Source organism: Pteropus medius, unplaced genomic scaffold (assembly GCF_902729225.1).
Source record: "Pteropus medius unplaced genomic scaffold, Ma_sr-lr_union100, whole genome shotgun sequence".
Taxonomy (NCBI): Eukaryota; Metazoa; Chordata; class Mammalia; order Chiroptera; family Pteropodidae; genus Pteropus; species Pteropus medius.
This window is the reverse complement of record NW_024354502.1, coordinates 23,373,306-23,488,206: the sequence shown is the minus strand read 5'-3', so window position 1 is coordinate 23,488,206 and position 114,901 is coordinate 23,373,306. Positions and strand designations below refer to the sequence as shown.

Sequence of the window (114,901 nt, the reverse complement as noted above, 5' to 3'; positions counted from 1 at the left end):
TTTAGAAAGAACTAATCGAGTAAAAGAAATAAAGGTGAGCTTTGAACGTTTTCTTCACTAGATTCATATAGAAGGCCAAAGACAGTGTGTGCAGCAGAACTATGTTAAAAAAAAAGGGCTCAGGATTCCCTTTGAGCCATGCTCTTGCTCAGGCCCGCCCACGTCTGGAGTGTTCTTTTCCTTCTATCAAACTTTCTTTTTCTACTGTAAAAAAAACGCTCAGATGCCAACTTGAAGGGGCTTCCACTGACCAAAGATGGGATCATTAGAGCACTAATACAAATAATAATGGCAAAGAATTTAAATACATCAAATATATTTACTGCATAAGTTGGTAAAGATAGTAAAGCAAAATTAAAATCTATTGGTCATTATTGCAGGATACTAGTGAGCCAGTTTACTATTCTGAAAACTAATAATGGCAGAAAATTAAGCATTTATTCTGCCTTCCTGTATAAATTGTGCCACTGTGTAACCAAATAGTATTCTAGCTAAGAAATGAAGAATGAATGACAGAGTTAGAACATCACCATTCTGAAACCCAAAGTGAGTTAATGGATCTGAGCATTAACCATCAATGGCTGCTAGTATCACAAAGAGAAAGTTACACCTCACTTCCCTCCAAGTGGGGGGCCCACGTGACCTATGAAGTGGTCCTGCTGAAAACTCCAGCCTGAATCAGAGGAAGCCTCAGGATCTAACTACCAGTCCACAAGAAACATAGGAGACAAAAGAACATGCTACACACAGTAGGTGAGCAACTGGCAAAACTCTAGTGATCAGTTTCTTCAACAATTAAATCACAAGAGGTAAAAACAGAGGGCAAGGAAAACCGAGGATTAAAAAGGATTTAAGAGATCGCTTCTCTGCCTTTCGGCTAAGACCAAGTGTGAAAAAGACTTAAGAGACATTAACAATTTGGATACAGATTCAAACAAATAAATTAACTTTTTAAAAATTATAGTCCTTATGAGAAAATTAGAAATTTGAATGGTGGCTTGAGAGTTAATGATATTAAAGAAATTTTAAGCATTTTAACATGCAATAATGGTATTAAGGTTATTTAAAAACATACTCAGCCAAGTGTCTTTCTGTGTTTCTGGGGGATGTGGGGGACAGACACCGTGTGGTTCAATGTATTATTTTTAACCTCCTGAAAGTATGGGTCAGTGTCTGCGTTAAGTGGAATAAGCCATGCTCACTGCCAAAAAATAAAATAAAATAAAATAAGGCTTTCTTTATCTTTTAGAAACATATACTAAAATATTTGTGGGTAAAAAGATATAAAATCTGTGAAATGTTTCAAATGAATACTGGAGAAAGGAGTGGAGAATAAGACAAAATCCGATTGGCAAAAAACTGATAATCATTGACTCTGGGAAATAAGTACCTGAGGGTTCATTGTACTTCCCTCTATAAAAATACATGTTTGAAATTTTCCTTAATAAAAAGTTTTCTAAAATCTATATTGCCCATGAATAAACAGGCACAATTTATTGAACACTTAACATGAATTATTTGATCCTGACAGCAACTTTGTTAGGTAGGTATTATTACCATCATCTCCATTTTAGAGATAAGGAAACTGAGACTTAAAGAGGTTAATTTACATATCGAAGGTCCCGCAGCCAGAATAAAGATTCAAATTCACCATGTTCATCACCATCCTAGGAGTGGGTCTACTGGAGACTGCTTAACGGTGCTGAGTCCTATGTCTAGGTTTGCAAGAAATGAGAACAGAAGCTGTCCTTGAGGACAGTTGGCATCTAGGTTTCAGTCACTTAAAATTTTAAAATTTCCAAAATACATAACAAAAATATTTGGGGAAACAATAGTAATAAGGGCCATCATTCATTTACAAAATGTACTTACAGAATTTTTAATTGTTGGGTTTTTTGTTTTTTATTTTTTTTAAGTATACACAGCTAAGTCTTTTTCCTTTCTTCCTTTCTTTGAGAAAAAAAGACCCTCTCCCACAAATCCAGATAATTAACCTGAAACTGGTGACTCAGGACCTCTGGCTATTGATAATGATCATAGGTCCATAGTAAGCAGAAATGGTTTTAGAACAGGCAAGGCCCTTAGAGTCCAAGAGGGGAGAGGATCTTTAAGCCCAAAGGTTTTTTATTCTTTAAGAAATATATTAACCAAGCCTGTTTTCCTTTACCCACTTAAGAGGCAAATCAATAATAGGAAATTAATAGATATATGATTTAAATAACAAGTTCGTATCTTCTTTCTTCCTTGTCTAGGGACTGAGACAGCATTTCGGCGGGATACCAAAGACCCGGTTCTGACTGAGAGAGAGAGGGAAAGAGCTCCATGAAACCCCAATAGGCAGGGTTATGACCCTCCTCAGCAGGAAGTAGAAGAGACCTTCTGTCCCTCAACATCCATACTAATAAGAAGGGGTTCACAGCTCTTAAAAAAGGGTTAAGCAGGAAAGTTAGGAGTGTTTCATCAGCCTGCTAAACCCTGACGTTATCCTATTCTAGAAAGGGTCCATCAGTCTGCCCACAAATAAGCAAGCCAGAAGGCATTTTTGGGCTAAAAGTAACTCATACAAGGAAACAAGTAAGCAGATAATTGGGTACTAGTTTAAATCAGTCACTCGCACCTGTACAATGAAGACCAAAATGACCTTCAACTCACTTTAGCCTCATTATACCATCATTATAATGTAATGCATATTCCCAGAAGTTCATTAATATCATTATAACCGACTGAATTCTGGGAATGAAAATGTGCAGAAAGCGAACGATGAGTCACTGAGTCCTGTCAGTCCTTAGTTGTCAATCAAGAAAGCCCACTCCTCTAAGAAAAGCAACTCCCCACAGCAAATAGGGATAAAAAACCCCAAGGACTGTTACTGTGCTCTTGAGACCTTGAGCTACTCTTGCTCGGCCACTTCCAAGTCTGGAAGTGTACTGCTGCTTTACTTTCCCTTCCAATAAAGCTACTCTTTTCTGCTGTATTTCGGTGTCTTGTTCAATTCTTTGTTCGAGACATCAAGAGCCTGGACAACGTGTTGAGAGGGGAACCCCACTCTCCAGTAACAATAGTGTGTCCGAGTCATGCCAAGGAAAATGTATCTCTACTTCTATTCATAATAAAAAGCATATTTAAGCAGATATATTATCCCCCAAAAAGTATTACTGAGCCTTCAAGAATGAAAAAGCAGGAATAATACTTGTAGACAGGCAAAAAGACATATGGTCCTTAAGTGAATATGAATTTGAATAGAAAAACTTGAACAATAGAGAACGGTTTGCTTCTTAGATCCCCTGATGTATGAAGTTTGGTTCATCTCCAGTAGCAATCAAAAGGTGCTGGCACTGGCCCAGCTGGCCAGCCTGCAAGACCATCTGGAAGAAAGGAAAGTGTCTGGCACACGCTGGTTAGGCTAACAACAGCATTGGATTGTTTGCTCATTTTTACAGTACCTGTGGAACTACTAGGTAAGGTTAACGAGGAGTGAATCAACTCCAAATCATCCATGACTTCAAAGGAATTACTGTGTATCACTGAGGCATTAAAGGGGACTTTTGAGCAACAGAATGTATCAAGCTTAGAATGACTTATTACCAAGTCTTTAAAAATTGGTCTGAAGTACATCCCTGGTCTAATTTAAGGCCAGTATTATCTTCTCCCCTGACTGTAACTCAGGAAAGCCATCTTTATCATTTTGTTTGTAGCTAATGATCCAGACATTAACTCTCTGACTAAAATATATAGCTTTGAGGTTGAAAACTGTTATCTCTCCCAAACATTCTGTTCTGGGAGGAAATCACTTTTTAAACAGCAAGAGACCAGTCTAATTTATTATTCTCTTCTAAGAAACAAAGATATAATATTCACAAGGATTCTTCAGACACCAAAGATAAAATATTTGATCATTAAAAAGGTGATTTTTTTTTAATGTTACAAGGTTCCTGGGGAAAATCTGCATTATTAACATTTTCCCCATCACTTTCTTAAATCTAAGCAATCAACAAAACAATAAATCATGTCTAGATTTGTTGCACTTGCAGATTTCATGATGTAAATTTCCATGGGAGCACCATGCCAATTTTAAGCTACCAATGTGACATCACAGGACACGGAGAACATAGAGTTGGAAAGAGAGGCACAGCAGTAGTACACCATTGTATAATTTTCCACCCTGTAGATATAATAGACATAAATAACCTCAAGAGCATATGTAATAGTACGATGTAATAAAATAATTAGGGATTGAGGATTTTTGAATATTTATCTTTGTTTTAATATAATTTATTTAATTATAAGTAAATATAATTTAGTTTTTAATAATGGCTGTCTTTAACAACTACCTCACAAAATTCTTGAAATTTTCACAATTGGCTCTCGTGGACACACCACTGTCTGACCCAACAAAGATTGGAGAAAGGGCAAACCGAAGGTGGGGAGGACCTCGAAGGAGAATTCTTGCTCTTGTCTGTCTTAGGACAAGGAGGGCTTGGTATTATGGAAGATGTTGGTGACAGCGGGACACAAACCCATTGACACCAAGTGTAGCTCCCAGGAATTATTCTCCATCAGTATCAATAACTGGATGAGCCACTCTTTGGCTTTTCCTTCAGAGTAAAGGCTGTCTATTTAGATTAACAGCAAAATATTTCTAAAATCATTCCCTCCCAGTCTCTTCTCATCACCTTTTTATTCTCCCTAAAATGCTTAAATTGTTTTTTTAAATATGGCATAGATTTCAAAGATTACCCTTCTCTTACATGTCTTTTCATCAGTTTGCTGAAATCCCTATCACTGCCGAAAAATTCTCTTATTCTAAAGTTGAAGCTAAAAGATTAAAAATGTGTTTAAGTAACACAGTGACTGAAATGGTACTGTAGGGACAGGCAAGCAGTTTGTCAATAAACGTTAAGTGACATACCAGATACTTTCCTAGTTGACAACCTGAAGAGATGAAGGTTCCTAAAAGGGACAATTAAGTCAATCTCAAAGAGCTAAAGGTCATCTACTTTACCAATTTACTTGGACAAATAGATGTTAACGGATGGGGGGGACCCCATTGGTCTCCATAGCTGGGCACATTTACATCATGGCTTGACACAACAGAACAACAATGTCTGTATAATCAAAAGGTTTATTTTTTTTAGCATATCCATCATAATAAAGGAGTCTCCTCCTCAGAAGATCCGCAAAGCACTAAAAGTTATGACAAATTTTCACCTCACCAAAAATTTATGTGCATGGCTCTGTACTTTTTTCTCTCATAACATTGTAATTATGTGTATATATGTTTGTTTCACCAAGGGAAGGGATTCTATTTTATTTATGTCTCTACATGTGACACATAGAAGTACTGGCACAGAGAAGGGACTCGAAAAGAGGATCTTGAAATAAGTGGAGAAATACACATTATATCCTTTTTGTTTGAAATCCTCAGACCCTCACTTCAGCTTGACTCCCTTCCCCTTATAACCCAAAGATCATTCTCTTATTCTCCTGTTCAAAGGAATCTATCTTGCCTGGAAAACAACTCAGTATAAATGATCAAGAAGCTTCTATGCCCTGACTTACTCAATGTTTTAATATCTGCTATCTGCCAGATTGTTTCCTGATCCACAGCCTTTCAAAGCAACTATACTCCATCCAGTGCTATGCTGGTAAATGTTTGACCACCACTTAGGGCAGGGAAGTGGGGGAGAGACCTGATCTGTTGCATTTACCAATTATTGTGCTGTAAATACTCACCATGGCTGATTCAAACTAACAATGTGATTGCACTGAACACAGATTTGAGATAAGATATACATACGATGCTCTCACAACTGACCAGCTTACCACTGATGTACATCTCATCAATAGGCTGTGCTCACCAATAAATCTGGAATTGAACAGAGCTGGAGTCTAGTTCAGATTCTACCACTGAGTGATTGTGGACAACTTATTTAACCTCTCTAAGCTTCCATTTCTTAATCCATAGGCTGTAGATAGTAACAGCAGTTACTTTATAGTTGTAGAGTGCTAAAAATGAGATAATATATCTAAAGCGTTAACCACAGTGACTAGCACATAGTAGATGCTCAAGAAATATTAGCTGTTATCATCATCATCTTTATTAATCTTCTACCCTTGAAGAATCACCAGTGCTTCCATAGATTATCAGGACACCATCTCTTCCATCTGCACAGTTGTCACAGGCAAACCCACCTTATCTGGCTTATCTGCCTAAGCATTAGCATACAAAAATGCTGCTATATTTTCATTATGCAACTTCGAACTAGAAGTAGATAGGTCTGGAATATTATGAATGGAACTGAATTACTTCTTTAACAGGAAGAGAGAAATGGAGCCTACATTTGTCAAGTTCCTACTTTGACACAAGGCACTATGCTAGGAATTTCGTTTGTTACCTCATTTAATCCTCACAACAACCAGGAGATATTAAATTTTAGTCTCATTTCAATGGATGAGAAGACTTAGGCTCAAAGGGATTAAATAATTTGCCTAAGGTCACCCAGCTAGTGATACAGAGCCAAGATTCTTCTGTCTGATTCTGAAGTACTATACCATGGTTATTAACCTCTTTAAGAATACTTGACTGGTGAAATGGCAGGCTATGATAGGCACTATGAGAGTACACTAGCTGCCACAACTAGCTAGTAGCAAATGTATTAGACAATAAAGAATAAATTTAGCCTGCATATAACAAAAACTCAGTTACAGTGTCTTAAAGGATTCTTTATCTCATGTAACAAGATGTCCAGAAGGAGGTAGATCAATCCTCAAGCATTCACTCAAGTAAATCATCAAGGCCTCAGCCTCCTATAGCTTCCTGCTATTCAGTCTTTAGCATGTGGCTTTCTCCTTTATGGTCCTAAGAGGGCGACCCCATCTCCAGGTATTACATCTACTTTCCAGATAGGAGGAAGTAAAAAGTCACATACTTTCTAAGTGTGCTCCTTTTTAATGAGGAAAATAATCACTTTCCCAGAACCCTTGTCTTATGGACTTCACTTATATCTCATTGGCCAGAACTAGGTCACAAGGCCACCCCTAGTTGCAAAGGATCCAAGGAATTATGTCTTTTTAACTGGACACAGTAATGCTCTAACACAATTGGTCTCTGTTATAAAGGGAAATATTGGGAAAGCAAGCAGAAAGCCTGGCTTGCAGTGGTTTTCAGAGCAGCCTGCAGTTTTTCAGGGTTGAAAAAGGGAAGCAGGAACCGCATAGAATCGTTGAGTAAAAACAGAACTTTGAGATCATTAGTCTAGTCCAGTTTCCTGCCTAATAAGGAATTACCTCTACACTTTCTTAACAAAAGACCATCCTTCTGCTGAATACAGTCAACATGGTGGAGTCCGGATGTTTGACTATTACATGTAAGAGAACAGGATTTAGGGCTCTAGCAAAAAAACTGACTACAGAATTGTGGGCAAGAGCAAGAAAAGAAAATATAAAAACAATGAATGGTCAAACTCGACAGTGAAGGGGAATATTACAATCTAGATGAGAGAGTAGAGAGTTCATTGAGTTCTAATCATGCAGTAAAAATATTTCCATCTTTCTAAATCAGATAATAAGAAGTTGAAAACAATAAGTAAGGATGAAAACTGAAAGACGCCTCGGGGACCCACGATGAAAGGTATAGACTTCCCCCACTGACACAGCAGACAAATCACATGTGTAAGGGCCCTCAGCATGTTAACCTGTGTCTTGGGTAGAATTATTCTGGTATATGGCACTCGGATCCTGGCCTGATTACTTAACTCATTTTTATCTAACTCAGCAATTCTCAAAGTATGGTCCAGGAGTATCTGAGACCCTTTCGAGGGCATTTATTTTTATTATAATACTAATAAATTCTTGACCTCTTCTCTCTCATTCTCTCACTAGTATACAGTGTTTTCCAGAGACTACATGACCTATTATATCACCACAGAGTGAATGCAGAAGCAGCTATGAAAATCCAACTCTCTCTAATGCAAACATTAAAAAGAACTATAAAAATGTAAAATAATGCCACTTTTCTCAATAACTTTTGAAGAATTTTTAATGCTTTATTATTTATGTTAATATATAATGGCTTTATTATTCTTTTTAAATAAATCAAATAAATTTTTTTAATTTATTAGATTTAATTTTTATTATGGTGAATATCAATAGTTATAACCACATAAACAAAAGCTCTTTGGGGTTCTCAATAATTTTTAAGAGTATAAAAGCATCCTGACACCAAAAAGTTTGAGAATCGCTGATCTAATTTATAACCCAGTAGGAGTGTTTTGAGAAGCAGTAACCCCAGCCCAGCTGAGGTGGTAAATCTGCTCATTGGATAAGTCACTCTATAATACTAACAAGGTGTTGAAATAAGAATAAGGATGGTGAACTAACCAAACTCATTATTAATTCTTTTGGGTTAAGTTTGGGAATAAGTTTTTTAAAAAAATCAAGAAAATTTTGGTGTGTTAGCAATTTAAGGTGTTTGAAATGTTTAAGAGAATCTGACATATTACAGAAACCAACACATTAGCCCTATGATTTATTGAAATTTTCTATTTGTTTTTTTTTTTACTTATTTTAGAATGTGTAACAGAATTTGATTACATTTATAAACAGTATTTAAACACTTAGATACACTACATTTAGAAATTTGTGTTGTCTTAGTCTGTTCATGCAGCTATAACAAAAATACCACAGACTGGGTAGCTTATAAACAACAGGGATCTATTTCTTACAGTTCTGGAGACTGGAAATTCCAAGATCAAGGCACTGGCAGATTCAGTGTCTGGTGGAGCCACCTCTTGGTTCACAGATAGCCTTTTTGCTGCATCTTACTACAGTGGAAGGGGCAGGAAAGTCTTGGGCTTTTTTTTATAAAGTCACTAATGTCTTTCATCAGGTCTCCACCTTCATGACTTAATCACCTCCTAATGCCTTGGAGCTTAGGATTTCAATATCTGAATTATGAGGGGATATAAATATTCAGTCTATAGCATGTTTATTAATTTAAATGTATTTAGGTTTATGAAAGTTGCTTAAATGCTCAGAAACATTTTGTCTATTCCAAGCCTAACAAGCAAAATGCCTGTATTTGTATCACCTGAGATATTCAGATATACAGTAGTTTATCAATTTAAGATGAACATTTGTTTTCTCATTTAACACATCTGCAACATGAGTGTGTCTTACAATCAATGGAAATTGTTTTCCTTACTACATAAAATAACGGTGCATCTTACAATTAATGGCATCTTAGATTTGAACTGCTCTTCCTTCACAGGCCAGTCCGTTTTCTTCCCCACTTGGCCAAGATCTCTCTGGCGTCTTAGATTTGATGCCATGGTATTATCAATTTTGTTCAAGAACTGCAAGGCAAACAGATTGATTTGGGGGTCTTTTAGGAATTGCAATTCAGAACACACATATTTCAGTAGAATCTCAATTGTGTTCCAAGGGGAAAGAAAAGGACAGAGTTTATAAAGACAGATAAAGGAGGACTTCCTAAGGGGTCACACAAGTCATGTTGAAAGAGCTGAGATTGGTACTGGCGAATTGACTTACACTGTGCTAAACATGATTGATTGTTTATGTCTATTGCTAGGTAAAAATTTTATTTCTTAGTAGAGAGTTCAGTTATATAGAGCCAGTTCCAGGAACTACATTAGGATGTAGCTATTTGGTTTAGCCCAGTTCAAAAGTATAGTTTCACAGGGAGAGGGTGTGTTATCTCTGCTTCCTGAAGGCCTCCCAGCATAATTTTAGATTGCTCTCTTGACAATATGAACTCCATTTTGCTTTTCTTTCACAGTATTAAATTAAATGTTTAAAATGTTTACAGAAACTCAATAAACTAGTTTTATTTAGGGAAATATAATCTTTTTAATTTATAAATTAACAAAACATTGATTAATTTATTAAATTAATAAGACATTAAAAAGAAAGTGAAAGCAATTTTTCTTCATTTTCACAAAAATTCACAAGATTTATTAATAACATAACAAGTTGGGCTTAGAGGCTTAGAAAAAAACAAATTTCTCTAATTTATAATTAAATTGGATATTAATTAAATACAAATGTGGGATGTCCTTCCCATGCACAATACCACCCTCAGATATAAAACAAAAGGATGTCGTGGAGCGGCATGCAGAATGGGGAAACAATCTCCACGGAGAGTTTTTATCGGTATTCAATGGGTTAGAAAATAAATCATTGCCCATATATCCCTAAAGTATTAGTAGCAAGCAATTTACTTTTCTCCATGCTGAACTTTGGAGTTAATAGGTTAATTGTGATCAGCTTTACACAAATTGACGAACTTTTTTTCCATAGCAAATATGTTATGAACAAGACCATCTGTACTGTGTAACTTGTGGTGATGTTTTCAGAAAGGTTATCCTAGGAGAATTGTCACTGTAAGCACTGCTAACATAGAGCAAATTCATCTCTCTGGAGGATATGCTCTGACTGTAATGGTATTACCAAAAAAGCAATAAGTGAGCAAGTGTGAACACCTTGTTTTAATTAATTTATTTTTTTCAATTAGAGTTGACATTCAATATTATTTTATATTAGTTTCAGGTGTATGACATAGCGATTTGACATATAATTTTAAAATGAGTCCCCCGATTAGCCTAATACACATCTGGCACTAGATATTACATATATACACAGTTATTACAATATTATTGACTATATTCCCTATGCTATACTTTACATCCCCGTGACTATTTGGTAACTACCGATTTGTACTTCTTAATCCCATCACCGTTTTTACCCAGCCCCACAACCTCCCTCCTATCTCGTAATCACTAGTTTGTTCTCTGTATCTGTCTGTTTTCATTTTGTTTGTTCTTTTATTTTGTTCTTTAGATTCCAGTGCTAAGTGAAATCACATGGTATTTGTCTTTTTCACTTAGCATAATACCCTCTAGGTCCATCCATGTTGTTGTAAAGGTAAGATTTCATCATTTATGGCTGAGCAATATTTCACTGTGTGTATGTAGCACAACATTTTTACCCAGTCATCTGTTGATGGGCACTTGGGTTGCTTCAAACACCTTGTTTTTAAACCCCTCTGCTTGTTAATGACATTACCTGCCATTCAAGTGATCCAGCTTGATTCCTTCTCTGTTCCCATATCCAGTCAGGAATCAAACTTCAGTTCTTCCTTTGACATGGTATGAGCCATGATTCTTCCTTTCACATGGTATGACTGTATGATGCCAGCAGTGAGAATGAGGGCAGGTAGGTATGAGCACCTCCCACCCCATTCGCATTGCCACCATCATACAGTCCAGCCTTTATTCTTTCCTATTTCCAAATGTGGAAATATTTAGAAGTTCAAAACCTAGAGAAAGACGTCTCTCTTTTGATTGCTGAAGGATTTACTTGAAATAAAAGGCTAGTTTTGCTTTTCTAAAGTAGTGTCTTTTGCCTTCAGCAGATTACTAAAGAACTAATATAGTAACTGTATGTGGAAATACTAACTTAAGAATTTGGCAGTTCTTTTTCAGTCTCTAATCTCTGATTTTCTGCTGTTGTACCAGTCCTTCCAGTGTCCATCAGATGTCCCACCTAAAGACATCAAAGTACACCCTGGGGTTATACACACAGTTTTTTCTTAGAATGAGCAGCTCAGTCTTTAAGGTCAGGGTCAGAACCTCTCAAAGGGGCTTTCACAGCCAATCAGCTGTCTCTTCTGGCTCTGGTTCAGTCCCAATCCATAGTTTATTTAAAGGAATAAAAGTTAAAATTGAGCCAAAGAAATAGCTAGGAGGTGACAGCAGCTAATTTCTCAAGGCTTTAAATAGAATAAGACACCACATGAGAAGAAGCTTTCTTGGACTGTTTCTACATGGTGCAAGGAATCTTTCATGAAAATCACTCTCTGTGTATCACTCATGATTGCACTGAAGTTAAAGCCCTGGTCACACAGCCTTGTTGAGAAAGGTGAGGCAATGGTGCCTACATTTGCCAGGAGACAGATTTCTGTCATTATAGTGTGGGAAAATACTATTTGTTATGCCATGGAAAAATATGTTTTACAAAACAAATGAGAGGAATGTACCTATGGATAAATTATTTCACCTTACTCTAGGAATTATCAAACTTCACCACGGGAAATTTTGGTTCCTAATGAGTCCTCCAAAGGCAGGGCCAGGCAGGCCCCGAAATAGTGTAGGTAGAGCTGAAATAAGAAAGTGGAAAATAGGGGTTAACTAGCAAGTTCACCCCCCATCCACCCCCACCTAATAACACTCAGACTTTAAAATACTTAAAAACACTGAACTGGCCTTACAAAATTCAAAACACAGCTGCAGGAGAATCTGGCACACATATGCTGGCTTGCCTTCCTGGCTCTCAGGTTAAGCAGAGATTATAAAAATCATCAAAGGCTTGCAAATGCTGCTACTCTTTTATTTTTTTTAACTATGTGGTTTAATTTTAGACAGCATGAATTGATTCTCTATGAAAGATGACGTGAAACACTTGCTATTCTCCTACCTACACTATTCTCCATTTCATTTTTCATTGTATTACATTTTACTTTGCCAGATTATAAACCATCACATTGTGTTCTGTAATTGTAATACTCCTAGTTTTGTAGTCTTTGTTCTTTTTAAAAATAGATCCAGTGCTCATATCCAGGTTTGTTTGTTTTTTGTTGTTTTTTGTTGTTTTTACCACTTCTAAATTCTTGACCTTCATTCATGTCTTTGGCTGGATTTCCATGTTAATTTTTTTTTTCAATTCAAGAAGGGCTCACAGATTTTACATCTCTTACATATTAGATTCTAAATACTACTTTCCCTGTGGTTTTTTTCTTTTACCATGTCTGAGAAAGCCTGCTTGTTGACTTTCTCTCAAATAATTATTTGGCCAGGTCACACTTTCTTGTGCTCAGAAGTTTGTAAATATTGCACTATTGCTTTCTGGCTCTGAATATTGCTAGGAGTCTAACACAAACCTATTTTCCTCCTTATAGGTGACTTACTTTTTCTTATTGAATAGCTAAAGCTTTATTTTCTTATCTTTGAATGTCAGTAACTTAACCAAAGTATGTCTTGATGTTTATTGTACTGTATCAATTTTATTCTAGTATACAATATACCCTTGTACCTAAGGATTTGGTTTGTTTAATTCAAGGAAAGTTTCTTTTATTACATATCCAGATACTTTTCCTATTTAATTTGTTGTCTGTGTTGGATGGTCTCTGTTCTACATATTTTGATCTTTGTCCATTTTCTCTGCATTCATTGATTATTGTAAGCATTTCCTCCATGCTACTAGTTTTATTTTCAACCATCGTCTATCCTGTTCCTTGCTCTTCCTAAATTATTTGATTTATAATGGTGTTCTTTGGGATTTCAACTAATTTCCTTAGCTCCAAAATTTCCCTGTTTATTTCATTCTGTTTTTTTATTATCTCAGTTTTGAACTTTAGTTTTATAGAATAATAGTATTATAAAGTCATCTCATACTTTAAAGTATTAGTATTATAAAGTCATCTTTATAATAGTTAAAATAGTATTATAAAGTCATCTCATACTCAAGGAATCTTATTTGTTGGAGAAGGTATATGTTTATTATTTTAAAACCCATTCTCCCTCTTTAAACATGTTTTTTTATACCATGTTATTTCTTTTTTTCTTTTTCATCTAATTCTTTTCTTTCTCCTTCTTCTTGAGCTAATGTGCTTGCTTACTTCTCACACCATTTCTTTTCATTTTCCATTAACAAGCTCTGTCCTGGTTTCTCATCTGGTCCAACATAATGCTTCCACTTTATTTAGGACCAGGCTGTCTGCCCCATTTGTGTTAATGTGTTGGAGTTGCTTTCAATCCACTTATCTTCAGCCTGAGGGCGGCAGTGAGGGTAGAGGGGAGGTTAGGTTTTGAGGGAAGAGCCTCTGATTTCTCCTTTGAAGTCCAGTGAAATATCTTGAACCAGTGCCTACCCCACCCTGCCATGAGTACATCCCTCTCATCCTACTCTCCACAGGGACCTAGCGGATGAGAAGCCATAGAGGCCCTTCCTGCCTCTATAAAGGCCCTATAGGGATGTGCAGCATTTTAATTTTCCCAGGGCTACCTCCTCACTCCCTCAGACTGCTTCTGTCCAAATTGGAAGACATTAATAAAAAGTATCAGAGGTCTCAGTACTATTCCTGTGGAGTTGGCGTGAAGGAGAGAGCTACACCAAAGCTTCTGTCACTCTCCTTGGTCATCGCTTTTTTAGGTTTATGATGTAAAGTCGTTCCTCTTTATTTGAATGCCATTCATGAATCGTTGTCTTTTTTCCCCCCACTACTACTATCCATTTCATTAGATTTAGAGGAAGATTATTTAATCTGGCTTTATTTTGCCATTTGGATTCAGAGGTCTCTTTACCCTTCTTATTTTCAAATCTTATAAATGTGTGATAATGTATGAACTGAAAATATCTAGAGAAATATTGCAGCTACATAATTTGTTAAGAAGTAAAAATCATTGTCAGACTTTATTGCTCTTGGGTAGTAAAACATTCCTCAAAACTGCTACTGTGTGATAATTAAAAGATATAGACTTAAGCCCCCAAACTCTGGAATCCCATAGACCTGTGTTCAAAATCTCGATTCTACCACTCACCAGTTGTAGGATACTGAGCAAGTTTTTGAATGCTTTCAAGGTCTCAGTTTTTTCATCTGTAAAAAGGGGATGATGACAATACCTACCTTGTAAATTGTGAGGAATAAATAAAATAATGTATATTAAGTGCTTATCTCCATGCCAGGCACTGAGCTCACTTACTTTCTAAGTTCTATGTGAAGCTTCTCTTTTCTGTGATACATACCAATGCAATACGAATTTTTAGAATTAAAAGGAACCTTAAAGGTTATCTTATTCAAACATCTAATATTATAAAAGATAAACTAAAATCATAAATATGTACATCAGAAATAATATACCTATATTCAAACACCCTGATACTGAGATTAGACCATTGGTCAATAAGTATGAATGTTCTGATTATGGCGAAGGTGCATTTCTCACTTTAAATTATTAACCAGGTATCCAATTGGTTAAAAACAGAACAAAATCATTTCAGCAGGACCTGCGACAACAACCTAGGACCTCTAAATCCAGGTCCAGTGCATTTTCCATTTATATTACATTATTAAAGGAACTATCTTTAATATCATGAAGGCTTCTAAAAATATTTATATATAAAGAAACACAGGTGGGTTTTTTAACTTGCTTAGGTTAGATAAAGATATATCATTAAAGTTCCACACTATTCATAAGCTATGGGTCTCTCGTAGAGATACACTGAGCTCATCAAATGCTTACTCTTGTCCATACTCACTATAGTATAAAAGTTATAACCTAAATTCATAATTCATCATAATGTATCTATTTAAAGATCATATTTTTGAAAATGCAATAAGATAACTAGCTGAAAAAAATCATGAATCTTAGGAGGAAAAAACATGTAACATATGAAACCACCAGACCTTATGGATCACCATAATAATGCATGTGTAGAAGCCAGAGTAGGCACAGCCTTGGAAAATGTTTCACTGGATTAAACTTGTGTGCCACTTCTATTTTTCTGGTGCACAGTCACCAAGTACTCACCTCTGTGCAATACGACACCCAGGCCCTCCCCTGCTTAGCTTAACAGCCTCCAAACCACCCCTAGCCATTCAGACTGTCAGGTTGCAGACATACTTAATCCAACCTCTTTTACTCCTGTTGTGGCAACCAGTTAATCAGACAAACAGGTCAATTATAAATGGTCATGAGCTAAAGAAGCCTAGGAATACAACATGCCACTCCCTTCTCTCCCAGAGAATATAAGAGACTGTGGCTTTCAGAGATAATGTCTTCTCTTTTTGTTTAACGTAAAGGAATACCTTCAATGGCAGAAAATTCACGCTACTGGAGCCAGAAAGAAGCTATGACACCCCATCTGTCAGAGGTCCCTATTGGCTGTAGTAGACTACTACACGAAATATATGTCTCGGTGAGACTTGGAAGACCAAGGGTATGGTTACTTAGTATGGGTCTGGTATTAAACAGCCCAAGCCATAGCTGCTCTGGTGTTGAAGGAGATGGCCACCTTGGTCACTCTCTCACCACCTGCTGAGGTTCCCGTGATTGCAAAAGAAACTGAGCAGAGAAGTATCATGTGACTCTTCTCCTTGACCTTTCCAATCATCTTTTTCTCTAGTCCACTTGGACCTAGGCTGGGGCAGTGGTACTCCACTTGCCCTCAGGCTACATTCTTTTGCTCTTCCCAGGCAGGCTGACGGAGCTGCAGCAGAGTGCTGGCCAGGATACTGGAGAACGCTGCCTCCCTCCAGAGGAGCTGTGGTTAAGGTGGACAGTGATGATGCCTGACAACAGAGTCTTCGCTGTGCACAAAGTCACAGTACTTTCTATGGTTCAACAGAGAAGCTGTCTAGCAAAACTCACCACACTATACTCTTAACTGAAAATGTGGCCACTCAAAGCATCTAACACTAACACAATAGAATTTAGAAAAAAGGACAAGCCAGAAATTTCATTACAGGTTGTTTTCATACAAAGTATGTTACTTTAAATAAAGTCAAAGGACAAATCATTGAAAGTCAAACAATGGACTAGCAAATTATAAAAAGACTTCCATTGCTGAAACCCAAAAGACATAAAATAGTAAATTATACTCATCTTTTAAACTTGGTTTTTGACAACATATTTTCAACATTTTGCTAATAACGCATAATTTTCCTTTTGTGTTTTCCTTCACAGTTGAACCCACAGTCAACTAGCTTTGTCTAATGAGCACTCATTTGAGACTGAAGAGTCACAACTTTTGGCATGCCGTATCCATCTTCTCATATTTTCTTGAGAAAGAAAATCCCAAGTTTTAGCTGGGCATGTTTCCCAGCCTCCCTTGTAGCTAAGGATGGCCATATGACTAAGTTCTGGCCAATAAAATGTGAGCAGAAATGACAGATGCGGTTTCTTGGTTGTGTCCCTTAAGTGAAAGATGTGTCTTTTTCTTCTACTCCTTCTCCCATCTTGGTGCCTGGAACTCGATGACAAGCCATCTAAGACCAAGCAGATGAGGTTAATATTTTAGGGACAATGGTGGAACCACAGGATGGAAGGAGCCTATTAATATTTATGTAAGAAATGAATCAGTGAGAAAATACTGTATTGTTAAAGCAGCTTAATCTATATCTTAATTATTACACCCTACAATTTCAATTTTAATTGTATTACATTTAGAATGTATCCTTTGGGTTACTAATCGCTATTTCATTTTCACTAGTTATAGAATATTTAAGTCAAGGAGCAATAATACATTCAAAGAATTATACACATTTCTGTACAAAGAGGGATGATAAATTTGCTAAAAATTATGGGCATTAACATGCAATTGTTCAAAATGAACATTTTATTGGCTAATTATAAAAATCCAAATCCAATGAACAAACCTCATTTTCAAGGTTTTGCACAATGCTCTCTCCTCATAAAGAACTTGCACCTAAACAATGAACTAGGTTCTTTTTGGAGCAACTAAGACATAAGCTAGAAAAAGGCAGCCCAATTATTCATGAAAAACAATTTTCTATTGTTAAATCTTATTAGCAGATGTAAAAATTACTGTAAATCTATATTTAACAAACTTTTGAGTTTCACTTTTCAAGCTGGCTAAAAATAGTTTGTTCAGAAGAAATAATACACATGTTCAAAAGTTTCTGATATAAACTGAGATCGTTGTAACTACAAGCAATTGCAGAAAGTAGATCGTTATTAGATGCAGATTTCCACTCATAAATAACTCAGCTTGAGAAGTGAGAAAGTTTTAGTCATTTCTCTTAGAATTATAAAGACAAGGAAGCAGTCAGAAAAAGAGAAATGATTTTGAAATAGAGCTCTAGTGCCTAGAAGCAATGCCCAATATAACCATAATTTCTGTTTGTAGCTGGCTACAAACAAATAAAAGACAGTAAAAGTAGAGTATATTATTAGAAGAGGAGAAGGAATGTGTGTGTGTGTGTGTGTGTGTGTGTGTGTGTGTGTGTGTGTGTGTGTGTGTGTGTAGTCGTCTTTCTAATCCTCTTTGGGCTACCCAAATTGGGTGAGAGTGGTAATTCAGAAAACAGAAGCTCTAAATTTTGCTTTAAAAAAAGTCACGTGGCTTTCAGAAAGCCTTAGGGAGCATCTGGAAGAAGCTATGTGGACTTTCAGTTTCACAAACTATGAATAAGTCCTGTGTGGCATCTCATTTCAAAATGAGAATTCATAGGAATAAATTAAGCTCTCTCAACTTCTGTTTTCACTAATGGAATAGTGATCACCATGTTACTCCATCACAGAATGTCTTTCCTCCCCTTTATCCCACTTTCTTATTGTCACTGTTTATTGTAACTTGTTATCACCCTTTCACTTTATTTCTACCACCACTAAGTTTAGGCACTTGGTACTTCACATCTCAGGCCATTGAAATAGCCTCTCTTCTATCCCACTATCCAATCATTACATTCATTAATTCATTAGTTAAACAAATATTTATACTACTAAACACTGCTGTAAGTGCTATGGGTACCACAGTGCACAAGTCAGACACTCTTCCTAACCCCTTGGAACCTACGTTCTTGCAAGGGAGGCTAACAAGTCATTTTTATGATATTCTTGTCCTCAAGGACTCTATAGAACAGCCTTAGATCTTATCCTGTGTTATGAACTGAACTGTGTCCCCTATACAATTTGTGTATTGAAGACCTAACCCTCCATGTGAATATATTTTAAAATATAGCCTTTAAGGAAGTAATTGAGGTTAAATGAAGCCATAAGAATAGGGCCTAATCCAGTAAGACTGGTGTCCTTATAAGAAGAGGAAGAGACACCAGAGACCTCTCTCTTTCTCTCCACAGAAGAAATGCCATTTCAAGACAGTGAGAAGGCGGCTGTCTACACGCCAAGGAGAGGGCCCTTAGAAGAAACCAACCCTGCCAGCTACTTGATCTTAGACTTCCAGTCACAACTGTGAGAAAATAAACTTCTGTTGTTTAAGCCACCCAGTCTGCAGCGTTCTGTTACAGCAGCCTAAGCTGTCACTCTTGCGCCCACTAGACAGGCAGTGTTCTCTAATACCAGTCCTCAGGTCCAGTGAAGTAAAATTCTCTAAAGACACACACTTCGGTCTACCCCAAGCCTTTGCTCATGTTATTCCTCATCACCAATATACCCTATTGTCTATTAAAGAACTTCATTATTTTTAAAATCATAACTGTGGGCAAAGTTAGTTAACCTCTCTTTTAGATCTTCCTGACAGTGACGAAAGTCTATCTGGAAGAGGAGGCTATAGCTGAAGCACTGATGGGGATTTTCTTACTCTAATTACAGGCAGAGTGCACATAGGGAACTAAATAACCTCTTAGGAACAGGAATCATAAATATAAACTAATTGTTTGCTTGATAAATTTGCATCTGTTCACATTTTTACATACATTTGATAATTCATTTGATTTCATTTGCTGCTCACAGGAGAAGGGTAGGATACTGATAACTGTCCTGGCTAAAACTAAATACAGCTATGAAATATTATTCTCAATTAATTAGTATTCTATATTATAGTTTTTTTGTTTTTATTTTTATTTTTCCAAGACAAAAAATGTCCTAACATATTTATCACAAAAAGATGTTATGTATACAAAATGTCCTTTTTTGGTAAAGGTGATAGATTTACATTGAAGCGATCAAAGTTCTCACATATATTCATAAAAAGTCTCAACAGAATTAAGAGTCACAGCATTGACAAAAGGAATTTCTCCAAATAGTAACTACATCTCATACTTAAAATTCACTTGCACTGTATTCTAAGCGAGAGAGACAGAGAGCGAGCGAGAGAGCATGTGCATGCGTACCCATTAAATTTAAGTAATTTATCAAATCTAAGATACATTAGATACAGCAAGGCCACAAGAGTACTAAACTTATTGCCAAAGTTCATTTTTTCAGATTACACTATCACTAATTTTGTGGTTAGAATTATAAGCTTCTGAGGTTACTAATTTACATAAACACTGGTCTTTCCCAGCAAGGGCACCTGTTTCTTTCTTTTCTGCTCAGAATAGCTACTCATTTTTACAGGCATTAGTTCTCAAATGAGTTTTGAGGTATTATTTTTTTCTCTTCTCCTGCAGGGCTCGTATCATCTTCTAAGGTTCTCCTCTTAAAGGTTTCACGGGTTCAGAAATACATCTTAAAATGTAACTGGAACCTTAGAAGCCATGGTTATATTAATAAATGACATGGATTAGTGTATCTTAAAATTTATTGGTGACATTATTCAGCAAAGTGGGCCTCAATGAAAAACAAAACAAATAAATATTACAGCCCTTTGGAAACATTTCTCAGGGAGGCATTTTAAATGTAAATTATACTAACAAATATATGTTACCCCCAAATGCTCTTGAGAGAAATTTTTCTATGGGTCAATAATACGCTTCTTTCCAATTTTTAAAAGATGAATAAAAACTTATTTTAGGAAGAAGGAAGAAAAGAATATTTCAGAAGACAGAAGTTGGCCTCTGACCAGATTCCTTCTATGACCCGGCTCATGTATGAAGCCCAAATGTGTAACATACAAAACAGTTCCCACTATTTTAGCTTTACCTGGTACAGACAATAAATGATTTTGTATAATTCAAAGTTTATATCCCACTTGCATTATTAGTCACTGTTCAATTTTAAAATGTCACCAACACTCAGCAGCTTCCCTGGGCATATAGGTAAAGCTGCACCATTGTGTTTCGATGATTTTTGAGGATGTTTATAGGATGTGCTGCACAGTCACTCTGTAGGTAAAGTTTCAACAAAGGGAAAATTCTGATTGAAAAGATAATGTATTTTCATATAAAATATTCAAAGAATTCAAAAGAGTATATAGAAAAAAGTAAAAAAAAAAAACCACTCCCAAATCCTAGTTCCTATATGTAGCTATTGTAGACTAGTATAAAGATTTTCAGAAATATCTTTTCAGATGTCTATTCATGTATACACATATACCTAGTCCACAATTTCAATGAACTAACACTAAGTATGTTATTTTGTAACCTGCCTTTTTTTTTACTTACCAGTATGGCTTTTCATGTAAGTTAATAATTGACATTCATAGATATATATCATATTCTTAATGGCTGCATAATATTCCTATTCTTGTATACATCACAGTGTATCCAAATAATCACCTCTTTATGTTGCTTCCAATTTTTTGAGATAGCAAACCACAATGTAATGGTTAAGTGATTTCACTTTTGTGAATTTATCCAATTATTTTTTTGGACAAATTCCTAGTAATGGACTTTGCTAGATCAATAAATATTCCTCTTTTGAACTTTTGATTTTTAAAAAATTTACATTGTCAAATTGCCTTCAAAAAGGCAATTTGTGTACCAATTTACTCTCACCAACACTATATGAGAATGTCTGTTCCCCCTCAGAATTGCAAACACAGTTTTGCCCATCTTTTCCAATTTTGGCAATATAATAAGTATATTCATTCTATTGCTATGTAACAAATTACCATAAATTCAGCAACTCACAATGTATTATCTCAGTTTCTGTAAATTAGAAGTCAAGGGACAGTTTAACCGGGTCTTCTAAAGGTCTCTCACAAGGCTGCAATCAAGGCATGAGCCAAGGCTAGGGTCTCATCCGAAGGCTCAATAGAGGAAGAATTTGCTTACAAGTATGACCATGCAAATCTTTACTTCTTTAAAATGACTTTTTTCTCTTCTCTTTCTCCTTGATTCACACTGGACTTGGGCTCACTTGCTTCTTCATTTTCCTTATCCTTCTGCATACTGCATGACTACTTCCCTAATCATTAAACCCTTAGGTAAGCATCAAACAGTCTTAGGAACAAAGCCTCAGGTCTGATGACCACAGAAACAGTCTTGGTCAAACTAAAGATAACATCTTGCAGCTCCACACCCATGAAGGCTGAAGACCCTACAGCATTCTATTGAAACCAGACAAAACGACACAGTGACTGGCATCAGGACATGATGCGACGATCAAATGCCTCTTACCCTAGCCCCAACCAATCAGTAGAGCCCATGACCCACACTCCCTTAGCTATCATGACTAATGAGTTTTCTCCTATATAACTGATTCCCTAGAGGCTATCAAGAAGCCAAGTCTTTGAGTGATAGCTCACCTGTGTCTCCATGCTTGGCACTATTTCCTTAAATAAACCAATACTTTCTTTGCTGCAAACTCCTGTCCACGTCTCTTTTGGCTTTGACGCATGCAGGCAAAACGAACCCCTTGAGTTCACTAACACAAGCTCACTGACGTTGTTGGCAGGATTCGGTTCCTTTTAGATTGCTGGACTGAAGACTGCAATTCTCAACCGACTATTGAGAAGCTACCCTCAGTGTCTTGCCACACAAGCCTTTCCAACATGGCAACTTGCTTTATCAAAGCCATCAAGCAGGAGAAAGTCTGCTATACAGATGGAAGTCAAAATCCCCTGTAATCAGATCACAGAAGTGATATTCCCTCAATGCTGAGGGTCTATTTGTTCTTAAAAGCAAGTTAATTAAGGGTTTGGGATTACACAAAGCCATATATACCAGAAGGATCTTCTTGGAAATGCCTATCATAGTCTGCCCTCTGGTCCGCAATGATTAACATCATTTCCACTTGTAAATGATATTCATCCTCTCCTAAGGCCCTCAAGAGCTTGATCCTATTATAGTATCTGCTCACAGTCTAGAATATCATCTTCTAAATCAGGTCCAGGTGCAGAGGAAGCTCCTTAGATTTACAGGCATACTTAGTTTTATTTTGCTTCACTTTATTGTACTTCACAGATATTGTGTTTTTTAAAAATAATTTTTAATTTTTAAATAACAGTTGGCATAATGTATTATGTTAGATTCAGGTGTAAAACATAGTGATTAGACATAACTTACATAACTTACAAAGTGATCACCCTGATAAATCTACTACCCTTTTGACACTATAGTTATTACAGTATTATTAAATTTCTTACGCTCTACTTTACATCCCCGTAACTATTTCGTAAATACGAATTTGTACTTTTTAATCCCTTCCCCTTCTGCACCACTCCCAATCCCCTCCCCATCTGACAACCATAAAAATGTTCTCTGTATCTATGAGTTTGTTTCTGTTTTTGTTTGTTTATTTTGTTCTTTAGCTTCCACATGTAAATGAAATCACATGACATTTGTCTTTTTCTGTCTGACTTCACTCAGCACAATACCCTCTAGGTCTGTCCATATTGTTGTGATGGCAAAATTTCATTCTTTTTTATGGCTGAGTAGCATTCCAGTGTATATGTACCACCTCTTCTTTATCCATTCATTCACTGATGGACACCTAGGTTACCTCCATATCTTGGCTATGGTAAATAAAGCTGCAGTGAACATATGGACGCACATGTCCCTTCAAAGTAGTATATTGCTTTTCTTCATATAAATGCCCAGAAGTGGCATAACTGGGTCCTTCTTTGTCCTTTGTCATAGCCTTTGCTTTAAAGTCTATTTTGTCTAGTATAAGTATTGCTATCCTAGTTCATTTGTTTGTTTCCATTTTCATGAAATATCTTTTTCCATTCCTTTACTTTCGAGCTATGCATATCTTTCAATCTGAAGTGAGTCTCTTGTAGGCAGCATATGTAAGGGTCTTGTTTTCTTATCCACTCAGCCACCCTATCTTTTGATTGGAGCATTTAATCCACTTACATTTAAAGTAATAGTTGATATATATGTAGTTATTGCCATTTTATTATTCATAATTTTTTTTTCTTTTTTTTCTTCTTAAAGAAGTCTAACATTTCCTGTAATACTGGTTTGGTGATGATGAACTCTAGCTTTTTCTTGTCTGGGAAGCTCTTTGTCTGTCCTTCAAGTCTAAATAATAGCTTTGCTGGTAGTGTAATCTTAGTCGTAGGTCCTTGCTTTTCATCACTTTGAATATTTTATGCCAATCCCTTCTAGCCTGCAAGGTTTCTGTTGAGAAACCAGCTGACAGTCTTATGAGAGCTCACCTGTAGGTAACTGCTTTTCTCTTGCTGTTTTTAAGATTCTTTCTCTTTAACCTTTTAGCATTTTAATTATGACGTGTTTTGGTGTGGGCCTCTTTCTGTTCATCTTATTTGGGACTCTGCACTTCCTGGATTGTATGTCTATTTCTTCCACCAGATTAAGGAAGTTTTCCAACATTACTTATTGAATTAGGCTTTTAATTCCTTGCTCTCTCTTCTCATTCAGGTACCCCTGTGATGTGAATGTTGGTATACCTGATGCTGTCCTAGAGGCCCCTTAAACTATCCTCATTTTTTTTTTGGATTCTTTTTTCTTGTTATTTTCATTGGGTGTTTTCTGCTAACTTATATTCTAAATCACTAATTTGATCCTCTGCTTCATCTAAATTACTGTTGGTTCCTCCTAAGGTAGTCTTCATTTCGGTTATTGTATTCTTCATTTCTAGCTGGTTCTTTTTTATGTTTTATATCTCTTTTTTGAAGTTCTTATTGAGTTCATCTACTCTTCCTCTAAGTTCACTGAGCCAATGTTTTGAACTCTGTATCTGGTAGATTGCTAGTCTCCATTTTTCGTTCTTTTTCTGGAGCTTTGTTCTGTTCTTTCACGTGAGACATGTTTGTCTCCCCATTTTGGCTGTCTCCCTGTGTTTGTTTCTATGTATTAGGTATGTCTGCTATGTTTCCTTGTCTTAGTAGCGTGACCTTATGTAGTAGGTTTCCTGTGAGGCCCAGTAACACAGTCTCCATGGTCACCTGAGCTGGGTGCTCCAGATGTGTCCCTTGTATGGGTTGTGTGTGCCTTCCTGTTTTAATTGAGCCTTGGTTGTTGTTTGCACATCAATGGGAGGGATCGACCCTCAGGCTGATTTATTGAGAGAACTGGCTGTGACTACAGTGGAGTTGCTGTTGTGCAGGGGCTGACCCTATGGAGCAGGATTTGCTTTAGCAGGGCTCTGATGCCAGCCCAGTCTGCCCTTTGGGTGTGTCGTCCTTGGATGTGGCCCCAGGTGGTACTCTGGCTCAATCAGAAGCCAGCCATTGAGTATGCAGTTGGGGGCCTCTCAGAGGGGCCCTGCCACAGACCAAGTTTAGCTACAGCCTATACCTGCTATAGCCAACTGGCATGAGTCACGAAGCAATCACAGATGATTTCCACCCATGCTGGGCTTGGATGTGCCATGAGAGGCCAAGCCACAGACAATATAGCTGCCCTGAGTGCTGGCCTTAGAGCTGCTCAGCAAGATGTACAGGGCACGCTGAAGCCAAATGCTATGTTTTGGTTTTGCAAACCTTTGAGAGATATGGGGAAAGTCTTGCGGTCTGAGCCAAGATAGGCCATTTGTATGAAAAATCCACTGGAAGCAGCTTGGATGAGCCCACGAGTTGAGTGGGGTGTGGTCTCAGAGAATCACCAGGGTAGGATGACCAGTGTTTGCTAGGTTGATGGACATTCAGATATGGTGGCCACCTGCATCTGATAGCTGGGTGGGGGAGGGCTCAATAAAGGGACAATGCCCTCTGCCCGCACTTTTGCCTGGGAGAAGGCTGGCCCTCTAGCCCTTACCCTGAGGCCAGACAATTCAGTTCCTCTCCATAAGTCCCTGGTGCTCCCCAGCTCTAGAGCTCAGAGCAAGTAACTCTGTGGGTGGGCCTTTTAAGAGAAACATCTAGGACTCAGCTGCCTTCTGTCTCATTCAGCCGCAATCTCCACTGGATTTCACAACCAGAAATTGTGTCTCTTTCCGACACCAGAACACTGGTCTGGGGAATCTAGTGTGGAGCTGGGACCTCTTGCTCTTCCAGGGGACCTCTGCAGCCTAGATATCTGTTCTGATTCTCAACTGCCACATGGGGACATGGGACCACCTTGTTCTGCATTCTGTCTCAAGGTAGCCTATTCTGTATGTCCCCAGTTGTAGGACTTTTGTTCAGCTAGACTTCAGGTGGTGACTCCAATGGTGACTGTTCTCAATTTTAGTTGCAATTTTGATGTGGTTGTGAGAGGCAAGCACAGCATTGACCTACTCTGCCATCTTAACCAAAAGCTGTTGTATTTTTTACCAACTGAAGGAAAGATTCTCCATTAGCAGCCAGATGATTATGACTAACTTTATTGCTACACTAGCTTTATCGTGGTGGTGTGGAACCAAACAAGCACCATCTCTGAGCTATGCCCGTAGTTTCATTAAGCATATCTCCAGGGGCACAATTCTTTTTAATTTGTGGGAATTCTTAAACTAAAGAGACAAGTTTTCTTCCTCCTAGACACTCAATAGACAATGGTGTGATAGGCAAAGGAAAACAGCTATAGACATCCTATTCGAAGGGGGAAGAATGGGAGGTACATCAATGGTTACAGCAATTCTGAAATACAGCTCAACAAATGTTAGAAGTTCTTGGACAAGGTTTCAAGGTCTAGGAATAATTCTCTGTGGGTCTTGACTTCACCACCTGGACTCTTGGTTCTATGTCTGAACCTTCTTTTTGCATCTTGAATAGTTTTGTCTACCTGTCTCCTGCCAGTAGAATTTTGTAAATACAACGGCTTCTTTCTACTCTATCCCTTTCAGTTCAAACTGGCAGTGTTTGTGGTTATATAATATTCTCTAAACCTTTGTGAGCTTTCTGAGAATTTCACTGGGGTTCGTTTCATTGGACAAAAGCCCCATCTAAAAATCTCTTCTAGGTAAGAGCTTCTCCACTTTGTGCCTGTTGTGTCCAGAATAACCAGACCCAACTTGAGTGCTCTTAACCAGGAGACAGTTTATTAGCCGGCGGCTGTCCTTGCAAAGGAGCAGCCTCGAAATGCCAAGATACAAGGTTTTTAAGCCCCAAATCCCATTCCTCATTCTGTCTTAAACACAAAGGTCCATCTTTCTCTTATTCACTACCTGTCAACCCACTGGCCAGGTGTGCAAGCGGGAAGTACAGAAGCAGAAAGCTTGTGTCAGAATGTTATGTTCCTATGGGTGACCGCCTATGTTCCCATGGACAATAGTCGGTGTTCCCATGGGCAATGGCCAAATAGTAATTTTCAGCTTATATACAATTGATTATTTTTCATGCCACGCAAGCAAGCAGGGTTACACAGGCTAAAATTGGCAGTTAGCGTATGAGCTCATTGTTACAAGTTTCATGATTAACAGAGTGTGGTTAGGGGTTCCAGAAACTAGGCCTAAGTTATGGACTTCCTTTGTCCAGTTTCAGGTTTTAATTATTCTTTAACCCTTTCACATTTCAGCAGGCCATTACAGTGCCCCTGCTGATTTTGCTGAGGAACAATGCCCTAAACTTCCTAGAAGATCTACGGTTTAACTGAGATGTTCCTCAAGGCACGCCTTTAATCTCTCTCAAGTCTCCTTTGTGTGACTGTATATTCTAATCCTTTGATATTTCTGAGGCTTTAACAAAAGATTGTGTAGTTACACTCTCAGCTTTTTCTCTGTGCCACTTTTCCAGTCAATTCTTGGTAGCCATTTCTTAGTTTTAGCATCTTTTCTCACCTGAAGAGATTGAGAATTTTCAAAATCATCAAGTCCTAGCTTCTTTTGTTTAATAGTTCTTCTCTTAATTTATTTCTCTCTTCCCTCTCACATTTTACCATAAAGAAACCTCTTCTCAGTATTTCAGGCAACACTCTTGCCTGAAAATTTCCATAACTATATATCTAAGTTCATTACTTACATGTTCTGCTTTCCATATAATTGCAGGAGACATTTGGCTAAGTTTTCTACCATTACATAACAAAGATGTCCCTTCCTCTAGTTTCCAAAACCATGCTACCCATTTCCCTTTAAGCCTCACTGGAAGTGTCTTTCAAGTCCATGTTTCTACTCACAGTCTATTCAAGGTTATTTGGCTTTATCTGGCTCCTCAAAATTCTTCCAGCCTCTGACTTCTGCTTGGTTTCAAAGCTACTCCCACATTTTTAGGTATTTATTACAGCAGCACTCCACTACCAGGTACCAAAAATCTCAAAATTAGTTATCTATTGCTATATAACAATATTACCACAAATTTAGTAGCTTAAAAAGAACACATATTTACCATGTCACAGTTTCTGTGGATCCAGAATATGGAGATGGCTTAACTGGCTGCTCTGCTTTAAGGTCCCTCAGAAGGTGTTGGCCAGGCATGGAGCCTCATCTGATGCTCAACCAGCAAAGGTTCTCTTTCCAAACTCATGTAGTTGTTGGCCAGATTCAGTTCTTTCTGGATTATCAGACTGAGGGTCTTGCTTTCTTATTAGCTGCTAGTCAGTAGAAGGCCACCCTTGGTTTCTTGCTGTATGGGGAACTTGCTTCACCAAAGCCAGAAAGAGAAAAAAAAAGAGTCTACTAGCAAGATGGAAACTATAATCTTAAGTCATGTAAGCACAGAAGTGACATCCTATCACCCTTTGCCATATTCTATTGGTTAAAATCAAGTCACAGTTCTCGCCCATGCTCAAGGGGATGGGATTACATAAGGATAACTGGGGGGCATCTTAGAGTCTTTCCTCCATAAAATACTGATGACTTCAATTAGCAATGTGTCTTTGCACCATGTGTAAATAGCTATCTGGATTTTTTTTTTTAATTCATATTAACATTAACATCAACTATTCTTTGAAAAATATTCTGAGCATATACCATGTGCTAGGTATTATGCTAGGTACAAGATGTAGTTCAACAATGAGCAAAACCAGAACAGTTCCTGTTCTCACGGAAATTATAGCCAGGAGGTGAGAGAAAATAATTATATGAATAAATGTGAAATTGCATTTTGACAAGTATTATGAAAATTCATGGTGCTCTGAAAATATGTAACATGAGGAAGTGACCTGATCTGGTGGTTGGGCACAGCCTCTGGGAGAAAAATGTTTTTCATATTAGATGTGAAGACTGAGCAGGAATTAATCAAAAAAAGCAAGTTAATGAATTCCATGCCCAGGGAAGAGCAAGTACAAGGGGCTTGTAGGAGAAGTAACAAATGATTGAGGAATAAAAAGTATAATTGGAGCAAGGAAACCAAGAGGTACCTCCAACTTTCATCTCTCTTCTGGAGTCCATATCCATGTATCTACCTGCTTATTTGATATCTTCATCTGAATATTTTGGACTCCACGAAAACAATGTGTATAATACCAAGTTAGTAATCTTGGCTTGTCAAACTTAGTTCTTTCCCAATATCCCCCATTTCAGTGAATGGCACCACCATCTGTTCAATTGGAAGTGAGAAACCTAGGAAGACATGTTTGACAATTCCTTCTTCTTCAGTTCCTCATCAAAACCTTAAGGACTTTATCATTAGTCACAGAACGGTACCCACTATATTCCAGACATATACCATGTTCTCTCATGTCCCAAGCCTTCACTTTTGCTGGTCCCCATTTTTTGCTGGAAATTCCTCTCCACTCTCTGCTTTCTTTTCTTAGCAACATTCTACTCATCCTTCAAGATTTACCCTAAACATATTTCTTTAAAGTGTTCTGCTACCCTATGCAGAAATAATCTCTCCTTCCTTGATAAATACCTCATCATCCCTGTTACAGGCTGGGTTTTCTGGAAAGTAGACTTTGAGATAGATTAGCATATAAAGAAGTACTCTCAGAACCAATGCCAGTGGACAGAGAAGGAAGTAGGCCTGGGCAGCGTGAGAATTGGGCTGAGATACAGCACCAGTAGTTCTCAGCCAAGCCCAAGGAGTGCTCTGGTGCTGGGATAGTCTTTTAAAAAATTGTCCCAACTTGGGGCAAGAAAGCCAGACTTTACACCCCCAGGCTGATGAGTCATTGGGTAGAGGCTATCCCTAGAAGGAGATATAAACTTGGCTAAGGAAATTTTCCTCAGTAATCTCCCCCAAAGCCTGACACTTAAGGGATGTCTTCTGGTAATCCTCCCAGAGCTGGGGAATAATTCCTTCATTATTGAGGGGGGATCTGGAAGGTACATTGCAGCATCCAGTACAATCCCCATGGTAAATCAACTTAGTATAGCAATATTCTCTTCTATTAAGGCTACTTAAGAAAGAATTCATTGTCTTCACTATGTTCTGAAGTTTTTGAGGACAAATAGCATGCATTTAAAGCAAAGAGTTGGGATTTAATAAAAGTCCAGTGAAAAAATTGAATAAACGACCTAAGGAGATTGAATAACCAAACACAGAGCATCAACTTCTTCTTCTACAACAGTATTTCTCAACCATTTTTTCATTGTCACCCTTCTAAGGGCCTTTCAGGATATTTTTTCCTAATTGTCACAGAAAATTTTAATGTCACAGATATATTGTATACCTGTGCATGTATTATATCAGTATTTTATACACTAAAATAGGTTCCCCCCCAGAAAAAAACAATAATTTTCATCCCCGTGAGGGCAATATTGCTCCATTGAAAATACATGATTTACTCGAACAAATATTACTGCTAAGAGGATTAGAGCACTTAAGTAAGCTCTTCAACTCATTCTCTCTTATGTAGTAAGTCTGCATAAGATGCCACATTACAACCTGGGTGTGGTGTGCTAAGCATGAAATCAGAGCAAAAGGGGTTAAATGATCTTAGGGGATGCCTGCTGAGCTAAGATGGTCCCATACATCTTACTGGTTATATGAGTATAGCAACCCAGCATTTCTGTAGTCAGGGGAGCCTCCATTATTTTGTCTAGCTTCTGTGCAAACTATTGTTTATATCATTTAATTTTTGTCACCTAGTTAATTACAAAGCATTTCAGGCGTACAAAAAATAGAGATAAGGAGTATTCTTGTACCCATGTCCTAGTTTAACAGATACAACATTATACATGTGTAACCCCTCATATACTTCATTCTAATCCCATTTTTCTCTTGCTCTTCCTAGGAATAACCACTACCTAGAATTTGGTATTCATTATTCCCATGTATGGTTTTACATTTTTATCTATAACTTGTTTTTTTTAACTTTACACACATGGTATCAGAATGTAAATATCCTTTGATAATGTTTATTGCTGCAGGGCATTCCACTGAATGAATATACAACTTTCACTTTTGTTATCATGTTCAGTCGTCTCTGCTTTCCCTGGCCCCTATCCTCATGCCCTAACCAGTTTTTAGTTTTACACTAAAACTAAAATAAGGTTCTTATCATATCTTCTCATCTTTTATAGAGACCCGAAAATATCTTGGCACTTTCAACACACATTTATAAACTATCTTTCAGCTAAGGATACTTCTGCAGATAATTTCATTGTTTACTAATTCTTACTATATTTATTGAGGATTACCCTTTCCTGACCATATCTCCAAATTCTTGGCCCTCTCAACTGTAGTTCCCTGTTTTACTGTAAAACCACCCTCATAGATGTATAAGCTTGTAACCCAGAAGTTTAAAATGGCAATAGTCTATACTTTGAAGACAGAAGTCAACATTTTTCTGTCTTCAGCCCTCAAAGATACTACTTGAGTTGAAGCTTACTGCACTGTGATGGACTGAACGTTTGCTGTCCATCCCCTCCCCATCAAAAGAAATTCATATGTTGAAGCCCTGCCCCACAATGTGACTATAATTGGAGATGGGCCTTTAAGGAAGTAATTAAGGTTAAATGAAGTTATAAGAGTAGGGCCATATCTGATAAAATATTAACTCCTTCAAACAGTCTGCTTTGCTTCTAGTCTTCTAAAGTATTGCTTTAAACTTCATTCTGCTGCAAGTTAGTGAACCTAACTTGTGGGACTACAGATGTGTTCCTGTGAGCTTTATCAGATGGACTTTATCAATTTATTATGGACATGAATGTTCATGACCATGTTAAATGTAAAACAGTAAATAGTGTATCACCCCACTTTTGTTTTTAAAATATGAATGGGTAAAAATTACTAGAAAGGTATATATGAAAAATGATTATATCTGTATTATCAAACACAGTGAACATATATTTTATTTTTAAGGTTAAAAGACAGTCATGGGAAAAAAAGGTGATTTGATTTTACATAACACTTGCTAGGCTGCCAATGGAACAAGCAAACCCTGATGTTATTGTATGATAGTAAATCCACAGGTGTTAACCTAGAATAAGCAATAATACTTAGAAACGTTATCACCTTCATGTCTGTTAACAAAACATAAACATAGGATTACAAACCTATTTTCATAAATATAGAATTCTGAGCCTTTTAGAGTTAAAGCAGATCCTGATGTCATTTAAGTTTTGGGCCTTGTAATTTACACTGGTTTTAACTGTAAGTCTGCATAAAGTTTAGCAATTTATTACTTATTATTTACAAAACTCCCTTCCAATCTTTAATCACAACATGCATAACAACATTGTTGCAAAGTAGGTCAAAGCACTCTTTAATACGTTTTTGGCATTTAGTTTTCTTAGTCTTACCCCTTATATTCTTTAAGAAAGCCTGTATTTAGCTCACTTGACACTTGCTTACATGCTAATTATCATTTAACGATAAAACACTGAGTTTCCTTATAGCAAATGGAATTTTAAAACACTAAGGCAGTGCCCATCGTCTTAGTAATTAAAATCTGAAAAGGTAATTCATTTACTTACAATACCCGGAGATGGTCAACAGCATATAAAAATAGAATTTTTTCAAATTCATTTTGTGGTCTTGTAGAAATGCTTTAAGTGCAAGGAGGAAGCTACCTCTACATGTAAACACAATCTAATGTGCTTCTCTTATTTCTTATCAAAGCTACAAATTAGTAGGAAAATAGTGCCGCCCACGGAATTTCCAATTTCTGAATTCTGGGTAGTAACAACTGCGAAAGCAAGGATGAATGAGCAAAACAACACAAACGCGCCCTAGCCAGGCGAGCGAATAAGAGGCACGCAATCTGTGTTAGTTGGCCCTGAAGAGAAATAACCTATTTTGTGAATTAAATCTAGGCCTCGGAAGAAGAGTGCCCAGCCTCAGACTCAGCTGAGTCCACTCTGGAAGCTTCGAGCGAATCCGTGACCCAGGGAAAAAAGCCGCTTTCGTTCCAACACTACTCCCAGAAATAGAATGAAGAAAACCTACTCCTACTATGGAGACTTTGACCTAGACCCCGTGACCCGGTTCCTCACTCTTCACTCCACTCCTGTCCCCACCCCGCCCTCAGGTTCCACAGAATCCCCTCCCTTGGACTCATTCGAAGCGCCACGTCTCCCAGCTTCGGGCCACCAGCCACCCCGCGGAGGTTCCTCCAGTTAACCCTTCCCAGCCTCCCGAACGGAGTCAAGAGTCACAGGTTCCGCTCCTCCACCAGGCCCGAAAGGGTCATAGCCAACCGCAATAGCCGCGGCCTCACCCCAACGGTTCCCACCCAGCCCGGTCCTCGCCCACGTGACGCCCCGCCCCGCCCCGCCCACCGGCTCCCACGTGATCCGCGGCCCTCCACGAGCGTCCCCGCGCGCCGCTCGGATCCCGGCTGGAGCCGCCATTGTTCCGCCGAGGGAGGACAGTGGGCCTTGGCGCTGGCGCCGAGACGCCGCTTAGCGGCCGCCACTGGAGACACTCCCTCCCGCTGTCCCCCTCCTCCTGGCGGCAGCGGAGTGAGGCTGACGAGGGGGAACTGGAAGCCCCCTCTCCTCCTGGCGACGGCAGCGGCCGATCCCCGGCTTCTGCGCGAGGGGCGGCCGCGATGAGCTCGGCCTGAGGCCGTCGGCCCGGCCCTTCCTTGCTTCCCTTGACTTCCACGGCGTCTCTGCTCAGCGTCATCGCTCCCTCTGACGGGAGGGAAGATGGCTGCACGGAGCTGGCAGGACGAGTTGGCCCAGCAGGCCGAGGAGGGCTCGGCCCGGCTGCGGGAAATGCTTTCTGTCGGCCTAGGCTTTCTGCGCACCGAGCTGGGCCTCGACCTGGGGCTGGAGCCGAAGCGGTACCCGGGCTGGGTGATTCTGGTGGGCACGGGCGCCCTCGGGCTGCTGCTGCTCTTCCTGCTGGGCTACGGCTGGGCCGCGGCTTGCGCCGGCGCCCGCAAGAAGCGGAGGAGCCCACCTCGAAAGCGGGAGGAGGCGGCAGCCGCGCCGGCCCCGGCCCCTGACGACCTAGCCCTGCTGAAGAATCTCAGGAGTGAGGAGCAGAAGAAGAAGAACCGCAAGAAGTTACCTGAGAAGCCCAAAGTGAGTAGGGGAGGAGCGGCAGTAGAGTAGGGCGAGGGGCCGGCGTGGAGACTGTCGATCGAGCGGGTGGCCGAGCCTTGTCCCCCCGTTCGAGAATGGAAAAGGAAAAGAGTGAGGTTAGTCGAGATCCGGGACGCAGAACTCCCCAGGTGGAAGAGGTGATCAGTGGACATGATACTCGGGGGAATGGTGTGAACTCGGGAAGTGTAGGATCAGTTTCGAGGAAGGAAGTTAGACGGTCTGGGGACTGTTTAAATAAAAGTGCCTAGAGGTCAACCCATTTTCGGGAACCTTGACCACCGGAATAATATACCAACTCTCGTTGAGGCCTACGGGGTAAGGAGCATGAGTAATGGGACCTTAAGGTGGTGGTAGGAAGTTACGGAAGGACTGCGCCTGGAAGACATGTCTAGATCAAGACACGTTGAAACGGTAGCCTCTGGAGAAAACACGGTGACCTAAAAGCTCTGGGGCTTACAGAGGATTAAAGGTACCCAGGTCTAGACGCGCTTCCATTTTAGTTGGAACTGTTTAAGGGAAATGGTTGCCCACTCTTATTCCTGTGAATGTGGCAAGGAAGGCCGGAACAGGAGCAAGGCAGGAGGGAACCGGTTGCCTAATATACTTTGTGGTACATGTCCCTGTGAGAGAGCTAAGGCAAGTTCAGCGAAGTAGTGTGGGAGGTTTCGAAATAGAGTAAAGAGATGACAGGGCAGAATGGTGCAGGCTAAGAGAGGGATTGAGGTGCCGATTTACTGGACCACGTGTGGAAATGCAGAGAGCATCATGTCCGTTTTATCATGGCTCGTGTTTTATTTCTGCATTCTTTATTGCTATTGCCCCTTGATTCTTACATTATGTCTTTAATAGTTTTATTTATTTTTAAAAATACTTTACATTTAAGCAAATAGAGTATGCAAGTGTGCAGAACTAGAAACAGCTCCTATTTTTATATCCTCAGAATTAAGCTTTTCAGTGCAATGAAGTAAACATAGCCAAGGCCCTACTATGTGAAATTCACTCTGGTGTTTGGTGGGCAGTGGGAGGTATACACATAGGAAGTAGAATCAGTCATGGAGACTAGGGTAGGAGACAGATTCATAAATTGTTCTAATAGTGCATAGACCGATAGGTGCAGTAGAAGTATGAGCAGTGTTGAGGTTTGGAGGGTGGGAGAATAATTCTGTCGGAGAGATTTAAGAAAGTTATTGGAGGAAATGGGATTTGAGTTCAAACTAAAGTAATGAGAGTATTGTTGGTAAGGATACAAAGAATAAGGCTGTATTCGAGACTTGACACGTCACAGTGCATTTCATTATTAGGCCTAGATAAGTATTCACATTTTGCCTGCTGATTAAGAGGATGAAGGATACATACAAAAAAAAAACTAGAAAGGGTACAACTTTGTCAATATGAATACTACCTTAAGAGAAGAGAAAATAGTACCGATTTGGAACATATATAGCTATATTTAAATTTGTAGAGAGCATCAAGGATTATTAGAAAGCAATATTATGATGAAAATAGACAATCTGGCTTTAAGATGAGGACAAGAGATCTTGAAAAATATATTTTTCAATAAGCCTAAAATATAAAAATATATTTTTCAATAAGCCACATATATTAATAAGTCTAAGCCCTGTGTGGATGAAGCGGATTGTGAAAATTTCAAAGCCCTTTTTGGGATGCCTAAAATTTCAGATAGATTTGAGTCAAGAGACAGGTGCTCTAAGAGCCCATCTGAAGTGCATCTTAACACTTAGGTGACTCATCTGAAGAACACAGACTCCGGTGAAACTTGTACTGTGAGACATGCTCATCAGACTTTAGACTTATCCCTTCTCCATTTTTCATTTGAGTGAAGGAAGGGTAGAATGAATAAACAAATCTTTTATTACCTTTGCGGAGTGAAGAATGGGAAGAATAACCAGTGGCTAAATGTTATTTGGGTGAGAAAAGGTCTTTGCCCATCTGTAGTGAAGATGTGTTGGAGAAGTTATCAACATTGCGGCTTTCAAACTTTTTTGACTGCAGCCTACAATAAGAAATACATCTTACGTTACAGTACCCCCTCCCCACACACACCCCTCAAACTATTCTGACTTTCTTTAATGATTCTTGTGACCCACTAGTTCATATTTGATTGTGAGGTGTAACTCACAGGCACTGCTTATAGGGCTAAGAAGTATAAGCTACCTCCTCCCCTCACCCCTACCCCACACACACACTTTTAGTACTCATAAGCTCTGCAGAAAAGCAGGATACAGCTGGCAAATTGAAGGTAGTGAAAAAGAATACATGTCTTACTATGAAGGGAGTATAAAAGTAAAAGCTCAGTTTCTCCCCAGGGAGCTTTTTACTCCAGTTGTGGGAAAAGATATACTCAAAAAAATGAGTTAATGTAACCCCAGTGTGGCAATGAAAGACCTAATCACAGAATTTGGCTTTGAAAATGGGTAGGAGCAGGATAGTGAGAGAGGCTGAAGAAACAGCAAAGGTCCCTGGGGAAGGAGACTTAACTCTCAGTCTAGCAAGAGTGGGGACCTGTAAACTTGAGTAAGGTATTTAATTTTGTTCTGTTTAGCTTATCTTGTTTATGAATTGAAGATCTTAGTTGAGTTAAAACACTGCAGGATTTCTCAAAGTGTTATCCCTGACTAGTTGCAGTAGAGTTGCTCAAGTGCTTATTAAAATTTGTAGATTCCAGAGCCACTCCACAGATACTATAAATTCAAAATCTCTAAACTGAGCCCAGAGAATCTGCATTTTTAACAAGCACCCTTGGTAAATCCTTGCCTGTTAATTTGAAAATCACTTACTAGAATAAGGCCATAAGAAACATAGTATAAGAGATTTCTAAGTAGAGTCATGTTTAATCTTTTAATTCATCCCTTAATAACATCATTCTAATATACATTTTAGGATATAGTCATTCAAGTGGATTCAGTGATATAAACTACAGTTTTATTTTTATCCTTTTATTCCATTATTTTTAGTTTTCTTCTCTTAAATCATTCCAAATTTTGCAACACGAATTTTCAAAGTTTGCTTCTAGTAGCTTGTTTTTGTTTTTAGAGTTAATGGTATTTAGCTTTTAAAACCTATTCATAAGTGTTTTTTGAAATTCTTACATTAGTTTGGTTTTTATTTTCTAATATCTTTTCATAGGTCTTTTGGACATGAATTGTAGTTCATTCCCCTTTTAAAAGTGAAGAGAGTAGCAGTTTTCACTGGGCTTAGTTCTTGACATTTCGGGAAATCATTATCTTACATGCATCTAAGAAAACTCATTTTAGTAAACAAGCTATTTTTCTATTAGTGTCAGGAATTCTCATAAACATTTGCCATGGTGCAGTTGTCTGTCTATAAGCTCCATGAATCAAAGAGTAGTGTTTTGTCTTGTGTGCTACTGTATAACCTTGCACAGTGCTGGATAAATAATTATTAAATGCATAATATGGTAAGATGTCCCACCAAAATAATTCTACAACTTATTCCTGTTTTTCATGCCTGGTAAATAGCCATATGAGCCACCTTTTTATTTTTGCAGTAGAAGATGGCTGTGTTTGCCTCATCTGGCAAAATTTTGTAAGGTTTACCTTTCTATAGCCAATAAATCATTCTAATAGTATGCAGGGTCTTTTGTAGTCATTGCTTCTGTTGCAGTTTCACTGCCACTGCCCTACTTTTGGGCTTTATTATACCTTTTGCTTAAGACTATTCTAACAGCATCCTAACTGGTTTGCCTATTTGCAGTATCTTTGTTGCCACTTCTTTCCACCTACTCATGCCAGTTAAACCTTCCAAAGGCCAGCTGTAATCATGTGATTTTCACATTCTCATCTTTTCGGTAGTTTCCCTATCACCTATTGAATAAAATCTAGTCTGTGACCTGGCTTTCAAGCCTTTTCATGATCTAACCTCATCTTAGGTTTATCTCTTACCATTACCCCTAAGACATTACCATTTGCTAGACTGCTGTGTCTCTCTATTCATATATATATTTTTTTCCTATCAAAAAGTCCTTTGTATAGCTCTACCAATTTCTACCTATCCTTCAAGGCCCAGCTGTGGTGCTACCTCTACTATAAAGCCTCTTCCCTAACTCCTCAGCTAGAGCTAGTCTTTTTTATATTTTTTATGAGTGCTAAAACAAGAAGGCACAGTGTAGCCTGGGAACATGCCTGTAGGGCAGCTCAAGACTTTTTTGTAGCTCTGTGCACGTCCATACATGATCAGGAAAGCACCTCAAGTTTTGATTTTGCGGTTAGAAATTTTGGTGAGTAGGTGAATTCGCCAATTTGGAATTCCCAAATAATGGGAATCAGTTGTATATTAGTCTATCTGTAACTGGACCATTCCTCTCCTATCCGAACCTCATGTGTGGTGTATACTTGATTTCTCCTATTGGAAATCTGACATTTGTCTCAAACTTTAACATCTCCAAAACAGAACGCATAATTCTCTGCCTTCTCCTGGTCTTGCCCATTTCTGTAAGTGAAATGACTGCCATCGATTCAGTTATTCAAGCCAGAAATCCAAGAGTCGTTCTTGATTCTTCCCTTTTTCTCACTTCATATCTTCCTCAATTCATCTAATCCATCGGCAAGTACCATCAATTTTATCTCCAAAGTATATATTCAATCTGACTATTCTCATTCTACTGTCACCTTAGCTCAGTGATATAGCAGTAGCTTCTGTTGACTGCCTCCAGTCCTTTCTCAACACCCTAATAAGGAGTCTTCTTAAAAACAAATTGACATCTTGTCAAAAACCAACACTTCAATAGCTTTTGCATTTATAAGAACAGTCTTGTCCTCACTGTTCTAATCAGCCTTTAGATCTCACTTTCCTCAAAAAAATCCTTTCCTAATCATCCTATTTGAAGTAGGCATCCCCTTCTATTTTCTGTCTCAACCTCTTGTATGTGTTTCCTTTATTTTAGTTACCATAGTTTGTAAATCGTTTGCTTACTTACCCAGTTACTATTTTGGGGTCTTTTCCCTCCACTGGATTATAAGTCTTAATATATAATGGCAAACAGCCTTGCGTTTTTTTGTTGTTGTTTTTAGGCGAGGCAATTCTTGATTGACCTCATAGATTGCAAGGACCTTGTCAGCTTACAATTCCTTATTTTTTATTTTTTGCGCTTACAGCACCTGGTCTTCCTAGGTGGTCTCCCATCCAAGTACTAACCAGGCCCGACCCTGCTTAGCTTCCGAGATCAGACGGGATTGAGCTTGTTCAGGGTGACGTGGCTGTAGACGGCAAATAGCCTTTGATAATTGTTGAACTAAATGCTGAATAAAGTAGCTAAAATGACATCTCACAGTTTAATTGGATAATCTGTTGTTTTGCTAAATAAATTTGTCTTTTAAGATATTGCCAATAAAATTATGTCTTTTATTCTTAGGTACTGGTTTTGTCATATTCTCCCAGGTATTAGTAAAGGTAAATTGTATTACCACCTACGGGGTTTTCTTTTTACCTTTAACTCACTAGCTCCTTTAGTTTTAAGTCTTAAAAGAATCAGTTGATTTAAGAGTCCTGGATAAAACAAATATTTCTGATTTTACAGAAAAGAAATCTTGAGATTCATAGAGATTAAGTGACTTATACAAGGCCATAGAGCAAAAGAGTTTCAAAAGCAAAACAGTATCCTAATTTCTAGTCTAAGAACTCACTGTTATTTCCACTCTACCTCTCTGGTTTCAGTAACACATTCCAGGATATTACATTGTATTCAGAGAACAAATCCAGTTTGCCCAGTGAGTTACAACTTTCTTTATTGTTTTTAAAATTAATTGGAGAATCAAGTTTCTGCTGAAAATTATAATGACTTTTACAAAAGCTCCAGAATTGGGCTCCATTTGTTTGGTTATATGACAAGACTTTTTCATCTTGTCATTTTATTCTGCCAGAGGCCTGGCAGAAGACCTTTAACAGTTTTGACAGAAAAGACCTTTAATAATTGCACTCATCTTAGCTACCAAGAATAATAATAAGCCCTCTGAACACTCGTTTTTGTTGTGCTTCGACATTATTGATTAATGTACTACTCAAGGTTGTGCAGGCCTTGAAAATATTTTTAAATTTTTACTCAAACAAAATTAAGAGACCTAATGAGGAATTGGTGTTATTTGACCAGTTTTAAAATTTACTCTGTTTTCTTTCCAACTATGCTAGTAGTTTTCAGACTATTCCACAGAATGCCAATATTTCAGAAATCTTTAGCATAATTTGGCCATATGACAGGTATTGAGTGTTATCTCTCTCCTCTATAAAAAGTAGCCCTGAGCACTTCTAATGCAGTCAACAGTGGGTACTTTGGCATCCTTGAAAAGGGCTTAATTTTTGGCTAGCTGTTTAGAAAGCACAGGATCTTTACCACTAAAGGAAATATCTCAGGATATATAGTAAGATCTTGCAAATTTGAATTATAGATCACATCTGTAAGATTGTTCTCTCAGTATTAAGAATTTAATTTAGTGTTGAATTTAAAAAGTTGGTAAATTACTGTATGACTGAATCTTTTGTTCATGTGTATGTTTAGTATAGGTCATTGATATGTGCACAGTATTTGGCAGAGGAAAAAAACATGGTTTGTGTTTTCAAATAAATGACAAGAAATTGTTCTAGCTTGAATTTGTATCAGAACTTTTCACAACTAAAACTGAGACACTTACCAAGACTGGCTCTTCTCCATTAAGTGAGATAGTGCATGTAAAGCATCTATCACAAGGTTTTTGGCATATGGCAAATTCTCAGAAATTATTTTATTGTAAGGCTAATAGTCTGATCTGTCAGCTAAAGATAACGTCTCTTGAATTTCTATAATACCTTGAGCCTTTTGTCTTTTTAGCTGGACATAATACATATACTTATGCCTCCTGTATACTCACTATAACTCGTGCTAAGGAAATTGAGACTCTTGTGAAGTAGTAACTTGTTGTCCAGGATGACACACATTTGGTAATTCAACCCTGATGTCAGCTTGCCTTTGAAACCCTTACTATCCCATTTAAGGGGTAGGGTGGGGAGAAGCGGGCAGGGGACAGAGTATACCTTTTGTCTGCATTTTAGTATGTGCCACGTGCTGTTGTATACCTGTATTCTTTCTTTGCTAGGTTCTAAGCTTCTTGAGGACAGGGATTATTTCTCATTTGCGAGGTTTTAAGGGTTCTACATATTACTCTACTGTGTTCACTTACTGATTATTGAGTGAATGAACACAAGTGAATATTAGGTAATTTTCTTAGAAAATTACGAAACTACAAGCAGTTTTAGAAAAGAAAGATAACATTATATTGCTATCTCTAGAGCAAGCCTGGATTATTTCTAGCCTCCAAGAAGCTATATTTACTTATCATTTGTATTCTGTTAACTTCCCAAAAGAATTTGTGTCTGGAGCATTGGGTCTAACAGATACATGTACTTTTTTGGCCCTCTTGACCATCAGGACTTAACATTTATTTTAAGCATGGTAATAGGGAAAAGATCTTGAATGCTGGAACATGATGATGAGGATATGGGCTATCATAGCTTTGGAGAGGAAAGGATATTGAAGGGAAGAAACTATTTCTTGAGCAAATGAAGTATATTTTCACGTGTTCTCTCATTTACTATCATTTTAACAAGAAACCTATATAAAGACAAGTATGTATTTTCTTCATATTCACAAATGATGATATTAAAGGTTAAATCAAAGAAAATGCTTAAAATTGCAGTGATTAAATATAGAAGTTTGGCCTTAATCTCGGATTTGTGCAATTCCAAAGCCCATGGTCTTTTCATATTCCGTTTCTTGGTTTGTTTTTGTTTTTGTTTTTTGGTAGTTGGTAGCCTGCCTTTCTAGTTTCTAAACCTAAGGAGTTCCAAGTCATTTTAAGTCATGATTTTTACATTTTGTGGCTATAAATAAAATTTATATAACTAAGTGAAAATAGGATTTAAATGGTTTCATTTTAGACGTCAAATGTTAAACCTTATGTATGCTTACCTTGGACATAGGTTCTTTTGCAGTTTAGAATCAGTTTAACAAATATGTAAAAGCTTCTCAAATGGAGTTGAAGTCTGTTTTTAAGCATTTCTTCTTCTAAACTTTGAAACTTCTGGAAGGCAAATTTCTTTCTCATGTCCTTGTTCCTGAGGTCTCTAGCCCAGTGCTTATGCTTAATAAACGTTTATGGAATTATGAGGAATTAATAAATTGAAGATTGGCTTACATGGATAATTTTATTTTCTTGAAATGAAGAGTTAATTAAATAAGATCCTGCTCCCCTGGTATATGGCCCCCCTCTATTTTAGTTTCCTGATTGTCAGCCATGTGTCTTCATTCTGGCTTATCACCAACCCTCCCAACACACACACACATACACACACACACACTATTTGAATGCATTTTAAAAAAGGACCTGAGATAGGAGTTTGGAGAAAGTATAATAATAGTTATGCAGACATGGCATTACCTACAAGGAATCCATATAAGAAATGATTATATCATTTTTCTGATACTGGTTGTCACAAAATTTGAAGGACTTTATTGGGTAGTCTAATTTAAAATAGAGATTGTATGTTATATATGAAATTAACTTTAGTTGGGCCTGGAGGGGGAGCACCTCATAATTTTCCGGAGAATTTTAAATGAAGGTACAATGAGAGGCCCATGTAATTGCTATTTTGTAGATATACCATATATTTTAAGGCTCCATGATCAGAGAAGATAATACTTTCATAAAAACTCCGATTGGTAGTCACATTGGATTTGAAGTATTAGTTTTCAATTAGTCGCTTTTCATGTGAGCAGACCTACATAATATGCTTTCATGTAGGGATTAGCTAATTTAAATATGGTTAATAATTTTCCAGAACCAGGCCTTGTTGACCAGCTAATGGCAGAATAAGAGGTCAGATTAGTGTTGCTGATGGGTAGGAGAGACACAGCCACCAAAATGTACTCTTTTTTCCTGCTACCTAAGAATTCTGTTGACTCTACTCTTGTGATAGGAGGTTTATTGTTTCATGGTATCAGGCAGGCATTTGTGGGGAATTATTGATGACTTATGGAATCCCAGTAGTCATGAGAGCTATATAAAACTCAAGAGTCAGTGAAAAATTGAGAAATATGCATAGACCAGAAAGAACAGCTACAGTTAAAGCCTTTACATAAGTTGATGTTGCAAAGAAGGAAGTAAAATTGGCACAGGTTGGATGGTCTGACCACCTTTGGCTTGCTGATCATTTCAAAGCCTGTGAAATGGAAACAGTGTTCCCACTGTTGATCACTGATTGAGGGATTCTGACTTCATATTTGCTTAAAAGGAAAGATTGTTTCATCTTTCGCTTAGGGGGCAGTTTCAACAGTGTTTGCAGATAGTCTCAAAGGAATTGCATTGAATTTTCTAGTAGATTTTTAGATAGTTTTTAACCACTTAATTTCTCAATTTTTAGCAGTTAGTAGATGAATTTAAATGACTCAGTACAGTCCTTTACATGAGTAAAATGGATGTATTATATATAAGTGATCAGGATGGAGTTTCCTGAAGGGATTAAATGAAGTTTTTTGCAGATGTAAGCCTTCTGAGCTGCCAGTTAAAGAGCTGGGAAACTGGAATTGAAGCTGCAAGATTTTTCAGTTGGTATGACTTACTAGAAAAATGAGGCTGACCACAAGAAATCAGAAAAAGTGAATTTGGCTAGAGAAGATAGTATGAACTAAGAAGTATCATGAGAATTGACAAGATGATGATATTGGAAAGTAAAATTAAACTAAGTTTTATATTCCTAATGTGGATATGGCCCCAAGTCCAAAGTAACCTTTCGCTGCGCACTGCCTTCCCCTTTCCCACCCCACACTTAGAGATTATAAGAGGCAACATTAAAGTGGCAAACCAGGACAGAAGAAAGAAAAGCAAAACAAAAATAAAGAGATCTGATTTTGGTATTAGCTGTCTGACTTTAACAAGTTGCTTGAGACCCAGCAGATGATTGGATTAATTAGGAATTTAATCAACTAAAAGACAGTTTTTGTTTTGATTTTTCTGTCATAAATCTTTGGGAAACCTACAAATTGGGTTTTAGAATATTAATGGTTTCTTTATCCAACTGCATCCCTGATAATTTTGAACAAATACAGATAAAGTCCACTATAGAAATTTTGAATACTTGTGTTGTTTTCATGAGTATAGCTCTGCTGTAATAAGTAATCTGATGGAAGTCTATTCTGTAAGAACTGGAAATAAAGCAGTTGGAACTAGTATATTGATTTACTGCCTTACTGTGTTGTATATGAGGAGAATAGGCTAGTAAAAGAAGTAGAGGGATCCAGAAAGAAGAGGTTAGAATACAGATACCTGGGCCCCACTCTTCAAACCTCTGAACCTAAATACATTTCTGGAGATGTGACTCAGAAGTGCTTATTTTAAAAGAAAAAAAAAAATACTAGTGATTATGATTAAAAACCAAATTTGAGATTCACAGGCTTAAGTCTACTCATGAACACCTCTAAGTGCTATCATTTTATTTCAGGAATGTTAGGAAAGCTGAGGTAGCCTTTTTTAAGCCGTGGCTGGCTGTCGTTTGTAAAGCCTCTTAATCCCAGAACAGTAGAGCCATTAGATTATAGAATTACAGGAGACATTAGAGATTATCTAATATAGAGGCCAGCAAACTGTGGTCCATGAAACCAAATTTAGTTCTTTACCTGTGTTTGCAAGTAAAGTTTTATTGGAACTCAGCCACACTCATTCATTTGCATCATCTATGGCTTTCCCTGGACCTTGACTGAAAAAGTTCATTAACTTTGGTCAGAGTGCAAATACAGTTTAGTTCTCCTTTTTCTTGCTTCTAATCCATTATTTTTTGTATGTTTGTTTGAGGGAGTTACCTGGGTGAGATAAAAAAATTTCATTTGTAGTACAGAATTTTATTTATAGATTTTCTTTATTACAAAACAATTACTAGGATAATAAAGAGTCCAAGTACTTTAGATAACATGACTGTGCAAAAACCTTTTTAATTTGGGTCAGGGGTAGAACTTTTTGTAGTATAATCTGTTTCCTGAGTACAAATCTTTGGTTTGATCTGCCAAACCATTTGATAACAAGATTCTTTTTTGTTGCCTGTGCAGCCAAATGGACGGACCATTGAAGTGGCTGAGGAGGAAGTTGTCCGAACTCCTCGAAGTGTAACAGCAAAGCAGTCATTAGAGACAGAAAAGAAAAATGAAAAGGTAAGTTTGGGAGCATATAAAATTAAATGCAAGGCTCTTAATAAAGAGAGCGACATATACAAATGATGCTTCTCTGTTTCACAAAATTGTACATATACCCCCTATTTAAGGAAAATTGAAAACCTCAAGTAATCATAGCAGACGGATGGGTGGTGAAGATTCCAGATGTGTAACATACCTCTTATTTGAAAACAGAATTATATTACCTTTCTTAATAGTACATTTCTGACATAGAAAGCTTAGCAAAATTGTCCTATGGTATTGTGTTAAAATAAATTTCTGTCATGATGAAGACATAATCATCTACTTATAGACATAGTTTAAGTTTGTTTTGTTTTGTTTTTAACAAAAGAAAATATACTCAGGTCATTATCAAAAGGTTTGGCTATGCACTTATAAATTTTTAAATTTTTAAATAAGCCCATCTAACTTATCCCAAGCTAACATGAACTTTTAATCATTTTTCAGTTGCCAATGTTAGAACTGACCCATTTTTGTTTGATTTAATTTGTAAAGTAGGCAGATGTACAAGAAGCTGTTAACAGTGTTTCCACCTGTTGTAGGAGAGGGACTTTTTATTTAACATTTTTTAGTACATTGAATACTCTGCCCCCGCCCCTCCCACCCCCATGCCTATGCGTGCATAACTTCTTTTTACAAAAACAAACCAAAAACAAGCACAGATAGGTAAAGGATTTCTAGGAACCAGAGTGCAGCAGCTCCAGCTCCGTAGAATAGTGGTATAAAATAGTTGCTCCAGTTTCTTAATGCTTGCAGATTCAAAATATCTGAAGAAGTGGTGAGATCAATTCTCCCCCTGTAACCCAGGGAAATTGGCAGAAAAATAAATAGTAAGTGACTTGTATTAACAAGTTAGCATACAATTTAAGGATTGTGAATTTATACCATGAATAGTTTATATGCTTAATATAAATGTATACTTTTCCCATCTTGTTTCTGGGCTTTCTCTGTATTCGTGAGCATTTTATACTTAGTCCTGCTTCCACTCTGAATTCTTCTGAAAAGAAGAATTGTATAGCTGGAATAATTAACAAACTCCATTTATCTCTGATTGATTAATCATATATAGAGTGTATGTATCAGGATGTAAAACCACAGTTTGAAGTTTGCAATTATTCTGAAATTTCTTATGAAAGGAAATAATTATAATAATTGACATTTGTACTCTATAATATGGCAGACATTGTGCAAGATGAGATATGAGTATATATATAAATATATTTACTATAGCTAGTGGGGACAACTTATTGAGCACCTACTAGGTATACCTTTAAGGCTTTATAGAATATTTATTCACGTTTCTTTATCCTCACTTCAAAATCTGCCTTTTACTTATCTGTATCATTTCTGATCCTTTCAAATACTGCCAGGCAGACAGTAATAGCCCCATTTTACAGATAAGGGCTCTGAGGCATAGACAGATTTTGTGTTTTCACTAATTTCATACAGTTTCTGAACTGGGATTTGAACCCTGCTCATTGTGATGCCAAAGCCCAGGTGTTGTTAATCACTTAACAGTCCCTCCTCCTCTAAGTTGCTGTTGCTTGTTCAGTACAAAGCTTCTACTTTTGGTTTATTGTCTGTTTGATTTTACTTTTTGCAAAGAATAAATGCTTCAGCTGATGGCTAGTGTTTCTTTTTGCCATCCTGCATCTTGAATTTATGCTTTTTAACTTGATTCAATCCAGGTGACTCTCTGATTTCAGTTAATTTTTTATACTATTGCACTGTGTTTTTGTGTTTTAAATAAGTGACATTTTTAGACTTCTTTTCTTTCTTTTGTAAACAGACATATCTTAGATCTACTTATGCACCTTAACTTATTTTCTTGTACGTTTGTTTTCCTCTCAGAGCCACATCTTAGACACTTTGAGAATTGCAGTTTGCCCATACAGTAATTGCACTCTAAGCTGTGATAGTGAATACCTTGCCCTATCACTTGAGTAGGCCTCATAGATAAAACTTTGTCTAAAAACTGGATGTGACAAGAGTTATAAATCTATAAAGTTTTTTTTCTTTTGTTTTGTTTTGGATATGACACAATCAGACATTATTCAGCTGAAACAAAAGAACATATTCAGACATACTCATGGGAAAGCCCTAGACAAGTTTGACTGGTCAGGGCGGGGTTGAGATATGATTAAAAGCTTAGATATAGAGTAGGTGTATTAGGATGTAAAACCTGGCGCAACACTTATGATTGATAGTTCAGTCTTGCATCTATGATTGTAAGGGTCTGAATTAAGATAAAAGTATAAAGGTTGTTAGTAGGAGAAACAACAGAAACAAATGTATAAAATTCGGTCACCATCACATTGGTCAGATGATTTCAGTGATGTCTACCGAAATACTGTTATCATTTATTTTATGTGTTAGTATGCTCTTAGCATTTTTATGATGCTACACAGTATACAGAATACTCCCACATCTCTTAATCGTGATTAACAGCTCGGAGAGGGGTGAATACACACGTGCACACACACACAGACATTTTATAATAGCTCATTAAAAAGAGTTTAGTGACTTACCCAAGATCATATAGCTAGTAAATAATGCTCCCTCAGTTTCCCTGAGACAGCAGTTCTAAAGTGTGGTCTATGGACCCCTGAGGAGGGGTTGCAGAAAACAAAACTATTTTTATAATAACTAAGATATTATTTGCCCTTTTCACTGTGTTGATATTTGCACTAATGTTACAAAAGCAATAGTAGATAAAACTGCTGACTCAACAGAAATCAAGGGCGTCACATCAAACTACTAGTAATGGTATTCTTTATTACAGTCCACTCATCATAATAATAAACAAATAAACGCTAGTTTCCTTTAAGAATATCCTTGATGAAGCAGTAAAAATAATTGTTAATTTTATTAAATCTTTACCTTTGAATACATGCTTTTTAATTATTCTCTATACTGAAATAGGAATTATGTATAAAGTATGCTACATAACCAAAGAAAAATGGTTGTCTTGTGGAAAAACACCTGCACAATTGAATTGCAAGCTGGATTAGCCACTTATTTTATGTAACTTCATTTTTATTTGAAAGATCAACTGATAGGCCATGGTTATTTAGACTTGGGTATTTGCAGACATTTTCTCAAAATAATCAAGATGATCCTGTCACTTCATGGATATTCAGAATTTGGAAAATTTGTATCTGCCACCATGAGCTTGATAACATCCCAGGGCTTAAAGAATTTCTGATGAAATCAGTTGTGATGTTAACAAATGTGATTTTTTAAAAAATAAATTGTATATAATGGAATGTTTTAACATTTTGGAAGATGTGTATGATTCAGTGAACCAATATTTTCCAAAAGACTAATGCTTGCATATTACAAAATCAAGCAAGTGTAAAAGATTCATTCAAAGTACATTGTAGACCAGTGGATTTTAATGTAAAAGAATATGGAAAGTTCATTAATGCTGTTTCAGATTCCCATTGTAACAATTTTTAATAAACTACCAACTCACAAGTTTGAGTGTAATAGTTTTTTTCTTCCTCAACCTAAAACCCTTCGTAACTTTCTATTGCTTTTACTCCATAATCTTGACCATAACTAAAGCCCCTGCCTGTGGCACAAATCTCTTTTCCTAATCTTACCCTCTTTAAGCTCCAGACACGTTGGTTTTTTCTTTTTAGTTAAAACAGCTTTATTTTGAAATATTTTATGGTTATAAAATTTGCTTCAAGTGTATGATTTTAGTCTATTTGTGGAGTTGTATAACCATCACCACAATCTAATTTTTTAGCATTTTTCTCTTCCCAGGAAGAAATCTTGTGCCCATTAGCTAGCATTCACTCCCCTTTATTCCCACTGCTCTCCTTACCTCAGCCCTTGGCAACGACTAATCGTTTGTGTGATATCAAATATCACAATTATCTGAAAAAACTATTAAAATACTCCTTTTGTTTCCAGTTACATATCTATGTATACGTAGCCAGATTTTCTTTATGTGCTTCCATAAAATATCAGTAAATTGAATGCAAAAGCAGATAGGTGAATCCAGCTGTCTTTTATGAAGCCACACATCAAAGATATTTGCAGATGTAAAATATGCCACCCTTCTCACTAAAATGTTTTTGTTTTGGAAAATATTTTTATGTAGATATAATTATACAATAATTAGTTTATTGTTTTGAAATTAATATAAATTTAAATAATATCGTAGTTTAAATTTTTAATATGATAGATACCAGGTATAACCCACATAAACAAAGGCTCTTTGTTTTAAGTGTGTTTTAAGAGTCTAAAGGAATAGCCTATGACCAAGAAATTTGAGAACCAGTGCACTAGCAGTGATCAGTGTTTAGAAGACTAAAGACAGAATTATTCTGAGGCAGCATTGATTTTTAAACAAGCATAAGCTATAGCAGTTCTTAGCAAAATAGAGACTGCCTTCATGCCCAGAGAGTTCACATGTACTTGTGTTTTACTTTCCTTAATACATTTTAGAAACTATAGTTTTAAAACCAGCGAACCATGATCTGCTGGTCATTCTGGCTCTATATCTGAAAGTTTTGTTGGAACACAGACACATATTTTTATTGTCTATGGCTGCTTTGTACTACAACAGCAAAGTTGGGTGCTTGAGACAGAGGCCTTATAGTCTGCAAAGCCTAAAATATTTACATATGACCTCTTTTTCCTGAACCCCTATTTCAAACTCCTAATATAGTCCTTCAGATTCATTAAAATGTTTCGTTACATGGAGTGCCTTGGTGTGGTCTGATTATCTAGGTCTTGAACTCTGGACCTTTTAGGCTCCCTTGTGCCACAGAGTCTATAGTGTCATGATTTCTTGGGTTTTCAAGGTTCCCTTTTAAGGTAAACAAAGTAGTTTTATATAAAAGAAGGAATATCTTTCCAGAGAATCCTCATTTCTGCTCCTAGACCTTTGTGTCTAAACTCCTAATAGCAGAACTGAGACCAGAACCAGGTCTTCTGCTCTAGACCATCATTTTTCCATGATACTATGGTTGCTTCAGGCAGTAAGTGGCAAGAGGGGATCAAAATACAGTGAAATGGTGAATTTGGTTTTAAACATGCTAAGATTGAGGTGAGAATGGGATTTCCAAGTGAAATTAATTTTTTAAGCTATTGGAAATGGGAGAAACATAGCTGGGAAAGAGTTCGGGGCTAGATAAAAAGAATTCTTAAGAAAGGTTTCTTGTAAATTTCTTAAGATTGCGAGTTGATAGTCATGCTGCTGTGTGATATACCATAATTTATGAGCTCCCACCAAACATTTAAATAATTTTATGGCTTGGGTGATGGATCAAGTATACAAATATAATAGCTCAGAGGTTTTATGTGGGGAGGCAGTGAGAGTTGGACAGCCAGGGCTATATGTAATGCAGTCTAGTTTTAGGCTCTTTCATTGATTAACCAAATATTAATTGAATACCTTCTGTGTGCAAGGTACTATTCTAGGCACTAGGAATATAATGGTAAAACGGATGAGCTTAATTAGGCACTAGGAATATAATTGGTAAAATCATTGAAAAAAGAGTCACGATTTTCATGAAGTTTAGTGGGAAATACAACTAATGTATTCTCTAATGTCAGTTGATGATAAGTGATGTGGAAGAAAATAAATACCAGAGTAAGGAGAAAGAAGTAAAGTGAAAGTTGTAGGCACTTTCTGTACCTATAACTTATTTCCTACCAGCAAAATGTATCAGAATATAGTAAATGGAATAATCTTGACTGTAGTTTAAATTACCCTGCCCCCACCCACCCCCAAAGGAGAAATCAGTTGCAAACCTCTCTACTTTTAAAAAGGTTTGTGATACTTTTCATAATTAATTTCATTCTGACATTGTGGCACCAGGTTACTAAGAACTGCTGGTACAGACAAAGTAGAGAAATGTAATTAGTATGCCCCTTGGGCCACCTATTTTTTGCCATTTAACCATGCCCAACTTATCTGTATGTTTGAGACAAGTGAGAAAAATGAATAGTGCCAAAATTTGGAGCATTATAAAGTACATGCCTTATTTGTCAAGACAGAAAGTGGTTGAAATTGATCCTAAAGCAATGGTTCTCAGGCTTTTCAAGTAGCAGTTGCTAAAAGTTTTCAAAATAAATTTCACTAACAATTATTAATTTTGTCATGTACATTTTAAAAATCACCAGTACAAAAAAAGAAAGGAATTTGACACAGTGGAAGTAGAAAGAACTAAAATAGAAAATAGAACCGTTTTTGCCATGAGTCAGTAAAAAAACCTTATATACCAGCTGCTAGTCGATGGACCAGAGCATCATAACATTCTTTTCTAACCTTTATAAAATACTCAGCATCCTCTTTTTCATTTCCTTTATCACTCCTGACATTCCCAACAGAGACTTTAGATGATTATAGGGCAAAACATATTACAGATACCAGTTCACTAAAATTTTTATGGACCAGTACTTTCCAGAATAGAGGATTAATTAATTGAATAAGGATTACATTCGGAAATTGGCTACTAAGCTTTGTGTAACTAATTGTAAAGTGTCATTTAACTTAAAATTTGTACAGTATCCCTTTTATGATAGTTTTGATGCTCTACAAATAATAGGTTATACTCTCTAAGTTGATATTTTCAGCAGGAATTGGGCGCTGCCCTGCCTTTCTTTATACTTTGCAATTCTTCAAAATAGCAAAATCTGCTAAGAGAGCAGTTAGCCATTTGAGTCGATCTAGTTTTACTGTCAAAATGTACCTTTTGTCACTCTAATAAATGATGTCACTTATTTTGGGGTTATTGTCTAATCTTAGGAATATTCATTCAATGTTAAGAAATTAAAGATGAGCTTAATTAGGAAAGTCGTCTTTGTGAGTTTTCTTTGATAACCAGCTCATAATTGTTTGATTTTTTAAGTTCTGTGAATTTGAGGGCAAATTACTTAGTCCTAGAACTACTTCAGCATATGCTTTTAAGACCACAGTCTTCAAAGTGGAGTATACAAGAAGATCCATTGGGATGATGAAAGAAAATATTAGCCTTCCTGTTTATACTTGGTTTTTTATTTTTTAAAAATTAGGCTTTACTCATATTTTACATGTGGCTACTAGCCATTGACACCCTTGTTTAGAATGTTAGAGGGGGTAGTAAGACACTGTGAGAGGGATCCTGAGAAGAATGGGAAGTTACAAGTGGAAAAGTACTCTCATTGATTCTTTGCTTATAGCATAGTCTGACAGATTGCAACATATGTGTGCTCAATTCTATGTGTTAATTGATTGTACTACGCAGTTTAACCTAAACTAACCTTTAGTAAACAAACTTATCAAGAAGCTGCAGATTGTAGATGATAATAATGCAAGCAAATTTAAGACGATTTAAACAGATCATTGGTCCTCCAAAATTGAAATCAAGGAAGATTTTGAAATAGGAATATATTTCTTTTGATAAGAAACCTGTCCCATCTATACTGTGCCTTAAGATTTTAGCTAAAAATACTCTGAAACTGTCCTAATTAGCAGGCCATCTAAGCATTCAGAATGTGAAGACTTATCTTTAGTTTTCTTTAGAGATGTTTGTTTATGCAGTACTCAGTATGACAGAATTTTACAAAATAAAAATATTTAGAAGTTTCTCTTGCAGCTTATTGTTTAAAGAGAGACATACCATGGGAAAACACTTATTCTTTCTGCCATGGTAAAATTAGCAAAAAGAATATGACAATCAACGAACACACTTCCTTCATCAGCATATACTGTTGGACGCAGCATAAAAACACTACTAATGCTTACTAATGCTTTAATTAGTATCAGTAAATTGCAAATTGAGAGAAAGTACAGATGTTTCTAACATTACAGCTTGGGGAACTTACTAGATTCTATTTTAATAATGAAATGCATAAAGAACTCTTTTTGTGAGCAACTAAAGAGATACAGGGATGTATTCTCAACATTAAATCACTTTTTTAATAAAAAAAAATTTTGTGTGGAAAAACTGAATAAAAAATCACCAATGGAGGGGCCACTAGACTGAAATTAAACCAAGAAAATAAAACTTGGAGGGTAAAGAGATAAAGTTATAAAGATAGCACCAGGCATGAAATTTGTTCACTGTGTTATTTCTAGAAAACTATGATGACAAAAGATGTTAAAGCCTAACTGCAAATTGGAAGACCTTTAAATTATGGTAAGGACAAGGTGGTAATCATCTAGAATAGAATGTAGAATCTTTTATTCTATAAAAAAGATTCATTAATTATATTGTGGCAAAACACTTTTATAGCTATTTAGTTATAAGATGGTTATTGTATTTGATTATAAGGTGATTCAGGGTACAACTTTAAAAGTGGGCCACACATTTTTTTTTTTTTTAACAGTAAAAACTAAGTGTTTTAAATGTGTTGATCTTTTCATAATGACAAATGGTTATCCGCTTAGCAGATACTTTTGGGAAAATTTTATATTAATCTGTCTCTTCATTGTTAAGGAAAGTTTAACAAGGTGTCTGAAAATAGCTGATTTTTTTTTTTTTAAGACACTCATGCAATGAAGAGTGTATTCTGAAAAGTTTAAATCATTATGTGATATTGTTAATTAAAATGACTTGTCAGTTACTTGTGAAAATTCTCATATATGCACAATTTAACAGCTTGGGAACAGTTTTCTGACAGAAAAAGAGCATTTAGCAGCCCAGATTCTAGAACACACTTATATGAGATCAAATCCCAGTTCCATCACTTTGCTAATTACATGATCTTGGAGTTGGTTAATCTCTCTGTACCTCCCTTTTCTCATCTGTAAAGTGGAAATAATAGCATCTGCTTCATAGAATTACTCTGAGACTGACTTGGGTTAATTAGAAAGAGCTGTATAAGCGACAGCACTACACCAGTATTTTTTAAAACTTTCTAAATCTTTGTAGTGAATCCATTTGTTAACGATACCGCCCCCCCAAAAGTAGAACCTATAGATTCAAATGCAGGAATAACTGGTTGATGTGGAGAAAGAGTGAATTATACTAAAGTTCCACAAAAACTTTGGCATATTTAGAGAATTAGATTGAAAAATTATTGTCATGATGGCGTATGTCCTCCATTTGGCTCTCTTTACCTTTGTCAGATATTAAAATAAATGAATTTATTCAAAAATAATGAAGCATATTAAAATAAATGAATTTATTCAAAAATATTAAAATAAATGAATTTATTCAAATAAATGAATTTATTCAAAAATAATGAAGCATAGTCATATTAAAATAAATGAATTTATTCAAAAATAATGAAGCATAGTCATATTGCTCTCGTTAAAAATAGTTATGTTTTACAACTGTTTACATTACCAGTAGTAGGATATGTACAAAATTTTCAAATAAACATTTTGGAGTATATGCTCAATTTTTTCTCACAGAAGTATAAGAACAACAAGCTTATTTCACCATTGCTATGAGAGTGAACAGCAAGCCCCTCTACCTGGCATACTTAACTCAAATGTTCTATTTGAGTGACTTACCGTATATTCCACACATAGGTTACTATCTGGGTATTGGTGCTGCTTATTTGCATTTTTGGATAATTCCTTCCAATGAGTTTTTAGAATTCTCTAAACTAATTTCTTTGGGTACTGAGAATTTCCTAAGAACTTATCCATTGTATTTTGTAAATATTCTTTGGTAGTTTTTAAAAGTAATGATATTGGATCTAATGATTATTGAAGTTCTTTAATTGTCTAAATTCTAAAAACTAGAGTCATTTGCTGTTCAAAATGCAAATAGTAAGTCCCAAGCGGCTAAATACCTACTGTGTGTGTGTGTGTGTGTGTGTGTGTGTGTGTGTGTGTGTGTATTGTGTGTGTCATTGTCCATTTAATTCCTTTGTCCAACAGTGGGGCAAAGGTGTAATGGCCACCAAAACGAGAAGATACTTTCAGACTAAAAGATTCCATAGACTGTAACAGAATTTATTACAAGTGTAATTTACTTATGGGAATATTAGGCCAGAGCAGACAGACGGCCCAGCAGTTTTGTGCGTTATTCTCCACCACAGACCCCTGTTACAGTACTTTTTTGATAGTCTGACTTTAGTACTAACAGTTGACCAGACAAAGGGACAAAGAATGCAGTAATGGCAGGGGTCATACCTCCTGGTGGTCTTGTGATAGATGATTGCTTATAATCTATACTATTACCAGTTTGATATTTATCTTGGTTTTCATGCCATTATGGCTGTTGCTAACAAAAATGGTTTATGGCTACATTTTAAGGAACACAGATAATCATCAACTAGAGGCTTTGTATGCTTCCTAAGCACAATGAAGTTGGTCAGAGGTCACAGCATGAAACTTAAAAATGAAATCCAGGACACAGAGATGGAGTTTGTTTTGTTCACATCTACCTCTGTTGCACTCATTCACTAAGGAGTATTTTTATTTATTCGTTTGTTTGTTTATTCATGCATATATGTGCTCTTTATGTGTGTGTATCTATGTATATACCTACACATATGCATATATACATATACATATATATTTGACATAACTGACAGGTTTCTTCTAATGAGACTATTACAGTTTAAACTTTTTGTAATATCTGTATTGTGTGTATGAGCTGAAGAGAAGACAAAATGTGAAATTCTAATGGAAGTCAGTAAGGAGAGATTTCCTTTACAAATTTTTCAGATCTCTTCTAATGTTTTAATTGATACTTGTTTCAAATAATGTTGGAGGTTTTGGTTAAAGCAGTTTCCTTTGTGCTACGTCTGAGCCTCTGCTAATATCTGATGCTAGACAGACTTCCTAAAGAGCAGATTTCTTTTTTTCTTCATTTTCGTATATCAGTACCTGTCATGAATCATTTAAATAAAGCAAAATAAAGATTCTATTGATTCTTTTATTCTGCTTTCAGAAAGTTCATGTTATTTTTTAAAAATATATATGTGTGTGTGTGTGTATATATATATATGTATATGAACACTTGCACAGTTAAACAGGATTGGCAGTGTCTAAGGAAGTTTGTGACAAATGGTAAAATTCATGGCAGTTTTAAATGTTTAAAGATACAAGATTGTATGTAGGGGAGAGAAAAAGGGGAAAGCGACAGGAATAGAGCAAATGGGGTAGAACTTGAGCTGGGTTAAGAAGAAAAAATGAGTACAGGTCATTTCAGATATTGAATATCAATCAGATGTTCAGGGTATAAAGAAAATCACCCTACACACCCTGGCTGCAGCACTTTATTTTGAGAGGAAATCCACAATCAGTACAACTTGGGCAGACAAGAATGTTTAGAGATGACAGTCTTGTTGGAACCAAATGATTATATATGTGATAAAAGAATATAAGGTTGAGATTAACTTGTAGAAGACCTTATATGTCATATAAGGAATTATATGTTATAGCTGAGAGGAAATGTCTGGGATTTTTTTAATGGAAATGTAAATTAATTGGACTGGCATAGATATGTTGGGAGATGAGCATTGGCAGGGAAGCCCTTGAAGATAAGAATTTCTCCAAATGTCTCATTTACATACCTATTTCTCCTATTAGATTATAGCACAGTTTCTATAAGTAGAAACTTTTATTCAGTTCTGTAAACCAAGGTTCTAAAACAATGTCTGTTACATAGTAGGTATTTAATAAATCTTGATTGCATGAAGACCATGCAAGAGAGGCTAGTTTAATAATTCACTTAGCTCCATGGTAGAACCTGACAACAAATGAGGGTGGGGGAGGCTTTAGTGACAATGGAGCCAAAACTGTATGTGTTCCCAGTTTTCCTTCAAAAGTATTAGCTGTAACGGAGCTGCTCAGAAGTAAGACATTTGTTTCACCTCAGTAGGATGACTGGGGCAAATTAGTAGTACGTATGCATATTTATTTTAAAGTTTTTAATAATATTAAATCTCATCTGGGTATTATTTTTTAGTTACTTTTAAAGGTAATAAATATTAAAATCAAACAAGACTAAAGCCTAAACCAAGATAATCTTTCTTGTTTTTTCTGAAGATTTAGTGACAAATCACAGTATTGATTTCAGCGTGAATGTAATCTCTATCTTTTTTCATAGTTTCTCTCCTTTAAAAAAACCTTTTTACGTGTGCTGCTTTGTAGTTAGCAATCTGCTTTCACGTTTTACTTAATCCTTAAAAGAACCCTATGTGAGGTCAGTAGGAACTTTTGGCCCAAATAATGGGGGAAAGGGTTTAGAATGATTTAGCCCAGAATCCCATAGCTAATACATGATAAAATTTGTATTTGGAGTTAAATGTAGAAAGACAGAATAGTAGAATATTTCTAAGAGCAGCAGGCTAATCTCTGTATGGCCTCAGGTTCCTTAACCTGTAAAATGGGTGTTACTTTTAGTTAGTTCCTATAGTTCTGCACTGTCTGACAAGATAGCCACTTGCCACATGTGGCTAGTTAGCACTCTTTTTCATACTATCTTTATATTAATAGTCTTTTTTTATTGATTACATTTCAAAATGATAGTATTTTGGATGTGTTCAAATAAATACATTATTAATGTTACCTATTTTTTTTTTAATTTTTAGCATGTGTCTTCTAAAATTTTTGAATTACATATGTGGCCTGCATTATATTTCTGTTTGACAGGGCTGCTCCAGATCAGGGTTGGCAAACTCTGGCCCCCCAAATGCAGCCAGATGCTTATTTTTGTAAATAAAATTTTATTGGAACACAGTCACACCCTTTCAATTATATATTATATATGGCTACTATCATGCTACAGTGGCAGAGTTGTGTGATTGCTACATGTAGAACCATATGGCCTGCAAAGCCTAAAATATTTACTATTTGGTCCTTTGTAGAAAAAGTTTGCTGACCCACGCTCTTGACTGTATTGACAGATACTCAATGTGTTATCCTTACTTAAGAGTGTATATCAGAGACAGACAGACAGATTCATTGTGGGTGCCAGTGGGAAAAAGGTAGTGGGGAGGGACTGCTACTGGGTATTGCATTTCTTTTTTGGGTAGTTGGAAATGTTCTGGAATTAGATAATGGTGACAGTGTGCAACTTCAGATATACTAAAAAACCACTAAATTATGCACTTAAAAAAGGTAAGTATCATATGTGGATTATATCTTATTTTTTAAAAAGTAAATATGAGCCTGGTTTGGTAGATGTAATAAAGCGCAATACGTTAAACATGATACATGTTCATGATAATAAGAACATGCAATGAAATAAACAAATGCACATCAACTATAGGGAATGTAAAAAAAGGTTTAATAGTTTTTTTAATATACTTCCATCATTAAAGACAATTTTAAATTGCGTTAAAGAGGTCATGCCAGCAAAAACAACAAAAATAAAAGAGGTCATGCCACTTGAGAATATTTGCAAGTAGTTTTTCGTTAGGAAAAACAGTTAGCTGTCATTTATTGCTTACTTAAACTCATTTACTGCTTACCCATAAAAAACATTTATAAAGATAGAATCACTGTTTAGTTGTAAACTTAATTTTAAGACAGTGCACAGCAGTACTGCATAGTCAATCTCAATAAATAAATTAGTGAATGCACAGTATAAATAAAATCACTATTTCATTAATATTTTCTGGAAGCATTTATCAAAACATACAAATCATGGTTTTATGACGTTTTCAGTGAACTTTTGAAAGGAGAAAATACTATTGGAAGGGAGTTAGAAGTCCATTCCAAAATGTTCATATCTTGTGTGTGTGTATTTTTTTCTTAAATGAAGTATTAAACATCTACTATATATAAATCCTAGATGTTTCATGTTGCTTTGAAACTGACAAAATATCTACTTTGTACAATTGACATTAATTTATTATACGTAGGGTATGCCAATAGTCAGCTTTATGAAATCCAAAACCAATAATCAGTACATCATTTATTTTCTGAACACTGAGAAAAGGATTTTAATTTTATTGTTCTAAAAACACCATATTTTAATACTTTATGATTTAAGTTAGGATAGCATGATGTATAAGGGCACAGACTTTGGAGCCAGAGAGACCTATTTCCTGATTCGATTCTACCATTTACTATCCTAATGTGACCCAGAACAGCCTATCTAATATGTAACATCTCTAAGTCTTCATTTTCTCATCTGTAAAAAGAAATAATACCTCTCCATTGAGTTTTTAAACAATTAATAAATGAGTATAAAATAGCCATGTAGTAACCACTCAATAAATGGTAACCTATTATTGCCATTTAATATGTTGTTTTTTAATCAAACATTAATATTTTGGTTGTCAGCATTATGCATTTCATTATGTATTTTACTGACTCCTATCTTTTTAAAAACATAATGAAATATTAAGTAACATTTTATTTTACTTTCAGTCAAAGAAAAATAAGAAGAAATCAAAGTCAGATGCTAAAGCAGTGCAAAACAGTTCACGCCATGATGGAAAGGAAGTTGATGAAGGTATTTGAGCAAGTGAAAGGACTATAGAAAAAAGTTTAATCCTTTTTACCAAAGTGCATTATAACAAAGCTGCATTTGTTTTGCTTAATCTTGTATCTAGTTCTTTTAATAACTGTAGATTTTAATGTACAGATCTGTGACATTGTTAGGAAACACTTTTTAATCTAAATCATTTAAGGATCTAATAATACTTTTCCTAAAGGAATATCTTGAAATTTAAGGTCTAGCTCAATATCTTGAGCAATTGAAAAGCCATTTGTTTTGTCTTTGTTTCCTAGAGTATGTTTTGGGTTTTTCCCCTTTGTTCTTAAATATGCTATCCCTAGAGGGCTGTATGCAAAATTTTTTAGTGAGCCATTTATTGTCATCACCTAATAAACTCAGTTATTAGTAGTTATATATAACACTCCTATCAGTTCTGTCAAGCAAGATAAAGATACAAGATGACTTATATATTATTTTTCTTAAACCATAGATGACAAATTTGATAAACATTATGAGAATAAATAATGGCAGTTAGCTGCCTAACACAACATAATGAGATTAGAATAAATCTTAGGATAAATTAATAGAATCCGTACTCTTGCTTTTTAGTTTAATATCTAAATTTATCATGATATTTTTGTGTGCCCTACCCCATTTCCTCCCCTCCCCCTGAAACTACACCTTTTTTGTTTTCCCCTTACTGAATAACATTTTTTTTTCTGGGGCTGTGTCAGGAGCCTGGGAAACTAAAATTAGTCACAGAGAGAAACGACAGCAACGTAAACGTGATAAGGTGCAGACTGATTCTGGTTCATTGGATTCAACTATCCCTGGGATAGAAAATACCATCACAGTTACCACCGAGCAACTTACAACTGCATCATTTCCTGTTGGTTCCAAGAAGAATAAAGGTATATTAGTGGAACATAAGAGTGATTCATCAACTCCAACTCCTTTTAATCAGATATACAAAATATCATTATGTCAAAATCTGACTATTTTGAACTGCCTACATAATTGTGCTGATATACCTACCCCGCTTCGTGAGAGCAGTGTGGACCATGTATTGGTTTACCTGATACCGGCAGTGTTACTTGTCACATACTGCCTAATGAATGGCCTATTAAATTAAACTTGCCTTTCTGCCTTGAATCTCATGAGAAAATGATGTTGCCTCTTTTTTTCTTGTGTATTTTCCTTTGCCCCAACTCTCTTACATCTTCATTTCTTATAGTGGACAACATATTAAGTGGAATTATTTGTCATCATTTTGCATGTTGGGTACTTTCACTCCAAGATGAAACAAGCATGCTCTGGGTATTGCAGGGCTTCTTATTGCCCTAACTTTTTGAGAATGCCATAGGTGTTTGATAAAGCTAGACTGGAACTTCAAAGATTATTGAACTAACGTTCTTCCCAAGCTATCTCCAGGGCTCAAACTACCTAATACTGATGGCTTCTTGATAGCTCTTCACATTGCCATCATTTTTACTCTGGGGACATCAATCTGCAGAGTGATATTATTCAATTTGCTTCAAGGCATTGACTTATCTTCATCTTTTTATAAATTGCCTCTCCACCACTTTCTTAGCCTTGTTATCTTTTTCTTTTTTCTTGATGACTTAGTGGAATTTATTGCTTTGGTACAGCAATGACTTCTACTTAACCATTTTCACTGTCACATATTAGCCATACTTTAGTGTTTTTGTTGGTAACCCTTTTTCATTGTTTTGTGCATGCCTTCCTTGCTAGCACAATCCTGAGTCATGCTTGTTTTCTGATACATTGTGATCATTATGCTTCTTAGTATCAGAGAAATAGTATCTTTGTTATAACATGTATTCTCACCTCTTTGACATATTTCCTAAGTCCTGGTCCCAAATACTGGCAAAGTTCCTAAGCTGATGTGTTTGCTTCCAGGATTGTTGAAAAGGCAGCTGGTATTGTTGAGATGGCAAAGTTGAATCCAATTACAGAGCCCAGTTCTCCAGTTCCTACTTAAAAGAATCTCGATAACCATTATAGAAAGGCTGACTCTATATTTACTTGGACAATTTTCAGATCCTTTATTGGCATTTTAATTGACTAAGAATCTGGTAACTAAAGAGCTCACTTCCTTAAGGAAATGTGAAATATGTTGTGAGTAAAAATGGCTCTTTTCCAGTGAAAGAATTTTTAGTACTTGAAGGAGCAATTTATTATAAATAGTAAGTAAAATTAATTTGTATGTTACTCCTAATTTAATGTGCATAGTGGCCTATTTAGTATTAAATAAATTTTATTTCTATTTTAACCAGGTGATTCTCATCTAAATATTCAAGTTAGCAACTTTAAGTCTGGAAAAGGAGATTCTTCACTTCAGGGTGAGAGAAATTAAATGTAACTTAAATTGAAGGCCCATCAAAATAGAAACTTACATGTCTCTTTCCTCACATGAATGACACAGAAGGGAAAAAAAAGCTTAAAATGATTTTTAATTACTAAAGTAACAATCACAGCCCAGAGATTTTGGAAAATAGATAAAAAGAAAAATCACTCCCACTTCTAACAGTCTTTGGTATGTTCTAGTTGTTTCCCCTTCTCTCTTATGTGTAACATGCGTAAAAACATTCCTTTAGTAAATAGGTTATTACTATTTATATTAAATATGCAATTTTGATTCTTGCTTGTATCTTTTAAGCCATTGGAGAAAAGAAGGATTGGGGGCAGGGCGGGGGGAGGACTTGTGTTTAATATAAGCATATACAGGAGAAAAAAGCCTTAATATCTATAATCTTTTAAATTGCTTCCTTAACAGTATCAAATATTTCGCAATAAATGGACTATAATCTAAAGTTACACAGTGCTTCACAAATGTAAAATATACTTTATTGTTGATGATAAAGATTGAATTAAGTAGAGTGATATACCTTACCTAAAAACTATAGTGTGGTAGCAAAACATAAATTCAGAAATGAAAAGGCACTTTCTCATTTTAAGCTTGTTCTTAATACTGTCAGCTTCCTTTGTTCTCGTTGTTCTCAATCCTGGCTGCACATTACAATTGAGGAAGCTTAGAAAAACAGCAGGCCATATATATATATAAAGAAACATGTGCTTACACACACACACACACACCCTAGTATATTTGTGTATACACATACATACTGGTGCCTGGGCTTTCTCCTTAGAGTTTCTGGTTTTAATTTGTTGGGCTGAGGCTCCAGTATCTACTTTTAAGAATTTTTTTAGTTGATTTTAATGTGTAGCCAGGTTTTAGAATTACTGCCTTATATATAATAAATATGTAAATACCTAAGGAAAGAACATGTAACTAAGGAGAAGCCTTTATATTCTTAGTGGGTAAGTATTCTAGAATGTGTTGTTTTCCTGTTTGTTCTGTTGTACTTCCTTTGAGCAAGTCATTCTGCTGTTGAAAACATTTGTATATAAAGTTCAAATCTACTCTTAACATTTAAATTAAAAGTCATCCATGGTGGTCGTGTCGCTTTTTAAATTCTTCATTTTCATCTTTAAAGCTCAAGCTATTTAGAGGACAGGGTGAAATGAGTAAAAAATATAAACTGAGCTATCATAGAAATTTGAAAGTATCCCGGTTTTAACAAGGAGTCATGTATCAGTTTTTAATATTTGTTTTCTCTTCTTTAAGTTTCTTCAGGATTGAATGAAAACCTCACTGTAAATGGAGGAGGCTGGAATGAAAAGTCTGTAAAACTGTCCTCACAGATCAGTGCAGGTGAGGAGAAGTGGAACTCTGTTTCACCTGCTTCTGCAGGCAAGAGGAAAACTGAATCATCTGCTTGGGGACAAGACACTGGAGACACTAATGCAAATGGAAAAGACTGGGGAAGGAGTTGGAGTGACCATTCAATATTTTCTGGCATTGGTAAGAATGGTTAGAAATTTTTAAGTTCATTTAAAATTTCATATCTGGTATATTTTTAATTTTCCAGGAATGAAGGAAAAGATCCATGAGCAGAAAAATTAGTAATGCCATACAGAAATAATAGTAATAATTAACTCATCTCATATCCTTCATATGGAGCAAAGAGGAGACTAAATAAGTAAATAATAGCACTATATGCTCTTAGTGCTTTCACATACTTTATCAAATTTGATTATCAGTGTAGCCAACGAATATTATTATATTTTTAGTGATGTAACAAGTATGTGTGACAGTCTTTGATTAATCTCAACAGTTTATTGAGTTTAAATAAAAACAGTAAATGGATGAACGGTTTATAACATCCATTTATATACTATTTTATGGTTTGCAAAATTCCTATTTGTAATTAATTTTCCCCCTGGATCTTAAAGATCAATAGTTGAGAAGCTTTTTTTCTGTTGAGAGTCATCAAATTAAAAGCAACTTAATTTCAGGGGTGGTGTGTGTGTGTGTATGTGTGTGTGTATGTAATGAAATCCATGTTTAATATGGAAAACTATAAAAAGAAAAGGAAAACCCACTGTTATTATACCACCCAATGCCAACCACTGTTTTTTGTATTTCTTTATGGTCTTTTTCTGTGTACAAATTTTATTTTATTTTTTGACATAATCCAAGTCAGGCATTTTTATGTTCCCACCTCCCACTTAATATTGTAACATAAACATTTTCCTTTTTGTATTTTTATTTAATGGCCCTTTTTGTATTTTTATTTAATGTATGAGCATATTACAGGGCCATTAAATAAAAATACAAAACTTAACTATCATGTTATTGGAGAAATTATTTTCTTTTAGCCATTGTAAATAACATTGCATTGAATATATTTTGGGGGGGGTTACTTCTTTAGGATCAGTTCTTGGGAGTGATATTGCATTAAAGGGAACATGAATGTTTACACTGCTATATGACATATTGTCAAAGTATTTTCTAAGAGAGTTGTTCTCATTTATATGTCAATGCCAGTATGAGTGCCATTTGTCATATGCTGACCAAGGTTGGGTATTCTTATTTTTAAAATCTTTTCTAATTTGATAAGCAAAAAATACATGAATTGTTTTGGTTAACTTCTTAAAATCACTAATGAGGCTGAATAATTTTCAACTTTCTTGATCATTTCTGTTTCTTATTGAATCGTCTGTTCATGTTCTTTGCCCATTCGTCTAATGTCCTCTAACTTTTTTTAAGTTGTAATTCCTATGCATTAAACATAAAATTTTTTCTGTTGTGCTTGCTGAAGATATTTTTTGTTAATATATTTCTTTTAATTTGGGGGAGCAATAGATACTAAAGAGTTTTTAGTGTTTAAGTAGGAAAAAACTGTTTCTTCCTATGCTATTTGCTTTCCCTGTCACTTTAAGCTTAGAAAGACTCATGTTGACTAATGTCTCCAAGAAGCAACCTTTATATCATTTACTAATATTGCTCTTAAGCTTGTTCTCCCCTCATCCCCTGCAATGTCCAAAAATTGTGTAGAAATGTCAAAATTTGTTGGGAAGGAGAGACAATCCCAAAATTCCTGGCCTCATTTTCAGCAGTGAAGAAAGCATGAATTTCTATGCTGTAAAGCATTCTTTCACATTTAATAAAAGAAATGGTCAATTTTTGTTATTATGGATGTATGTGTTCCTTAAAATGCTCATATATAAGTAAGAAATCTCATGAAAATGTTGAGAAGATAGCATGGTTTGGTGGAATGAGCATGCACTAGTTCAGGTCTATTTGATATGAATCTATTCTTCAACATACTAGCTTTTATGGAAATTAGGCTAGTTATTTAACCTGTATGAACTTCATATTTAAGTAGTTGTGAGGATTGTCTGTAATGAATTTCAGTTACCAAATTTAGTGCCTGGCCTAAAGTTGTTGCTTAATTGTGGTAGATAATAAGGTAGCTTAATTACGATAGCTATAGTAGAAAGAGCATAGACTTTGGAAATTGGCCTAAATTCCAGTCTTGGCTCAGCTGTTTTCTAGCTGTCAGCAAGTTACTGAACTACACCGAAACTTTGCCTAGCAGTGTTACCCTAAGGATTAAAAATGGTTGGTGTAAAGAGCCCAGTACATAGTAGACGTTCACTAAATAGTAGCTTTTGCTATATTAAGTGGTTCTAATTTCTAAGGTTATCTTAATATTGTTATCTTAGTTTTAAATCTGTACATATCATTCAAGTGTCATTGCAATTGAAGGTTCCAAGTGACGTTCTTTATTTTAACAGCTGCTTGGTCTAGTGTGGATAGGGGAATGAATACCTCTGAACAGAATTCTGCTTCTTTTGCATCTCTCACACTTAACTCTGCTGTTTCTGGTATGTGAAAACAGTCTTTCATTTAGTTAACAAAAAATATTTCTGTTTAAATTAATTTTAGCACTTGCTATTTGAAAAAAAATAATCAGCGTAAGTACTGCTATCAACTTAAATAATAGATATATATTATAAAGTGACAGAAGTCTTAATAAAAAGGGGAGAAAGACTTAAATTCTTAATGTGCAGGTGACTTAGTGCCTTTTTGTAGTGGAGGTAGGAAGAGTCTGTGGCCTGACATAACTAAAAGTACATTGGCACACAGACAAGGCCTTCCTGTCAGGATCATGATACTCTACTGTTACTAGTGTACTCCTACCATACTTCTACATGCAATTTGGCATTTTATTTCTATTTGCCCCTATTCATCATAAGTTTATAGGTAAGCCTCTCAGGTTATGTGGACCTTCACATAACAACTCTTTTAGTATATGTAGGTTAGAAAGTACATTATTACTAATAAACTACTATCAATTCAGGATAACTTAAATGGATATGCCTTTTATTAATCATATAGAAGCTATCTGTACTTAACAAATATTACTTAAACGTGGGAGATGTTTAGTTGTAATGCTTGGTTGATGTTGGAATTCATGGACCCAGTGTACTAATTTTGTAGTTCCTCGGCGTTCGGAGTTAGTACTCCAGAACAGGAGTCAGCAAACTTTTTCTGTAAAGAGCCCAATAATATTTGAGGCTTTGTGGGCCACAGTGTCTCTATTGCAGCTACTTAATTCTGTTATAGCAGAAAAGCAGCTAGAAATGATACATAGAGGACTGTCTGATTCTTAAATATCATTCTTTTGATTTTTTTTTTTCAACGATTTAAAAATGTGAAACTTCTCAGCTCATGGCCTATATACAAAGAAGGAGGTGGCAGAAGTTGGCCTGTGAGTCATAGTTTGCCACCTCCTGGTCTCATAGACTACATTTCAATTCCAGAGGTACAAGTTAATGGCTTCCTTCATTTGGTGATTTTGTACAACACAGATGCTATTCCCATATATTCAGAGAAAGCTGCCTGGGCTGCTAAAGAAATAGCAACAGTGTTACTGTAGTGCTTCTTAGCAGCTAACATGCTAATTACATGTGAATTTTATAGTGTTACTTTGTTAAAATTTATATTAAAATACATATAACTATTTTGAGTTTCAAGTTATATTAGTGGAATGCTAGTAAAATTACCTATCACCAATTGAAAATTTATAAGTTAGTAAGGAATGTGATCAGAGGAAGTGATTAAATGTGTCTTTTATACTAACCGGTATTCTTAATCGTTTCTTTTTATCAGTGGCTCTGAATTCAAAGTCAGTACATATGGAAATTCTGATTCAGACGGTCTAGGTTATATATATCCTTGACAGAGAACCATTGCTTTACATACACATTCTGAAACGAATTTATGGCTATAGAGTAAGGGTTTTTGTCCTGGCACCCATGAACTTACTTACATGCCCCCAAAAGTATATGCAAAATTGTGTGTAAGTTCTGGACAGTAGTCTACACAGCTTTCATCAGATTCCTAAAGGACTATGTGACCCCTACTTTTATCCCACCTATTCTCCATCCCCTCCCACAAAAAAGTAAAAACAAAAAACTCAGAAGGTAATACAGTTGACTTTTGAACAATAAGGTTAGAGATACTGACCATGCCCCCCATGCAGTTGAAAATTCACATGTAACTTTGACTTCCTGAAAACTTACCTACTACTAATAGCCTATTGCTAACCTGAGGCCTTATTAATAACATAGTCTTATTCGCACATATTTTGTATGTATATGTATTATATAGTATACTCTTACAATAAAACAAGCCAGAGGAAAGAAATGTTATTAAGAAAATCAGAAGAAAGAGAATATATTTACAATATTTACTGGGAAAAATACACATATAAGTGGACCCACGCAGTTTAAACCTGTGTTATTCAAGGGTCAACTGTATTCTCATTGGTTAAATACACTAGAATTTAACTTGGTCTTTAAACTGGCAGCATTAACTCTCTTTGGCTTCTCTCTGCCTTGCTTCTCTAGAATAATCATCTATTTCTTTAACATTTTCTTAGGCAAAATGTTCTAGCAAACTCAGACATTTCTAGTTCTCTCCAAGGTTCTAAGGATATAGGCTACTCGGAAACATCCAGGATTTCTTTTGTGCTTTAATATTTTCAATTAAAAAGAAAAAAAAAATAACTTTTTTGACTTCTTAAAATTTGTAGATTACGAGTTTGAAGAATATATTATAAAGACAAAAATCTAATGATGAGTTGGTACTAGTGAAAAATATATTTCTGATCAGTGAATTAGATCAAGTGATTATCATGTGTAATCTAAAATTACCCTTAATTCCACTTTTCCTTTATCTTAACTCTTTTAATAATGTCTGAATTTTTTCTTTTAGGAAAAATTTTTTTAAAAAATTAAGTCTCCATGTACAAAGTATAGAACTATTGTTATGAAACATCATTAGAAAATTCCATTTTTAATTTTATTGCATTCGTTTTCATTTAAGGGTCTACTGCTGAGCCAGTTTCTCAGTCTACCACTTCTGATTATCAGTGGGATGTTAGCCGTAATCAACCCTATATCGATGATGAATGGTCTGGGTTAAGTATGTCCTTTTAAAAATTATCAGTTTGGGGTTTTTTTTTGTTTTGTTTTTTGTTTATTTTGTCAGAATTTTCTTTCTAGCACCCTGAATTCATGCTTTATGTTATAATTTTAATCCTTTCTCACCTTTTAAGTCTTAATAATATAATTTAATATCAAATATACTACTTGTAAACTGATTATTAAATACCTATAGAATTAAAATTAAATTTACTTTTCATTATTGAGGCAATATTTAAACATGAAATATTTTTATAGTTGCTCTAGTTTTTCTAATTTAAAAATTTTTTTTTCTCTTCCTACTTTTAGTATAATAAATAGAATGTACAGGAATGGCATTGAATTTGTGAGGTGTGCAGGTTTTCATATTGGTAGAAAACCATTTTTTAGCCTGATTTCCAGTTGAAGCATAAGAGGGCTAAAGGCAAGAGTCATAAAAAAAGAGAGAAAGGGAAAAATAATGGGATTTTTATGTTCAGAAAGCTCATACCATCCTTTTTTTTTTTTAATGGACTTTTCCCCCTAAAACTCCAAACCTCAGAATTTACTCCATTCTCAGAATTTCTATAGCACACTATTTTTTGCTGTTTATTTAGTACTTACATTTTGGGATTTTTCACCATTTTGATCTTTGTAAAGTTTTTTAAGAATATCTTCAAGTAGAGTTAAACCCCCCGAAGATAGGAACTCTCACTCTTTTATATCCTCAGTACCTAGTGCATCACTTTTTATGCAGGTGTTCAGTAGTAATATTGATATAAGAAAACACATGACTGTGTGCCAGGCACTGATCTAGGTCTTGTGCATATTGATCATTTAATGCTTTCTGTGAGGTAGCTATTTTTTTTCCTACACTTACCAGATTAAGAAACTGAGGCAAAGAAAAGTTACCTAACTTTTCCCAGGCCACACAGCTCGTTAAGTGGCAGAGGTGATGTCAAACTTTGGTTGTCTGGCTCCAGAGTTCACACTTTTAACCACTACATGGTACAGTCTTGGTGATGATTGTAATCATGAAGACAGGCTTGCAACACAACATAAGGATGTCTGTACACTCATTAGTCTCTGTAGAGATTAGTCGCAGCACAGTTCTTACAAATTAAGGGAGGTAAAGTTGGAAAGGTAATTTAGGGAGAGCCATAATGTGAAAAGCCTTGACTTGCTGGCTGAGGATTAGGGAGGTAGGGGTTAGAGTTACTAGTTTAGAAGGTAGATCCTAGTCTAGTCCTGACTTTAAAATGTAGTACCTCATATGGCTTGAACTTTGTCATTTATCTGGGGATCTAGATGTTTTGAAGTGTAAAATGGAGCAAATAATTTGTCTTATCTATTTTCATAGATTATGAGGTTTTAATGAGGTAATGAATAAACATGAAAGTTCTTTGTAAATTATAAAGTATCTTATATATCCAAGATATTGCAAGGATGTGAAAGCACTGTTTTTAGGAAAAAATAGTCTATCTGTACTTTGGGAAGAATGATCAGGTATTTACAGAATAGAATTAAGTGATTATAGGAACAGCAGGAGTGATTGTAAGAAAATAGCAGTGAGGAGTCTTGGGCAGCTCTGGATTGAGGCGGAGGAAGAGTGAGCAGACAGGGCTCTAGGCTTCTCAACTTGGGTAGAATAGCTCCACTTTTATCTAAGAATTCTTGTAATATGAAACGCATAATTGGCTACTAAAATAAAAGACTGAAAAAAAAAACATCTGTCCACATGACTTTGTACTTAAAGTAATAAGTATCAGTAACACCGTCTTTTTCAAGCTTGTTATTCTGGATTGGCAGTCTTTTAAGTCAGAGTTTCTCTTTAACTTCATTTCCTCTGTGAATTTTATTTTTTGTCTTACCATCTTTAATGTGGCTAATTTTGGTACTTGGTGAATTTACCTGTTCCTTCTAAATTTGTAAAATGCATGATTTAGTATTTGAGATTCCTAATACACAGATACATACTAGCTTTACATTTAACAGTGTAATATAATTAATATATCGACCATCTGGTTTGAGGTATGGACATCATTATCTGACAAAAAAGCATCGATTCTACCTAGGCACTTGAATATAAGGCTAAGATGCTAAAGTACAGAAGGTAACATTTTTAATTGCAGATGTATATCTAATTATCTTGACCATAAAAGAACATCATCATAATACCTGTAAAAAGTCAGATTTTGAACAGAACTTTGTTTTTGTTGGCACTTCAGAGTGAATGAATTAGCTGCAGTATAGTGAAGGGGTTAAAGAGCATGAGCTTTGAGGACAGACTATCTGGGTTTGATTCTGAGCTTCTTTGCCTTTGTCCTTAGGAAGGTACATGGTCATTCTCTGCCTCAGTTTCAACATCTGTAATAATAGTAGTTGCTCCCACACTGAGTTGTTGAGAGGATTAAATGATATAGTACATATAAAGCACTTAAAACACTACCTGATACATAGTAAATATTTAGTAAGTGCTATGGTGCTATCGTTAATATTCTAGGGGCAAAATTAGCCTGATGGGGTTAATTAGTATTGTCTATATGAACACTGGATACTATCTTTCTAACATAATTGTTTCATTTTATTAAAGTTAATACTTAAGTTCTGACAAAAACAGCTGACAGTCATTTTCTTACTGAGATAAAATAGAGACTAGCTCTGAGATCCTGAAACCTAAAACATTATTTTACAAACAAATAGACAAATTTCTTTCTATTTTTATGACAGCTAATATGGTTCTTTGAAAAGTCATTGGCAAACTAATGGGAGAATTTTGAAAGATGAGAAATTATAAATGGAGAGAACTATGCTATGAATGAGATGATTACAGTTTCAAGGAAACTATGTCTAAGAAGTTTCATTAGCACATTAGGCCTATGAATCTTAAGAATTATGTGTCGAGAAGTCTCCTGGTGGCAGTTTTTAGGTTTAGGTGATTGATCTGTTGTTTTAAAGTAGTTTTGTTTGATCTCAGTTGATTTTTTTTTAAGCCTGAAATAAACATGGAGCAATCACCAACAGAGCTTTATAAAGCCAGTAGAAATTATGCTTCTGTTAATGTTCTTACAGAAGTTAATCTATAGGCTACAGTTATTCTCAAATTTCATGGTCATCTAAGCTTTTGAAAAAATAATTTTACTAAGTACTTCATTAGATTTTTATCCCCACCATATTTTTTAAGAAAATATTTTATGTGTTAGCACATCACCATATGTTAGTATATTGCCCATTCATTTGCCTGAACTTTTTTTTCTTAATAATTAAGAAAATAAAGTTTCTTTTCTGGCAAGAGGTCTTAGAGACCTGGCTCATGGACAGCAATTTTCCAGATCTGGTTTTCTTATTTGTAAAGTTTAAGCAAAACCAATGACAGCTTTGATAAAGTTTCTTTTCTGGCAAGAGGTCTTAGAGACCTGGCTTTTGGACAGCAATTTTCCAAATCTGGTTTTCTTATTTGTAAGATTTAAGCAAAACCAATGACAGCTTTGGCATTCAAATCTCCTAACAGTATTGTTAATGAATGCTTTGTGTAAGATGGGCAATTGGTTCCGGACATCTACTGGATTCTTTTATACTTGTAAAATTGGTTTCTTCATTAAGACATGCCAAATGTATCTTATTGAGAGATTTGTCATGATTATGAAAAATAAATTCTTAATCGTATATGCCTGATAACTTAGAAACTGGCTTTCTATTGTTAGTGTCATCAGCCATATGTAAAACCAATAGCTGCCATTTATTGAACACTTACTGCATTGCTCTGAACTCCCTTACATGTATCTTATCTAATCCTCTCAGCAATGCTTATGAAGTTGGTATATAGCCCATTAAGGTTAAGAAACTTAACCAAAATCACATAGTTATTAAGTGATAGAGCAGTAGTCAGATGTAGATCCGTTTGACTGTAAGGTCCATGTTCTTAACTTCTATGTTAACTGAGTAAGTATTATGGCAATAAATTTAGATATCTAGGAATGGACATTTTTTTTGTAACACATTTCACACTCATAATCACTTGTTCCATGTTTTTCCTCCGCTACACTATAAATTCTTGCCTATATTTTTATTCTGTCTTCATCCTCTACTGGGTTTGCCCCTCTTCTCCTTTTTCACACCCCCTACAACAGAATCTATCACTCTGTATATAGAATCTATCACTACTTACCTATCTCCATCCCTGAATAGATAGACTGTGAGCTCCATTTGGGAGAGGGCTTATGCCATCCTGATTTTTATATCTCTGGTACCTTCCTACCTCAGGTTCTCCTACAGAGTAAGTGCTTAATAAGATGAAATTCCTGTAAGTCCATTGTTAAGATACATTTATTATTAATGTATTATTTTCTTGTATCTTTTCCTCTTATGAATTTGGGATCATATTGTACAGACAATTTTGTCTGCGATTTTTTTCTGAGCTTTTTCCCAGATCATTATATAGTCTTCTAAAACATAGATTTTAAAGCCTTCATGAGGATGTGTCATAATACTTCCCTTTTAAACAAAAGTAGTAGAGTTCACATGGAAAAATAAGGATAGCAAAGAAAATAAGAGTAATAAGGCAGATTTATTGTCCTAGATACTAAAATGTATTTCAGAATTATGTATGGCACTATTCCAGGAATAGATCACTAGATTAGAATGGAAATTCCAGAAACATTAGAATGACTTGTTAACTACTTAGAAATAAAGGCTAACCTCTGTCGTCTTAAACCAGAGTAAATGAAATCTGGCTCTAGGTCATCATTACAGGAGTATATATGGAAGTGTGTAGAATGTCCTAGAAGAGGAAAGAATTATTAACTTTTGAAAGCTACTTATTTAACCAAGGTAAAGCCAAAGAATGTTTTTCCCTTCCAGAATAAGCCAGCGATCACTCCCAAAGGAGGTAAAATTCAGTGCCTCCTAGAGTGATGAAAGGAATGTGGAAATCTAGAATAAAAAATTTATTTGTGAGAATAAGATGATAGAAGCCCTGGAAATAACTCATATATTTTGCAATGATAAAAGTAGCATTGAATAATCTGAAAAATGTAAGAAAGTACAAGTTAAGTATTAAAAGAGGAGGAAGAAAAGAAGAGGTTAAGTATTCTGTCATGACTTGGTGGATTTGAAGAAGAACCTAATTTTGAAAAGCTCATAGGAGGTGAGGAATTACAGTGAAAAATGACAGGCGGGGAGCCTAATTTGGCACTGCTGATAAAGATTCACAAATTCTATACCCTAAAAATAAATCAATTACAAGAAGTTGTAATGATCAGGGCAAAAAAATGACCAGGTCCTAGACCAAATTAGACATAAACAGTGAAAAGGAGCAAATTCAGGAGACTGATAACAAATAGAGTGGAATTAAATAGTTAATTCATAAGTTTTCTGGAGTTTCTTAGAAATTCTATTTAATTAGCTATATAACATGCCCAGCAGAAGTTAGGTAACGGTTTTTATCATCATGTTATTGGGGGCGTTTTGCTAGCTTTTAAAATGTGCTTGAGAGAAAGAAGAACAGTAGTTAAAATTACAACTTAGTTCAACATAAGAAATTTTAGTTCTTGCATTTTAGTTTTGGCAGAAATGGATAGATACCTAATTCACACTGTTAAATTTTAGATGGTCTGTCTTCTGCTGATCCCAGCTCTGATTGGAATGCTCCAGCAGAAGAATGGGGGAATTGGGTAGATGAAGAAAGAGCTTCACTTCTAAAGTCCCAGGAACCAATTCCTGATGATCAAAAAGTGAGTAAAGGGATTGGTGGGTATATTTATTTATCTGTGCACCCAACTATGTTAGAATTATTAGGGTTTGCAGTCTGTATTATAAGTATATCCAGCGATAGAATTCCTTCAGAGAGGCATTCTGGTTATATTTATGTCAGTCTTCATATACCTTCTCTATATCACTTTTTCTTCTTTCCACAAATTGTTGAAAACTCTATGTGGAAAGCACTATTTAGACACTGATAAAAATAAACAGTTCCTGTCTGCTTATCAGAAATATTATAATAGCCTACCAACTCTTACTTTTAGAGAAGAGTGAATTGTTTCCCAATGAAAGATTAAGGAAGGCTTAATAGCAATAGACAAGCCGAGAACGTCATGAAAAAGGCACCAAGGCAGGAAAATAGGTAACATGTATTGTGGAGAGGTAATCAACTGATGGTAGGATCAGTTATTTACATGTCTGCCTGCCACCTTCTGGGCTGCATTCCTTAAAGAATGTGCTTGGTATTCAGTAAATGAATAAACATACATTAGGGATGACCCTAACTTTTACCACATTTTATGGAATTCTATAAGTAATGAGAACCTGTTGACAGCTTTTAAACTAGAGATAACCTGATTATCACTAGGGTTAGGAAATTAGGCTGGATATAGCAGAAAGAAAGATGAGTTAGGAGGCTGTTTTGTACTATTTGGGGTAAGCATTAAAGAGATCTTTATAAGGATCATGGTAGGAGATAAAGAACTAAGTTGATAGCTTTGAAAAATAAATAGAAGTGGCATTTACAAGAGACATAAAGCTACTAGTCAGTCTTTGCTACTGGTTGGTTATTAGGAATAGGGTGAAAAGTCAAAAAGGTCTGAAAATAATAGGACCATTAGTATTCAACAGACTTTAATTGAGCATCTAGCATAGGTCAGGTATTGTGCTAGTGGAGAAACAAAAATAAGATACAGTTACTGCCTTCAAGGAGCCCATGGTTTAGGGAACAGAGGAAGGAGACGGGCACATCAATAGATAAAAGTAATATTAAAGTATGTGTTGGGTGTTATGTAAGCACTTCAGAGTTTTAACAAAGGCATCCTGGATTTAAAAGCCGAATGTGATGCCAAGAGTGGTCAGAAATGAGACTGGAGAGGGAGGCAGGGACCGGATTTTAGAAGTCCTTGAATGCTTGAAACTTTGGATTTTATCCCATAAGTAATGGAAGAATTTTAAGCTAAAGTGGAGTTTTTTGGCTACTGTGGCAATCCACGTAGAAAAAGGAGCGGAGGCGTATGTGAAGGTAGGGAGACCTGTTTAGAGGTTGTTTCGTAGTCCAGGACAGTAGTAGTAAGAGTCATCCATGGAGTGGACAAGTTTGAAAAACAAGTTGAATTAAAATCAGCAGAGCATGTGATTAGAATTGAATGGAGAAAAAGTCATCAAAAATGACTTCCAGGACTGTAGGTTGGATAACTGGGAGGGAGTGGTACTCCCAACAGAGGGAATATAGAAACCAAAGCCAATTAATTGGAGGAAAAACAGTTCTATTAGATGCAGGATGTTTTGTATTTAGCCTAAGAGAAGTTGGTTGTACCAGATTAAAGCTTAGAGAAAAGATCTGTATTTGGAAGTTATCAGTATATGGTGGTTAAAACTTTGAGGGTAGGTGAATCTACTGTAGAGTTGAAAAGATCAGTAGAATGAGCATAGAAATCTGGGGACCTCTCAACTTTCAAGGAGAAATAAAAGCCCATGAAAGAGACTAGAGAAGGAGGTTCTGGGTCACAGCAGCTGGGAGGTTTGCTCTCTGGTAATGTGCGGCAGTTTCATCAGAAATATTGAAATAGTTGCCTTATAGCAGTAAGTTGTGTAATAATAACAAGTACAAGATTTTTTTAAAGTACATTTGGATGGAAGTGGAGGAGTGGTGGTGGATGAGAGCTTCGGGAAGGGTTTCGTTAGAGGTTTTTCGTATTTTAACGATAGGAGAAATTTTAGTACAGGGATTGGCAAACTTTATTAAAGGGCCATACAGAAGTCAAAAATAGCCATAGACAATACGGAAATAAACTTTATTGACAAAAACTGGCATTGGGCCAGATTCATAATGTGCCTACCCTTGCTTTAGGATATCTATAGGAGAAAAGGGAAAAGATCTAAAATAAAGTAAAAGTTAAACATAAATGAGAGAGATTTAACTAATAGAGTAAGACCCTGGCAGTAGGGGCAGGGGAACCTTAGTCACAAGCGGATTGTCGGCCTTTAATTAAACATAGTTCCTCTCATCAGAGACCAGAGAAAGAGAAAGATCCTAATGGGATTTACTACTAAGGGTATAAATAAATGTAGAGGAACAATTAGCAAGTAAAATGAAAGTCTGAGGGAGGAAAAAATAATGAATTTTAGATTGGACTTATGAGAGCTTCCTAGAATTGCCAGGAGCTAGGGGAAAGAGAGATGATGAATGGGCAGAGCACAGAGTGTTTTTAGGGCAGTGAAACTACTCTGTATGATACTGTAATGGTGGGTAAATGTCACTGTACATTTGTCCAGACCCATAGACTGTACAGGACCAAGAGTGAGCCTTAAGGTAAACTATGGACTTTGAGTGATAATGACATGTCAATATAGGTTCATCAGTTGTAACAAATGTACCACTCTGGGGGTTAATGTTAATAATGGAGTAGTCTGCATGTTTGTAGGCAGGGGATATATGTAAATCTGTGTAAATTTCTGTACCTTCTGCTCAGTTTTGCTATGAACCTAAAACTGCTCTAAAAAATAAAGTCTACTTGAAAAAAAATAATAAGGTTCCTTGTATAGTACCTTAACACACAGTAATCATTCTGATATTTGTTGAATGTTTAGTGAACATACAGTTAAGTCTCTTTCTCTACCTGGGACTTCCCTGTGCCCAACCATCAGAACTTAACAGTAGAACCACTTAATGGAGTAGAGACTATCACATACTATGGCATTTCTTTTTCTGATTATATTCAGAAATCATCTTTTACATTTCTAAGTGAAAATGGGATGCCATCTAAATGCCCATTAGTTGGGGAAAGGATAAATAAAATGTGGTATGTTTGTACAATGGCATGTTAGACAGATTTTTAAAATGAAGTAAATAAAGCTACATTAATATATCAGTATGACTAGAATCTCAAAAACATGCTGAATAACAAAGAACAAGTTACAGAAAGATACAATATAATGCCATTTATGTAAATTTTATACTTGGGGAGACATAAATTTATAGAAAAATCTATTAGACACAAAAGAAGTTCATGATAGTGGTTACCCCTAGGGAGGTAGTACAGGAATGGGCTTGAGAAGGGGTGTAAAGGAACTTTAAGTTTTTCAATAGTATCTTTTACTTTAAAAAATCCAAAATAGATTTGTCAAAATGTCAATTCTTTTATGAGTTAAAAGATAGTACAGCATATACTCGTGTTTAGGCATGGAAAATATTTTGAAAGAGTACTAAAATATTAATACTGTTTTTTCTGAAGAGTGGTAAGAAGTTCATGTGAAAGAATACTTCATATCCAATGTCATTCAAAAAAAAAAGGATGGTACAGAGTTGATTGCTGCCTTTTTCCTATGAACAAAAATAGTGTTTTGCAATTAGGAACTGCATTTCTCTTATGATCGGATTATAGCTTGTTAGCTAAGTTGTGCAGGGTTTTATTTTGTTTTGTTTTTCTATTGGCTAATAAGTTTTGTAAACTTTTTGGTGGTTCACAAGACCTCCAAAATCATCCTAATGACTATGGTGCTGAGCAGAGAAGTAGCAGTTACCTAAATCGTTGCTTTCTGTAAGGATAGTCTAGGAATCTTGGCTGTCACCTGTGCAGAACAAACAAAAAGCACTTTTCCATAGAAAATTCATCCGTATGTTAAGTGTGACGAGATATCATCACTAATTTAACAGTCCTAATTCACTATTTTTGTCATGCAGGTTGTCATTTTCAATGACATTTCTTTTCAAATTCAGTTTTTTAATTAAACCTTTCTTTTGAGATGATTAGAAAGTCACATTCACTTGCAAGAAATAATACAGAGAGAGATCCTTGTGCCCTTTACCCAGTGTCCCCCAACAGCTTGAAAATTGTAATGAAGTATCACAACCAGGATATTAACATTGATGTACTCAGGATACAAAACATTTCTATCACTACAATAATCATGTTGCCCCTTTTTTATAGCCACCCTTCCCTCCTGTCCCCACCCACTTCCTAAACCCATAGCAACCAGTAATCTGTTCTCTATCTCTATAATTTTATCATTTAAAGAATGTTTTATGAATAGAATAACATAGGATGTAACCTTTGGTACCATTTTTTTTTCTTTTCACATCCAGACTGTTGTATGTATCATTAGTTTGTTCTTTTTATTTCTGAGTAGTAGCCCATGGGCTGGAGATACCTCAGTTTACAGGCATACCTCATTTTATTGCGCTTCACTTTATTGTGCATCACAGATGTTTCTTTTTTTACAAATTGAAGGCAAGACCCTCCACCAGCAAAAAGATTACAACTCACTTTATTGTAATATTCAATTTCGGTGGTCTGGAACCGAACCTGCAGTATCCCCGAGGTATGCCTGTACTTAACCCTTCTCCTGTTGAAGGATATCTGGGTTGTTTCCAGTTTGGGGCTGTTACATGACTAAAACTGCTGTAGACAGTCATGTATGTATTTTTGTGCGAACATAAATTTTCATTTCTCTGGGATAAATGCCTAGGAGTACAAATCCAGGGTTGTGTGATAGGTGCATATTCAATGTTTTAAGAAACTACTAAACTGTTTTCCAGAGTGGCTGTATCACTTTATATTCCCACTGGCAATGCATGAGTTATCTAATTTCTCTGAGTCCTCGCCAGCACTTGCTGTTGTTACTATTTTTTATTTTAGACATCCTGGTAGGTGTATAGTGATAACTCATTGTGGTTTTAACATGCATTTCTCTAATGGCTAATAAGGCTAATAACATCTCTTCATGTGCTACTTTGCCATTTATTTATCCTCTTTTGTGAAATGTCCTTTCATACCTTTTGCACATTTTCTAAGTGGATTGTTTGTTTTCTTTCTGTTGAATTTCAAGTGTTCAGTTACAGTCCAGATGAAAGTCCTTTGTTGGATATATGGTTTGCAAATATTTTCTACCACTCCGTAGCTTGTCAGGGCCAAATTTAACAGGGTCATATTCAATTTTAATGCAAATAGTTCTGCATTTAAACTCTGATATAAAACAGAATTACCTATCCAATGAGTTTTTTTTAAACCAGGATTTGCATAGCTCTCTAATTGATCTTGTAGTGAGTGATGAAAGATATAAGAAAAAGTGGTTGGTCATAGACAATAGGAGAATAAAGTTCCATGTACTTTATTTTGTAAGTATGTAACTTTAAGTCAGTTTTATTACTTGTTACTAATTTTTAGTATTTAGGAGATAAAGACAACCTAATGAATGAAGTTATTTCATAATTTCTAAATAATGAAAACTTAACCAATTGGTTCACTTTAACATTTTTTCTTTTAACATCAGGTTTCAGATGATGATAAAGAAAAAGGAGAAGGAGCTCTTCCAACAGGGAAATCTAAAAAGAAAAAGAAGAAAAAGAAGAAGCAAGGTGAAGATAACTCTCCTGCACAGGTAAACTATTAAAACAACAAACATCATTCATTCATTAAGCACCTACTGCTTAAATGAGAAAAGAAAATATACAGATGCTAAGAATGTGTAGAGATAAAAGACACAATATGAGGCATCAAATTGAAAAGCATTTGAAAAGTGACAGAATGTTTTAAAGCTTTTATACATCATACTGTAATAAAAACTGTTGGTCTAAAAAAAAATCATATCAAAGTTGTAATCCCAAAAGTAAATAAATAAAATTCTAAATTAGTCAGATGCTTTTGTTTTATGTTGTGAAATGGAAAAGGAGGTACAGTATTTTCACACGTAGAAAAATTCCCTTGAGTAACTTGAATTTAGCAAATTAGAATTTTAGCACAATTAGAAAACAGTGTGCATAAATAAGAGGCGTCTTTCACTTGACTCTGTGTTTGTTGTCTATTCCATTTAGTATCCTTTCCTGCCTTTTTGGCTTCTAACGGAAACTTTCTGTCACTCCTAAAATTTCCTTTTATTTTCTTTGATCTTCTCTATCTGGGAAAAAATTTTTAGATTATAATATAGATGAAAACAAAGATTTTAATTTCAAACATACTAGATTACTAGAAATATATATGGATTTATTTTTGAAAGCCCTATATCACCATTATATAACAACTTATGAAAATCTCATTCTTTACTTAAAACTAATTGTTTTCATTCCTTTAAATGTAGGAGACAGCCAGAACTTCTAGAAGACAGCCTACAAATAATTTTCCTATTTATTCTTTTTTGAAAAAGTTTCTGCTTAAGAAAATATATGTTCAGTTCTTTTTTGTTGTTGGAAACAGAACTCTCCATAAATGATACCAATTCATTGTCAATATTAGTTTTTTTTCTATAATAGTAATTAATTGGTGGACATTAAGGCTAATGTCACTAAGATCAATGGATATAAAAAAAAACTAAAACTACATAATAGATGTGCTTGTCTTGTAGCCAAGCTGATGAGAAATTATTGACAGCTACCCTTTCTTAGTAATACTATCTAAACCCATTTACCAAACTTTTTATGGATTTTTGTGACATAAATTATGGCCTTTACTAGTACTGCTTTTCTGGCTTGTGGATTAGGTGAGTTCCTTTTAAAAGAAATGGTTTGGGAGAAATGCATTCTGTAAATTTTAACTTAATTGGAAAAGGTCATTAAATTGCGAAAGTTCCTTTGGTATTTTGATACTCCTTTTAAAAATGTTTGATCTGTTTTATAGTGAATAAGTATATAGTGAATATATACTTATTATATATATACTTAATATAGTGAATAAGTATATAGGCTTTAGAGTCAGATGTTTTTAAATTTCGGTTCTGCCATTTACTAGTTTTTATTTGCACAAGTTACTTAACTACATAGGTTACTTTCAGAATTAAATGAGATATCTAGAAGGTTCTGTGTGAAGTACATAGCACATAGTATGCTATCCATAAGTGATTACATTTTTTAACTTGTTCTTTTTTTCAGTAAAGTTTTTTTTACTTGTTGCGCTGTGGTTGGTGAGGTTGGTGAGGTTACTCTTAGAGTTCAACTTAGCATGGAACTGACTCGTATCTTAACAAAATTTTGAAAAAGAATGGCCATTTATATGTATGAGTTTGCTAAAGAATAATTCACAATGATGGTTCTATTTAACATATTCTAGTTCATACTTACTTCACATACCTAAGCATGTAATGCGCTTCAGAATTATTTTGTTGAAACTTTTTAGAAGTCTGAAGTCCTAAATATGGAAATGTTAAAGCTTGGATAGGACCTTAGAAATTATCTAGGCAAATTTATTTTATAGTTGAAGAAACTAAGGTTCAGGGCGACTAACTGGTTTGTCTTTGAGATTATACAAATGGACTGTGTCATGGCCAAAACTGAAATTCCTGTCAATTTCTAAAGTCTAAGCTCAAGTATCAACTAATTTTCTTTGTACTTTCTTTTAAAGAAAAAACACTAGTTTATTTCGTTTGAGTTGCTTTAGTAAATTAGAGTGGTTCCCATTTTGAGATGTGAATGTATTGTTTTTTAATTCAAAATTAATTTAAATCCCTGCAGAAAGCAGGGGTGATGTATGTTCCAAATGTACCTATGTATTATAAATCTTCGAATAATTATTTTTATATGCTCTTTTAAACAGTTTGAACAGTTTTCTGAAATAAAAAAGTTTTGGAATATCTTCTGGATATTAGTACAACAAACCAAATAGATTTTAATTAGTAAAAATGGAGTGATTTATATCATCTAATAGACTGCTTTTCTCTGTAGGACCTAGAAGAATTAGAAAAAGAAATTAGAGAAGAGCTTCCAGTGAATACCTCTAAAGTCCGTCCAAAACAGGAAAAAGCTTTTTCTTTGAAAACCATAAGCACTAGTGATCCAGCTGAAGCACTCGTCAAAAATAGCCAGGTGAGATTTTGATATTTAAGGGGTAAAATTTTAATGACTCGAGAATTAATATTTTACTGAAGTACTGTGCTAAGCATTTAAAATACTCAAAATAATTTAGTCCTCAAAAGAAAAGTAAGGACCCATTATATAAATGAAGTTAGAGAAGTTGAATAAACTTGTCCAAAGCCCCATAACAGTGGCAAAACCAGAGTTGTTAGGCTATATTTTCTTTTATTAAATATCTAGGCATACAGGGGGCTGATAGATGGCTTAGAGAAAATGCGACTGGCTGCATTTTCCCCAGAGCATGCACTTAAATGACTAGGGTCCATCCTCTCAGAATGTAGCATTTGTTTAAATTTGAAATATATGTCTTCTATGGAAATTTTTGATGTGTCAGAAGGCACCATTTTTAAAAACATCTAGGCCAGTGACACAAAACTCTCATTTCTATTTAGGTGAATTATATCATATTAAAATATATTAAATTCTACTAGAGTTGCATGGTTCATTTATTTACTCATTCAAAAGAATTTATTGGGAACCTACTACACACACTATTTTAGATTCAAGGGATATATCAGAGAATAAAGCAGACCAAAAAATCTCTGCCTTTACAGAGCATACACATTTAATGAGACAACTTTAGACAAGAACCTAAATTACCACTAAGAAAAAATTTGTAACAATCTTATACTAAAAAAAAAAAATTTAATCATTCTTCCTATTTGGATTTTATGCTTTTATTTCTCTTAGAGCGTTCAATGCAATCTCAATATATCCATAGGTTTAATAGTAGGACTACAAAGCGTCATTTGACATTTCGATGTTTTACTGAAGTTATTTTCAGAAGCCATCTTGTAAAGAATATTTGAGTCCTTTTGCAATTTAACATAGATAACTGAAAGAACAGAGAGGGAAAGGAGATTAAAAATAAGTAATAAACTTTTGGGTATAAAATAAATACAGGAAACATTAAGAAAGCTGAACTGAACAATAAAAATGCTGCTTCAGATACCTGAAGAAGGGATCTAGCAGTTATCTGGGCACACAGTTTCCTCCTCTTGTTTCCTTTCCCATTGTGTTTTCTTGAACCCATAGAGCCTGGAAGAATAAGGAGCAAGAGAAACATTACTTACCCTTGTTTCTGTATTCAAAATAATCACAGGTAAAACTAAAGGGTAAGATGATCTACTCATCTATTAAAGCCTCGAGGCACTCCAGGTATTGGAAATTGATTCTATTATTACCTGGTTCTGGCTGTTCCTTAACACTTAGACCTCAGCAAGGCAAATCAGTTCATTTACCTCCTTTCTGTCCCCGGGTTAGAGGGGACAGGCAAGGCTCACAAGTCTAGCCGCTAAGCCTTATGATTTCACCACCAGGCTGGATAAAACTTTAAGATTTGGACCTGACTTTAATAGATGCTTTTATCAGCAGAACTAGTAACCATAGTCAGCTTTTGTCTGAGGCCATCTTTTTCCTGAGTCAGAAACTGAAGCTGTTGCTGCAGCTTTTTGAGATATCCCTACCTCTAGAGGAAAAAGCGGGGTATATCACCTACTGATAGCTCTGAAATTAGCTATTTTCTTTTTGTCTTTCAAATCAAAAAGTTTTAAAGAATTGAGAGTTGGTGGGAAGTGGACAGAACCATGGAATTGCTAACAAATAAAAAATCATGGAATTTATAATGAAAAAGAGAAATATAAATGTTAATAAAAATGGAATTATTTAGTGCTACTTGAGATTCAGTCAACATCTTGTAATTTTGAACCATCGTCCATTTTCATCTTGTGTATTTGTGGATATTGTAGGTAAAGATCTATTTGGTTATGTCACTAGAGGGCAGGCATGAGATGTCCTTCTGGAAACCATATTAGTATTTACTTGCTGCTAAATAGCCTTTTGGTGTATTTAATTTTATTTGAAATTTTTTACAAAAATAAAAATTAATTTTGTTCCAAAATAGCCTATCAAGACTCTTCCACCTGCTATTTCTACCGAGCCATCTGTTATTTTGTCAAAAAGTGATTCCGACAAGAGCTCTTCCCAAGTGCCACCGATGCTACAAGAGTCAGACAAATCCAAGTCAAGTACTAAGCAAAACAGTGTGCCTCCTTCACAGAGTAAGTGATTTAATTTCTGGTTCTTTTGTGTGTTCTCTGTACTGTTTGTAAGTATTAATGTCTAAGAAGTCTAATGGATTGACAGAGCAGCCTGTCTGTCTTTGGCAAAGGCTCAATTCCTTGGAACCTTGCGGACCTCCGTTGTGAGGGCCAAGCAGCTGAAATCACACCATGTGAGACTACGTGGCCAAGGACATACACAGAGGAGTACTTGGTGCTTGCCTGTGTCCTCCTCAATCCTGTGGTTCAACCAAATACTATATGGGGATTGAAAGAAAAAGAGGAAGGCAGACATAGATACTACTTTTACATTTTTGAGACATAACAGTATTTACTATCCTCCTAAACTTTTTCTTTTTTCTTTTCCTTTTTAGCCAAGTCTGAAACTAGCTGGGAATCTCCCAAACAAATAAAAAAGAAGAAAAAAGCCAGACGGGAAACGTGAATTTTCTTTTCCTGAATTGGACATGTGTTTGCAAACACTGTCTAGAAGATTATGCTGTTTATGCAATAATTTGTGAACATGTACAGAGTTTTATATAAATTTAAAACAGTTTTTAAAACAAAACTGTGAACACAACCACCATAAAAATGGAATCAAAGGAAAGTTAATTTATGAAATTAAGAGGTCAGCAGAATATACTACAGTGCTGGAAGACACTTGGGGAAAGTCTTTTCAATTTGATGAGAACGATCTTAACTTAAGAATATTATCCTGGTTTTACAGCAGTGCCCTGTTTACAACAGATTGTGCCCTATCTCATCTGCAGCTGAGGAATAAAGGATTCTGATTAGAGTGTTGCCTACAAATTAGGCAGCTTCTTGGATCTTATGCATGGAACTTATACCATTTGAATCTGTTTTATGCTTAAAGTGCTTTGATCAAATGCATAATATGCCATATCTTTACATATTTGTTGGTAGCAATTTGTATTAAAGGAATCACAAGTGCAAATAAAAAGTCATTTATTGTTTGTTTAACTAAACTGTCATGGTTTAGTTTACAATTTTTAAAAAGTTTCTAATTAAAACATTGAAAATGCAGTTGACTTACATGGCTTATGAAGTTATTTTTGATAGTCTTACATTACTTGAATTGTTCAAAGTACAGTATATTTTAAATTAAGAAAGGTAAACTGTATGTATTCATTTTATACTTTTAAGGGTCAGATTCACAAATAATGTTCTTGTTTATAATTTGAAAACTTTCAAGCAAAATGCAACTTATCTTTTTTCTTTCCCTAGCAATCTTCATTACTAATACTTTTTTGACTTTAAAAAAGAAATCCTTCACAAACTAATTATACAGACAGAACTTTGAGTATATGATGGAGAATGAAAAACTAGAGTCAGACAGCTTTAATTGACATTGTCAAGACCTCCAGTTATCAGGAATACATTTTTTTACTGCCTTAACCTGTAGTGCGTAGTATATGCATCAATTTCTTGAAGGGGATTCGTGTTTTTATAAGAAATTTCATGTAATTATTGCAATCATGGTCAAATAAGAAACGTTTCCTGCTTGAAACTGTATTGATTTAAATGATGTGTGAGACGTTTTACCATTTTCAGGCACTGTGTAACTCTATTGTAATAAAATGGCAGGTATCTTTGTAACTATAAATAGTGCATGCTCAGCCATGTACACTGTAAATAGCCTTTACCAAACGTGTTTGACAAGGACCATAATTAACATCACTTAGTGAATTGTGATAAAGAAAAAAAAGCCATGATTTATTTGATGTGATTGGCTTAATTGTTTTTATGTGGCTCCAAGAATGAAACTGTTTAGCTGTAACCAATGGTACTGATCTATCCATCCAACGTTGTCTTTATTATATTTGATTGTGGTTTGATAGTATTGCATTGTCAGACTAGGAAAGCTAAAGAAACAAAATGGTTTTAGTTTTGCTGAAAACTGGCCTTATTAATGGATAGCTTTCCTAACAAGCGATTATTAACTTATCAGGTGTTAACATCTGTTTCAGGAACATAGCAGTATGTTTACATGTTAGAAGTTTTGTTTAATTCTATGATATTTCTAAATTGATTTGTTTAAATAAATTCAGCAAATTGATAGCATTGTTTTTATTTGCTTCAGTAGTGGGGTAAATATGCTAAAGTGCCAAGAATGGATTTCTTCAAATGACTTTATTCTGTTAGCTTTACATAAACATTTCCTAAATAGATCCAAGGATTCCTAAGTTGCCAGCACTTTGTAAAGGTATGACAAAGAAGAATTCAGTAGGGGTCTATTATTTTAGGCTGTGCCAAAATACCTGTGCTCAAAAAATTTAATTGAACTCTCTCAACTCTACCTCACCCTTTCTTTATCTTTGAATTTTGTTGGCTGTGTCAAGTGTTGGACTTTATTTCTCCAGCTTAGTATCTCCCATCCATCCATCTATACCAGGTATTAGAGACACTGTCTTTTAAAGAGAGATAAAGTGTGGAGATGGAGAAATGCATTGCTAAATTGGGGTGGATCCGGTATGGAGATACTTATGTTCTTTCTCTCTGGCTCAAGAACTAGGACATGGATTTTATATTTTATGAAATGACATCTCTGAGTGATAAAATTAATAAGTTTATTCTCTTTTACATGCATGAGGTGCAAACTCTTGCACTATTAAAGTATTATTGCTCATTGCTCTTTACCTGTCCCAGAGGTCTTTATGTGACATGAAAGCAGTTACTAGAATCTGAACACAAGAACTGTCCCTCATCATCAACTCAGAAGGCACTAAAATCATGGTAGTCATTCAGGGAGGAGGGGAGAGAGGAGCCTTTTGTCCTCTGGAGGCTTGGTTTAGATGTTCCCCAAACTGTTGAGTAGGAAGAAAACTGACCCCATTAGTCTCCGTCAGGCCTGGAGGGGACCCTTGTTCTGGTTAGCACATAAGGCTCCTAGAGAAACTACTTAAAAACCTTACTAGTCCTTCCTGTCTCCACATATTTACTGAAAATCCTTCCCTATTCTGGAGCAGGGATAGCGATTTAGGGTTCCCCCAGACAGGTACCCTACCTATCTGTTCCCTAAACTAAGCAAAATAGCAGTTGAGAGAGTCCAAAAAAAGTATCGAAATAAAATGCCATTAATGTAATTCACCATGTTTACTCCGTGCATGCATTTTGTTGGGGCAGGGGGACGGCAGAAATAATTCCTCTGAATCTAATGGTATTATTCGATAGGCTAATCCAGTTTGTATTTGGGTTAAAGATATTGAAGGGCAATATTTAACTACAGAGTCTAGTTTTTCTTAAAAATAGCCCTCAATATAGTATGGAATATCTTTCAAAATTTAGAATTTAGGTTTAAGATTTCTGATAGATGTCTTAAGTCTTTCCTGTAAACGCATTGCACAAACTGGAATTACTTTCCAAAAGACTTAGGGAATGCAAATATGTTATTTGTAAAATGCATTGAGTATTGTAAATAAAACCATTTTTGTTTTGTTTAAATTGCTCGTTATAGTTCTCTTATGGGAAGGGACTTCTCAGTCAATTTGCATCCTAAGCTAAAGTCAGTTACTTTTTGACTTGATATTTCTTTCTAAAACAAAGATGCACTTGCAGCTTTACCAGTGAAAAGTCAAATAATTGGAATTAAGCATCTCTTAGAATGTCCCCGTTTGTGACACTTCAGTGTTCTCTGTGGGAAACAGCTCCCATCTTACATCATGTTAGCAGTAGATGCAACTGCCACCTGGTACGTTGTATCAATTGTATCAATCTTTTAGGTTAAAACTAGACTCAAATTTGGCATTATGTATTTGTTTGGCTGTGACCCCAAACAATAGCAACTTAAACAAGATAGAAGTTTATTTCTCTCATGTGTGAATGAAAGTCTGGGAAGGCCGTCCAGGGCTACTGTGACACTGCAGGGTTAGGGGGTCCAGGTTCCTTCTGTGCTGCTGCTCCCTGTTCTCAACAGATTGCTTTCGTATCATGGTTGCAGAACCTGCACCAGCTAGAAATGTCCTACGAGCATTTCTGCCCCCTCCCTTTAAGAACACTTCTTTCAAGTTAATACACATCGCGTAGACTTATCAACCCGAACGTAATCACTTGATCCCTAGCTGCAAAGAGGAATTGGAAATAATCTTTATTCTGGGCTGTCATGGGTCAAATTAACATTTCGGGATTCATTACTGAGGAAGCAGCAGGGAATTGGACACTGCGCACAGCTAGTTGTCTCTGTCACCGGGTTGACATACCCTGTTGTGTATCCTGCACCAAGCATCATTTTTAAGGTCAGTTTTAGATTTTCCTGCTGAGCAGAGATTTTGAAATCTTTTGGATGCTGCTCAGAGTAGCAGCTAATAATGTTCCAATTTCTGTGTAATAGGTTCTGGCAGAAATTTCTGCCATTCAATGACTGCTTTAAATTCCAGGGACAGGCTGAAAGAAACAGCCTGCTATCACACCTGTTCTGCAAGTATAGATTATAACAAATTTCAACAGATGAATTACCCTGTCATATAAAGAAAGTATTCTTTGAAAAAAAATAAGGCATTACTACTATTTTTTCTAAATAATTTAACAGAATGATTTCTAACTGTAGCGTTAAGACAGATGTATGTTGTGCATTGTAAAATGTTGGCTAATAACAGTTACAGTACTGACTTTTATGAATAGGCTAATTTGATGAAAAATTTAAGTAGGTTCAAGGTCATTCCCATGATAATGGCATTCTTATTTGTATATATGTGCTTTCCTTTTTTTTATTGTATCAAAGCATTCAAAATGAATATGTGTAAGATGTACATAAATTATAAAGTGTAATAAAATGAACACCTCTGAAACCACCATTCTGCTTAAGAAATAGAACATTACCAGTTAAGGAATTTTGGTGGAGAGCTTGACTGTTGTCTTTGGGTAACCGGGTCATAGGGGCAAAGGCATGGATGAAAATAGCTGTTCTCAAATGACCCAACGTGGCATGGGTCTTTTTTGGTGCAAAAACTGGCTAAGGGTCTCAGGTGGCATCCAGCCTCATCTCAGAACGGTGTCAGGGCAGCCTCACTGGTGCTCCTTCCTCAAGTCATTATACTGATGGACTGGCAAATTGTAATATATAGAGAGACAATGACTGGATGTGCATGGTGCCCCGAGTTGTGTAGTGCACAAGACATTGCAGCCTTTCCCTGAGGAAGGATAGAGCTGGGCTCCAGACATGAGCTTCCTCCCAGGGAGTCAGGCGAGCAGCAGTGCCCCAGTTCGGGGGAGGGTTGTTTCTGAAGTTTGTCGAGAGACTGCAGACATTAGACAAGCACCACAAGAAAGTTTATGGCAAAACAGCAAGAGCTGTTAGTAACTTATGATCAGGGAATTATGAATAATTTCTTTCTCTTCTAAACTAAAAATACCATGGGATTACCTGGAAAAGTTATAACTATTCCCATTTCTCTTCAAAATTGAAAAGACCACAATAATGAAAGATGGAAGAAAACTGCCATAGCACTGGAACTAGAAAAGGAGGTATTTCTGTTATCAGCAAATCAAATCAGTAATTTATCAAAAGAATAAAACTGATCAAAGATGCGAGTGTGGGCTGGTTCCGGAAATCTATTAACATCATTTTATCACAAGTTTAAAGCAGAAAAAGTATATATGATCATGACACTGCTGAAGAAGTATTTCACCAAATCCAATAATCATTTCAAATTTAGATTTAAAAAAATTTATAAATAGATGAAATACTAAAGTCATCTTGATTAAAATCAGAGCAAGGCAGGGTTTCCTGCTAGCCAATATTGTCTTAGAGATGTGTTGGGAGATTTTCCCAGGGCCAAGAAACTAAAGAGGCTGACAACTCCATCATTACATCAGGAGTTTATAAAGGGAACTTAACATATGAGATGCGTGGCAGGTGCTAAAGGAATATAGAACTGGCAGGATGGATGGGGTACAGGAGCAAGACCTGCTCCAGATAAGGGGAAATGCCTTCCATGCTTGCTGGGGCGGAGCAAGGGCCTGGTCCAGAAACCAGCACACCTGGGGCATGGGAGAGGGGTCGGTCAGCCAGTCTCCAAGGGGATTTATGGGAAGAGATGTCTGTCCGGCCGGGACTATCTACAGGGTCCAGCAGCGGCCCCTCATGGAACAGCCTCTCCTCCACAAGAGGTTACTAACAACTAAAACTGTCATATCTAGAAATACATTTTTCAAGGGAGACATAGACCAAATGAAAACTGCAGTCTTATTGAAAGACAGAAAGCAATCTGACAAAGGAAAAGCTGTATCATTATTTAGAAAACAAAAATACCAGTCTTTCCAAAATTAACATGTACATTTAGTTCAGCTTCAATTAGAACACAACAGATTTTTTAAAGTACCTCAAAGATTATGAAAACGAATTATTCGAAAAAAGATCAAGTAAGAAAAAGTAGTGGGCAGCAGCAGGAAAGGGGCAGAGACTTAGCTTCATGAACACCAGGTATCAGAAAAAAAATATGAAATGGCTTGTATCTGCCAGGGTTCTTAGTTATAAAACCCAGAATTCCCTTTGGCTAGTTCAAGCTGAAAAGGAATCTGGAGGCACCAGAGATCCAGGCCCTTACCCCACCAGGAATAGCCACATTCGGAAGCCGCTCTAGCAAAAACCACCAGCTCCTGTGAGAACTGAATGCCTGCACACCAGCGCTGCTGCCTCAGCACGGCTGTGAGCCACCCTGCCATGGTCCACAGCTGCTTCTGCTCTGGCCGCCTCTTTCCTTCACTTCTTTCTTAGTGTTCGGCAGAGGCAAGTGTGATCATGGCTGTCAGTAGCAAAGGATGCTGGAGTTTGAACTTTGGCTATGTGGGAACCTTCAAACATAAAAAATATTCAAAATTCATTTATTGAGCTGCCAAAACCTGATCAATGTCCACTACAACAATGTCGTGACCACACATGAATTCATTTCTTTAGCATTTTGCTTTAATCCCAGCTCACTTTGCTTAGCCTGATAGAACTATGACTCACTTTTATTTTCTCCACCAGGTCCTCCTACCTGTACATACACTGCATGTCCACTCCTTCAATCATTAAGCCCTTAGGACATGAGGGTCTGGTCAGCACCAAACTCACTTAAGAATAAAGCTTCAGGTCTATCAATCATGACCAAGAGACAATACAATAACCGAACTTCAAACGAGAATAAGGTCTTAGTCAAACAAAGATCGCACCTGGGCCTCAGTTGTGTTTCAGCTCCAGACTAAAGGAAGTGGAACGGCCCCACAGACCACATCCCCTGGAAACCAGACAGAACGATGCCGTGACTGACATCAGGACCTGGTGCCATGATCGATCGCCTCCTACTTCAGCCCTGACCAATCAGTAAAGCCCACGACCCCAACTACCACAGTAACCACGACTGATTTCTCCCTTATGTAACCCAGCCGGTAGAGGCCATCCCGAAGCCAAGCTTTTGAGAACACTAGCTCACCTGTGTCTCCGGGCTTGGCACTAATTCCTTAAATAACCCTTTACTTCCTTTGCCGCAATTTCCAATTCGTGTTTTATTTGGCTTGGATGTAGGCAAGCAAGTGGACCCTCTGAGTCTTCAGCCACAATGTAATCTAATAAATTATCAACAAAAAGATAGGTCAGGAGAACACAGCAGTGAATCCAGAAATACTTTCCGATACACACTGAAATTTTGTATACAATTTAAGTGGTGTTTTAGTTTAGTAAAGGAAGATTTTCTTAATAGATGGTACTGGCACAACTCTTCTAACTGAAACAAATTAGAGCTAGGCCCCATCATACTTTATATGAAAATAAATTTCAGATGGATTGAAGACTGAAACATTAAAAAAAATCTTAAAAGACAATACATGCAACTATATTACAACTTAGTTACGGGAGAGAGATTCTTAACAGTGATTGGAAACCTAGAAGCTATAAAAGAAAAGATAGCCATGTTTAACTGTAAACAATTTTTTTTAAGTTTTTAAATGTTTTATTTCAAAATAATTATAGACTCACAGGAAGTTGAAAAAATAGTCAAGAGAGGTCCTGTGTACCCTTCACCCGACCTTCCCCAATTGTAACATCTTATATAACTATAGTGCAATATCCAAACCAGAAAATAGATATGGTTGGTACAACTGACAAAGCTTATTTAAATAATTCCAGTCTTTATTTGTGTCTGTATATATGTGTTTGCCTCCTATGCATCTTCCTCCACATCCCTGCCACTATTTGATATTGTCGTGTTTTTTAGGTGTTCTAATAGGTATGTAGTGATATCTCATTGTGGTTTTTATTTGCATTTCCCTAATGGCTTATTATTTTGAACATCTTTTCATGTGCTTATTTGCTAGCCATACATCTTCTTTGATGAAACGTCTGTTAAGGTCTTTGCTCATTTTCCAATTGGTCGTTGATTTTTGACTACCGGATTTTAAGAGTTCTTTTATATTTTTCTAGATAAAGTCCTTTGACAGATAGGCAGTTTGAAAATATTTGCTTCTGGTCTATAACTAGTATTTTTTCATTTTCTTAACAGGGATTTTGCACCGCAAGACTTTTCAATTTTTATATAGTCCAGTTTATTGACTTTTTCTTTTATGAATCATGTCTTTGGTGTCATGTCTAAGAACTCTTCACCTAGCCTTAGGTCTCAAAGATTTCTCTTTTTTCTTTTAAAATTTTATAGTTTTATGTTTTACATTTAAATCTATGATCCATTTTGAGTTAACTATTGTCTAATGTGTGAGGTTTAGGTTGAAGGGTTTTATTATTGGTTTTGGCTTTATTTCTTTTGCCTGTGGATTTTCAATGCTCCAGCCCACTTGTTGAAAAGACTGTCCTTCTTCCACTGAATTACTTTATCACCAAACATCAATGGTGGTACTTATGTGACTAACCAAGTAAAAATTTAACACATTTGTATGGTAAAGATAGTGTTGCAGAAATGTTGCAAAATCAGACCAGAAGAAAGCAAGCCACACTCTCTCAGAGAGTTGGAGAACTCAGGTTTATTACAGGCTCCGGCGTCCCAGAGGAGCTAACACTCTGAAGATCTGGGCGTTGAGCTCAGCTGCAACTTTGCTTATATAGAGCTTATTTGGCATGGGCGGATTGGTTAATTTGTCCTCAGGTGGTTACAAAGCACGGGGTGTTGCTATGGGTTGCAGGCAGTTACAAGGAGTTACAAAGTTCTGGTGTTGCTATGGGGTACAGGCAGTTACATTTGTTGCAAAGCTCGGAAGTTGCATTTGTTGTTTAGAAAAAGCAAAAGGGAGGATGAGTCTTTAGTTATTTTCGAGGTCACCCTGCCCTATGGCCTATGCAGCAAGCATATCTACAGAAGCAGAACAAAGAGCCGGTTTGCCTTTTGAGTGAAAATTCCTCTTCAAAAGCATATGCAAAGTTAGTAGTCAGATGGAGTTTTTAAAAATGTGTGATACAATTGACAGATTACAAGCTAATACCTATCATACTTAAAGACAATTGACAAGGGGGAAAACAAGAAAAAAATAAGCAAAGGCTGGGAATAAGTAATTCATGAATAAGAAAATATATCCAAAAAAGTTTAAACTTACTTGCACTAAAATAATGTAAAGTAAGAATTAACTATCACTTTACCTGTGACACTGGCAAGAGTTAAAAAGAGCCAAAACTCCAATTGCTAGTGAGGATGAAGAGAAAATAGTATTCTCATTTACTGCACATGTCAGCATAAATTATTATAGCCCTTTGTGAGAGCAATCAGGTGCTGTTTTAAAATTTAAAGGCAACCATAATAAGCTACAGAAACTGATACTAAAGTTCATGGAAAAATAAACATGCAAGAATTTAAAAAAAAAAAAAACCTGAAAAGGAATTGCTGTGAGAAGAAACTAACCTACCAGATGTAACAAACTCTAAGACTTCTGTGATTAAATAGGGCACTGACTCAGGAATCGGCAAACCAAACAATTGCTTACCCCATGATCAGGAATAAACTCCAAATGGATCAGCGATCCAAATATACAAAACCAAACTATTCAAGTACTGAAGAAAAGATGGATGAATTCCTATAAATGTGGCTGTAGAAAAAAATTCTTTCTAACGATGCCTCTAAATCCAGATGCAATCTAAAATGACTGATGCAACTCAAGTCTATAAAAAATAAAAACAAAAACAAAAGCCACTAGAAACAATGTTGAAAGACAAATGACAAATCTAGCCCTGATCAGAGATAAGGAAAATGGAAATATTTATGGTAAGTTCCTCTGGATCAGGGTCTTTCTAACATCATGCTAGCTGAGCACTGCTGGAATTAGAATAACACACTTCCTGCTGTAGCTTAAACGAACACACATATTTATCCACTCTCCATGCTGAAGTGTTTTAAAGTAAATTACAGATAGCATCGCATGAGTAAATCCATAAACTTAAAGTGTTTATAAATGTGATTCGGGGGGTGTGAAGTATAAAAAGTGTTCTGAGAATTGCTGAATGGACTCAAGACAAAGCCATCTAGCCTTATGACAAGGGAGTCGTTTTATGTGTCCTTTGAGACAGGAAGCACGGAAAATGAAACTGAGGATGCTCCCGGAGAGAAAGAACACAGACCGTAAGCTTTTTGGCAGACATGCCAAGCTCAAATATGGAGCAGTTCTACTCCCTTCACTGGGCTTTAATGCAGAGCCAGAGCAATGGGACGTCTTTTTAAGACTCTAAATGGCAGATGGGACATTATAGTAAAGTAACAACTCAAGAAGACAATGGCATTGATGAGCAATGGAGGGCATCTGTGACTCCAAGTAAACAATTTTGCTGGTAAGTGATGACAACTGACCTCTAGCCCCCCTGCCAGGTGTGCCCACCCTTGCTTACCACAGGGCAGGTTTTAAAACCTTAAGGAGGAATCTGAAACCACCACAAGATGGCAATTTGAACACAGAACTCTCACACCCAACCCAACCTCTGCCATTTTTCAAACAGGAAAGAAGTAGAGAAGTGGGTTCTAGGCTTAGCTCAGTCGGACACCACTGGAAGCACTGAGTTGAGGAGGACATTGCCTAAAACATGAGATGACTTATACATTAGGCATTGCTTATAATGGTGAAAGATTGGAAACAGCCTGCATATCCATCAAGAGGTGCTGATTGAATAAATTAGGTTACATTCAATGATGGAGTTCTATACAGATATAGAAAAGAACAAGAAAAATCTCTATCTATTGATATCTCATGATCATCAGGATATATTACTTAATGGGAAAAAAAAGTGTGCTTCTCTTGGTACCCTTAAACCTTTCGTGTAGGTCCTTCACAATCTGATTCCAATTTGCCTTTTACCTCCATCTCCTACTGCTCCCCTGTACACGCCCTTGCCTGACTGTTCTTGCTGCCAACTCCGCCTAGACAATTTTCCCCATCTTTCCATAATCAAATACTAGGCAGGCTCAGCTCTACACAACTTTCTCAGTGATAGAAATGTTCTATATCCGTGCTGTCAAATATGGAAGCCGCTAGCCACGTGAGGTTATCAAGCACTTAAAATGTGCCTAGTGCAACTGAGGAACTAAACTTATAATTCACTTGTACTGCATTGTATTTAAATTTAAAGAGCCACATAGACAATCACTTCAAGATCAGTTTAAATACCATCTTCTGGACTCCTTCCCTGATCTTCTCAGTCCTCATCCCTAGCTCTCTTTCTGTCTCTACACACACACGCCACACACACACACACACACACACACACACACACACACACACCTCTTGCCCCTCTGCACAGCCCTGGCCTGCATCTGTACCTGTCAGAAAGTATTTGTTACACTCCATATCACTGCTGCCTTGTCTTCCTCAGTGGACTCCTGGAAATTCTTTGAGACCTTCTATGTCTATCATGTTTCTGTTCTGTTTGTTCATTTATTCTGTTCTCTAAATTCTATATATAAGTGAAATCATATGATATTTGTCTTTCTCTGTCTGACTTATTCCACTCAGCACAATACCCTCCAGGTCCATCCATGTTGTTGCAGATGGCAAGATTTCATTCTTTTTTATTGCTGGGTAATATTCCATTGCATCTATGTACCACTTCTTCTTTATCCATTCATTCATCGGTGGACACCCAGGTCACCTCTATATCTTGGCAATTGTAAGTAATGCTGCAATGAACATATGCATAACATGTTCCTTTGAGTAGTGTTTTGGATTTCTTAGAAAAAATACCCAAAAGTAGGATTAGTGGGTCTTTTGTCCTTTGTTGTAGCCTTTGTTTTAATGTCTATTTTGTCTGGTATAAGTATTGCTATCCCAGATTTTCATTTGTTTCCATTTTCATGAAATATCTTTTTCCATCCCTTTACTTTCTAGACTGTGTGTGTCTTTCGATCTGGAGTCTCGTAGGCAGCATACGTAAGGGTTAGGTCTTCTCATCCAATCAGTCACCCTATCTTTTGATTGGAACATTTAATTCATTTACATTTAAAGTAATTGTTTATAGATATGACATTATTGCCAATTTATTATTCATATTTTTAATCTTTTTTATTATTATTCTTAAAGAAGTCCCTCTAACATTTCTTGTAATACAGATTTGGTGGTGATGAACCCCTTTAGCTTTTTCTTGTTTGGGAAGCTCTTTATCTGTCCTTCAATTCTAAATGATAACTTTGCTGGGTAGAGTAATCTTTGTTGTATGTCCTTGCTTTTCACCACTTAAATATTTTACGCCAATCTCTTCTGGCCTGCAAAGTTTCTGTTAAAAAATCAGTCTTGGAGGCTGGGCAAAATGGCGTAGATGATAGTGGTTTTGTTCATATGCTCTTGCAACCACATCAAAGTTGTGATGAAAACACAGAACAAATAGCAAGCAGAGTCACCTGGGGTCTATGTGAACAGCATCCCTACAAATAGAGAGAGAAATGAGAAATCACCCTGCAATGGTAGCAGATAGGAGGGGGCGAAGACACGAGGCAGCCCATCCAGAGTGGCTGAGTGGGACGGAGGCCACGGCAGTGGCAGACGCCTCTTAAAGGGGCCATGTCCGTGACTGGACTTTCACAATGATGCACTCGCTTGCTCTGAGCATGTGCATCCAGTAGGTTGCCCAAGGGGGGCATCATGGACTTACAGGGGGACGCTGAGTTGTCAGAGCGAGGGCTGAAGATGACACTTTCTCCCAGGCAGAAGTGCAGGCAGTATCCTTTGTTCCTCTGTTGAGCTCTCCCACCTCCCAGTGTGCAGGGCAGCACCGCCATAGCTGAGACATCATCAAACTGGGTAACAGAGGTCGCTCTGCCCAGAGGATTCCCTGAAAATCCGACTCCCCCAACTCATTACCCGACCCAAGCCACATCCAGTTGTATTCTCTGTGAGGCCTGTGACACTTGCTGAGCAAGCTCCAAGACAGCTGCAGCGGACCTTGGTTTCTGGTATGGCTTCTTAAGGCAGCTATGCACAGCATCTGTGGACTGCTTGCTGAATCTTAACAAGTGGCCCTGGAGGGGCACAGGCTGAGGCTAACATTGGACTGCTCCTGAACCCCTCTCAGGACTGTGCCACTGGACACCTACTACACAAAGCCACTGTAATAAGACTGGGAGACTTAGGAGTATTGCTTAGTGCATAGAAACAGACACTGAAAATCAGCCAGAATGGGAAAACAAAGAAGAAAAAACCATATAAGAGAACAGAACAGAGATCCAGGAATAATAGAGTCAAGCAATCTAACAGAGGCAGAGTTCAAAACATGGTTATAGAGATGCTCAAGGAACTTAGAGGAAGTGTAGATGAATTCAATGAGATCTTTAACAAAGAGATAAAAAACATAAAAATGGAAATGGAAATTATAAAAGGGAACCAATCAGAAATGAAGATTATATTATCTGAGAAGAAGAGTATATTAGAGGGAATCAACAGAGTAGATGAAGAAGAGGATCGAGCCATCGATATAGAGGATGGGGAAGCCAAGGTCACCCAATCAGAACAGCAAGAAAAAAGAAGCCAAGACTATAAGAATAATTGAAGAAGTCTTTGGGACAAAATTCAGTGTAAGAACATCTGTGTCATAGAGGTACCTGAAGGAGGAGAGAGAGAACAATCAGTTGCAAAGCTATTTGAAGAAATAATGATGGAAAATTTTCCTAACCTGGTGAAGGAAATAGACATACAACCCCAGGAAGCTCGGAGAATCTCAAGAAAGAAGAACCCAAAGAGGTCCACACCAAGGTGTGTCCCTTGTATGGGTTGTGTGTGCCCTTCTGTTGTAGTTGAGCCTTGGCTGCTCTTTGAATGTCAATGAGAGGAACTGATACACAGGCTGATTTGTTTTGAGAACTGGGTGTGATTATAGTGGAGGAGCTGTTGTGCAGGAGTTAACCCTACAGAGCAAGATTTGCTTTAGCAGGGCTCTGGTGTCTGCTCAGTCTGCCCTCTGGGACTGTCATTCTTGGATGAGGCCCTGGGTGGTACTCCGGCCGGTGGATGTATCAACCCTGGGGCCTCCTGGGAGGTGCTCTGCCTCAGGCCAAGTTTAGCCACTGCCTGTGCCCTTCCTGGGGCCATCTGGCATGAGTCACTAAGCAATCTACAGATGGCCACCACCTACCCTGGCCTTAGAGGTGCCTTGAAAGGCCAAGCTGTGAACAGAGGCTGACTGCTGCTAGTGCCAGCCTTGGGGGCTTCTCAGCTAGAGGTACAGGGCACACCAAAACCAGATGCTGCTTGTTTTGCGTTTGTGAACCTTTGAGAGATTTTAAGGAAGTCTGCAGCATGAACCAGGACAGGCAGTTTGTTTGGAAAAGCCACTGGAAGCGGCTTGGGTGGGCCTACAAATTGGGTGGCGTGGGGCCTCAGGGAATCACCAAAGCAGGGCTAACAATGTTAGCCAGGTAGATGGAAATTCAGATATGGTGGCAGCCTGCATCTGCATGCTGAGAGCAAGGAGGGCTCAACAAAGGAATGATGGATTCTACCAGCACTTCTGCCTGGGAGAAAGCTGCCCTTTCATCCCTCGCCCAGAAGCCATACAATTCAGTTTCTCCTTATATATTCTTGGCTCCTTTCTAGATATTGCCCCAGAACTGGAGCTCAGAGCAAGAGAGTCTGTCAGTGAGTAAGTCTGTGTGTGAATCCTTTAAGAGGAATTCCTAGGACTCCAGCAGCCCTCCATCTCACTAAGTCACAATATCTGCTGGTTTTCAAAGCCAGAGTTGTGAGGACTTCTCTTCCCAGCACTGGAACCCTGGACTGGGGAGCTAGGTGTGGGGCTGGGACTCCCTTGCTCCTCTGAAGGAATTTTTGCCCCTGAAATATCCCTTCTGATTTTTATCTGCCACATGCAGGTGTGGGACCAACTGGTTTTGTGTCTCCACCTCTCCTACCAGCCTCAAGGTGGCTTCTTCTCTATATCCTTAGTTGTAGGACTTCTATTCAGCTAGACTTTGGGTGGTTCTCAATGATGTGCAATTTCATCATGTGTAGACTCATATAGTAAGCACCAGTTAAGATACAGAACAGCTCCAGCACCACGAATTTACTCTATGCTGCCCTTTATAACCACATACACTTTCTCTCACCCTACCCCTGTTTCTAACCCATGGCAACTGTTCTTAATCTGTGCCTTATTAACTACTCTGTTCTTAATCTCTATAATTTTGTCACTGCAAATGTTATCTAAATAAATCATATGGTATGTACCTTTGTGGATTGGTGTTTTTCAATCAGCATAATTCTTCTGAGATCAACCCAAATTATTGTATCACTAGTTTATTATTGTTGTGCAGTTTTCCAAGGCATATATGTAGCAGTGTGTTTAATCATTCATTCATTGAAGAACATCTGGATTGTTTACAGATTCAGGCTATTATGAATAAAGCTGCAATGATCACTTTTGCACATTTTTTGTGTGTGAACATAGTTTTTATTAATCTGTGATGAACACTCAGGAGTGCAATTGCTGTATGTGTGATAATTGTTTGTTTCATTTTTTAAGAAACTGCTAAACTCTTTTCCAGAGTGGCTATACCATTTTACATTCTCCAAAAGCAAAGCTTTTAAAATGAGGACCAATTTGAAAATAAATTCAAATCTTGTTAAAAATCAGGAACTTTATTAAAATAAATTTGCTTTAGACTAAGATCAGCTCTGGCCTCCCCAATAGATTCTGCTACTACCTAACTGACCAGAAAATCCACTTGAGGATGGTTGATTTCTTTCATTATCACCTAAATCTTGATCACATCAGAAATAACTAAAGTGAATGTGAAGTTCTCAGTAGTCATCTCTTCATGCCACCTCTGGGTAACTGATAAAAAATGTGGTCTGGCCAGTGAGTTCTGGCCTGATTGTGGTCATTAGGGCTATATTAGAAAAAAGTAATAAAGTTATTTTTTTATAGTAAAATGTTAAGCGTTGTTGAATTTTAAAAAGTATAAACCCATCACAGAAGGACAAATACATGATTCCACTCAGATGAGATATCTAAAATAGTCAGACTCTTAGAAACAGAGCAGAATGGTGATTGCTAGGGGCTGAGGGAAGGGGGAAATGGGAAGATGCTGTTTAATGGATATAAAGTTTCAGTCAGGCATGATGAATAAGTTCTAGAAATCCACTGTACAACAGTGTGCCTACAGTCATCAATATCGTATTGTTAAGAGGGTAGATCCTATCTTGTACTCCTACTGCAATAATAAATAAATAAATAAATAAAGTCAAATTCTTTAAAACTGCCTTGATTAAAATCATGAACAGATGTTTCTAACAGCAACATCTTCAAGAAACTGAGAATCTTTGACCTCTGACGTTAGATTGTGGGAAGGGAAAGCACTAACTTAGCCATTGCCTTCTCTTATACATGTAAGAATAAAGGGCTGGAGAATAATACAAAGTCAGATATCTGGAAGAATCAACAATATAAACAGTGGTGAGTAGGGGGTAAAAGTCCTTCTTGGAAAATGATACATACTTTGTATATTATCATAAATTTAAATATTTTATTTGCAAGAAGCTCTCTTTATGAAAATTTTAATAAGTAAATGTTTTATAGCTTTTAACTTTGACACTGTGTAATACAGTAAATATCCAGCCATGATGTATGTGTGGAGTCCAAAATATTTAATCAAATAAATTATATAAAATATGAGGTGGTGGTATTGTTGCAAAATAACAAAAAATACTATTTTTCAGCCAACCTATACTGTCCCATAAGGCACAAAAGTCAAGATAATAGGAAGTTGTCACATTTGACCTAATTGTGGTCTGTGAGTTTTGGATGATCATCACAAGGCAGTTCCTTCTTAACCTCCCTCACAAGAAGAAGAACTCCCCATCAGTCTCTTCCTACTCCCTGAGAATGGGAGTTGGACAAGGAATGAAATTTAATTCCATCCCAGTCCCTCTTATCTCATGAAATGTCACCTCTGGGCTTTACTTGTTTGTTTCTTGTAGGAAATTGTGTTTACTCATTGCATGTTTGTTATAGGAAATTGAGTTTTCTAATATTTAATGCCCTCTCTGTGACTTCATCAAACTCTTTAAAGTTAACTTGACCAGTTAAAAATAAAAACTGTTTATATCTTCTTGGAGTTAAAAAAAAAAAAAGCACCATATTTCTTTCATGTACCAATTTTGAAATGTGGAAAAATAGTGATTATAGCAGAAATGTTTTTAAAACACAATTCAGAGTTTAGACTCCTTAATAGCATATCACATAACAAAAGAGCCATCTGTTAAATATGCTTATTAATGATAGGATGGGCTATAAGTTGATTCTACATCCATGAACCTCAGGTCATAGTCGTAGTAATAGCTATCAGGTATGGAATATCTATTCTATAGCAGGTGCTTTATGTACATTATCGCAGATGCTCATGAACACTCTGAAAGTTAAGTAATAGTCTCAAATTCCAGAGAGCCTGTATAGCTGGGAAGGAGCAAGGAACAGAACCAGCATCTCAGCTGTCCTACTAACTTAATATTTCCCAATCCAGTGTTTTGTGAAACATTTTGGGGAATTATTACCAGGATAGTCTCAAAACTGAGTTCCAGATCCAAAATTTAGAAATTCTGGTATATTATTTCCTCTCTCAAGAGTTTGCCACTTACATCAGCATATTAGACTGCCAGAGAAACCCTACATTAAAGAAACGTGTTTAACTCTATTTCACTTAGTTGTCCCTAAATATGTTTGGACTTAGAACACTTTTTCCCCCCAAGGAATGCCTAGTCACATCCTGATAACTTACTGTAAGCAATACTGAGTTGAAGTTTTCCCATTGCTCTGGAACTGATTACTTAGTCCTACAGCTAAGGGACAAGGGGAATTAAGTGTTTTACAGAGAATTGCCATCACTGGGACACCATCCTAGTCAAACCCCAATCTCCACCCAAAAAAAACTGGGGAAGGGAAATAAAATGAGAGTCACAAGAGTGGAATGTTGTTGGGTTAGAGCAATGAAAGGTGGTTTTCTCTTCCCTCTTTGTGAAGTGTCCTTCACCACCAGCCCAGACAAATGAAGAAGTGCTCTAAGAGAAATTCTTCTGAAGATGTGAATATCTGAGCTGCACACAGAGGCCATTGAAATAGACTAGTTAGTGATTGTAGAGAAGCAGAGAAAATTCATTGTCAGGATTCTCCAGAGAAACAGAATCAATGCAGTGTGTATGTGTGTGTACATAAAAAGCAGATAAGCCTCATCCAATCAGTTGAAGGCCTTAAGGATAAATACGCACACACACAACTTATTTTATGATTTTTTTATTGACTTCAATTTTTAGAGCAGTTTTAGGTTCACAGCAAAATCGGGCAGACAGTACAGAGATATCCCATGTATGCCCTGCTTCCACCCAGGTGCAGATTCCCTGATTATCAACATGTTCCCCCAGAGTGCTACATTTGCCGGGGGCAGGACAAGGGACACATCAACAGCCAAAGTTTATAGTTTACTTTAGTGTTTACTCTGGTGTTGCACATTCTATGGGTTTGGATAAATGTTTAATGACTGCATCCACCATCATTAGACTACCTTCAGCACCTTAAAAATTCTTTGTGCTTTGCCTATTCATCATGTACACGCATGCATGCGTACACACACATACGCACGCACACACACACACACCCCCTGGCAGTCACTGATCTTTTCACTGTCTCCATAGTTTTCCCTTTTACAGATGTCATATGGTTGGGATCATAGAGTACGTAGCCTTTACTGATTGGCTTCTTTCACTTAGTAATATACAATTAAGTTTCTCCATATCTTTTCATGGCTTGATAGCTCATTTTTGAGAGAGAGAGAGAGAGAGAGAGATTTTAAGGAATTGGCTCACGTGATTATGGGAGGTGGCAAGTCTAAAATCTGCAGGGCCAGCTGTCAGGCTGGAAATCCTGGCAGGAGTCAACGTTGCAGTCTTGAGTCTAAAGGCAGTCTGGCAGCAGAATTCCCTTCTCTTCAGGGGATCTGAGTCTTTTCTTTTAAGGCTTTCAACCAACTGGATGAGGCACACCCACATTATGGAAGATAATCTGTTTTACTCAAAGACTACTGATCAACATGTTAATTGCGTCTAAAAAATACCTTCACCAAAACTAATATAACATAATATTGAATGTCAACTGTAATTAGAAAAATTTTTTAAAAGATAATAGTAGAAAGAGAAAAAGAAAGAAAGAAAGAAAGAAAGAAAGAAAGAAAGAAAGAAAGAAAGAAAGAAAGAAGGAAGGAAGAAGGAAGGAAGGAAGGAAGGAAGGAAGGAAGGAAGGAAGGAAGGAAGGAAGGAAGGAAGGAAGGAAGGAAGGAAGGAAGGAAGAGAGGAGAAGAGAGGAGAGGAAAGGAAAGGAAAGGAGGGAAAGAAAGAAAAAAACACCTTCACAGAAACATCTAGACTTGTGTTTGACCAAAGAACTGGGTACCACAACCTAGCCAAGGTGACATAGGAAATTAAACATCATAACCCCCAAAAGAAAATCATCAGTCAGTTAGAAAAAGACTTGGAACTTGTCTTCCTTCCAGCTACTTTCTCTGACACATTAGAGAAACTGGAGTATAGACGAGAGGGGAGTCCCCACGGAAGATCGCAAGCCCCCTCCTCCACTACCGGTGGGAGAGGGAAAGAAGTAAAAGCACAGAGGAAGCTCCATCTACCACCAAATCTCTAAGCCATAAGACTGGCCAGTGCTGGGGGAAGACAAGAGATGAAATTTAGATGAGACTGGAATTCAATTACTGAAAGTTACTGGGAAATGATAGAATTTTCCAAGGATGTCTCGAAAAGAGAAACCAACAAGAAATAAATGAAGGAAAGCTTTTTTTGTTTTGACACCACTGCACTGACACTAATTAATAAAAATGGCGTATTTGGTTTGGGAGACTCTGCGTCATGTTCTATACCTCTTCGTGTTGAGACCAGTAAACTGGTCATCTAGTGTTTGAGAGACCCCGGAGTTAGAACACACTAACTTTGATTCTTTTCTATCACCATTACCATAAAAAAGGCAGAAAAATGTGGGTTTTTTTGTTTTTGTTTGTTTGTTTGTTTTTTATTTTTTTTTAATGGAAATGCTAATGTCAGACTTTGGAGAAACATGGCAGAGTAAAAGATATCCCCAGACTTCTCCCCTTGAAACAACAACAAGCTGAACATCTAAAACTCAACAACAACAAAAAACGCCCAAACTGCACACCAGCACATCTGAGCATGGGATCTGCACATAAGAGCTACCACAGCAGAATACACTTCCATTAATGCCCAGACACAGAAATAGTCCATTAAACATCATGAACAACCAACGTGACAAGGCATCTCAGAAAGAAAGAGAAAAATCTCTGGAAAATAAGCTTACAGATATAGAAATATACAACTTAAATGACAGAGAATTCGAGATGGTACTTCTGAAAAATCTCTGTGAAATGAGTCATATCAACAATTCAGGAATTGAAAAAACAACTACATGAGCAGAGTAAGGAGATTGAAACTTTCAGAAAGGACAGAATAGGTCTTCTGGAGATTAAAAAAACACACATTGCAAGAGTTGAAAAATGAAATAGCAAGCTTGGGAAATAGAGTCGACCAAATAAAAGAAAGGATCAGTAATATCGAAGACAGAATCTAGAAATAAATCAAAAGAAAGAAGAGAAAAACTGAAGAATGAAAAATAATGAAAGAGAGATACGAGAACTAGCTGATACCATCAGAAGAGGAAACATAAGAATAATGGGCATTATCGAAGGCGAGGAAAAGGAACAAGGACTAGAAAGCATTTTCAGACAAATAATTGATGAGAATTTCCCAAAGCTAAGGAATGAGCTGGAGCTTGGAATTTAAGAAAACAGAACACCCAATTATCTCCATCCAAAAGGCCTTCAGCAAGACACATTATATTAAAATTATCAAAAATCAACGACAAAGACAAAATTCTCAGGGCAGCCAGGAAGAAGAAAACAGTAACTTATAAAGAAAAACTCATTAGATTATCCTCAGACTTCTCAGCACAGACCTTACAAGTCAGAAAGGAGTGAAATCAAATATTCAAACTATTAAGTGAAAGGAACTACCAGCCTAGAATAATGTATCCAGCTAAGCTCTCTTTTAGATATGAAGAAGAAATTAAGATCTTTCCAGACATACAAAAATTGAGGGAATTCTCGACTACAAGGCCTGCACTACAGGAAATACTGAAAGGTGTCAGCTCGCCTAAAACAAAATGACAAAAAAAAAAAAAACCCACAGAAAACAACATAATTAGGAGCAAGGTGACTATCAGGCAAATAGAAGCAGAGGAGTGCAACCCTAACTAAGAACAGGGCATTATAAGCTTATATAATAAGAAGAGAATTGCTATAGCAAGATAGTAATGAACATTCAGTACATATAGGGACAAATTGAAACAATAATGACTGAAAAAGGGAGGATTCAATAATCTAAATTTGCAAAGGGTAATGGAGATAAGGCATGCGCAGAAGAAAATGTATGACTATCCTTTACACATATAACTATCCTTTACATATTCGTAATGGTAACCACATGCCAAAGATTCAGAACTGTTGTATATAACATAAAACAAGAACCAGAGGGAAAACCCACACAAGCCAACCAAAATAAAGAAAACTGAAACACAAGGACAAGGAAGCAATAGAAACACCAAGCTACCAGAAAGCAAAAGATAAAATGGCTATTAAGAAGATGTCATATTTCAATAATCACCCTAAATGTAAATGGACTGAACTCACCAATAAAAAGGCACAGAGTTGCAGATTGGATCAAAAAACAAAACCCAACCATATGCTGCCTCCAGCAGACACATTTCAGCTCCAAAGACAAATATAGACTCAAAGTGAAAGGATGGAAAATGATACTCCAAGAAAATGGCATTCAGAGAAAAGTGGGAGTAGCAGTACTAATATCAGATGAGATAGACTTTAAAATAAAAAAAAATAGAGAAAGATACTGAGTGACACTTCATAATGATAAAAGGAATCAGGCACCAAGAAGACATAACATTTATTTATATCTATGTTCCCAAGCTGAAATATGTAAAGCAATTACTAACAGAACTAAAGGGAGGAACAGACCAAAACACCTAAATACTCCACTATCAGATATGGACAGATCATCCAAACAGAAAATCAATAAGGAAATAACATCCTTAAATGATACATTAGACCAACTGGACATAATTGACATTTACAGAGTCTTCCATCCCCCAAACAGCTGCTTATATATTTTTCTCTAGTGCGCATGGAACATTCTTAAGGAGTGACCACATAGTGGGACACAGAGATAGCCTCAACAAATATAAGAGGGCTGAGAACATACCAACCATATTCTCTGATCATAATGCTTCGAAACTAGAGATCAACTGCAAAAAGAAATCAGGAAGAACCACAGATACAAGGAGATTAAACAACATGCTACTGAAGAATAACTGGGTAACAGAAGAAATAAAAAGAGAGACCAAGAGATTCATAGAAACAAATGATAATGATAGTACAACATATCAGAACTTTTGGGATACAGCAAAAGTGGTCATAAGAGGAAAGTTCATATCATTACAGGCCTACCTCCAAAATCAAGAATGAGCCCGAATAAACAACCTAATGCTTCATCGTAAAAAACTAGAAAAGAAAGAATAAATGAAGCCTAAAGTCAACAGAAAGAAAGAAATCATCAAAATTAGAGCAGAAATAAATGAAATTGAAAACAAAAAATGATAGAAAAAATAAACGCAACAAAGAGCTGGTTCTTTGAGAAGGTTAATAAAATTGACAAACCCCTGGCTAGACTCACCAAAGAAAAAAAAGAAAGGACTCAAATAAACAAAATCAGGGATGAAAGAGGGAAATTATGACTGACATCGCAGAAATACAAAGGATCATACAAAAATACTATGAAAAAGTATATAACACCAAATTTAATAACCTAGAAGAAACGAACCAGTACTTAGAAAAATACAATCTTCCTGGACTGAATCAAGAAGAACTGGAAAATCTAGATACACCAATAGCACCGAAGCAATCATCAAAAACCTATCAAAAAGTAAAAATCCAGGACCAGATGGCTTCACCAGTGAATTCTATCAAACATTCAAAGATTTAATACCTATTCTCCTCAAACTCTTCCAAAAAATCAAAGAGGAGGCGATACTTCCCAACTCATTTTATGAGGCCAAACCCTGGTAAAAATAATACAAAAAAAGAAAACTACAGACCAATATCTCTCATAAACACAGATGCAAAAATCCTAAACAAGATACTAGGGAACCAAATACAGTAACATATTTAAAAGATTATACACCATGATCAAGTGGGCTTCATCCCAAAGGCACAGGGATGGTTCGACATACACAAATCGATTAATGTGATACACCACAGAAACAAATTAAAAAATAAGAATCACATGATCATATCAATAGATGTAGAAAAAGCCTTCGACAAGATACAGCATCCATTTATGATCAAAACACTTAACAAAATCGGTATAGAAGGAAAGTACCTTAACATAACAAAGGCCATATATGACAAGCCCTCAGCCAACATTATACTTAATGGTGAAAACCTAAAAACCTTCCAAGATCAGGAACAAGGCAAGGCTGTCCACTATCCCCACTGTTATTCAATAAAACATCGGAGGTCCCAGCAAGTGCAATCAGACAAGAGAAAGATATAATAGTCATCCAAATAGGAAACAAAGAAGTCGATCTGTCACTATTTGCGGCTGACATGATTCTCTATATAGAAAATCCTAAAGACTACACAAGAACACTACTAGAAACAATAAGCAAATATGGTAAAGTTTCTGGATAAAAAAAATCAATGTTCAAAAACCCATAGCGTTCCTATACTCTAATAATGAAGTGTCAGAAAAAGAAGTGGAAAAAATAATTCCTTTTGCAATTGCAACAAAAAATAAATAAATACCTAGGAATAAATTTAATGAAACATGTGAAGGACCTATATAATAAAAACTATAAGACCTTATTAAAAGAAATCAAAGAAGATATAAAGAAATGGAAAGATAGTCTGTGTTGTTGGACTGGAAGAATCAACATAGTTAAAATGACCATATTACCTAACGCACTGTATAGATTTAATGCAATCCCCAATAAATCCCCCTTCGGCATCTTTTTTAAAGAAATAGAACAAGAAAAATCATCAGATTTGTATAGAAGCACAAAAGACCCTGAATTGCCAAAGCCACCTTCAGAAAAAAGAACGAGGCTGGAGGCATCACTCTGCCCGACTTCAAATTATACTACAAAGCCATAGTAATCAAAATAGCATGGTACTGGCAGAAAAACAGACACACAGACCAATGGCACAGAATCAAGAGTCCAGAAGTAAATCTATATTTATGTGGGCAAATAATTTTCGACAAAGAAGCCAAAAACATACAGCGGAGAAAGGAAAGCCTCTTCAATAAGTGGTGCTGGGAAAACTGGAAAGCCACTTGCAAAAGAATGAAACTAGACTGTTGTCTATCACCACATGCCAACATTAACTCAAAATGGATTAAGGACCTGAATATAAGACCTGAAACAGTAAAATGCATAGAAGAAAACATAGGAACTAAACTCAAGGACCTTGGGCTTAAAGAGGATTTTATGAATTTGACCTCAAAAGCAAGGGAAGTAAAAGCTAAAATAAATGAATGGGACTACACCAAACTAAAAAGCTTCTGATCAGCAAAAGAATCATCAACATGATAAAGAGACAACCATCCAGATGGGAAAATATATTTGCAAGCAACGCCTCTGATAAGGGCCTAATATCCAAAACATGCAAAGAACTCATACAACTCAATAACAACAACAACAAAAAACAAATGATCTAATCAAAAAATGGGCAGAGGACCTGAACAGAAAACCCATAACTGAAAAGATATTTGCACACCGATTCATAGCAGCATTATTCACAGTGGCCAGGACATGGAAGCAATCAAAATGTCCTGCGATAGATGATTGGCTAAAGAAGCCGTGGTACATATATACAATGGAATATTACTCAGCCATAAGAAGAGATGAAATACTGCCATTTATGACAACATAGATGGACCTCAAGATAATCATGCTAAGTGAAATAGCCAGACAGAAAAAGTTGAAAATCACATGATATCACTTATATGTGTGATATAAACCTAAAAGCAACAAATGAACAGGACAAACAAAGAGACTCATGGACATGGACTATAGACTAGTGGTTACCAGAGAGTAGTGGGTGGAGGGAAGGGGTAGATAGACAGGGTAAGGGGGGTCAAATATGTGGTGACAGAAAGAAATCTAACTATGGGAGGTGAACACGCAGTGTAAATATATATGCCTTACTGTTAAAGTGTATAGCTGAATCTTACCGGATTTCATTAACCAATGTCACCATAAAAAATTAATTAAAAAAATACTAATGTTGAAAAATAAAAAAAATAAAAAAATGGAAATGAAAGTACTAAATTCTTCTTCCAACAGCTTTTGCCTCTCTATGTCATCTCATTACTCAGCCTGCTTTATAAATTAAGACTCAGGCACAAATAACAAAGGGAGTCATTAATTGGAAGTGAACTTATTTTCTCAGATATCAGGCTTAAGGTAAAATGTCTTCGAAGAATCTGTACAGAGAGATGATGATAGCTGGGAGCTTTCATGCCATACCAGACATTAAATCTAAGAACTGGGACCAGAAAAGATAACTTTGTGTGATGCCATGTGCTTTAGCTCACTCTAAAAACCTATTCTGCATAAATTTCTAAAATACCCAAAGTTCAAAGGAAAACAGTAGAGCATTACAAAGATACATTCCAAGAAAGGGAATTAGAATTTATATTAGAATTTATATCCAGCCCTTATTATCCAATTGTTCATTTCTTTGGGGCTATAAAATTTAAAAGGGAAGAAAAACCAAGTAACATTTTAAAGAGGAAATTGGGATGATAATGAAGACATTTAAAATCTCCCACTCTCCTAGTTTCAACCAGCGGCTCAGTTGAGATTTATTGAATACTTACTGTAAAAGGCATAGAATTAAACTCATTTGGAGGAAAAAGCAAAGCGAGCCCAGCAAGGCTTAGATCAGCTGCCAGGAATTTATTCTAAACAGTACTGAATAAAAGGCCATGTGAGTTCATCTTACCACTGTGTCTCTGGCACCTCCAACTAGTAACTAGACCAATTTAGGTGCTCAGAAAATGTTTGTTCAATGAGTACATAAAAACGCAAATCCATGTCAAATGTGTTGCCCATTTTGCAAAGAAGGTATGCTTAACCTAACAATGCAGACAGGTGTTGCCTCTTTTTCTAATAGTCAACAAGCCACACTTTTCTTTTGCAGTGCTGAGCACCTGCAATGTTCCAGGCACTGTTAGGTACAGGGATAAAACAGCAAGGGAATGGGAGAAATCCATCTCTCATCTCACCAACTTGTCCTTAGAGAGACGATAAAAAAGTAAGCAGGTAATTGCAGGGCAAGAGGATAAATGCTAGCACAGGAGAAGCACAGAGTACCGGGAGAGCAAACAGTAAGGTTACCATGCCGGGTTTATTTGGGACAACACTGTAACCTCCGATCTTTCTCTGGAGCCAGTCGTGGGGAGGAGACTAGTTATGGCCACATCCTGCAGCATTATGTGGGCCAAGAAAGGCTGCCTGAAGGGGCCTGACGCCACGTGTGATGTGTGCCCAGTCTCCTTTAATTTATAAAGGAGGCTGAGTGATGACATGGAGAGGTGAATGACATTGGAGGAAAAATGTATTACTTGCAGTTCCCAAGAGGAGAGGGCATGCCATGCCATGCAGAGCCACACCGGGAAGCACCAGGTTTGGTCAGGATGCAGAGGCAGAAGCAGGGAGAGCACATAGGTCACAGCCTTTACTGTGTTTTCTGCAGGGAAGGCAAGCTTAGAATTGGATAGTTTGAATAATTCCAGCAGGCTCTGGGGCAGAGGTGCTGTCTGTAATTACAGGATCTGGCCATGGGGCGATTTAGGGCAGGGAACTGACTTGGTGTGTGAGAGTGAGATAGGGAAGTGGTTCAGAGCGTGGGTTCTGGATCACAGGGAAGATAAAAACAACTTTGGCTGTTAGTTTGGTCCTATGATTAATTGATGCCAATTAGACAAATACAGAATCTAAAACTCTTTGCGCACAGTGTGGACATGATGGCTGAAACAGTCAGCCTGGACCACGAGGTGATCCATGCTAGGATGGAAGTGGAGGAAGAAAGGAGCCTGGATCCCCCAATGACTGCAAAGCTGCCAAAGTGCCCTGGACTATCTAGCTCCACGTTAATTTAATACAAGAGAGAAACTGAATTTCCATCCTGCTGAGATCTCTGTTATGAGTAGCCAAAAATTATCCTAACAGATGCAGCCATCTGACTTAAATAGTGTAAATTAAAGAAGACTTTCCTAAGGAGGTGACATGAGAGGTGCGACCTTGGCAGATAAATCAAAGACGTGGAGAAGAGTCCCGGTTGTGGGGACCAACAGGAGTGAAGAAGGGCCGAGGATGAGAAGTGTGCCTTATGCAGCACTGAAGGAAGCATGTGTGGTTGGAGCCTACAGGGCAGCTGCCTGGGAGGAGTCAGGTAGGATGGGAGGAGGAAGAGTGTTGATGAGCCATGAAGCTAGGGGACAGCAGGAGCTGAGTCATAAAGACCTTGTGTGCCCTTGTGTGGTTTGGCTTTAATAACCCTAGGAGGCCATCAAAGGGTTTCCAGCCCGGGTGTGACCAAACCAAATTTGCCTGATCTTTCTGGCTGTTCTGTGGAGAATGGATCAGAGGGGAAAAACTAGAGGAATGCAGGGAGATCGGGAGGAGGGTGCTCAGGTGCCCAACTCCCCCTGGTTTGCCCAATTAGGACTTTCCTAATTTTAGCACTGGAAGTTCTGCATTCCAGAAACTTCTCCTTCCACATCCCCAGCCTCACCCTGAGTCCTGGGCAAACAGGGACAGTTGATCATCCTGAGGCTGCTGCAGGTCCAGGTGAGAGCTACAAAGATGCAGAGAAGGCTCCAGGTTGCTTCACAGAGAGACAAACGCCACTTGTCTGCTATTGCTCAGACAGACCTCCCTCATTCAGAAACCATACCAGGGAACTCTTAGTGAGTGAAAGACTGGGTAGGTCAGAACTGCAGGGCCACCGAATTCCAGGAGAGGAACAAATCATGATGGCTAAGGTCTAAGACATTCCTTTTTTCAAAAAATAACATTTTCTTTTGGATGCAAACAATCTTATTATGAGTCTCTATTATTCTTGTTAAAATCATCCTCGTTTGATGGTTAATATCATGTGGGGAGTCACTTATGGACATGTGAAAACGTATAACAAGGAACAAGGATATTTGTGTACTTGGCAACAATGTAAGAAGTTGAGATTGTAAAGCGCTGGGAAAAACCGGGAGGTAACTGTTCACATAGCAATCACTGCACATTCCTTGCTACAGTTTAGCAGAGAGTTCTGAGTTGTGAGAATCTCATTGTTCTACTAGATAAGTAATCTGGCTAACCTTGGTTCTTGACTACTGTCTTTCTTATTGAAATGTTATAAATAGTGTGTTCTAAATAAACTCGGGGACACAGACACAGCTTGATTCTGTGATCCCTCCTGCAATTCTGTCTGTCTTCTTTCTTTTCCTCAGTCCATGCTCCCCCTTTCAGGTACCCTCAATTACTTCGTCGGCTGGCTCCGACAAGTGGCGCCCGAACAGGGACCTGAACACGGGGGATAACAGCTAGGACGTGCCGCAGAGTAAGGCGTGCGCACGCGGAATCTGGGGACCTAAGAGTCCTGTAGGCGGCCAACCGTAAGTACGCAGGAGTATTGTAATATAGAAACTGAAACAGAAACTTAAAGAAGTAAAAATGGTCCAAGGAAATAGCCGGCTGCTTTTTGTACATATGCTTAAAAATATGCTTAGAGTAAGAGGGGCCAAAATGGGCCAGCAACAATTAACTAAGTTTTTGCAATTTGTAGAAGAAGTATGTCCCTGGTTTCCGGAAGAAGGGACTATAGATTTAGAAACCTGGAAAAGGGTAGGACAAAAGTTACAAGACTATTATGATGCCCATGGGCCAAGTAAAGTGCCAGTGGATACTTTTGGATTATGGACATTGATAAGGGATTGCTTAGATCCCAGGCATGAGAGAACTCAATGGCAGGAACAAGGCAAGGATGCTTTTACTGGCCCTGAGGCTCCACCTAATCCTGATATTGCACCCACTGCTCCACCGCCTCCTTTTACTTCCCTCTTTTTTGATGAGAATGAGGAATCTTTAGATCCAGGAGATACTGCTCAGTTAGAGGATGAGACAGCTAAATATCATGAGGAAGAAGAGGTTGAACAATTAAAACAGAAATTGGCTAATTTGTCTTTGCAGATGCAAAAGCTGGCCATGGGGCCTCAGCCCTTAAAAGTGCCAATTTTTAAAGTTCCTCAGGATCCACCGAGGTCAGGGGGAAGGCTGACTCCAACTATAATTGCAGGCTTAGATCCCCCTCCTGTGAGTTTTGCCCCTGTTGGACCAACTGGCACACCCCTTTGGATTAATCAGAAACCAATGCCTCAAACAGGGTTACAACAAGGGCTGCAGCAGGCTGCTTCACGGCTTTTAGGGAACCTAGAAGCCAGTTCTCTGCTGGTAAAACAGCTGGCTTATGAAAATGCAAATTCTGCCTATCAAACAACAATCGGACCCTTTAGAAAGAAAGGAGACTTAAGTGATTATGTTAGGTTGTGTTCTGACATAGGGCTGTCATATATGAAGGGACTTGCTGTGACTGCTGCCCAGCTGGGAAAGTCCATGCAGGAAATGTTATCTGACTGGTCGAACAAACATGGCAAAAAGATGCCGTGATGCCCTCAACCCGGTTTCTCCACAAATTCTTTCTCATGCTCAAAAAACTGAATTTCTGATGCTCAAAACTAATCAACATGGCCCCGACCCGGTATTAATATGGGGACAAGGGCATGTTTGTGTTTTTCCACAGGATGCAGAAAATGCCAGGTGGTTGCCGGAGAGGTTGGTTCGTTTCGCCGCTCCACCA

General features: G+C 36.6%; 3 protein-coding genes and 1 pseudogene across 9 annotated transcripts; 2 read left to right on the top strand and 2 right to left on the bottom strand.

The window, feature by feature from the left end:
• Positions 1 to 13,749: 13,749 nt before the first annotated feature.
• LOC120595589 (translation initiation factor IF-2-like) lies at positions 13,750 to 34,291 on the bottom strand. Its single transcript, XM_039853754.1, has 4 exons — positions 34,105 to 34,291; positions 33,366 to 34,061; positions 28,087 to 28,339; positions 13,750 to 17,062 (listed from the first exon to the last, which is right to left on the bottom strand). The coding sequence occupies exons 1-3, from the start codon at positions 34,289 to 34,291 to the stop codon at positions 28,296 to 28,298; spliced, it is 927 nt and encodes a 308-aa protein (XP_039709688.1). The 3' UTR covers positions 13,750 to 17,062; positions 28,087 to 28,295.
• Positions 33,434 to 86,517, top strand: MTDH (metadherin). Of its 6 annotated transcripts, XM_039853826.1 has the most exons (13): positions 33,442 to 34,118; positions 45,247 to 45,348; positions 59,651 to 59,735; positions 60,455 to 60,631; positions 62,018 to 62,083; positions 63,370 to 63,606; positions 65,886 to 65,975; positions 68,482 to 68,580; positions 74,166 to 74,290; positions 79,812 to 79,919; positions 82,192 to 82,332; positions 84,284 to 84,440; positions 84,815 to 86,517. In XM_039853826.1, the coding sequence occupies exons 1-13, from the start codon at positions 33,738 to 33,740 to the stop codon at positions 84,883 to 84,885; spliced, it is 1,839 nt and encodes a 612-aa protein (XP_039709760.1). In that variant the 5' UTR covers positions 33,442 to 33,737; the 3' UTR covers positions 84,886 to 86,517. The 6 variants fall into 6 exon arrangements, with proteins under 6 accessions (XP_039709763.1, XP_039709760.1, XP_039709762.1 ...); XM_039853829.1 differs by lacking the exon at positions 65,886 to 65,975 and having other exon boundaries at positions 33,434 to 34,118; XM_039853828.1 differs by lacking the exon at positions 62,018 to 62,083.
• On the bottom strand, positions 39,266 to 39,384 carry LOC120595729 (uncharacterized; annotated as a pseudogene).
• Positions 86,518 to 113,165: 26,648 nt separating the features above from the next.
• On the top strand, positions 113,166 to 114,815 carry LOC120595530 (endogenous retrovirus group K member 19 Gag polyprotein). Of its 2 annotated transcripts, none has more exons than XM_039853676.1 (2): positions 113,166 to 113,217; positions 113,515 to 114,815. In XM_039853676.1, exon 2 carries the CDS (start codon positions 113,719 to 113,721, stop codon positions 114,709 to 114,711), a length of 993 nt encoding a protein of 330 aa, XP_039709610.1. In that variant the 5' UTR covers positions 113,166 to 113,217; positions 113,515 to 113,718; the 3' UTR covers positions 114,712 to 114,815. The 2 variants fall into 2 exon arrangements, with proteins under 2 accessions (XP_039709610.1, XP_039709609.1); XM_039853675.1 differs by having other exon boundaries at positions 113,187 to 113,258.
• The last annotated feature ends 86 nt before the right edge of the window (positions 114,816 to 114,901 follow it).

Coding starts and splice junctions, on each gene's coding strand:
- LOC120595530 (XM_039853676.1), top strand. CDS start 113,719: ATGGTCCAAGGAAATAGCCGGCTGCTTTTTGTACATATGCTTAAAAAT.
- LOC120595589 (XM_039853754.1), bottom strand. CDS start 34,291: ATGTCCACTGATCACCTCTTCCACCTGGGGAGTTCTGCGTCCCGGATC. Junction 34,062..34,104: donor ACTCACTTTGGGCTTCTCAG/GTAACTTCTTGC, acceptor CTCACTCCTGAG/ATTCTTCAGCAGGGCTAGGT. Junction 28,340..33,365: donor CGCGGATCACGTGGGAGCCG/GTGGGCGGGGCG, acceptor GCTTTGGTGAAG/CAAGTTCCCCATACAGCAAG.
- MTDH (XM_039853826.1), top strand. CDS start 33,738: ATGGCTGCACGGAGCTGGCAGGACGAGTTGGCCCAGCAGGCCGAGGAG. Junction 34,119..45,246: donor AGTTACCTGAGAAGCCCAAA/GTGAGTAGGGGA, acceptor TTGCCTGTGCAG/CCAAATGGACGGACCATTGA. Junction 79,920..82,191: donor AAGATAACTCTCCTGCACAG/GTAAACTATTAA, acceptor TTTTCTCTGTAG/GACCTAGAAGAATTAGAAAA.